General features: G+C 39.1%; 1 protein-coding gene across 1 annotated transcript; it reads right to left on the reverse strand.

Annotated features, from left to right (window-relative positions):
• Positions 1-23485: 23485 nt before the first annotated feature.
• LOC126279070 (ubiquitin carboxyl-terminal hydrolase 30) lies at positions 23486-109120 on the reverse strand. The gene is made up of 9 exons (XM_049979525.1): positions 108839-109120; positions 88310-88462; positions 71139-71311; positions 61324-61923; positions 56998-57210; positions 50900-51031; positions 40643-40713; positions 30747-30848; positions 23486-23754 (listed from the first exon to the last, which is right to left on the reverse strand). The coding sequence occupies exons 1-9, from the start codon at positions 108939-108941 to the stop codon at positions 23652-23654; spliced, it is 1650 nt and encodes a 549-aa protein (XP_049835482.1). The 5' UTR covers positions 108942-109120; the 3' UTR covers positions 23486-23651.
• Positions 109121-115484: the final 6364 nt, after the last annotated feature.

Below are 115484 nucleotides of genomic sequence, written 5' to 3' on the forward strand. Positions count from 1 at the left end.
CACTTGGCACCTCTTGGGAGAGGTTTCCCTATTGTCAGGTACTAGAGCAGCTGCATGGCTGAATCGGTGTTGAAGTTTCTGACAGAGACATTTGTAACATGCTCAACAAAGTTATGTGGGTGGCACTGAGGGTATTGCCAAACTGTGGGGTATTGCCATTTTATTCACAGACCTGTTGATGTTACATTCCTCTGTGATTATGCCACAAGACAGTGGAAAGCAGAAGGGCTGAAAAAGCATAAGTACCCTTTGCTGCTTTGGATCACATTCAAATTTCATCAAATGATTTTGAAAAATCTCTTGAGATTCCTATTTGTACACAAGAGCAATAATTGTGGTCTTGCTGCACTCCAAAGGGGTGCAATCACATTCAGTGGTGATGCAGCCCCACAATAACCTTAGAGAAGGGCTACAGTGACGGAGGGTGCCAACAATGTTAAAGGTTGTCAAAAAACTTCTTCCTGTTCCTCATTGCACAACGAAATGTTGTTTTCAACTGTGAACTGTGTGAAAATCAATGTCTCAGGGAAAGGGGTGCTTTCACTGATGCTCTTCATGCTGCCTCCTCCCCCTGAGGCCTTTTCATGTCAATTGGGAGTGGTGGTGTGTCTGCAACGTTTCTCTCAACCACCTATAACGAAACCGCATGCTTTCAATGCTGGGTGCCCTTCTTCCGGGTAAGAAGGGCTGTGGCATCATTAACATATCTTACAGCTCAAATGAACTTTTTCTTGCATCTGTAGACATCTTGTAGCCTCAAGCATCACTGAGCCTGAGGGTGACGTTGCAGGGTACAAAGTTTTTGCACCAGTACAGAGGGAGGTTATAGCCACCACTGAGGCAAATTTTAAACTTATGTGTCACTATAGGAGTCAATTACAGGGTTTCAAAAAAGTGATCCTTTAATTTTTTGTACAGTATAATTTACTTGGTGGATACCAAATACATTATGACCAAAGCTGGTTATGACAAAGTTTGTATTTACTCATGAACAATGTTTTGGATTCACATTGTCACTGGAAAAATAAATTACCTTACAATTTTGTAAACTATGGCATGATTTAATTGCTTTAAAGGCAAATTTCTGTGCTTATTTTTTCCAATTTACTTCATTAGTCAATGCCCCTCCATATGGCTAGATCAGCAATGCTTGACCTGGAGGTAGCAGTTTGAATGCTAGTGGTGAGAAAATCCTCATCACCACTACTTTAGTACAAAAGTCATTGCGGTACTTGTCTTCAGTTACTGGTCACTGTATCCCAGTGTCTTAGGTTTAATATAAAACCTTCATTTAATGTCTTACACACTGGGCGACTGTAATGCTGTCGAGAGAAATCTGTCAGATGCAGACTTTAATCATGACTTCTAGAGTAGTGCTAGTCAAGATACGTATATTAAGTGCAAGAATTAAGCTTCATAGACTCCTTTCATTGCATTTTTATTATCAACAATATCAGTACAAACACACCCCTATACAATTTCACACAAGGACTCATCATGTTTGTCCACTCAATACAGATACACACTTGATATATTGTGCTAAGAAAAGTAGAGGAAGTATTCTAATGAAAACAATATTCACATTCTTGAACTAAATCTGATTTAGCACCTAAGAACTTACCAATAAGTAGTGTATCAGCAGTGAAATAGCCAATAGGTACATTTGGGGAAAAAACTGTAAGGGCCACTCAGCAATGAGAAGACAAAGAAGTGACTCAGTTGTAGCAAGTCACGTGACTCACTGAAAATACCATGCTATCATTCAGCCACAATTACTCTGGTATTCTGCAAAGGAAATTAATCAGAATTTCTGAAAGAGACTTGAACAAATGATAATATGGTTTATGATGTAAATGTATTCTGGTATGTTGCGCTAGGAGACTCTATGCAGATCAATGTGAGGAGCACAGGAACACATAACAGAAAACAGCATTCACATAAGTATTTGAGCACTGGCTCTTTTTCTAACAATAGTACACACATTCACACACACAACCACACAGGCACCTGAACACGCACTTCTGTGGCCACAGCAAGGCTATGTATTCTTGCCATGGCCACGTGTGTGTGTGTGTGTGTGTGTGTGTGTGTGTGTGTGTGTGTGTGTGTGTGTGTCAGAGAGAGAGAGAGAGAGAGAGAGAGAGAGAGAGAGAGAGAGAGAGAGAGAGGAGGGAGGGGGGAGATCTTATGCACTTTGTGATGATGATGATGATGATGAGTCCCATACTCCGTTTACCGAGCGTAGGGGAGCGACGCGGGAGACCCGCGCCGCCATACTAGGCAAGGTCCTAGTGGAGGTGGTTTGCCATTGCCTTCCTCCGACCGTAATGGGGATGATTGATGATGATGATGAAGACGACACAAACACCCAGTCATCACGAGGCAGGTGAAAAATCCCTGACCCCGCCGGGAATCGAACCCGGGACCCCGTGCTCGGGAAGCGAGAACGCTACCGCGAGACCACGAGCTGCGGACTAGTCTGTTTTAAATAAATAATCTTAAAAGGTCCAATGTGATTTTGCCCACTGTTTGTGTGTTTGATGAAAGTGGCAGCTGTTTTTTGTCATTACGAAATACAAGTAGAAAAATTCGAAGAACCTGAAGACTGGGTGAAGTGAAAATGGCACATCCCGATGCTGTTATGAGCGTATGTGCTTGAAGACATCGTAAATGGTACATAGGAGTGTCCTGAATTGCCACACAATGTGATCGCTGAGAAAAAGGTGGCACATCAGCAGTGGTGGAAAGATGATGCAAAAGCAGCAAGTTTACTAGCGAGTGCATTAGGAAAATCTATTGCCAAGCTTGTGTTAACATGCACCCGTGCAACTGAAATTTGGGATAAGTTACATGCACAATTCGAACAAAGCAGTATACAATGTCTGAACATGGTGATAGAAGCATTTTTTTGTGTTCAACGAGATGCCAAAGAGGACATTAGCACATGCATTGCAAAACTGCAGAAGTTTTTTGTGGATTTGAATGACAAATTACAGAAGCACAATGAAAATGTTTTGTCTGAAAGAACTTTAAATGGCCAAATTCTCTCCACACTAGGTAAAGAATATGACAATTTCAAGGACCTGTGGGATACGATTCCATCTGAAAATCAAAGTGTGAACCTTTTGATTTAAAAATTGTGCACAACTGAATTGCGTGATCAAAGTATGGTTGAACCAGTTGTGTTTGTTACACACAGTTGCCCTAAAAAGAAAATTCAGTGAAACAAAAGTGACAATACCAGTACTGAAAAATCAAAACAGAATAATGAATGCGCAAAATGAAGATTTTCTTGTCACAAATGTGGGCAGGTAGGCCACTGGGCAGCAGAGTGTCCAACGAAAAAGAAAGACAATCTTCGCATCTATCATTCCAAAAAGAATATGGAAAATAATGTTGCATTTTTGTCACAAATTACCTGGACTTCATGATGAAGGCTGGATTTAAAAACAGTGGTACTGATCCATGTCTCTTCTACCATTGGAGCAACAAGAACTGCCTATAAGTTGCAATCTATGTTGATGTGGTTTAGTTGAGGGGAGCAACAGGGCAGATATTGAAGAGTTCATGAAAATGTTGAAGCTGGAGTTTCATACAACTAGAGGGTCTCACAACAACTTTTTGGGTATGAAGGTACAGCAAAACGAAGATGGGTCAACAGCACTGAGCCAAGAAAACTACACAAAGGAAATTCTGAAAAGATTTGGAATGGCTGAGTCTAATGGAATTTCAATTCCAATTGTACGTGAAGAAAATAATTTCAAAGATCTGTATCAAGACGCAATGGGTTGTCTGATGTAACTGACTACAGTCTCATGTCTGGACATTGCTTTCACGGTGAACAAAACAGCTTGAGCGATAGAAGATCCTACAGTTCAAGACTGGAATCAAGTAAAGCAAATTTTTAGGTACTTGAAGAATACAGTGAACTATGGAATTAAGTACAACAACAAAGAGAGGTTGAAAGTTTACAGTGATGCTGATTATGCTGGTGACAAGGACATGAGACTTTCATTGACAGGTGTCATTGCAACCATCAGTCATGGGGCTGTATCATGGACTAGTCAATTACAAAAGACAGTGGCAACATCTACTATGGAAGCAAAAATAATATCAGCCATTGAAGGAGCAAAGGAGCTGATCTGGTTAAAAGAGATGATGTATGAATTGATTGGAACCTCCAAACAGATGAAACATTCTACACTGTATGTTAACAATGCAAGTACAGTAAAACTGTCCAAAAACTCAATGTATCATCAAAAATCAAAGCACACAGAAGTTCATCACTTCTACACCAGGAAAAGATTCTTGAATGGAGATCTTGAATTAGAACACACTGACTCAAGATACTGTCTGGGAGAGCAGAAAATTAAATCCATGTGAAATTCAGTACTCACCTTTTATTTTTCTTTGTAGGAAGTGTCAATATTAAAGGAAAAATAAAATGTATTATAACATCACCGAAATGCAAGTTTTTCATATCTTTGTCATATGCATACAATTGAATCTTTGGACAGTAGAACTGAGAGTGCTTGTCTTTCTCACAAAACTGAACCTATTGTGTGTGTATGTGAGGAACCACATTTTTGTAAATCTTATGCACTTTGTTGTCTATTTTAAATAAATAATCTTAATGCCAAACAGTCGGGAGCTGGATGCTGAAGAAGAAGAAGAAGAAGAAGAATAAGAATAAGAAGAAGAAGAATAGATAATGTCATGTGTATTACAAAAGAAGTACAGAAAGGAAAGTGTATAAAGAAAGCTTTGAGAAAGAATCTAATACAACTCCTCCTTTCTACAGTCATGTAGATAACTGCAACTGTGCACCCTGAATTTTTACTTCACACTTATCTGAAGAAATTGGATCATTGCCTAGTGTTTGTAAAGAGGCCCAGGTTGTATTTTCAAAGCCATGGAATTAAACATTGTCATTTACAAGGGGGTACTAGAAAGTTTCAAAGACTCCCTATATTTAAAAGCAAGTACTTTATTCATATCTCTACATCTATACACACTTGCTTTCAAAGTAGTCATCTTGTACAACAATACAGGGTGATTCAAAAAGAATACCACAACTTTAAAAATGTGTATTTAATGAAAGAAACATAATATAACCTTCTGTTATACATCATTACAAAGAGTATTTAAAAAGGTTTTTTTTCACTCAAAAACAAGTTCAGAGATGTTCAATATGGCCCCCTCTAGACACTCGAGCAATATCAACCTGATACTCCAACTCGTTCCACACTCTCTGTAGCATATCAGGCGTAACAGTTTGAATAGCTGCTGTTATTTCTTGTTTCAAATCATCAATGGTGGCTGGGAGAGGTGGCCGAAACACCATATCCTTAACATACCCCCATAAGAAAAAATCGCAGGGGGTAAGATCAGGGCTTCTTGGAGGCCAGTGATGAAGTGCTCTGTCACGGGCTGCCTGGCAGCCGATCCATCGCCTCGGGTAGTTGACGTTCAGGTAGTTACGGACAGATAAGTGCCAATGTGGTGGTGCTCCATCCTGCTGAAATATGAATTGTTGTGCTTCTTGTTCGAGCTGAGGGAACAGCCAATTCTCTAATATCTCCAGATACTGTAGTCCAGTTACAGTAGCACCTTCGAAGAAAAAGGGACCAAAAACTTTATTGGCTGAAATGGCACAGAAAACGTTCACCTTAAGCAAGTCACGTTCATACTGAGTTGTTTCCCGCGGATTCTCAGTGCCCCATATATAGACATTGTGATGGTTGACTTTCCCGTTAGTGTGGAAAGTTGCTTCATCACTAAACACAATCTTTGAAACGAAAGATTCATCTGTTTCCATTTGAGCAAGGATAAAATCACAGAAATCGATTCTTTTAATCTTATCAGCTGCAGACAGTGCTTGAACCAATTTCACATGATAAGGTTTCATAACTAACCTTTTTCGTAGGACTCTCCATACAGTTGATTGTGGAATTTGCAGCTCTCTGCTAGCTCTGCGAGTCGATTTTCCTGGGCTGCGAACAAATGCTTGCTGGATGCTTGCTACATTTTCATTACTCGTTCTCGGCCGTCCAGAACTTTTCCCTTTGCACAAACACCCATTCTCTGTAAACTGTTTATACCAACGTTTAATACACCACCTATCAGGAGGTTTAACACCATACTTCATTCGAAATGCATGCTGAACAACTGTTGTCAATTCACTTCTGCCGTCGCCATCTTAGCATCAACTGACGCTGACGCCTAGTCAACAGCGCCTCGAGCGAACAAATGTACAACTAAATGAAACTTTATAGCTCCCTTAATTCGCCGACAGATAGTGCTTAGCTCTGCCTTTTGTCGTTGCAAACTTTTAAATTCCTAAAGTTGTGGTATTCTTTTTGAATCACCCTGTACATTAATCCAAGTGTTTCTGTCATTGCTGAAAAATGTACTGGACGTTTTCTTTTTGAAATGTACCAAGCACCTTCTGCAATTTACATTGGATCTCCACAATGGTGGCAAAATGGGGCCTTTGAGCTGGATATTCAGCTTCGGTTAAGATGGTGAAGTCTGCAGGAGCCAAATCTGATGAGGAGGGTGGGTGCAGGAGTGTGATAATCTCTTTTCCGATTACAAACCCGTATATGAAGAGAGCACTATGGCAAACTGCAGTGTTGTTGTTGAGCAGCCAGTCTTTTGTGTGTCACAGACCCAGGCACTTTCACCAAATTTTCTCCCTCAGATGCCTTAAAAACCAGCAGAACAACTCATTACTGACAGTCTAGTCACTGCGAATGAATTTGAGATGCACAAAGCTGCAAATGTGGAAAATGATGATGAGCATGCACTCAGGTGCACTGTGGACCAGCCTAGCTTTTTTAGTCATGGTGATGATGGGCTCCTCCACTGTGAAGTCAGTTGCCTTGTCTCAGTGTCATACCCATACACACACACACACACACATTTCAACATCCTTAATAATCCTCAACATGAAGGACATGTCATCCACAACACACTGATATGGAGTTCTTGGTAAACTTTGATGCAGTGATTATTCTGCTCCTGGGGATGAAATTTATAGCAATACGCTGCATGTTGAAATCGTGAGATTTGCCTGCACTGGTCTGTATGACACACTAACAATGGTAGCAGTGTTGCGGATTGGTCTCTGATGAGCCTTATGCACAAGTTGCCAAATAGTTTTGACATTTTAGGGGTGTTTTCCATGTGGAAGGTTGACTTCATCTCTTGCTGTGTTTCACTGATGTTGGTCTGTTCTTGAAGCATGTGCGCGTCTCAAAACACCTTGCACCACTCACGGTAGCAACATTGTAGGCCTGCTGGATCATATCGAGCATCTCTGTGTCAGATATGTTATTCCTCATTGTCCTAACTTGCTGTTCCTGCTGAAATGGCACACATGGTAATAAACATAGTCAGAGTAGGCCCCACTGCACAGCTCCCGATGCAAACACAATCAAAAGTCGAGACTCCCTGAGCCTGTGCATGCTGACATCTGTTGGCATGTTACATCTTGTACATCACAGAATCCCATATTGGTCCAACTTTCCAAGACAAATTCACAGCCTTGAGAAATAATCTGCATGTATTTCACATCTTAAATACCATGTTAGCAATGAACTTTAATTGCTAACAAATAACCTCATAAATTGAACTAACTTGCTTAGCCTTGCACTGATCCTTATATTCAAATGTAACAACTCATTATAGTAAACTTGTAGTTAGTATTTCTGCTTTTGGAAAGTTATAATGAAAAATTATGTGTAACAATCAGTTTTACAGCAATGAGAAAAATATTTGACAGTTTTCTTATACAGAATTTCATAAAATATTAATTATAAATAATTATTTCTAAAATATGCAAATTTGTACTAAATTACTTAATTAATTCTGAAATGAGATCCAATCTTCATGAAATCCTCCCCACTCCACTAAGAGTGTCTTTCCGCCATCCACCTAACCTTCATAACCTTTTGGTTCATCCCTATGAAATACCCAAACCACCTTCCCTACTGACAATTTTGTTTTAACTGAGTATAGATGTCTGAGTAATTTCAAATTATTGAGATTTGTAAATTTTTTTATTACATGGTCTATTTATTGTCAGTACAGTTGTTCCAAATAAAATTAAATAATGCTTAATAAATGCAAAATGGAGTCATATGACAACACAATACTCAATATAGGATATTGCCTAACACACTAAAAGCTTAAGACTGTTACGTTACAGGATATTATTGATAGATCAGATTTAGCTGCTGGAACTGCACTCAAATGGTTGTGTTTGACTGATATGTTGCTGCAGCTTGACACAGCCAATAAAGTATACTTAAAAAAGTGTAATAATGGAGAAAAGTTTAATTTAAAACTGATACTAATCAAACTTTGCTATGTGTGGTTGGACTGAAACACCAATTGGCATCTATGGATGATTCACCAGTTAATTATGGTAATAGTTCTGCTCATTTCAACCAGAAGCTTGAAAGAAAGATGCTGGTCAAAAATTGAAACAGATTTGTAAAACACTGAATTGAAGTACTAAAGACTGACAAATTATAGCTTTGCATCTCAAGTTTCATGTCAGGATATACACATTCACTGAAAAAATACATCAGCAGCAGCAACAAAAAGAATATCACAAAAGAATTGGTCATAAGCACTTTGTTAAAATCTCGTCAAGTGTTTGAACTGTTCTCCATCTACTACAATACCCATTTGCAGTCTCTGGTGCAGGGGCATCTGGACAGACTGAGGAGATTCTTTTAATGTCACCACACATCCTAGAACAATGTGATATTTTAAATCCTCTTAGGATGTCGGAACTTGTGCATAGACTTCATCTTTGAGTTCACATCAGAAAAAAGAAGACCAGTGGCATCAAATCAAACAAACCTTCACATCCCATCTAGCAACCAGGGAAGAGCAGGGCAAGAACTCCCCCAGCCGCAAGTGAATAGTGAGCTGGTCACCCATTGTGCTGTTACAGATACATCTGTGTATTTCATGTGTTACTTTCTCTAGGAGAGTTGGTAGCATTTCAGTACGAAATTGTGCTTATCTTTTACCTGTTAAGTTTTTCAGGGAAGTAAGGACCAGTCATGTTGTCTCCAATGATCCTGCATCAAATGTTCACACACCACTGTCTCTGATGTACACTTGCCTGAGACATTTGGATTCTCAGCAGATCAAAAATTTATATTTATTACATTCAGCTTTCTGTGGTCTGATAGGATAGCTTCATTGATAAAGAGAATTTTTCACAAAAAAAGTATTATCCTGATATCGTGTCAGATGTGACTGGCAGAATTCCACATGTCTTCTCCAATACCACTGGTTAGCCTGTTGGTGAAGTGAGACATCTACATCTACATCCATACTCTGCAAGACACCTGACAGTGTGTGGCGGAAGGTATCTTGAGTACCTCTATTGGTTCTCCCTTGTATTCCAGTCTTGTATTGTTCGTGGAAAGAAAGATTGTCAGTATGCCTCTGTGTGGGCTCTAATCTCTCTGATTTTATCCTCATGGTCTCTTCACAAGATATACGAAGGAGGGAGCAATATACTTCTGGACTCCTCGGTGAAGGCATGTTCTCAAAACTTCAACAAAAGCCCGTGCCGAGCTACTGAGCGTTTCTCTTGCAGAGTCTTCCACTGGAGTTTATCTATCATCTCCATAATGCTTTCACGATTACTAAATGATCCTGTAACGAAGTGCGCTGCTCTCCATTGGATCTTCTCTATCTCTTCTATCAACCCTATCTGGTATGATCCCTCACCAGTATTCAAGCAGAGGGCAAACAAGTGTACAGTAACCTACTTCCTTTGTTTGTGGACTGCATTTCCTTAGGATTCTTCCAATGAATCTCAGTCTGGCATCTGCTTTACTGATGATTAATTTTATATGGTCATTCCATTTTAAATCACTCCTAATGCCTACTCCCAGATAATTTATGCAATTACCCGCTTCCAATTGCTGACCTGCTGTATTGTAGCCAAATGATAAAGGATCTTCCTTTCTATGTATTCACAGCACATTACACTTGTCTACATTGAGATTCAATTGCCATTCCCTGCACCATGTATCAATTCGTTACAGATCCTCCTGCATTCCAGTACAATTTTCCATTGTTACAACCTCTCAATATACTACAGCATCATTCGCAAATAGCCTCAGTGAACTTCAGATGTTATCCACAAGGTCATCTATATATATTGTGAATAGCAACGGTCCTATGACACTCCCCTGCAGCACACCTGAAATCACTCTTACTTCGGAAGACTTCTCTCCATTGAGAATGACATGCTGCATCTTGTTATCTAGGAACTCTTCAATCCAATCACGCAATTAGTCTGATAGTCAATATGCTCTTACTTTGTTCATTAAACGACTGTTGGGAACTACATCAAACACCTTGCAGAAGTCAAGAAACACAGCACCTACCTGGGAACATGTGCCTATGGCCCTCTGAGTCTCGTGGATGAAAAGCGCGAGCTGGGTTTCACATGATCGTCTTTTTCGAAACCCATGCTGATTCCTACAGAGTAGATTTCTAGTCTCCAGAAAAGTCATTATACTCGAACATAATATGATAATATGGTTCCAAAATTCTACAACTGATAGATGTTAGAGATATAGTTCTATAGTTCTGCACATATGTTTGACATCCCTTCTTGAAAACAGGGATGACCTGTGCCCTTTTCCAATCTTTTGGAATGCTACGCTCTTCTAAGAGACCTACGGTACACCGCTGCAGGAAGGGGGCCAAGTTCCTTTGCATACTCCGTGTAAAATTGAAATGGTATCCCATCATGTCCAGCAGCCTTTCCTCTTTTGAGCAATTTTAATTGTTTTTCTATCCCCCTGTCATCTATTTCGATATACCATTTTGTCATCTGTGCGACAATCTAGAGAAGGCTTCGGAAAAAGACATTTAGTATTTCGGCCTTTAGTCTGTCATCCTCTGTTTCAGTACCATGTTGGTCACAGAGCGTCTGGACATTTTTTGATCCACCTACCCCTTTGACATAAGACCAGAATTTCTTAGGATTTCCTGCCAAGTCAGTACACAGAACTTTACTTTCGAATTCACTGAACACCTCTCGCGTAGCCCTCCTCACACTACATTTTGCTTAGTGTAATTTTTGTTTGTCTGCAATGCTTTGGCTACGTTTACGTGTGCTGTGAAGTTCCCTTTGCTTCCGTAGCAGTTTTCTAGCTCGATAGTTGTACCATGGTGGCTCTATTCCATCTCTTACGATCTTGATTGGAATATACTCATGTAATTCATATAGTACGATGGTTTTGAACTTTGTCCACTGATCCTCAACACTATCTGTATGCGAGTTAAAACTTGTGTGTTGAGCCATCAAGTACTCCGAAATCTGCTTTTTGTCACTTTTGTTAAACAGAAAAATCTTCCTACCTTTTTTAATATTTCTATTTATGGCTGAAACCACCAATGATGCAACTGCTTTATGATCACTGATTCCCTGTTCTGCGTTAACTGTTTCAAATAGTTCGGGTTTGTTTGTCACTAGAAGGTCTAATATGTTATCGCCATGAGTCAGTTCTCTGTTTAACTGCTCAAGGTAGTTTTCAGATAGTGCACTCAAAAAAATTTCACTGGATTCTTTGTCCCTGTCACCCGTTATAAACGTTTGAGTCTCCCAGTCTATATCTGGTAAATTAAAATCTCCACCCAAAAATTTAACATGGTCGGGAAATCTACTCGAAATATTTTCATTATTTTCCTTCAGGTGTACTGCCACAACAGCTGCTGAGCCAGGGGGCCTATAGAGACATCCAATTACCATGTTTGAGCCTGCTTTAACCATGGCCTTCAACCAAATTATTTCACATTTTGGACCTCCGTCAATTTCCTTCAATACTACTGCACTTTTTATCGCTATAAACTCGCCTCCCCCTTCACTGTCCAGCCTGTCTCTGCAGTATACATTCCAGTGTGAGATTAGAATTTCATTACTGTTTACATCTAGTTTCAGCCAACTTTCTGTCCCTAGTACTACGTGGGCATTGTGACGGTTTATTAATGAGAGCAGTTCTGGGACCTTTCTATAGATGCTCTTGCCGTTTACTATTACCACATTAATATTGTCTTTCCCTGTTGCATTTTGCCTACTGATACCTTGTCGCATCTCAGGAGGCATCTTGTCGGGCCTAGGGAAGGAATTCTCTAACCTAAAAAAACCCACATGTGCACTCCACACATACTCCGCTACCCTTTTAGCTGCTTCCTTCGTGTAGTGCACGCCTGACCTATTCAGGGGGACTCTACACCTCTCCACCCGATAGCGGAGGTCGAGAAATTTGCACCCCAGATCTCCGCAGAATTGTCTGAGCCTCTGGTTTAAGATTTCTACTCGTCTCCTAACCAGAGGACCGCAATTGGTTCTGGGAATGACACTACAAATAGCTCAGATTCCACCCCACAAGCAAGGCTTTCCACCTTCAACAACTCCGCCAACGGTCTGTATGAAGTGAGGATGACCTCTGAACCCAGACAGCAAGAGTCATTGGTGCTGACATGAGCAACAATTTGCAGTCAGGTGCACCCAGTGCTCTACATCGCTGCCAGCAGGGCCTCCTCCAGATCTTGGATGAGACCCCCTGGGAAGCAGACATGGTGAACACTGGCCTTCTTCCCCGACCTTTCCGCTATTTCCCTAAGGCCCTCCATCACCCGCCTAACTCTGGAGCTCCCAATCACAAATAAACCCTTCCCCCCGTGTGCCTGCTCGGACCTAGCTGAAGGAGTGGCCACATGTCCAGTCACAGGTAGAGCGAGCAATGCCATATGGCCAGCCCCCTACTGACCCTCCGCCTTGTACGACATCAACGCCGTTGAACCTGCCACTCCCCTTGGGATGAGGGTGGCCCAACCGCGCCTGGTACCCGTGAAGATTTCTTAACAGCAGGGATCAACAGCAGGGACTGTGGATGAAGCATGTAATACCTGCGGTGTACCATGCGACGCATGAGACTCCCCACTGATGCTACCCTCTGAGGCAGCAGCCTGAAGACGGCTGACCGTGGCCATCAGCACGTTCAGCTGTTCGCGAACAGTGGCCAGCTCTTCCTGTGTCCGTACACAGCAGTCACACATCCTATCCATCCTAAGAAATCAACAGTTTACTGTAGAGAGTTAAGTAATCAACTTTTATCTAGACTGCTAATTCACTAAAGGTGGCTGATAGCTGACTAAACTGTGGTTACTAGACACTTCTTGTTGGAAACAGTGAAAATAAGCGCTAACTATGTCTGGACTGTATTCAAAACAAACATGAAATCTATGGACCACTATTATTAGTACTCGAAAATTAAAGCTTCCTAAAAGCAAAAACACACAGAAAAAGAAGTGACAAATAAGAAAAACACAGTTAATACTTAAATTCACATAGCTTGCTGCACGGGAGATGTGAGGCAGACGGCAGTTATGACAACATGATACAGATGGAAGCTATCTACACACAAAATGCAAGAAATACTGGGCTGACTTATTTCAAAGCTACTTGCAGTTTCTCTGGAGCTAACATGAAGATTACGAGCAACTGCTGCCACAGCACCCATTTTGTTCACTCCGTTCATTGCAGGCTTGTTTGTTACTCTCTGTCTAGTAGTCCAGTTCCCTTTACATAACATTTTTTTACATTTTTGCTGAAATGTCATTCTTGTTGGACAACATCTGTTGGGACGTCTTTGTGTACACAAGTCAACTATTCTCTCCACATTCCTTCTCCACTGTCCATAAAGAAGTTTCTTTTGGTTTAAGAAAAGCTTTAAAAAAACACTTGACACACATTAACACCACAGACTGAATGATAGCTACAGTTCTTCTGTGCCCCTTTTATACCAGTATCATGGTGATCCAACATTCTGTTTCCTCTTTATGTGACAAAATGTGTTTCATCATTTGGGTATAAAATCATAAACTTGCACATAGGACAGCAGTCTATTTCTTGTTTATAAAAGATAAATCCTACATTTTAAATATTGTAATTACTCCAGAACTAGTAATCAGATCCTGAAGAATGAAATTCTGTTGAATTTGTTTCTTTTAGAACTATAAACATAAATTACATAATAACATAATTAAAACTAATAATATAAATTACTATATTTCCATTTGAAAAAGTGAAGTTGATACCAATATTTCCATAATTAAAACAGCTACAAAAATGGACTCTTGTGCAGATGCCAGTGGAACCATATGTCAAATTGCAACCACTTAAAAACTTTTGGAGATTTGTGATTACGAACATTTACATTTTCTATGTAAGTATAAATATACATGTCGATTTCTTCTGAATCCACAATCTCTGAAAGATCTTCACGGATTGCTTTGAAATTTTGAAACTATGTTGCATTCAAATACCAAATATACTTTACTGAAACACCATCTGGTATATATAAAGGGGAAACATTATAAAAATGTAAATGTTGGTTTGTTCAAAATGTTTAATCTCCAAAAGTTCTTGACCAATTGCTTTCAAATTTTGACATAACACTGAGTTATAATATGGGCATGTTTTTAGGTACCTAATTCTTTAATATATGCATATTTTTAATACATATAACATATAAATATATATACAAGTAATGTTGTTGTGGTCTTCAGTCAAAAGCCTAGTTTGATGTAGCTCTCCATGCTATGCTTTTCCTGTTCATTTTCAAGTAACTACTGCATACTAAATTCTTCTCAATCTACTTACTGTATTTGTCTCTTGGTCTCCCTCTTTCCTCCCTGAGGACGGAACTAACAGTTTCAAAAGCCAGAATATCTTTCTCTCTGCTTATATATCTATTGGCAGTATTTAGAATTTTGCCACCTGATGGAGAATACTGATCACCCATTTAGTCTCCTCGTGATTTGAAAGTTTGTGCAAGTTAATTTTCCTTTTGATACAATTAAAATTAATGAATTTATTGCCTGGTAAAATGGAAGTTGTTAATGTGTTTGAGCACAGCAGAAGTTCAGGAACTGACACGTTGAATGTGTGAGATATAATGCTGTCATCAACCTGAAGGTCATTTTAACACTAAAGCACTTTACTCAGCATGGCCCTGTTTGCAGTTGTATGTCATTTCTTTTTCCAGCCTTTTAACTGACTTACCCAGGTAATTAAAGAGGGACCTACACTTTAACATAGACTCTAAACTGTGGTGCATCTTTGAAATTTTCACATGAACAAATCATTGCCAGAGGTGAATGAAGCAATAAGAGAAAGAAATATCATATTGTTGACTGGGGATCAGATCCTGGACCTATGGATTTGTGAATTGACACAGCCCACTCAATCATAATGTTGAATACAGAAGACTATACAGTAATAATCTATTTCTGTCGGAAAAATGTGGAGAAAGGAGGAAAGGCCAGACCATGTTGAGAAGGAAAGAGAGAGCGCAGAGGAGGAAGGAAAATCAAAAAGCAAGAGGCGACAATTGAGAAAAGTAGCGAAAATAAATTCAGGGGACAGAAGAGTTAAAAAAGAGATGGCAGAAAAAAGGGTGAGTGTGGTTGCAAAACAAAATGGACAGAAATAGAGGCTGATCAGAAGAAAAAGAAATAAAGGGGTAAAGGTGGGCACACTGACTGGAAGCAAGGGAAATGTAGAAGACAAATTTAAACTGGGCCTGGAAGGGTGGACAGTTGAAAGGATATGTTGGAAGGCCAGATCCTATCTCCATAATTCACAAAATTGCTCTGTTGTGGATGATCTTATGGGGCCTTTGTGAAGCAACAAGCACTTAGGTGTCGTGAGTGCTTGATCCACAACTGCATCCTGGATATTCCCAATGCAGTACATTCATGTGTGTTCTTCCATATGCATTACAAGTTTTACGGTAGTCTTCCCAATGCAGAAAATATTGTACTTAATAAAGGACCAGTTACTATATCATATGAGGAGTCTCAAGTGTAGCCCTACCTTTAATGTTGTAGGTGGGGATATATGGCAGCTTCTAATTAGATTAGATTAGAGTTACTTTCATTCCAATTGATCCCTAGTGAGGAGGTCCTCCAGGATGTAGAACATGTCAGAACAACAACAATACAAGACAAATATTTACAATTCAAACAAATAAGCTAATGTACCATTCCACAGGTCCCAAGTGAAATGATCGTTATTTTTTAATGAACACTATATGACAGAATTATTTTACAAATACTAATGCACTAAATTTGAAATAAAAAGTTTTATTTATTTATTTATAAGGTAATGAACATGTAATACAACTACTATAATACTTATTTACAATGAACACATTACTGCACTGAAATGGTGCAGAAGTTAGATTGTACTTACACACACACACACACACACACACACACACACACACACACACACACACACACACACACACTTATACTCGTTTACAATGAACACATTACTGCACTGAAATTGTGCAGAAGTTATATTGTACTTATATATGTATACACACACACAAATCAGTTGGTTCTACTGAGAAATTCATGAATGGAGTAGAAGGAGTTGGCCACCAAATTTCATTGGTTGCTATGCTTTTTGTGGCTGCTGGCAAGTTATTGAAAATGTGTGTTCCTGAATAATGTACACCTTTTTGTACAAGACTAAGAGACTTTAAATCCTTGTGAAGATTATTCTTATTTCTAGTATTGATTCCATGAATTGAGCTGTTGGTTGGAAAGAGTGATATATTTTTAATGACAAATTTCATTAAAGAATAAATATATTGGGAAGCAGTAGTTAGTATTCCTAGTTCCCTAAACAGGCTTCTGCAGAATGTTCTTGAGTTCACACCACATATAACTCTTACTGCATGTTTTTGTGCCCGGAAAACTTTAGCTTAGCTTGATGAATTACCCCAAAAAATAGTCCCATATGACATTATGGAATGAAAGCAGCTTTTTCATTTTTATATCACCTATGTCTGACACAATTTACTTTGCAAATAGAGATTTGTTAAGACACTTCAGCAGTTCTGTGGTGTGCTTTTCCCAGTCGAATTTATTATCAAGCTGTAATCCCAAGAATTTAACACTGTCCACTTCTTCTATCTGCGTGTCATCATATGTTAGGCATATACTTGTGTGACACCCCTTACAAGTTTTGAACTGCATGTAGTGTGTTTTTCAAAGTTTAGTGCCAAGGAATTGGCTAGGAACCAGTGATTAATGTCCACAAATATTTTATTAGTTGATCTTCTTTCTAAGACTACACTTGATTTGCTATTTATTGCAATGTTTGTATCATCAGAAAACAAAACAAACTTGGCATCTGGTAATGTTACTGATGAAAGGTCATTGATATACACAAGAAAAAGTAAGGGCCGTAAAATGGAACCTTGTGGGACCCCACATGTAATTAGTTCCCAGTTGAATGATGTCTGATAGCTTGATACATGTCTCTTTCCTAATAACCTAATAAACCTTTGTTTCCTGCCAGAGATATAAGACTTGAACCATTTTGCATCATTTCCTGTTACACTATAATATTCTAATTTACTTAAAAGGATATTGTGATTTACACAGTCAAATGCCTTCAACAGATCACAAAATATAGCAGTTGCTTGCAATTTTCACTGCAAGTGTAGATAGCTTTCTCAATATCAGAACCCTTTAGAAATCCAAACTGTGACTTTGATAGTACCTTATTTGAGATAAGATGGCCATAAAGCTGATTGTACATTACTATTTCTAAAAATTTTGAGAATGTTGGCAAAAGTGAAATTGGAGAGAAATTTGATGCTATTTCTTTATCTTCCTTCTTAAACAGAGGCTTAACTTCAGCATATTTTAACCATTCAGGAAATATTCCACTGATAAACGACTGGTTACACAGATAGCTTAATATGTTATTTAACTCACAATCACATTCTTTAATTAGCTTTGTTGATATTTCATCATACCCACAAGATGTTTTTGATTTTAAAGATTTTATGATTGATATTATTTATGCTGGGGTAGCGAGGGTCAAATTCGTATTATGGAAGTTACTTGAAATGTCTGGTCTGAGGTATTCCATAGCAGCATCTACAGAACCTGACAACTCCATCTTTTCAGTAACAGTTATGAAATGTTTGTTAAACAGTTCTGCAACACTATACACATCTGTCCCCAATGTATCATTTACTCTTAAGGCTATTTGTCCCTCTTCATGTCTGGTTCTACCGGTCTCCTCCTTCACTATATCCCATATTGTATTTTGTTATCTAATATGACTATCTTTCCCTTGTAATATATTTGCTTTGATGTCCGTATTACAGTCGTTAATATTTTGCAGTATTTCTCGTAATGTGCTATAGCATCAACATCGGAACTGTTTCGGACTGATGGATACAGTTTTCTTTTTGTTTTACAAGATACCCCTGTTCCTTGAGTAATACATGGCTTCTTAGTAGACTTTGCTCTAATCTTGGTAAGTTTTTGGGGAAAACAGTGTTCGAATAAGGTGAGCACTTTAAAAGCAAAAAAGTTATATTTTTCATTCATGTCAAGAACACTGTAAACATCAGTCCAGTGAATGTCTCTGAGGAGTGTGCTAAAATAATCAATTTTTGGCTTATTGATCACCCCCTTGAGCTCAGATTTAACAGATTTTATATCCTGTCCAGTGTTAACATTTAACAGAAGAAACTGCATGTCATGATCTGAGAGGCCATTGACTATTGGTTTTGTAATATAAGTTTGTTCATTGGAATTTTCTATAAAGATATTATCAATGGCTGTTTGTGAGCAATTGGCTATCCTAGTGGGGAACTTTACAATGGGAATTGAGTTGAATGAAAATGTCACTAACTCAAATAAGATCTTATTGGGAGAGTCTTTAAGGAAAAGTACATTGAAATCGCCAGCAACCACTATTTCTTTGTTTTTGGTTGTTAAATGGGCCAGTACAGCTTCAAGGTGGTTTACGGACGGATTAAAGTTACCTGCAGGTGCTCGATATACACTTAATATTATGAAGGATTTTTTGTGAAATTCTACTTCTGTTGCACGTACTTCCTTGCACCCCATTTCTCTCTCACTGTAGGTCCAGTTGAGAGGTTTCTGCACTGTCTGTATTTAGAACATGGTTGAATGGAAGGCAAAGATTGACATGTGAGAGGATTGGCACCAGAAAATGACACATTTGATGGTAGCATATGATGATATTTTCTTTACAGAAAACTACATAAATAGTCTCAACTGGACAAAGGCAAGATTCATGCACTATATAGCACACACATCTTGGTACGTTAGCAATGAGTGTTCTTAAGACAGTAGTCAGTCAGGCAGTAGTAGCCGACCGAGACAGACACAGCAACAGTGAAGTAACTGCTTTTGTGACATTTACGAGTTCCTAACTTCTGTGTGCTTTAATAGTTTAGTTTCTTGAGTTTGTGCGTGCAGATTTTATATCTAATAGCCACTGTTCTCGCGTTTTCATTTCTGTCGGAAAGTAAACCGATTTTGTGATATATTATAAGTTCCTAATCGGGGCAAATTATTTAGTTTCACCTGAGTGCTTCGGTAGGTAGGTTTTTGAATATCTGCATATTATTAGATACAGTTCCTGTGTTTTTGTCAGGGTCTACAGTAGAGTTGCGTAGCACATGCCGATAGTCCATTTATCTGCCTAGTTTGGTTTTCCACTGTCTTTAGTATATACAGGGACTGCGACTGTTGTGTGCGGATCCGAGCCGAATTGGTGACACTTTGCTCTCAGCTTCAGGCTGTGATGGCTTTGGTTACTCAGCTTGAGGCTGCAGTGGATGGGCACCACTGTTGTGGGCCGGCCGTGGGGATCCAACGGACATCAGCACGTCCAAGTCCTATCATCACCGGTGGCCAACCAAGTTAATGCTCACACTGAGGCTGACCCCTCACATGTGGTCAAGTGGGAGGTCACTCCAGGGCGAAGCAGGTGGCGAAAGACTTCCCAGGTGGCCACACGTACGGCCTCCTTGGTTTGTCTGATAAACAATTTCCAGGTGCTGTCTGTGGCTGACACTGTCGCTGAACCAGATGCTGTCGCCTGTCCTGTTTCAGAGGAAACCACTCAGCCTGCAAGATCCGGGCAGTCAAAGAGGAGAAGAGTAAAGGTAGTTGGGATCTCCAATGTTAAGCACATAATGGGGCCCCTTAGGGACTTGGCTGACAAGAAGGGTAAGAAAACCAATGTGCACTCCATGTGCATACTGGGTGGAGTCATTCCAGATGTGGAAACAGTCCTCCCGGATGCCATGAAGAGCACAGGGTGCAGCCAACTGCTGGTGGTTGCTCACGTAGTTACCAATGATGTGTGTCACTTTGGATCAGAAGAGATTCTCTCTGGTTTCAAATGGCTAACAGAAGTGGTAAAGGCTGCCAGTCTTGCTTGCAAGATGAAACCAGAGCTGACCATTTGCAGCATAGTCGACATGATCAATTGTGAACCTCTGGCAGAGAGCTGAGTGGAGGGTCTAAATCAGAGGCTCAGACACTTCTGCGACCGTGCAAGCTGCAGATTCCTCGACTTGCGCCAAAGGGTGGTGGGGTTTCAGGTTCTGCTGAATAGGTCAGGTGTCCACTATATGTAAGAGGCACCTACACGGGTAGCAGGTGCTGTGTGACGTGAACTAGGCAGTTTTTTTAGGTTAGAGGGTCTCTCGAAAATACAAAAAGGGCTTCAGTCACAAAGGGTGCAGGCTGAACACAGAAAGAACGTAGATACAGGAACCACTGGTGTAACAGCTGTAAATTGTCATGGCTGTGTTGGGAAAGCACCAGAGCTCCAAGTGCTAATAGAAAGCATTGATGCTCAAATCGTTATAAGCACTGAAAGCTAGCTAAAGCCGGATACAAGCTCGGCCGAAATTTCTGTGAATAACGTAACGGTGTTCCGAAAGGATAGGCTAAACACGATTGGCGGTGGCGTGTTTGTTGCTGTTAGCAGTAGTTTAACTTGTCGTGAAATTGAAGTAGCTACTTCCTGTGAGTTAGTATGGGCAGAGGTCATTCAGATGATACAGTTGCTGAAAGGTTCAAAGAAAACTTTAGTTTGCTTTCAAGCATGTACGTAACTCATACGATAATAGTTGATGGTGACTTTAATTTACCCTCGATATGAAAATACATGTTTAATTCTGCAGGTACACAAAATATCATCTGAAATTGTGCTAAATGCATTCTCTGAAAATTATTTCGAGCAGTTAGTTCATGAGACCACGCAAACAGTAAACGGTTGTGAAAACACTTGACCTCTTAGCAACAAATAACCCTGAGTGAATAACGAGTATCAAAACCGATTCAGGGATTAGTGAACACAGGGTTGTCGTAGCGAGATTAAATACTGTAATCCCCAAATCCTAGAAAAACTGTAATCCCCAAATCGACAAAAAATAAGCAAAAAATATAACTATTCAAAAAAGCAGATAAAAATTCACCTGACACCTTCCTGTAGACAATCTCCACTCATTCCAAATTAATAATATAAGTGTAGACCAGATGCGGCTTAAATTCAAAGACATACTATTGGCAGCAATTGAGAGATTTATATCAAATAAATAAACAAACGACAGAGCTGATCCTCCTTGATACACAAAACGGGTCAGAACATTGTTGCAGAAACAACGAAACAAATGTGCCAAATTTAAACAGACGCAAAATCCCCAAGATTGGCTATCTTTTACAGAAGCTTGAAATTTAGCACAGACTTCAATGCAAGATGCTTATAACAGTTTCCACAGCGAAACTTCGTCTCGAAACCTGGCAGAAAAATCCAAAGAGATTGTGGTTGTATGTGGAGTATGCTAGTGGCAAGAAACAATCACTGCCTTCTCTGCATGACAGCAATGGAGATACTATCGAAGACAGTGCTGCCAAAGCAGAGTTACTATGCACAGCCTTCCAAAATGCCTTCACAAAAGACGATGAAATAAATATTCCAGACTTTGAATCGAGAACAGCTGCCAACATGAATAACGTAGAAGTAAATATCCTCGGAGTAGTGAAGCAACTTAAATCACTTAAGAAAAGCAAGTCTTCTGGTCCAGACTGTATACCAATTAGGTTCCTTTCGGAGTATGCTGATGCATTAGCTCCATACTTAACCATCATATATAACCGTTCACTCGACAAAAGATCTGTACCCAAAGACTGTAAAGTTGCATAGGTTACACCAATATTCAAGAAAACTAGTAGGAATAATCCACTGTATTACAGGCCCATATCGTTAACGTCGATATGCAGCAGGATTTTGGAACATATATTGTCTTTGAACATTATGAATTACCTTGAAGAAAACGATTTATTGACACACAGTCAACATGGGTTTAGAAAACACTGTTCCTGTGAAACACCACTAGCTCTTAATTCTCATGAAGAGTTGAGTGTTACTGACAAGGGATTTCAGATTGATTCTGTATTTCTTGATTTCCAAAAGGCTTTTGACACTGTACCACACAAGCGGCTCATAGAGAATTTGCATGCTTATGGAATATCATCTCAGTTACGTGACTGGATTTGTGATTTCCTGTCAGAGGTGTCACAGTTCGTAGTAACTGACGGAAAGTCATTGAGTACAAGAGAAGTGATTTCTGGCGTTTCCCATGGTAGTGTTATAGGCCTTTTGCTGTTCCTTATCTATATAAACAATTTGGGAGACAATCTGAGCAGCCGTCATTGGTTGTTTGCAGATGACGCTGTCATTTATCGACTAATAAAGTCATAAGAAGATCAAAACAAACTGCAAAACGATTTCGAAAAGATATCTGAATGGTTCGACAAGTGGCAGTTGACTGTAAATAACGAAAAGTGTGAGGTCATCCACATGAGTGCTAAAAGGAATGCGTTAAACTTCAGTTACGTGATAAATCAGTCTAATCTAAAAGCCATAAATTCAACTAAATACCTAGGTATTACAATTACGGACAAATTACATTTGAAGGAACACATAGAAAATGTTGTCGGAAAGGCTAACCAAGGACTGCATTTTATCGGCAAGACACTTATAAAATATAACAGACCTACTAAGGAGACTGTCTACGCTAAGCTTGTCTGTCCTCTTTTAGAATACTGCTGCATGGTATGGGATCCTTACCATATAGGACTGACGGCGTACATCGAAAAAGTTCAAAGAAAGGCAGCAAGTTTTGTATTATCGTGGAATATGGGAGAGAGTGTTACGTAAATGATACAGGATTTGGGCTGGACATCATTAAAAGAAAGGCGTTTTTTGTTGCGACAGAATCTTCTCATGTAATTCCAATCACCAACTTTCTCCTCCGAATGCAAAAATATTTTGTTGACACTGACCTACATAGGGAGGAATGATCACCATGATAAAATAAGGGAAATCAGAGCTCGTTCGAAAAGATAAACGTGTTCATTATTTTCGCACGCTACTGGAGATTGGAATAATAGAGAATTGTGAAGGTGGTTCAATGAACCCTCTGCCAGGCACTTAAATGTTATTTACAGAGTATCCATGTAGAAAGTAGATTAATAGCAATTTTTTCAGTTTCCCTGGTAATAACAACAAACATTTCAAAATTCACACAGCCATGGCATATATTTAACAAAGACATACATTTTACCCTTCAAAATATTTTCAATACATATTATGTACAAATAATTACACTTTAAAAAAATTTCACATTTCCGCTTTACAAATAAATATCTTACACATGTCTGTAGACAGGGTTCTATTCCTAATTCGTCTGACACTTGTTATAGAATAGCATGTATGCAGATGTTTGAAGAACTTCTGTCAGTGACGTTTCCATAACTTCTGTGTCTGATATGCAGTACCAACTGTAACAAAAAAGTTACTGGTTTTAGAGCTATTTTCATAAAATATACTTCCATACATAAAACATTTACATAGGAAATAAAAAAATATCTTTAAAATTTCCATGTTCATAGGATGGCTAGACTTAAAATTATTGGTCAAAGTGAAATAAAATCACAATTGTGGCCATACAAAGGTACTTACTTGCTAACAGAAAGTGGAAGTATTACCACTGCAAGTCCAAAGCACGAAGTAATACCATAGGTGAGTTCCTAAATTTTGAAAAGTTTAAAATTACTGATGAACACGCACAATGTAAGTCCAGTGTTGTTGTCACTCTCAGTTTTGTAATCCCAAGGGGCGTACTGATGGATGATGCCATAATATCAATAGTATGCCTGATTACACCTTTGTTCAGTGGGTGAGCAGCAGAGCATTTTTGGATGGCTGGACACATGAGTCAGTCCGATGGACACTTAAGACCAAGTGGCCACAGTGCCATTCTCATTTCTGTTTGACAGCTAATGTGCTTATCTCCACAGACAACTGAAGTACTGATGACAACCCTGCAATACACTGATTATATCTGGATATTCTTTGGACTGAACATGTTATTTGTTCATGAGGAATGGACCCTGCTTAGAATCTGGGTGTATTGATGTCTGCCGACTGCTAATAAATGGTTCAAATGGCTCTGAGCACTATGGGACTTAACATCTGACGTCATCAGTCCCCTAGAACTTAGAACTACTCAAACCTAACTAACCTAAGGACATCACACACATCCATGCCCGAGGCAGGATTCGAACCTGTGACCATAGCGGTCGCGCGGTTCCTGACTGAAGCGCCTAGAACCACTCGGCCACACCGGCCGGCTACTGCTAATACTCTTGAGGAATGTGATATCATTTCTGCCAACTAAACAAGTTTTTGACATGCTTACACAAACTATGGAGATTTATACAGTATGTGAATTTCCAGTTTTCCTGCCCTTAAGGACACATGAGACTTAAAAGCTTTGGAGAGCAGAGCACTGCAATGGCTGACTGCAGACAGTATTTGTTACTATACAGTTGCAACTCTGGACCTTGAAGGTCAAATGCCAACTAATTTAAATCAAACTGTAATTGTTTTCCATATAATGTTAGTCTACTAATACTGTGTATATGCTACATCAGTACATTCATTGGTGGCCTGGCAAAGTATGATACTGGTATGAATAGTACAAGTAAATGTTTGTAACAATAATATTGTGAACTGCAATTTATTGGTCTTATAACATTTATAATCTAAATTACTTGACATATTCTACATGCAGGGTGAGCTCATTGCTTGGCAGACCTATGGAACAGCTAAATAACATTAGGTTTTTTTTTGACAGTCCTTCAAAAGTGTCTGAAGGTGAATTATCTAGGTTTGGAATAGGACCAAATCCATATCGAAATTTGATTGTCTCCGCATTTAATGTTCCCCCAGTCTTAGTTTAGTTTTGTTCTAGTGGTTCTAGAGGCACCATTTATCAATTTAATCCTCTGCTCCTTGTTATGAGGAGATGACTCCACCCATGAAAGAGGATTGCTGTTAATGCCATAACATTTTCATTTTCTAAGCACACTGCTGTACAAAACTTAAGGACAAAAGTAAATTTCACATTTTGTGTCACTGCCATGTAACAGAGCATCATAAAACTTGAACAACACACAATAAGAACTGCTATCATCTAGCACAGAAGGTAAGTGAAACAAATCCACAATGAGGCGCACAGAAATGACACTTTTATTCAAAGACAATAATTACACTGAAGTCACACTGATTGATGATGGTCCCCTGGACATTACAAAATTTGCAATGTAGTTCTCAATAGGGTGTGTTTGATCACCACAGACAGCAGTGCAAGCTGTGTAATGAATGTGCCCCCATGTTGGTCTGGAAGTTGGTAAGCAGTTCTTGTGGTAAGACATTCAACTCCTCCACCAATGTGGTTGACAACTTCTGAATGGTTGTTTGTGTATATGGATCTGCTGCAATATGTCTTTCCAATATATCTCACACGTGTTCGATGGGACTTAGGTCAGAGGGTGGGCAGGTCAGTACATTTGCTGAATACCCAAGAGCCCCTCCACTTGTATTGTTCATAGGGGTAAGTACACCCATGTACGTTATACCTCCCCACATTATAACTGGACCACAAAAACAATCATGTTCTACAATTTTCTTGGGTCCATCACATGTTCCCACCTCACACCGTATGAGGGACCACCAAAACAACAATATTCAACAATGTTCTTGGGTACCTTACACTGTATGAGGGTATGTCCAGAATTACTATACAGACCGAATATGCTCCCATTCAAGAACATCCCGCACCCCACTCCTTGTTGGCCCAATCCCAATGCACTTAGCACCATCACAAATCTTTGAACATGGTACACTCACTGGTCAACATCACTGTTGCACTGTACTCCTTGCCCACATGCATCTTTTCAGGGGTGCATTTGGTCCTGTGCTCATTTTTATGGATGATAAGATGAAACTGTATTGAACAGTGAAGGTGGAAGAGCTCTGTCTTACATTGTCAATAATTACATATATTTTGTAAGAAGTGACAACTTTATAGCTTGATCCATACAGCATCTCTGTACAAAGTTATAAAGCTGTCAAATCTCTCAAAAAATACATAATTGTTCACAATATAAGACAGTAAGAAAATTATGACCATAAAGAAGTCCAGTATATAAATATGTTATAAAACATAATGCAAGTAAACCTGAATCAATTTAATAAGCTGTCAAAATACAACCAACTATAAAATTTTATGGAAAACACATTTGTTCATTATATGACAACAAGAAAATAGCAACCCGACACATATGCAGTCCATACATACATTATGAACAACTTAATGTTGCACTAGAAAATGCCCACAATACTGAAATACGCTTATAGTATAAGGGGCGTTCAAAAAGAAATGAGCTGGAGGCATAATTACAGAACCAGTACCTGTGTGTTAGAAGTATTGACCCTGGCTGTTGAGACACTTGTTCCATTGTGACACAAGGCAGTGAATGGCTGTCTCACAAAATGCCCGGGGCTTCGATGTTAACCAGTTCCGGCACATACAGCTGGACGCCATCATCCGAGGTGAATCATTTGCCCCTCAGAGCCTTTTTAAGGGGACCAAAAGTAATCACAGGGAGAGAGGTCTGGACCGTATGGAGGGTGGCCAAGAACCTCCCATTTGAATTTCTACAGGAGTGCTGTGACTATGTGGGTCATTTGAGGCTTTACATTGCCATGGAGCAGAATGACCCCACAGGTGAGACTGCCAGGTCACTTTGATTTGATCGCTTGGCAAAGGGAGGTCAAGGTTTGCGAGTAATGCTGGGCATTCACTGTTGTCCCATGCTGCAGGAAGTAAATCAGAAGGGTGCCATCTTGGTCAAAGAAGAACGTCAGCATAATGATTCACCTCGGACGACGACGTCCAGCGGTACGTGTAGAACTGGTTAACATCGCAGCCCCTGGAATTTTATGAGACAGTCATTCATTGCCTTTTGTCACAGTGGGATAAGTGTCTCAACAGCCAGAGCCAGTACTTCTAACATATAGGTATCGGTTTCTGAAATTATGCCTCCAGCTCGTTTCTTTTTGAATGCCCCTTATACAAAAGAACAATAACATTTAAGCAGTTAACGGAAAATAACTATTCATTAAAAAGTCCAGTTACAAAACTTTGGAGGTTTTTCAAATATACTTCTTGAGTATAATAGTTTTAGGGGCAGGGGTCTCTGGTGGTGTGTTATGAGTAATAATGTCATTACTGTTTATTTGGCTTGTTATCCCAATTACTTTTGTATTTGTGAAAATACCTCCACAACAGTAAAAAAGGCCTGTAATATGCAATCACAAAAATGTACAACACAAAACACAGAGTAAAGGAAACACCCTCAGACAGTTTCAAAAGTACTGTGTATAACAGAAACCTATTTACACTACTGTGTATCACTATTAACATACAACCACTGCTCAAAAAACAAACCTGAGAGAGAACAGAGCAGTATGAAATGGAAGCTTGATGATGACAGTGAAGATCCTTTAATATTATCAACAGCAAAGTACCGTGATGAAATGGAACCAGTACAGGGGTTGAGCAAAAATATGGAAACACCATGAGTAACGCTCACTTGAACACAAATACAAAGGCTAGGAAAACCTGCAGGTGGTGCTGTTGTAATAGACCATGAACAGCATCTGTGTAATTTCAACAAGTTGCAAATGCCAGTCATGATCAGAACAGTATTCTATTTAATTATGATAGTATTATGTCAGAGCTAAATGAATTCCAATACAAGCAAATTGTTGGTGCTCTTATGATGGGAGGTTCCTTGACCAAGTTAGTCGAAGTGTTTTGTGTTTCAAGAGGCACTCTATTGAAAATTTATACAGCATATGGGGAAAGCACGAAAACATCACCTGCGAAGTCACAATGTTGATGAAAGTGTGCGGTAAGTGATCACGATAGACGGCCACTGAAGAGGACTATGACAAAAAATAAGAGAACTACGCTGCAAATGTCACTGCAAAACTGAATGTCACACTCATGAACCCTGCCAACACTACAACAGCACGAGGGGAATGCATATGCTGGGAACTGCAGGGTGAAATATAATTCCAAAATCACACTTCAGTGATGCAAATGCTTGTAAAAGGAAAACATGGTGGCAAAACCACAAAACAAGACCATAGTGCAATGGACTAAAGTAATTTGGTCAGGTGAGACTTGTTGCACACTGTTTCCAACTTCTGGCTGAATTAACGTCTTGTGCATGCTGTCCCAAGCCTATGATGCAGACTTCTTGCTGCCAAGAATGAAACATGATGGGGTTTTGGTGATGATTTTGGCAGCCATATGGTGGTATTCGATGGATCCCATTGTTACTCTGCAACTTGTCGCTACTTTGCCAGAAGAATGGTATAAGATTCCCTTGAGAACCATACAGGATCTGTAATTATCCATTACAAAATGAGTGGAAGCTGTTTTGAATGCCAACAATTTTCCTACACCTATTAGGCAAGGTAATGTGCTGTGTTTTTGGCGCCCCATTTTTTCCCTCTCCCAGTGTTTTTCCAAACACAAACAAACCATGAACCATTTACATGTGCACTGCTATACAGTATTTTCAGTGCAACGCAGATACAACAATAAATGGGTGTAAGGAATCAAATAAAACACAATTATCTATGACAAACCACTGGAGACCATGTCCCATATATCATAATATTTATAAAATATTTCTGAGCAATGCCTGAATTTTTTTCCTTGGAGAGCAGGTTCACCTCGTATGATGCATAAGAGAAAAATACAAGACATTAAAAAAAATACACTATGTGATCAAAAGTATCTGAACGCCCCAAAAACATACTTTTTCATATTAGGTGCATTGTGCTGCCACCTGCTGCCAGATACGCTGTATCAGTGACCTCAGTAGTCACTAGACATCGTGAGAGAGCAGAATGGGGCACTCTCCGGAACTCAAGGACTTCGAACATGGATGTCACTTGTGTCATACGCCTATATACGCCTATATACGCCTCCTAAACATCACTAGGTCCACTGTTTCCAATGTGATTGTGAAGTGGATATGTGAAGGGACACATACAGCACAAAAGCGTATAGGCTGACCTCATCTGTTGACTGACAGATACCGTCGACAGATGAAGAGGGTCATAATGTGTAATAGGCAGATATCTATCCAGACCGTCACACAGGAATTCAAAACTGCATCAGGATCCACTGCAAGTACTATGACTATTAGGTGGGAGGTGAGAAAACTTGGATTTCATGGTTGAGCGGCTGCTTATAAGCCACACATGACGCCAGTAATGCCAAATGGCGTCTTGCTTGGTGTAAGAAGAGTAAACACTGGATGATTGAACAGTGGAAAAATGTTGTGTGAAGTGATAAATCATGGTACACAATGTGGCTATCCGATGGCAGGGTGTGGGTATGGCAAGTAGCCAGTGAACATCATCTGCCAGCATGTGTAGTGCCAACAGTAAAATTTGGAGGCGGTGGTGTTATGGTGTGGTTGTGTTTTTCATGAAGGCAGCTTGCACCCCTTTTTGTTTTGCATGGCACTATTACAGCACAGGCCTGTGGTGGAGTGGTTACACGACACAACATCCCTGTAATGGACTGGCCTGCACAGAGTCCTGACTTGAAGCCTATAAAACACCTTTGGGATGTTTCGGAACGTTGACTTTGTGCCAGGTCTCACCCACCGACATTGATACATCTTCTCAGCGCAGCACTCCATGAAGAATAGGCTCTCATTCTCCAAGAAATCTTCCAGCACCTGACTGAATGTATGCCTGCGAGAATGGAAGCTGGCATCAAGGCTAAGGGTGGGCCAATACCAACCTGAATTCCAGCATTACTGATGGAGGGTGCCACAAACTAATAAGTCATTTTCAGCCAAGTGTTAAGATACTTTTGATAACATAGTGTACATGTGAAGGAGTAACAATCTATAAGGTAGTGAGAGAAATATATCTAAAAACAAAAGCGCTGGCAGGTCGATACATACACAAACAAACACAAACATACACACAAAATTCAAGCTTTCGCAACCAACGGTTGCTTCTTCAGGAAAGAGGGAAGGAGAGGGAAAGACGAAAGGATGTGGGTTTTAAGGGAGAGGGTAAGGAGTCATTCCAATCCTGGGAGCGGAAAGACTTACCTTAAGGGGAAAAAAGGACAGGTATACACTCGCGCACACACGCACATATCCATCCGCACATACACAGACACAAGCAGACCAAGAGGAGTGAGAGAAATTATACACATATTAACATTCTATTTTGTATTGTGAATAAGAAGGGTCATACTTCGTGAACACAGACAGATTTAAATTGATGTTTTTGAGTTCATATTACAATATTTCACATGACCACAACTTTTATTAATTTGATGAAACTCTAAGGATACTATTGCAGTTTTACTGAGAAAGGTTACCTGTTTGGATGTGCTGCAGATCTCCGGCAGGTCACAAAATGACCATGCTCCGCATTCCCCTTGTGTACTATTACAGCAGACAGTCTGTACAAATGTTTGAACCTATTCAGTCCCCAAAAGAAATAAATATTAGTAAAAAACCACTGTATTTAAAAAGTAATTACAACACGATTTAATAATAATCTCTACAAAAAAAGTTAAAAATGAAATTTAAAATGACAGCAAATCGTTTGAAATAGTGTCTTACAAAGTGTAACATGAGAAAATGGAAATATTTAAATGCTCTGCTGGCAATCTGACAGTTACTCTGAACTATGATGACACTTTTGAGAAGCCTTTACCATGCCATAATAATGGGGCAGTTGGAGGTGCTGCAATAGTGTTTCAAATGGTAGCAGTGTGAATTTGCCAAAAATGATATTTCAGAGCCATTATCAGCTAGGACATCACGTAGAGTCCTACCAGCACATGCTGCACAATTTTGGTGAAATTTGCTCAGTCTTGCAAAACAGGACGTCAGACAGAGTCCATTTCCACAGTCATGATGACATAAACAATCATAATTTTCATTATTGTTCACGATTCAAAAGCATCCATATCATAGCACCAGGTTTATAAAATGAGGTGTACCCTGTCTTGCTGGCTTCATCAGCACATACTGTTAAACCTACAGAAGCTATTACAATGACACCAATACAGGCCTGACATGTTACTATGTTTCAAAAATTCCTTGCAATATCACACACATAACATCACAGTCATGTGGTTTCCGCAGGATAGAGCCATGTAAAATACTGCTTGAATACTGATAGCCATTCTAAGATTAAAGTTCCCGCCACATTAAGAAACAGAATTCCCTGAGACAGTGTAATGAAAAATTAGATTTAACAGTGTGAGTACCAGTCACAAAACATGAGAATCAACAAATACTGGCACTGAAGAACATAAGATTTCATTTCCAGACAGTCTAGAATGTGCATTATTTAAAGTAATGCTAATATCCCAAGTTCAGTATTCATGAAGTCTTTATCACAAAATATGTTCAGTGAACTGAACAAAACACTTAACAACATCTCAATGCCTTTGCCTGTGGTGTAACACAATATAGTGTGTAACAAAGCAACTACAATATGTAATAATGTATACATGTATCCTCCACTACTCTTCTTCTTACATACATTTGATAATAATAGAAATAACTAAAGGCTTCACCATAATTTAAAGAAAAGAATTTCGTGCCACCCATAAGACAATATGAAATAAACTATTTTGTTTGTACTCTGGTAACAGCTGAGGCAGCACTTGAAAGAACACCAGACAGTTGGCCAACTGAACATTAGGAATGGCAGGTCACACAGATGAACACTCACCAAAAATGTTCATATTTGCTCTGATGTAACACAGTTCTTTTGATGCACTATTATTTTTTGGACACTGCTCTGTCCACTACAGCGTGTGAGTGGCAACAGGTTATTCTGCAAATATTACACACAGTAACATGTACAAGTAGACAGTGACTTTGAATATGTGTACACGTAGCATTTCCAACTGTGACAACTATTACAGTGATGTTAGGAACCCGTTCTCAAGTCGTTATGCTGTCTCAATACAGTGTGTGGGTGATTTTGCCATACGGCTTGGTGTTTGCGAGATTTCTTATGTTTGTGTGTGGATAGTTTAACCACACAGATGGCCGAATGGACGTGTGATGGAAGTACTGAATCCTGATCCTTTATTTCAATCATTATGTACAGACAAGCACGAGTATAGTTTAGACTCATCATTGAAAGATCCACCTGGCAGTGCAAAATTCATTAGTACAAGTGCAAGTTTCACTGTGTCATTTTTCCATGTTGCAACTGTGTTAAACTGGCAAGTGCTTGAGATAGAGTTCAAGAAATGGCTAACATAAGTCAAGTTATCTTTGTAGTGAGTACTTAAATTGTGACTTGAATTATATTTAACGTAACTGATGGAAATATCACACAAGGCATGGAAGGGAAGACATTCGCCTGATACCTCAGTCTTTCATGTGCTCTCGTCTTAAACAATAGCTGCCAAACACAGCTATCAATCCTTTGCTACTGTAACTATTGTTTAATAGAGGAAAAAGCACCTCCCTCTTACATTTGTAGGTTAATGCAGTTCTGTTGCTTTTATTAGTGACTAGTCAATCCTACTTCCCAGGCGGCCTCAATATGATTTGGATAATTGCAGTGTTTACCTATGAGAGCAGATTATCAGGGCTATTCCTGAGTGCCTTTTCAACAATATGGTGAAATATTGGGGTTTGTAGTGCTCGCGGCATTTCACAGAGGTAAATGAGGAGTGGTACCTTTGTACTCTCACCATAAGGTCATATGCATGGATGCTTGTGCATGCGTATGGGCACATCGCTAAAAGTACGTAATGTACAAGAGCAACAGTTTAATTTTCTACAAAAATAATGAAAGAAAATCATTTTGTGATACAAATCATTTTATTGTTTTGCAAAAATAATCACATTTAAAATGTACACAGTTTTTCATGTGTTTGAACCAAACACTTTCCCCACTCTATTGTTGGTATGTAAGAAAATGGATTTGGAAGGATTCAACCACCTCCACTTCTGTAATGGCTCTATTCAAACCTCTGTCTACTTTGACTACTGCCATCCCTACCACACTACCAAGTCTCTCCTATACAGTCTGATCACCACTGGATGGTGTGTCTGTAGTAACAGGCAAGTCTTTGCCCAGTATGCTGAAGAGAGCTTTCACAGACAGGCCTTACTCTCAAAACTATTCTCTCAAAACAAGTCTACTATGTCCACATGTAACCTCAATCCCCTAACCATCTCCAGAAACCAGCAACAATGGAACACCCCCTCATCACCCATCATTATCCTGAAATGGAATACCTTAACCATATTCTCTGCCTATGCTTCAACTACACTGCCTGACAAAAAAAGTGAAGTACTGGAAAACCTGGTCGGATGTCAATGTAACTTCATACTAACCACTTCATTAGCAGATTTGTAAATGATTGAGCTGCAATTATCTCTATCAGGTAGAATGGCCACCAGAGTGCATTAGTGTTGTTCGTGTTTACACTATTACCAGGTTCAATAGGATATATAAGGGGTGTGAACAGCATCAGGTGTTGAGTGATCACAGCAAAGGCCATGGGAGTGATGCATACTAGTGAGAGACAGCATTTCCAGTACCTGACAGTTTGAATAGGTACCTCACAGTGGGTCTCCATTTGGCCGGAACATCAAATTGTGCAATATTCAGATTCGTTGGGCATTAGGGTGTGACAGAGGCCCAATGTTGGGTTGCATAGGAACGTGAGGGAAAACATACTGATCATCAATGTTTCAGTCAATCACCACAAGGAAAGATCACCAAGCCCATCATAATTCTTTGACGTCTACGTCTGCCATCCGAAATCATGTAATAGATTCCCTGCAACATTTTGTATGACTTTCCACCATTCGTCAGACACTAGCAGCAGCCAGGCTAAGGACTTATCATCCCACGCACTGGCTGCTGTCAGACCACAACACAATGACTGCATTTGGAGTGGTGCCACGAGAAGGAAGTATGACCTCTGATAAATGGCATACCATTGTGCTAAGCAATGAATCACAGTTCTGCACCATCTCGGACGACCATTGCCGGCGAGTATGGAGGAGACCTATGTAGATGTTTCATTCCTCCAATGTTTCAGAAAGGTACAATGTTACTAGTGGTGACAAGGGCAGAGAATCGGTACAAATGACTTCAGATCATTACTGGTAGTGACTGATGGTACAATATGGGCATCCTGTATCCTCATGTACTACCTCTCAAGTGACTGTATTGTAGTAGCATTTTACATCAGGACAATGCTAGTCCACACTTGGTATATGTCTCTACAAATTGTCTGGATTATGTTGGGATATTCATGTAGCTAGCATGATCCCCAGATCTGCCTCTAATCGAACACATAGCAGACCAGCTCAGACATCAACTTGTTCCAGTGCCTACATCCAGACTATCAGGGACCATTTAAACAGTTGTGGGCCAGCTTAACTCAGGAGAGGATACAATGGTTTAATTACACATTTCCCTATTAAATCAGTGGATGCATCCTGGCCAGAAGGGTCCAATATCATACTTATAAATGGGCTCATTCTGCCCTGTTCTAAGTAAACTTGACTATTTTGTAATTACTGAAATAACATCACATACCTCTTAATCCTTGAAGTTTCATTCTGTTTCCTCCTATCTTTCCAGGCGCTTCACTTTTTTTGTCAAGACCAGAAATGAGGAACATCTAACCCAAACTTCTTTCCACAGCCCCCAAAGTGGGATTCCACAACCCAACCAGTCTGTACAATGCTACACCTACTCCCAACCTCTTGCAAAAAGGATCATATACCTGTGGAAAGCCCAGGTGCAAGACCTCTCAAATACACCCACACACCACATCCTATGCCAGTCCTGCCACAGGCTTATGCTATCCTGTTGGAGACAGTGCTACACGTAAAAACAGTCATATCATACATAGTCTCTGCAGTAATTCCAGATTAGCGTTTTGTGTGGGCATTCCCACCAAACTACCTTGTCAATTGAATGAATGTTTGTAGCAACTCTGTGTCCTAGAGCAAAGCTGACCATGTAGAGGTAGAACATGCTGCTGAGCGTAACAGGCTCAATTTCAATGGCAGCTCCACAGCCTGTGCCATCTGGATGATATCACCCAAACGAAGCTTCTCACACTTTTGAGTTTGCAGACGAAATTTTATTTCTATCAGAGACAGCAAAGGACTAAGCAGTTGAACAGAATGGACAGTGTCTTGAAAGAAGGATATACGATGAATATCAAAAAAAGCAAAATGAGGATAATGGAATGCAGTCATATTAAATCAGGTGATGATGAGGGGATTAGATTAGGAAACAAGACACTTAAGTAGTAGATGAGATTTGCCCTTTGGGTAGCAAAATAATTGGTGTAGAGAGGATATAAAATGCAGTCTGACAATGGCAAAAAAGCATACCTGAAGAAGAGAAATGTAAATGAACATGTGTTGCAACAAATATTTGGAGCTTAAGACTTATCCTGGTCACCTACTTCCATATTGAAATAATGCTGATAGGCAGTCTTCACAAGAGGCACCAGATTGCATTTTTGTGAGGAAAATGTTATTTCACCACAAATGCAACAAAAATTATTCATCTTAATTATGCATTTTTGTGGCATTTTTATGAATTTTACACTACAAAAGTATACTTGAACCAGAAATTCTGCTTTAATTACAGTAGAAACAATATGAAACTCACAGCCACAGCAATAATATCTATGTTCATGACTTACAAATAGCTTAAGAGCATTTGTGTCCTATTATTTGACATGTGTGCTAACTCTGAAAACAAAACTTCTCCCAAACTGAAAGTGTTGACTATAAAAATGAAATGTCACTTTATCTCCGAAGCAAGAGCATTTCTTTTGGTGATTTTTTTAATTCAGCAGACGGAAATGCATAAGAATTAACTATTTTTGCGCTCAAAACATTTTCATTGTTGGCCAGTGTATTCAGAGATGATATGGCTTGCACAGGGTAGAGTAGCAAGGAGAGCTGCATTAATCCAGCCTTTGGACAGAAGACCAAGGAGTTATCAGTTGTACATGAGAAGAAATACCCTATTTCCTTCATGTCTTGGAATGTGAGCAATTGAAATTTTAAAAGTACAGCTTCCAATCACGCACAACATATTTTCCTGCAGCTTGTCCTACAGTAGACTGTTAACATTTCTGTGACACACACAGTGCCTAACAAACATGAAAAGACATGTAGAGATGTTCTTTTAAATTTCTACAGCTCTTCCTTGAATCCAACTTGGTATGAGTCAGACTGACATATAACATTTGAGATTTTTATCAGATCTTTGAAAGTAACCTACTTAATAAATGAATTACATAACTTTAGGATTGTTTTAACTGATTCCGTTTGTTGTCTGCCTTCATTATAAGTATGTTCATGTAGAGTTACAACCTAATTATGAATGTGATATGTAGACATTTGATGATCATGATTAATTCTCACAACTGCTTGGCTATGGTGTAATCAAGCTACAGCAGATATTTTTGCCACTTTAAACATATTACAGCCTACAGCTTCAAGTCATCAAGTGACTAATATGAGGGGCATTTAAAAAGTTCATGCAAAAATAAAAACTACTTACATGTTTAGGGTAATCCTTTTTTATTTTTCGACATAGTCTCCTTTTAGACTTACACCCTTTGTCCAATGCTGTTCAAATTTGTTGATCCCTTCCGAATAATAGGAATTGTCCAAGTCTGCAAAATAGCTATTATTTGCTGCAATCACTTCCACATTTGAATAAAATCTTTATCCCGCCAGCAATTTCTTCAAATTGGGCAACAGATAGTAGCCTGAGGGAGCCAAGTCTGGAGAATAGGGGGGATGTGAAACAATATAGAATCCTATTTCCAATAATTTTGCGATCACAGCTGAAAAGGTGTGTGCTGGTGCACTGTCGTGATGGAAAAGGACTTTTTTAATGTCCAACTGCCAGTGTTTTTCTTGCAGCTCAGTTTTCAAACAGTCCAATGATAATAACGAATAATATGCAACTGTGATAGTTTTACCCTTCTCCAGATAGTCGATGAGGATTACCCCTTGCGAATCCCAAAAGACAGTCGCCATAACCTTTCAGGCCGAAGGAATGGTCTTCACCTTCTTTGGTGCAGATTCTCCATTGGTAACCCATTGTTTAGATTGTTGTTTGGTTTCAGGAGTATAGTAATGTATCCATGTTTCATCAACAGTGACGAAATGATGCTTAAAGTCCTGCAGATTCTTCCTGAACAGCTGCAAACCATCCTTGTGACACTTCACATGATTCCGTTTCTGGTCAAGCGTGAGCAATCGCGGAACTCATCTTGTGGATAGCTTTCTCATGTCCAAATGTTAATGCAAAATATTATGTACCCATTCATTTGAGATGTCCACAGCACTAGCCATCTCACGCACCTTAACTCTTCTGTCATCCATCACCATATTATAGATTTTATCAATGATTTCTGGAGTCGTAACCTCCACAGTGCGTCCAGAACTTTCAGCATCACTTGTGCCCATATGACCACTCCGAAAATTTTGAAACCACATATAAACTGTTCTAATTGAAGGTGCGAGTCACTGTAATGTTTATCCATCTTCTCTTTAGTCTCCTGAGACGTTTTACCTTTCATAAAGTAGTGTTTAATCACCACACAAAATTCTTTTTCACCCATTTTTTGACAATCACTCGATTTCCTTGATTCACATGAATGCTATACACAAAGAAATAGACCAATATGGCTGAAACTTGGTGTGCGTTCTTTGCAAAGATGCTACTAACTAAAAACGACCTCAATATTCACTAGTAGTGCCATCTCTCGGACTTTACAAGGACTTTTCAAACGCCCCTCATAATTGCCTTTTAAAATGAAGTAGGTCATAACCTACTATGTACACACGTCTTCCCATAATAAGTTTTACTTGTGTATTGCGCTGACTCATTTCACCATGTCACAAAGTACCAACACAACGGTAAAACATTCATTAACAGGTCTTTTGTTTCCTCTGATTAGAAATACGAAGAAACAGTATGAAGCAAAACACATCCACAGGGTTCCAATGTGTGGATGTGATCCTTAATAATAAATCCATTCCAGAGGAACCAAATCAGTTTAACGGGATTCACCAGACAAGTGTGCATTAAATTAATAAGTGGCACCTTACATCTATCTCAAGACAGAGACTTATTTACTTGTACTTGAAAAAAAATATACAGTTTTTCCAGTATTCACAGTAACAAACACAGCAGTATACGAAAGCATCCTTCCCCTTCAAATCTTCTGCCAGAAGGAAGAGCCAGTGGCTCTGAAAGCTTGTAAAAGTTAAATCCTTTTGTGTGTGTGTGTGTGTGTGTTACCTTGCCGCTGCTTTATTTACCTGTTTACACTGTAATATCCATATACGATTTGGAGCAACAAATGACAGGACACAACTAACAGCTCCCCTTTCAGATATTTCAGTTGAACAAGCACTCCACTGGGCACATGGAATGTACTCCCAGTAAAATGGACTCTCTCCATTTTCTAGAACACATATGAGAGAACATTTCCACTGAAGTTTCCTTAATGACGTATTTTGATAGCAGCATTAAATGACCACTGAAATCTTTATACTTGACATTACTAATATTCTTTTATGCTGGAAGATCACCCTACACATTTCTCAAATTCTGTTTTTAAGCAACTGAATGTGATGGCTTGAATAGAGTTTTGTCGGACAGACTGATACACATTATGAGGTAAGGAGTTTGTGCGTCAAATCCTGTTCTGCTACATAATGAATTGTCACAGCAGCTAAAGATGTTTGTGATGTTTAAGTAAAGTAGAGGGGTCAAATATCGACACACCTCCTGTGCGTAATGTGTCTGCTCCTAAAGAGTGGGCATACGAGGAAAGATGTACCCACAGTGCGCAGATGCCAGGAGAATGCTGATTACTTACTGGGAGTCTGGTATGCACTCCATGGACCCAGAAGACGTGCACAGATTATGGAGTCTCTTAGGAGAAAAGCAAATGATGTTTTCTGAATTGTAATGTAAGAAGGCCTTTGTTGGTTGGCTTAAAAGAGGGGGAGGTGTGGGGGGGGGGGGGGGGGGGGGACCAAACTGGGAGGTTATCAGTCCCTTGTTTCTGGTAAAATAATTACACAAGAGAAGATTGATGCAAATGAAAATACGTGTTCAGTCATCATTTGATGGTTTGGTATAAGTTGTTAGTTGGATAGCTTTAGCAGTTTACTGCAGCAGAGGAGACACTTTGGAGAAGTCTGCAGCGGTGCGACACAGCATAGATGATCCACAACATTCCAAACAGTGACTAGGATTAGATACAAGCCTGATTCATCGTAAAAGAAGTAATCCTTTACCACAACATGTGACGTTTGGTGCAGGATGCAAGTGAAATATTACTGGGTGATACCAAACTAGACTAAACCAACTAATACAACCAAAATCCAAATGGATATATTTTATTTTTTTGCCACAGCTTATACCTACTAGCTGTTAGCAGACTGACAGATGTATAAAAGCTGAAAGAAACATAAGCTTGCACCACAAGGTTCTGAAATATAAGTTTATGTTAGCTTTTGCAGATGTCTAAGCCAGATGCCACCTAGCAATTAAATAGTATTTTTTTTTTAAATATGTAGCTATGCTGTGTTGTAGCTTCATTTTGCATTTATTTTCTTTACAAATACTGTTACTGTGACAAAATGGGTTTTACTTCAAAAACTGCTGAAAATCAGTACAAAATGTTCCTGCTTCCTTAACCATTTTGCACCATTCCTGTCATTTAAGTTTGATTACAGCCATTTTCAATTTTTTTTTGGAGTCTGAATAACATTACCATTATGCTTAGGACTGTAAAATGCTCTACTTTTGTACTGTGCTTCATGCTTTCATTCTTTGGTTTAGGGTCAAATCTGCAGTACTTTTTCTATTTTTTCCTAGTTTTTGACACTAATTGAGCTTCATAATATGAAACGTTACAACTTATTCCAGACACATGGTCTATTCTACACAGTTTACAGCAAGTAACACAGAGTTTGTCTTGTATGGCCTTATCATACGCCCATAGTTTTTCCTCTGCACTTTTCATTCTTCAGCTTCAGAAAAATAAACCAACATTCTGAATATCTGACATTTCATTTTATCCACCTATGTCATAGTTGTTTCTTAGATACTGCAAGAGTACAGTTATTCAGTGTGACACTAATAATGTTACACTAAGTTCTTAATGTGAATCATGATATGCTCATTATTTTAAGGAATGCTAAAGAAGTTATCACATACCTGTCAATTACAACAGGTGCTTTTCTGCCAGAACCTTCACTTCCCATAATAGAAGTAAGATCATTCTTTTTCTGTAAAAGTAAACAAAAGATAGAACTTTCAGTCCACTAAATTACTTGTATAAATTTTATTTTATGGGTAAGCACACTTATAAATGAGAAAATTGCAATGTCATGATGTAACCAGCAAAAGATACAGAATATGTATCTAACACAAAGCTGGATCAGACATACAAATAATTAGAAACTGAGTGAGACTGAGGAACCATACACACAGTATATCATTATTAATGAACTGTGGTTTATACCAGCTCAATGTTAAGAAGTGTCTTAAAATCAAACTTTAGTCTGAAATGGGATGAATGTCCAATCTGTGCAGAGAAAATGTATATGCTGTAAATATACATGGAGTAAAATGTCACATAACTAATGGAAGTGTTGGGCAGTAGAGTAAAGGGAGGTTGTCAAATTAAAAAAATTCTACAGTAAGCCATAAACTGTACAATGCCTTGGAATGAAAACGATGAACTATAGTTAAGAGCAGTGTGCAATAAATAATAACTGCGCATTCTCACATATGAATACTTTGACTACTTGAGCTTAAGTAAATGTTCCAGTCTGCAGGCTACTTTTTAAATTTTATTTATTTACTTTTGTTTGGATGGAGTCATCAACATGTTGCCTCTTGCAAAGGTCATACTATGGCTCTTAGTGTTACAAGAAATAATTATGACAATCAATAATAATTTAGTACACTCTTTAGGAGTATTAGTACTGAAAGGATCACGAATTTACTAAACATCATATGTTGTATACGCAACATATTAAAAAATAGATGTGTAGGTTTTTACTATTTGAAGCTTTAAAATTCATGGATTGAATAACACTGCTTTTTAGTTTTGTTAAAAGATCTTTTAGCTTTGATTTTAACAGTCAATGTTCATAGACTTCAGTTTTCCTATTAGTCTTTGTAACCTTTTTTTCCCATTTTACTGCCAATATAGTTGCATTTAAGAAGCTTGAAGTTATTCTTATTAAGTTTTCTCCATTTTCTGAAGTCATTACAGATGAATGAATGGATATTTCCCACAAATAGATAAATTGAAACTTTACCTCACACTTGTCCAGTTTAACTAGTGTGTGTCTCTGAAGATTTCTTTTTATTTGCTCTTCCTTTTTCTCCCTCCTGAGCCTGCTTGATGGGTTGTTGAGAGTTAATACTAGTCTTTAATCAATTGTAGTAAGGGAAATAGAGATCCACATGCTTGAGTAAGCCTAACAGCAGAAATTTCACGAGTTGCTGATTATGAGTGTTTCATCTTAATACACATTCATCTCCTCAGTGGGTTGGAATGAGGTCATGTTAATGGTGTTTCCTAGCATCCTAATGATCTAGGTAGTTAAGCCAAAGTCCCTAGTTTCTTTGACACAAAATGTTCTGTGACCTTAAGAGTGATAGCAGTTTTACAGTGTCAATCAATTCTCAACCTGAGAAGCCTGCTGGTTCACCAAATCCATATCCAAGCTATGCTTGCTGAACCCCATAAGATATATGTATTTTACCACCACTCAGAGGACATATACCTTTACAGGATGCTATCGGCATTGTGAGCATCAATCTTTCTTCCTTCCTAGTAATTTTTTGGTTACAAAGACATGCTGACAACCAAGTTCTACAAGTAAGCCATACCAGACACAGCTAAATAATAACATCTAATTCTACCTTAAATGAACCAGCCATAATCAATGTTTGCAGCCAACCAATAACTCTCAAAGCCTTGTTTCCAGAAATGCTGATAACTGCAGCAGTAACAACAATTTAAAAAAAAAGATAACCAAATAATGTCTAGTTACACTCACATTACTCCCAACCTTTTTATGTTTTCTTAGAAGGTTGTTCAATGGCAGAATAATGATTCATATTTCTGCAGTATTTTAACAATCTCTCAGTTTAGCTCCTGCATGTGATACTCAATAGAGACTGCCATCTCTAACGCCATAGTCAAGGACCTTGCCAAGGTCTTTGATGTATAGTAATAACACATCATAACAGTAACTGCACGGCTGAAAAATACTAACACGAATTCTTTATAGATGAATGAAAAAACTGGTAGAAGCTGACCTCGGGGAAGATCAGTTTGGATTCCGTAGAAATGTTAGAACATGTGAGGCAATACTGACCCTACGACTTATCTTAGAAGCAAGATTAAGGAAAGGCAAACCTACATTTCTGGCATTTGTAGACTTAGAGAAAGCTTTTGGCAATGTTGACTAGAATATTCTCTTTCAAATTCTGAAGGTGGCAGGGGTAAAATACAGGGATCGAAAGGCTATTTACAATTCGTACAGAAACCAGATGGCAGTTGTAAGAGTCGAGGGACATGAAAGGGAAGCAGCGGTTGGAAAGGGAGTGAGACAGGGTTGTAGCTTCTCCCCGATGCTATTCAATCTGTATATTGAGCAAGCAGTAAAAGAAACAAAAGAAACGTTCAGAATAGGAATTAAAATCCATGGAAAAGAAATAAAAACTTTAAGGTTCGCCGATGACATTGTAATTCTGTCAGAGACAGCAAAGGACCTGGAAGAGCAGTTCAACGGAATGGGCAGTATCTTGAAAGGAGGATAAAAGATGAACACCAACAAAAGCAAAACATGGGTAATGGAATGTAGTCAAATTAAATCAGGTGATGCTGATGGAATTAGATTAGGAAATGAGACAAAGTAGTAAATGAGTTTTGCTATTTGGGGAGCAAAATAACTGATGATGGTCGAAGTAGAGTGGATATAAAATGTAGACTGGCAATGGCAAGGAAAGCGTTTCTGAAGAAGAAAAATTTGTTAACATCGAGTAAAGATTTAAGTGTCAGGAAGTCAGTTTTGAAAGTATTTATATGGAGTGTGGCCATGTACGGAAGTGAAACGTGGATGAAAAAAAGTTCGGACAAGAAGAGAATACACTCCTGGAAATGGAAAAAAGAACACATTGACACCGGTGTGTCAGACCCACCATACTTGCTCCGGACACTGCGAGAGGGCTGTACAAGCAATGATCACACGCACGGCACAGCGGACACACCAGGAACTGCGGTGTTGGCCGTTGAATGGCGCTAGCTGCGCAGCATTTGTGCACCGCCGCTGTCAGTGTCAGCCGGTTTGCCGTGGCATACGGAGCTCCATCGCAGTCTTTAACACTGGTAGCATGCCGCGACAGCGTGGACGTGAACCGTATGTGCAGTTGACGGACTTTGAGCGAGGGCGTATAGTGGGCATGCGGGAGGCCGGGTGGACGTACCGCCGAATTGCTCAACACGTGGGGCGTGAGGTCTCCACAGTACATCGATGTTGTCGCCAGTGGTCGGCGGAAGGTGCACGTGCCCGTCGACCTGGGACCGGACCGCAGCGACGCACGGATGCACACCAAGACCATAGGATCCAACGCAGTGCTGTAGGGGACCGCACCGCCACTTCCCAGCAAATTAGGGACACTGTTGCTCCTGGGGTATCGGCGAGGACCATTAGCAACCGTCTCCATGAAGCAGGGCTACAGTCCCGCTCACCGTTAGACCGTCTCCCGCTCACGCCCCAACATCGTGCAGCCCGCCTCCAGTGGTGTCGCGACAGGTGTGAATGGAGGGACGAATGGAGACGTGTCGTCTTCAGCGATGAGAGTCGCTTCTGCCTTGGTGCCAATGATAGTCGTATGCGTGTTTGGCGCCGTGCAGGTTAGCGCCACAATCAGGACTGCATACGACCGAGGCACACAGGGCCAACACCCGGCATCATGGTGTGGGGAGTGATCTCCTACACTGGCCGTACACCTCTGGTGATCGTCGAGGGGACACTGAATAGTGCACGGTACATCCAAACCGTCATCGAACCCATCGTTCTACCATTCCTAGACCGGCAAGGGAACTTGCTGTTCCAACAGGACAATGCACGTCCGCATGTATCCCGTGCCACCCAACGTGCTCTAGAAGGTGTAAGTCAACTACCCTGGCCAGCAAGATCTCCGGATCTGTCCCCCATTGAGCATGTTTGGGACAGGATGAAGCGTCGTCTCACGCGGTCTGCACGTCCAGCATGAACGCTGGTCCAACTGTGACGCCAGGTGGAAATGGCATGGCAAGCCGTTCAACAGGACTACATCCAGCATCTCTATGATCGTCTCCTTGGGAGAATAGCAGCCTGCATTGCTGCGAAAGGTGGATATACACTGTACTAGTGCCGACATTGTGCATGCTCTGTTGCCTGTGTCTATGTGCCTGTGGTTCTGTCAGTGTGATCATGTGATGCAGCTGACCCCAGGAATGTGTCAATGAAGTTTCCCCTTCCTGTGACAATGAATTTACGGTGTTCTTATTTCAATTTCCAGGAGTGTAGAAGCTTTTGAAATGTGGTGCTACAGAAGAATGCTGGAGATTAGAAGGGTAGACCACACAACTAATGAGGAGGTATTGAATAGAATTGGGGAGAAGACAAATTTGTGGCACAACTTGACTAGAAGAAGGGATCGGTTGGCAGGACATGTTCTGACACATCAAGGGTTCACTAATTTAGTATAGAGGCCGCATGGAGGGTCAAAATCGTAGAGGGAGACCAAGAGATGAATACACTAAACAGATTCAGAAGGATGTAGGTTGCAGTAGGTACTGGGAGATGAAGAAGCTTGCACATGATAGAGTAGCATGGAGAACTGCATCAAACCAGTCTCTGGACTGAAGACCACAACAACAACAAACTACATAAATGGTGCAGAAATCTAACAAAGGATATGTGAATTACGACAAGTACTATGAATGATTTAATAGAGAATAGACACGCACCACAAAATTCTATATATCTATATCCAACTAGTGAAGAAGACATTATGAGAATCATATACAACGATATTGCAGTGCCTCTGTTATTCTGATTACAATGCAAAGTTCCTTGGCATTGTAGTGACTACTCACAATAAGCGGGAAATTCGGGTTCGAGTCCCAATCAAGCACAAATTTTCATTGTCATCATTCCATTTTATACCTTATGGTTGTCCTTATTTGAACATGCGAATTCATGTAATCATAAACAAGTTGAAAAACCCAAGGACCCAGGGCATCTATGGTATCTCAAATAAGAGTATTAAACTTTCAACCAAGTAGATCAATACCTCCTTGACCCTTAACGATTAATGAGGCAATCACAGAAGCACTGTATCCAGATAGTTTAAAAAATGCTAGGGTGCTACCACTTTGCAAACGAGGTGACATTACAGAATCTGGAAACTACAGACCTGTTAGTATTATACCAGTAACATCTAAAATCTTTGAAGCTTTTGACCCAGTTAATCAGAACATTCTCCCTGAAAAACTAAAGTTCTATGGGGTGAAAGGCATTCGGTCTTATAAAATCCTACTTAATGAACAGAATACCAAAAGATGGTGTAATAACTTCAAGTTGAACAAATATATTTCAAGGAAGACGCAATACATGAAAGTCACAGATCAAGCAAACAGAGTAAGATGTGTATACACTTTAACAGTCAAATGATAGCCGAGTCCAATGGCTGGCAGACAGCGCCGCATGTGGAGGACGCACGTCCCAAATGTCTCCGTAACTCTACGATGTAAAATACAGTGTCAGGGAAGCTAAAATGTAACACAGCTTCACAATACTTGCTTGCTGGTTTGATACAACAATCCAAGAATGTGACCCACCATTAAACAAATTAGGTGTTCTTCATCTATAATTTTGGCTGGTCTGTCTTCTTCCAAGTACATTCTCTACAATGAGTGATAAACATCAGTACTACTTCATGATCTCTTAAGGTGAGTTTACACCCGTGAGTTTTTTTCAGGCTTTGGTGAAATCCTTGGAAAACTACATTAAACTCAGTTGATGACCACTTGCAGAATTTGTTTCTCTGGACTACAAAACCCTTAGTTCAAGCTTAATCTTTACAGTCAATATAGACTATTGATGCAAATGTGTGTTTATTTCTGAACATGCAGCACTGTAGTGATACATCAAAAGGAAGCGGGAAAAGAACAACACATTTCTGTTTATATTTAGTCAAATTACACCAGCACAGGTGTGTGTGTGTGTGTGTGTGTGTGTGTGTGTGTGTGTGTGTGTGTGTGTGTTTTTTTTTTTTGGGGGGGGGGGGGGTGTAGCACATTTTTGTTCTAGTTTATTTTTGTTTATCTTCGGCCTTCAAATACTAAAAAAGAGTGGTTGGATGTCGGGCAAGATTATTTTGACGTGAGGTGCAATTTCCCACACTGTATGCAGGCTTTGAATGGCAAATGTATGGTTCTGCAATACTCATACAACAGTGGAAGCAGCTATTTCAAGTATAAGCATGATTTCAGTGTTCTTTTATTTGCTCTCATCAACACAAACTATTTATGAATTAAAGCAGCTAGTAAGTGAACAAGGGTGACTTCGGCACATCAAGGACACTACAATCACTTCTCTTAACAAAGGCTTTTTATTCCGTTCAGATTTGCCTTTGTTGTTTTCAAGTTTTTCCTATTTCTAAGTAGCTGTAGACAGTTGTTCTGTTTACCCTATCTCGTCAATCCACAGAATGAATCATCCGCAGAATTAACCAAGGTTTGTTGACCGAAAGATCATTTTGTGACAGTCTTTTGTTGTGCCTATCTGAGACTCAGCATCTCTGCTACATGGTGAGTAGCAACTATCCTTTTCATAGTATTGTTACATTCCAATATGGATTTTCCATTGTTGGATAATACCCAGCCTGACTTCTAATAATTTTCGAGTGTGCAGTCTGATCCCTTCGACATTCTGCCGCTATATTTCAGCCCAGAGATGTCCAGCCATCTTTAGGTGAGTAGACAATTACTGAAGAGCCCAGCTGGGTTCACAGTATTTAAGCCAAATCTCGCACTTGTGCTGGTGTCTTTCGGTGCATGTGTCAGGTGATGACATGGGCGTCACAGCCGAGTCATTTGTGCTGCCCTCGATGGTGATAGGGGAGATGATCTAATCATTGAGTATTGATTGACCCTGCCAATTCCTCTGTGACTGGGTAATTTTAATTATAGGATTCCAATTTTTATCCAGCTGAAAGCTATTGTCACAATCTGTAAATTTATCGGCAAGATGCGTTTCCACTGATTCTTTGATTACTGAATCACAAAAAGTAAATGGAGCAAAATTTTTTTCTATTGTATTCCATTGAGCATCCCACGGAAATAAAGTGTTCTGCTTCTGCTAATTTTAACTGCTGCCGAAGACAGATGTATCTTTGATGTTCTGTACAATGCTCCTGGACAGATCACATCATCTGGCCTATATATATGCAGCACCACACTCATAGGGAACTTTGTAAATGGGCGTTTTTTTCAGTTGTTAAATTGTCTTTAATGGATCCAACCGGAGCCAAGCTCTTCACTGGTGGACGGAAGTTAACCTATCATCTACATAATGCCAGAAGACCATGGACTTTAAAACAGCAGATTCCTTCAGAAAAATATCTTATTTTTCCTAAACAATCTGCCGTTTTAAAGTCCATGGTTTTCTGGCATCATGTAGATGATAATTTTTTCTATGACCTCACAGCACACAAGAACTGCAAAAATTCTTCTGTCATTTAAACTCATTACATGAGAACATTGAGCTTATGATGGAAACTGAAAAAGATGCGTCTTTACCCTTTCTAGAGGTGCTAGTACACTGTATGAATGACGGGTCACTGGGACATTCTGTGTACAGAAAACACACGCACAGGGATCCATATCTCCAGGCATCCAGCTGTCATCATGCCGCACAAACCATCAGGTTTCCTAGTACCTTAATACGATGACTGTTCAATAAAAAAATGATCATTTTTTTGTCATAATTTCTCGCACTAAAATTTAATCTTATGATATTCTGTTAGCTTAATGTGCCACAAGTTTGTCATAGTAGTTTCATTGTTGGGACTCCTGTTTCCCGCCTGTGAGAGGCAGGCAAGATCAGACACGTTCATATCACCTACCGCTGCAATGTAGGTAACACACCAGGAAAAATACACGGCTTTGTAATCCTGCTTTCATCTCAACAAATCTTCAGCTCAGTCCTATACAATGTTACAGGAAGCCTATAGAGAATCTGTTCTTCCCTACAGCATAGCTCGAAGGTGGTTTAAAATGTTTAAAGAGGGGAGACAATCAATTTCAAAGGAAGGTGGACCTGGTGCTCCAGTTACTGCTCTTATGGAAGAAAACATCAACACTGCTGCTGTCACAGGGACAAAGGGTGATGAATTACCTTAAGATCAGTTTCTAAAACACTGAAAATTTCATTGAGTGCCACCCACCTGTTGGTGATAGATAAAATCACACAATTTGTGCACAATGGGTTCCAAGACTGCTGATTCCCAAACAAAAGGGCATTCGTGTGCAGGTCTTCATGCAGTTAAAGTTGATGTTAAGATCCGGAGTCTTTTTCAAATGTAATCACTGCTGATGAAACCCAGTGTGGAAATCTCCATCACCAACCCCAAAAAAGCAAAAGTGGTTGTTTCTAGTCGGAAAGTTATGGTCATCTCATTCTTTGATATTCATGGAATTTTATCAGCATGTTGTATTTGCGCATGAGCACACACAAACACACACACACACACACACACACACACACACACACACCAGTAACTGGACAATACTACAGATATGTCCTGAAAACATTGCTAGTCCATATCAGGTGCAAAAGACCACATTTCCATGAAGCAGCTGGATGCTGCACCACAATAATGTCCGGCTGCATTTTGACAATGTTGTTGGTGAATTTCTTGTAAAAATCAACATGAAGTGCATCACTCACCCTCCCTATAGTCCAGATTTAGTTCCATGTGACTTTTTCTATTCCCTAACATGTTGGAATTTTCTTTCTACCTCTTGTAGTTTGGAAGCAACAAATGTCTGAAATTTGTTCCTTGTTTTTTAATAGCCCTGTATTGACGCCAAATATAAAAACAGGAGCTGCTTAAAAAATCACAACAAAATATATTTTAAAACAGAAAAAAATTAAGGGCACAATGTAAAATCATGGAGTTCATTTCTAAGGCCACAGAAGGATGAATCAATGATTCTAAATGGGTAAAACACATTTTCAACATCTCTGATTCTAAACCAAAACCAAGAATATGAAAATAAAAAATGATTACAGGGATAAAACAAATACAGAAATTACAATAACAAGGAAAAGAAATTAATATAATTTAAGACATTATAAGAAACTGCTAAGCCTTTGGAAAACAAACGAAGCACAGATTCACAAGAAACTTAACAAGAAGACTGTCAATAATTGGCCAAAATACTGGGAGAAACAACACAGTGAATTCATGAAAAGATTTTGAATGTATAAGATGAGAGAAATCATCGTGTCAGTTATCAAGTTTAAACTGGTATGATGATGAATGATGCTATACACTGTTGCTGTCCAATGGATGGGTTTAGGCCTGGCGAATGCCTGGGAAAGCTACATGCCACCATGTGTAGTGCCAAAAGTGAAGTGTGGAGGATGTGGTGTTCCAGTATAAGGTTGTTTTTCCTGGTTAGGATGAGGACCTCTTATTGCATTTAAGAAAAAGCTAAATGCAGAAGGATATGAACACATTTTACAGCAATGTGTACCGCATACAGTAGAGGAATAGATTCAAAGATTATGACATGATTTTATCAGCAAGACAATGCATCCTGTCGTAAAGCAGCTTCTGTAAAGCAATTGTTCATGGGCAATAACTTTTCTGAAATGGACTGACCTGCCCAGAGTCAAAACATGAAATCACAGGATCACGTCTGAGATGAGTCAGAACATTGACTTCTTTTCAGCATCCCAGCTTTTCAACATCACTATCTTGTCTAGTTTTGGATCTTAAAGAAGAATGGGCTGCCATTCCTCCACACACATTCAAGACACTTCATTGAAAGTTTTCTCAGCAGAGCCAAGCAGTCAAAGGCGAAAGGTGGAGACTCACCATATTAATGAATACTATACTTTTGATCAGATAGTGCATTCACCTGGAACTGGTTTGGGGAAACCATGGCAAAACAGAATTATGATGGGTGGATCAAGTAACAAAGCAACTGCTAACCTTAAGAACAATATCTTAAATTCCATTCGCTTTAGTATAAGTCTGATAAAACTGAAATATTAAGTCTCAAAACTGAAATACCCCAGAGGGAGTAGTTTTGCCTTAAATGTAAATGGAGTTCAGTTTAACTAAATGAAACTTCATAAATCATAGAATTATGTTTAAACCAAATCTTACCTTCTCTGTTTGATTGTAGATATACGAGTGCATGGATAAAATTTCTGGGAATTCTATGTAATCATGCCTTTTTGTCATTCCATTACTCTGCCACGTAGTGCGTTGGATATGAAAAATAAGGCATGGAGGAAGCTGTAAAAAAAGATAAGGTTCGCATAAGTGACAGGTTGAAAACTGGAAATCTAAGTAACAGCTGTTAAAAGTGAAGGCTTTTCTCCATAAACACAGAACATAGCTTGATCGTGGTCATAAGTATAGTCAACTGAAATATATTTCTAAACAACTTCAGCAAAACTCTCTCTTTCTAGAGCTCCATTCAATCATTTCTCACTCAGTCTTTCTGTTCTCCTTTATCATATTTTCTAATTACATGAATTTATAATGTACCTTTATTTATTTTCCTCTTTTTATTATTCTAGTTGAAAATCTTACTAGCATTTAAATTGGGTTCAATAAAAAGGAGATGATAAAAGTTACTTTTTGGAGTGCCATGTGTTTTCCTCATTCACTGCCCGAGGCAGTTATGTAATACACTAATGAATGAAATGATTTGTCTTCTTAACACTAAGTGGTTAAGAAATATTTTCCAAAACCATTTCTGCTATAGGATATCGGCGTCAACAGCGCTGTTGATGTTCACTATGCATTGATAAACACCGATTCTTGGAAAACTAAGCCAAATATTTCACAGGAAACTGTTAAGGTTAAAAACACAAAGTAATACAAAAAGCTCAAGTGCCAAGCAATTTTTCAGGTTGGTTCAGCAACATCTTCTGACATCATTTGACACAATTCATGTTATCTAGTCAATTGAACACCTGTTTTTAAACTTTGCTGCCATTTTTCTTATATATCTTGTATTACTATTTGTAACTGGATTTGAGATGCTGTTTATTGTCAGTGTAGATGCACTGTGTGTCATAAAACCTGACATCTAGCAACCCACTTTGAATGTAGCAGCTTGAGTTCTACCGAGTCCCAAGAAACCACTGAGCTTCATTTACAGAATAAAAATGCTGTACAACTTTTATAGATAATGTGTAAAATGTATAAAATGCATGTTCGACCATCATCATTATGAGAAGGAAAGTTGCTTCTCACCATACAGCGGAGATGCTGAGTCACAGATAGGCACAACAAAAAGACTCTCACAATCAAAGCTTTCGCCCATTAAGGCCTTTGTCAGCAATACACACACACACACACACACACACACACACACACACACACACACACTTTTTGTGGTGCCTATCTGTAACTCAGCTTCTCTGCTATATGGTGATAGCAACTTTCCTTCCATAACATTGTTACATTTTATCCTGGATTTTCCAATGTTTGACCATCAGCCACTTTTATTTAAAACCCAAATATCAACCAGTTTCAGTTATGGAGCAATTTCACAGATAAGCGTTAAAATGGTTTAAGCCACATTACATTTGTCATTACTTGAGTAATGTAAAAAGCATGTCATTAATATCAATATATGATGAGGACTTCTAGCAGCAAACATACTAATAACAAGCATACACAAATCAGTCTTGAGTACTTCTCTATGTACACTTGTTATTAGTATGTTTGCTTCTAAATGTCCTGTGACATATATTGATATACATGACATGCTCTTCACATTACTTAAGTAATGACAATTGTAATGTTGTGGCTTAAACAATTTTAACCCTTATTTGTGAAGATGGGCCATGACTGAAACTGGTGGATATTTGGGTTTAAAATTAAAGGAGCATATTGTCAAACATGCATTTTATACATTACTTGACAGTCATTACAAATCACCTACCAAAAATGTATTGTTGATAACACAACATTAGTTTTACCAATGCCAATGCAGAACTGGTGGTTGGTAGTTTGTTTAGAATTAATCTGAGAATTTATGAAGACTCATATAGACATTACATTTGGAGCATAATTATATGTTTTGATCTTATTGCGTTTTCTTTTTACTAGATTTTTGTGCTTTTACTATTACTGACCTGATGATATAGTTTAACTGGCAGTGGAGGGAGGTGAGCCAAACCTGTATCAAATCAGCGTGGCATATCAATGAGTGTGGGACACTGACTGGCCTTACTGTAGTTTTTAGGCAATTTTCACTCTTAATTTAAACAAATGCTGTGATGCTCCCCCATCTCCATCTCAAGAAATATTACACACAAAGAGTCAAAATATGATAACACACAGAAAAAAGTTGCCATGATTCTCAAACAGATGGTGTAAATGACTTCCCTCCCTAAAGATAACTGACTGTGGGGCAGAAAAGGCATTCAACCACAAGCTGAATAAAATATATTTGCAAAAATCCTGAAAACAGCAGACACCACATGATGTTGTGAACAGTATGGTATTATTATTATTAAATTATTATTATTATGCTGAAAATGATCATAAATTTACAAACATACTAAGTGAATATCATGAAAAGGGTTGTCGTTACCATACAGAGGATATGTTGCATCACAGAGAGGCACAACAAAAAAGACTACTATACATTTTAGCTTTCCATCAAAAGGCCTTCTTCTGAAGCAGAAAACACACACACATTCACACAAGCACAATTCACATACCTCCACATTACCTCACACTTTGTGTGGTTTGTGCTTTTGTGAATGTGTGATTCAGAGGAAGGCCTTTTGGCCAAAAGCTAAAATGTATAACAGTCTCTTCATTACACCTGTCTGTGACTCAATGTCTCTTCCATACGGTGAGTAGCAATCTATCCTTTTCATAATATTGTTGTTATTTTATCTTGGACTTTCTGTTGTTTACACGTACGACATGTGTTTACAGAACCTGATTTATGCAATTAGGGAACATGTTATGTAAACTGATAGCCTTAATAGATGTTAATGCAATGTTTGCCTTTCCAGGCAATACATTTTGTTGGTTGGTTGGTTGATTGATTCAGGGGAGGGGACCAAACACCGAGGTCATCAGTCCCATCAGATTAGGGAAGGATGGGGAAGGAAGTTGGTTGTGCCCTTCTGGAGGAACCATCCCGGCATTTGCCTGAAGCAATTTAGGGAAATCCTGGAACACCTAAATCAGGATGGCCGGACATGGGTTTGAGCCACTGATCTCCCAAATGGAAGTGCAATGTGCTGATCACTGCATCATCTCGCTCGGTAATACATTTTGTTGCGGAACCAGCCATTAACTGTAAAAGGTGGTAAATTACACCAAGGACAAATCACAGACAAATGAGTATCGCTTTTAAGGATAGCTCACAAGTGACAATAAAGTAGGCAGTTGTTTGGTATGAAACAACAGCAGTTTACAAATGTGTACCTCAAATGCATTGCTCATTCAAGAGCTGAAATATTAATTCCTGACCATTGGTTCCTTATCTAAAAGTATTCAGTTAAGGACCAACTGCATAATTTTGATCATAAATATTTTAAACACTCTGCATGTTTCTTGCAATTAATAAAACATACTGAACAGCATCTGAGTCCTTTACAGCATTTAGTTGGTAATGTGTATTTTTTTCACACACATTTTAAATAGATGGTTACACCCTGGTATGAAGTAATGAATAAGACATCGTTTGGTATTGGAAGACGAGTACTTAGTGTAAAGGTCTAAGTTTGAATATATAATCTGAAATTACATTACAAGTCCAACTGTTACAGTTATTTAAAACAAGTTACAGACATAAAAATACAGATTTACAATAACAGCAGGCTTCATGGAATAAAAAGGCTTATTTTGTTCCTAGTGAAAGTGAAAAATATATTTTTAAAGGGCAGGTAGGTTACAGTGTGGCACTTAGGCTGTATGAGACAGAGTAGTTGTTGAAGGAATATACTATAACTCTGTATATATAAATCATCCCAGTGTTTCCCAAAATTAATTTAGAAAAATGGCAGCTAATCTCAATGGCAATTGTCAGGAAAGCATCTGAATACTCAGGTTCCACCACTTTTTTTTATTGCCACTATGCACATCCACAATAGACAACACTAAGCATCACAAGAGATCTATCAGTACACACTCTATATGGAAACTATAATGAAACAGAAGAGAACAAAGTTAATGCTGACATGCTGTTAACAACAGGAAACTGAATATCTGTGGGGAGCGATTACATCAGGTGGAGTTGCAAACAGGAGAAAGGAGTTGGGCAACAGGGGGGAAGATCGGGGAAGTATTATTGAGGGCTGGGAGGTAGGTCAAGCAGGCACACAGAATAGGAATGTCACATTGATGAGTTCATTCTGCCTTTGCATTAGCCCCATTGCTTGCAGCTAGAATGAGCTCACTGGTGCCACATTCCTATCCCATGGGCCTGTTGGCTCTCCCTCCCAGATGCCAGTGAACTTTTTCCACAACTGTCTCCCACTTACTCCCCTCCTTTGTACTCTCCTCCCAACACAACCCCTCACCCTACTCTAGCAGCACTGCAGGTGCAATGAAGTCACCAGCAAGGATGTAACCATATATATGGTTGTGTTATTGCTCAAAAAGTCAACATCCCTTTTTTCCAGGTATGAATGAGGTATCATTAGTAAAGTTTTTTAGCCAGTTTCTGACATTGCATACTGATTTTCTACTAAAACTTACTATTTGTGGAAACTTTTACAATAAAGGAGACTTGACTATCACAGGCAAAAGGGTATCATAGACACCCAGCTGCATACCTATATTTTATGGAGTTAACTTATTAATCACGAACAAGGACTCCTTTTTAAACTTATTTCATTACAAATATCATTTCACTTGTTTTAAAGTACTTATAACAGGATAATTTGTATACAGCTTCCTCACAGATAAGAACCGTGACCACCGTGGTAGTCCATTATTTCTGTCTGTTGCGCACATTGACTTTTCTATATGAATATTCTTTCCAAAATGACAAACATATTTCTCACTGTCACCTTGAATTGTGATTTACCTATTGCTGCAATGGCCTAACATGCTTACAGTAACTGACAATGTTTGTTGAGTTAAAGTTCTAGGTTATGCTACCATACCGACAGTCCCTAATCCGGTCATATGAGCTAGGACAAACAATATGAATTCAAAACACATTTTTTGGACATATGGAAATACACATACAAGGATGCACCACAAATTCATGTTTATTATTTCGTGTCATTTGATTTATTGTTAAAGACGTTTTCTTTTCATTCCCAGAATTACCCCTACCCCAATGTACACGTATTCGAAACACTGTCATTATTGAGGGAGGGAGGGAGGGGAGGGGAGGGGAGGGGAGGGGAGGGGAGGGAGAGAGAGTTGCCATTTGGAGTGACATCTGTTGGCAATGATGGAAACTATAAGCTAGTCAGCTATAAAAGAGGTGGTATCTGGAACGAAAAGCAGCAAAGTAAAGAACCACTGCAACTCAAGACAGCTTGGTAATGCATTTTTCAGTCTGCTTTTTACCCTAGCATTTGCTTCTCAGAGATGTAAAGATTCGCCAGAAGTGACACATGGTTTGGTGTTCACAGTAAACTGAATTTCCATTTTCGCCCATTGGATAACTAGGATGAGTTAGGAACATGCAAGCTGCCAATGTGGCAACCAGTCAAAAGACCACTGAGCTACACAAAATTATTATTACCAGAATGTAGACATGTCTTCTTATTCTATACAAATTAAAACCCTTTCATTGTTTTTCTGCATCTATGTCAAGGGTAATCTTAGGAACTACTGTAGGAATTTTGATACTGTTTTCACTGATAGACAAATTAATTCACAAGAAAGCTTTGCGTATATAATTTATTACCACTATGCTAGACAAGTTGTCTGGCTGTAGGACTTAGTGCTACAAGTGCGAAGCTGGGATGGGTCACTAGTTTGAGCAATAGTACCTGCCTTTTGCAAGCAGTACTCTTTCAACTGAACTGAACTCTCAACATACAACTGTCACAAATATTTACATCAGTATACACTAGAAACAAATTTTATTAAAATACTATGGGAAATTGGTCAGAGTATTTTGATATCTATAACTTACAAAAAGTCACAAAAATCAGGTCTCAAAACCAAACAGTTTGGAAGATGTAATTTCTAACGAAAAAACATAGGATAAAATACCAACTCAAATGTTTTAAATGTTACACCACAAACATACAACATACCTTTCCTAGGTTACAAGTTTTAAAGATGCTAGATCCTGAAGATCTTGAATCACCAAATACTTTTTCACAGTTCTCACAGCTTACACCATTGATTAGCTCTGGAGACATGAACTTCTCCAACAGTTGATACAATGTCGTTTTATTACGAAATACGGTTTCGTTGGGGGGCAGTGTCAAAGATATGCAGCCAAACTTGTCATATTTCACAGGTGACTGCAACAAAACGATATGATAAGCTCAAATTATAAGCATATGGTAAAATCAATATTACATAGCAAGGAACAAAACTGAATAAAGAAATTACTCTCAACATGTCCATAGAAACACTGGGAAATATGGTATTGACAACATGCTACGTGAACCGTAAGACATGCTGTGACAATAAATTAATTGCTTCACTGAAATCAAGTACCAATGCATGCTCTTTACTATAACTGTAACACGAAGTAACAACTACAGTACAACCTAAAGGACTGTTTTCAATACAAAATTATGCGTGCTGTCACATCATCTTCCCTCCCTTCTTTCCTTCCTGGAAACTAATCACTAACATATTTGACAATAGTGTAGTAAGTGGCAGGCACAGTAATTTTTTAACACAGCTGAATACCTCAAAGTAAATCCATGTGCAATTCAATCCACCCACAAAAAAGGGTCAAGCACAATTACCATATAGTCCAAAGACAGATCACAGGTATGCGAATTCATTCACAAAACGGAGAAATTGGTGGTTGCGGTGTACAGCATCGATTGTGTTCTCCAGTGACAAAAGCAAAAGAAGAAATGGGATAGCATTGAGGTCATATGTAAATGTGTCACTAAATTTACAATTACTAGTTCTCATAAGTAAATCTACAAAAATCTGAAAGAACTATTCATTTTCTAGTATGCTGAAGTCTCTTAAAATTATTTGTTATATTATATTTAAAGATAAAAATGGTAAATATTGATACAGAACACTCACCGTTAGTGTTTTCATTGTTACATAATAAAGTTTTCTATAAAGTAATGGTGGAAGATTCCGTCAGCGTATTGTTGTTGTTGTTGTTGTTGTTGTTGTCCTCAGTCCTGAGACTGGTTTGATGCAGCTCTCCATGCTACTCTATCCTGTGCAAGCTTCTTCATCTTCATCTCCCAGTACCTACTGCAGCCTACGTCCTTCTGAATCTGCTCAGTGTATTCATCTCTTGGTTTCCCTCTACAATTTTTACCCTCCACACTGCCCTCCAATACTAAATTGGTAATCCCTTGATACCTCAGAACATGTCCTACCAACCGATCCCTTCTTCTGGTCAAGTTGTGCCCCAAACTCCACTTCTCCCCAATTCTATTCAGTACCTCTTCATTAGTTATGTGATCTACCCATCTAATCGTCAGCATTCTTCTGTAGCACCACATTTCGAAAGCTTCTATTCTCTTCTTGTCATCCACGTTTCACTTCCATACATGGCTACACTCCATACAAATACTTAAGGAAACGACTTCCAGACATTTAAATCTATACTCGATGTTAACAAATTTCTCTTCTTCAGAAAAGCTTTCCTTGCCATTGCCAGTTTACATTTTATATTTTATATCTCCTCTACTTCGACCATCATCAGTTATTTTGCTCCCCAAATAGCAAAACTCCTTTACTACTTTAAGTGTCCCATTTCCTAATCTAATTCCCTCAGCATCACCTGACTTAATTAGACTACATTCCATTATCCTTGTTTTGCTTTTGTTGATGTTCATCTTATACCCTCCTTTCAAGACACTGTCCATTCTGTTCAACTGCTCTTCCAAGTCTTTGCTGTCTCTGACAGAATTACAATGTCATCGGCGCACCTCAAAGTTTTTATTTCTTCTCCATGGATTTTAATACCTACTCCGAACTTTTCTTTTGTTTCCTTTACTGCTTGCTCAATACACAGATTAAATAGCATCGGGGAGAGGCATATTATTAGTTACAATCCACCAAAAATACTGCCAACAATATTATGAAAAGGATAGTTGCTACTAACCATATAGCAGAGGTGCTAAGCTGCAGATAGGCACTACAAAAAGACTGTTACAAAATAAGCTTTCGGCCAACAAGGCCTTTGTCAAAAATAGGTGACACGCACGCACGCACGCACGCACGCACGCGCACACACGCGCACACACACACACACACACACACACACACACACACACACACACAGTCTCTCACCTCTCATCTGGTCATGGCTAGCTGAGAAACTGGCACATCACTGATCATCAGCCTTACTTTTGATGAACTCTGGTATTGAGTTAAGGCATCATGGAAAAATGTACCTGTACCTGTTATCCAAGCTCAGTTCAAATCAATGCCCAGTTGGGTCGAGTTGCTGTTGTTCACAGAGGTGGCAGCTCTATGCACTAAAATTCCACCCTCTGTGCCCCCAAATGGAAATATGTATTATTTTTGTTACACTGTACATGCACATTAAGTAAAATTTTGTTACTAACTATTCTTCATATTGTCGTCGTCGTGTGTGTGTGTGTGTGTGTGTGTGTGTGTGTGTGTGTGTGTGTGTGTTTTCAGTTTCTATCTCAGGTCACTTGAATGCTATCATTAATAGTTTCAACTTATTAAATCACCAACAGATAACCTGTTTAAAAAGAGGGATTTTAAAATACTGTTGCTGTTGTGGTCTTCAGTCTAAAGCATTGTTTGACACAGCTCTCCATGCTATTCTATGCTGTGAAATCCTCTTCTCCTCCAAATAACTATTTCAACTTAAATCTTTCTTGGTCTCCCTCTACAATTTCACCTCCCCCTTTTCCCATCAACCCTAAATTGGTGATCCCTTGGTGTCTCAGAATGTGTGCTATCAACCAATCCCTTCTTATAGTCAGGTTGTGACACAAATTTCTTTTCTCACCAGTTCTATTCAGTACCTCCTCATTAGTTACATGATCTACTCACCAAATCTTCAGCATCATTCTGTAGCATCACATTTCAAAAGCTTCCATTCTCTTCCTATCTAAACTGTTTACAGTGTGTGTTTTACTTTCATACACACCTACACACTATACAAATACTTTCAGAACAGATTTCCTGATGCACAAATCTGTATTTGATGTTAACAAACTTCTTTTCTTCAGAAACACTTTTCTTGTCAGTGCCAGTCTACATTTCATACTCTGTCTACTTTGGCTATCATCAATTATTTTGTTGCCCGAATAGCAAAACACATCTACTTTTTTAAGCGTCTCAATTTTTTTAATCTAATTCGCTCAGCATTGCCTGATTTAATCCAACTACTTTCCATTATAGTCTTTTTCTGTTTTTGTTGATGTATATGATGACACTGTCTATTCCATTCACCTGCTCTTCCAAGTCTTTTGCTGTCTCTGACAGAATTACAATGTCATGAGCAAACCGCAAAGTTTTTATTTCTCCTCCCTGAACTTTAATTCCTTCTCCAAATATTTCTTTTGCATCCTTTAGTGGTTGTTCAATGTATAGATCGAATAACAATGGCGACAGGCTACAACCTTGCCTCATTTCTTTCTCAAGCACTGCTTCCCTTTCATGCCCTTGAGAATCTTCCAACCACCGTCTTTTTTATTTACTAGTTGTAAATAGCCTTTCGCTTCCTGTATTTTATCCCTGCTGCCTTCAGAATTTCAAAGACTGTATTCCAGTCAACAGTCAAAAGCTTTCTCTAAGTCTACAAATGCTATAAATGCAGGTTTGCCTTTCCTTAACCTACCTACTAAGATAAGTCATACAGTCAGTATTGCCTCGCATGTTCCTACATTTCTCTGGAATATCTGTCTCGCGTGTGTGAGGTCAGCTTATACCAGTTTTTCCACTCTTCTCTAAAAATTTTGTGTTGGTATTTTGCAACCATGACTTATTATATGCTAGTTTGGTACAGTTCATAACTGTCAGCACTATTTCTTTCTTAATTGGAATTATTACATCCTTCTTGAAGTCCAAGGATATTCCAACTGACTCACATATCGTGCACACCAATTCGAACAGTTCTGTCATGGCTGGCTCTCCCAAAATACAAGGAAAACTAAATTATAAATCAAATTAATTTCATCAGTTTCATAGTACTTTACTATTCCACTTTTTATTACCTTTTAAACACATCATCTGATGACTACCTGGTAATAAGTTGAAACCAGTATTGTTCGCTACTTGAGTGTCCTGCAGCTGAAATATATAACACATTTTTTTTTACACAATGACATTATGTTTTGCTAAGATAGTATACACCGCTGTGTTAATTACTGTCTGCAGCATCTGTTACTACACAATACTATAAAAAATTAACAGAAACAGATGAACTGCTTCAGTGACATATTTACCTTGTATTTGCATCTTGTGCATGTAGTCTTGCCAGCTAGCAGACCTTCACAAGGTGGTACTGCCCACACAGATCCTTTTACACCAGGTAGGTGGGCATTTTTTAAGCCTGACTGTATACACCTAACAATGCCACTGGCTGACAATGACTGCCTACTTTGACTGTCTTTATTCTTCCAGTCACTGGGACTTCTCTTGTCCATACAATGTGGATGGTGATGTACATGTTCTCTACTGCCAACAGTAGGAATATCACCCTGTGCATGGTTAACTTCATTGTTCAGGACACGTTTTTTATCAAAGTCATTTAGTTTCACTGTCATAGAACCAGCAATACTTGAGCAATCATTCCCACCTTGAACTATGTGATTACTCTGAGACTTGTTCTCAACAGTCAAGTCAGTATTCTCTGTCAGACAAGTAAGTCCTTGCCCTGAAGATGCATCCAAATAACTGTTTACAGTGGCAAAATTTTCTTTATCACTGTCTGAAGTCAACTCAAAATCGCCGCTACCTTCACTTTCCGGCAAGCTAGATACACTTTGATTGGTTTCCTCTTGTTCTGCTTCAAAATCAAGCAGATCGGCAAGTGTAGACACTTTCTGAAAGACAAAAATAGGAACATAAATATGTTAGATTGAACATATCACATTATAAAACACTTGCAAAGTTTTCAAAGTTTTTCAAGAACAGAGCATGTTTTTAAAATGTATCAGAAACTTCTAATGAGTCTTGCACAACATTTTGCAAAAGTATTATATGATTTAGGAACTCTTCTCATTTCCCTGATAAAGCACATTTACATAATGACTCAGAAAGAGAGAACTTTTAACTGTGTGGAGGCATTTTTTATTTACTGTCCATAAAAACAGTGTGGTTCTAAAAAGTATCAGTAACATCCACAATGATTTTTTCGTACTGTAGAAGTGTTTGTGTTGTGTGCTCTAACCTCCCCTTCCTCCCCAATTTTGACTGCCATAACAAACATGATATATGACATCATAGCCAATGCTTGTGAGTAGTTTGTGGGAGTTCTGAAATGCAATAACATTTGCTTATTACAATACTTAGTACAAAAATTAATGGTTTAAAACAAATTGTTCATTATATTTACATCATTAATATCAACAAGGGTTCACACAATTGCACCAATATTCATTAAACAGACTGAAACACTTCAGAATACCTTCACAACAAGTGCATTCATATGTACGATATACAATTTACAGTACTGTACATTCCCTGTTAAGTTTCATTTTTAGTCACAAGAACAGGTAACAAACAATAGGTACACAATCAATCAATTACAATTACACGACTACAATGTTTAAGCAACAAAACAGAAAAGAATCTAGTACAAATTAACAATAAAGCCACAGATCCAGTTGATGAGTTCGTGCTTGATATTTTCAAGTGTGGTGGAAATGGACAAGTGGCCATGGCAGGTAACATGATTGTGAAACCTACAGTAAAACTGGTTGAGAAATTTCAAGGTTTCCTAATTTTTCATCATTACATTTCAATAAGTTTCTGACACCATCATCGTTGTCCCAGGAGGTAACAACCACTGTTATTTTCTGCCTCACAACTGAGGAGCAGAAAGAATGGTGTGGAGACTATTGTGTCTTGCTTCACTGTGTTATATGCAAATGTTATTGTATAATCTCTCTGTTCAATGTTAACATAAATGGAGAGCATATCTGGCAATGTTTTACTAAAGCATTCTGAGAGGCCATCTGTCTGTGAGTGGTAGGGAGTTGGCATCCAGTTGGTTATAACACAATGTGAAATTACCTTAGTCTTGAGCAGAAATCTTTTCCACAGACTTCATCATCAACACACGGCACTCTGTGCTTCAAAATGATGTCTTCTACAAGAAACATTGCAATTTTTGAAGCTCTGGCTCTTGGCACAGCTCTGGTGTCAATGTAGGAGGTGAGGTAGTCAGTGCAGACTATTATCCATCAATTCCCATTTATTGAGATGAGGAACATCCCCAAGAGGTTGATACAAAACTGGGGGAAATGTGCTGATGCAGGCAGAATTGATATGAGATGCTCCAAGGAAACAGCGGCAATTATTTCCATCAGTGGCATTCCATTACACCTGCACATAATGTCCAACAGGTCGGTAGAGACCTGGCTAGTGATACCTGCACTTGATCTTCTTTAGAGTCTTCATGTATCCCAGGCAACCATATGTTGGAATACCATAGAAATACTTTATAGTTCCTCTCATACAATGCTCCATTTATTAATTGGAATTTTCCTTTGTTAGTTCCTCCTCCTTCAACCCATATATAGTTTTCAGCAGTGTTGGATATTCCATCTGTTCAGCAGCGATGACAGATATTTCACCCATGCTGCTCTGTTCCTCCAAAGGATTCCTTGAAAGGAACTGGTGTTTACATCTGATTTTTTGTACCACTGTGATATTGCACTCCTGAAGCCTCAGTGTTCATCTTGCCAGTTGACCCAACAGATTCTCAAGACTAGTCAGCCAGCATAAAGAATGGTGGTTAACCACAATGGTGAACAGCTTGCCACATAAAAATGGCTACAACTTGATGGCCCAAACAGCTGCAAGGTACTCTTCTTCATTGTAGAGTACTTCATCCTGGACTTTGAAAGTAGTCTGGGAGTGTAAGCTATCGCCTCATCATCATCTTTCTGAATCTGCACTAGAACTGCATCTATCACACAACCACTAGTATTGGTGTCAAGTTCTGTTTTGGAATTCTCGCCGTGAATGCTAGGACTGGAGAAGATGGCAGTGCCTCGTTCAGGAAAGGTAAGGTCTGTCTTGCACTGTATTCCAGGAAAATGCGGCATCTCCCTGCAGTAGTTCCTACAAGGGACATGCCTTTGTTCAGAAGTTCTTTGTGACTCACCCTTTGTGCACACTCTCAGGTGGCTTGCAGAGTATTAATGTAGATTCGGTAACAGCACATTCTGAGGAAACTACTTAGATCACAATTGTTGTGGTCTCCAAACCACCAGAAACTGGTTTGATGCAGCTCTCCTAGCTACTCTATCTTGTGCAAGCTTCTTCATCTCCAAGTACCTACAGCAACCTACATCCTTCTAAATCTGCTTAGTGTATTCATCTCTTGCTCTCCCTCTACAAATTTCACCCTCAACGCTGCCCTCCAATACTAAATTGGTGATCCCTTGATGCCTCAGAACATGTCCCACCAACCAATCCCTTCTTCTAGTCAAGTTGTGCCACAAATTCCTCTTCTCCCCAATTGTATTCAGTACCGCCTCATTAGTTATGTGATCTACCCATCTAATCTTCAGCATTCTTCTATAGCATCACATTTTGAAAGCTTCTGTTCTCTTTCTGTCTAAACTATTTATTGTCCATGTTTCACTTCCATACATGGCTACACTCCATACAAATACTTTCAGAAATGACGTCCTGACATTTAAATCTATACTTGATGTTAACAGATTTCTCTTCTTCAGAAACGCTTTCCTTGCCATTGCCTGTCTACATTTCACATCCTCTCTACTTCGACCATCATCAGTTATTCTGCTCCCCAAATAGCAAAACTCATTTACTACTTTAAGTGTCTCATTTCCTAATCTAATACCCTCAGCATCTCCCGACTTAATTCGACCACATTCCATTATCCTCGTTTTGCTTTTGTTGATGTTCATCTTATATCCTCCTTTCAAAACGCTATCCATTCCGTTCAACTGCTCTTCAAAGTCCTTTGCTGTCTCTGACAGAATTACAATGTCATCGGTGAACCTCAAGGATTTTATTTCTTCTCCATGGATTTTAATACCTACTCCGAATTTTTCTTTTGTTTCCTTCACTGCTTGCTCAATATACAGATTGAACAACACCGGGGAGAGGCTACAACCCTGTCTCACTACCCTCCCAACCACTGCTTCCCTTTCATACCCCTCAACTTTTATAACTGCCATTTGGTTTCTGTACAAATTTTAAATAGCCCTTCGTTCCCTGTGTTTATCCCCTGCCACCTTCAGAATCTGAAAGAGAGTATTCCAGTCAACATTGTCAAAAGCTTTCTCTAAGTCTACAAATGCTAGAAATGTAGGTTTGCCTTTCCTTAATCTATATTCTAAGGTAAGTCGTAGGGTAAGTATTGCCTCACATGTTCCAACATTTCTACGGAATCCAAACTGATCCTCCCTGAGTTTGGCTTCTACCAGTTTTTCTATTGGTCTGTAAGGAATTCATGTTAGTATTTTGCAGCCGTGATTTATTAAACTGATAGTTCGGTAATTTTCACACCTTTCAACACCTGCTTTCTTTGGGATTGGAATTATTATAATCTTCTTGAAAGTCTGAGGGTATTTCGCCTGTCTCGTACATCTTGCTCACCAGATGGTAGAGTTTTGTCAGGACTGGCTCTCCCAAGGCTGTCAGTAGTTCTAATGGAATGTTGTCTACTCCCGGGGTCTTGTTTCGACTCAGGTCTTTCAGTGCTCTGTCAAACTCTTCACGCTGTATCATATCTCCCAATTCATATTCCTCTACATCCTCTTCCATTTCCATAATATTGTCCTCAAATACATTGCCCTTGTATATACCCTCTATATACTCCTTCCACCTTTCTGCTTTCCCTTCTTTGCTTAGAACTGGGTTTCCATCTGAGCTCTTGATATTCATGCAAGTGGTTCTCTTTTCTCCAAAGGTCTCTTAATTTTCCTGTAGGCAGTATCTATCTTACCCCTAGTGAGATAAGCCTCTAAATCCTTACATTTGTCCTCTAGCCATCCCTGCTTAGCCATTTTGCACTTCCTGTCAATCTCATTTTTGAGACATTTGTATTCTTTTTTTCCTGCTTCACTGAAGATATATCACATAAATGTGCCAGGAAAATTTTTAATAATGTCATAAATGTCTGAGATTCAGGGTTTGAAATTCTTCTAAATGGATCGTCATCAGAATTGATTTTGAAATGAGAGTCAAACGCTCTGCGATTTAATAAATTCATGGTACATTCTTGCACATAGTTCAACTTATGTAAAAGGATATTTACTTTGAAAGTAACGCTTTTCAAACCACTATTCGTAATATTTTCCCGCGACCTGTTAGAAAAAGGTTCGTTTCAATAGTTGCAAGAGAGTTACCATGACGTAGGAAGATCGTATGTAAGTAGGTGCAAGACACTGAAACTTCATACGTTATGTCATAAAAGAAAGAAGACATCAGAGGATACTCCAAAAGCATCAGAATTTCGTTCAAATGGCTCTGAGCACTATGGGACTCAACTTATGAGGTCATTAGTCCCCTAGAACTTAGAACTAGTTAAACCTAACTAATCTAAGGAGATCACACACATCCATGCCCGAGGCAGGATTCGAACCTGCGACCGTAGCGGTCTCGCGGTTCCAGTCTGCAGCGCCTAGAACCCCACGTCAGAATTTCGTGAATCATATTAAAATGTGCACATTTAAAGTGCACATTCGTATGTCCGCATTCCCAATGAAGCAGACCTCGACCTGATATTAAGCTTTTCAGTGTGGTTTTCGAAATGTAAATTTTCTTGTAGCACCAGTGTTGTATTATATCATGTTTGGTTCTTTATTATGGCATAAAGCCATACATGCTAGAAAATGAAAATAAGCACTTGAAATGCAGTAAACAGTTGAAACTAGCCAGTACAGTGGAATTAAACATTTCGTTTCAAATACATTGACTGTGTCTGCGAAAAAGGTTAATAAAAGTCAAATTTCTTTAGCAAACAGACAAAAATAACTTCATTGTTCTGCAAGGCGATTAGTGCTCGACTGTCAGAAAGGGGGAAATAAAATAAAATCTGAAACTAATGACATATTTTAGCCTTCCGTAATTATTTGAATGTATTTTAATTCACTTGATAGCTCCCAGTCACAGATAACCATTTTGTTTTCATTTGACGCGAGAGTAAACGAAGGAGAAACAGCAAAATCACTAAATGTAAACACCAGTCACGTGGAGACTACCCACTATAACTTAGACTGCTCTGCGTATCAGCCCCAGATCTACGATATTTGTGAACGGGATCAATACTAAAAAACATTGAATTCTCAAAAACACATCTTTCTGAAAAGTCTGAAACATAAAACACGAGGAAATGTAAGACATATTACTAGGTCTTAAGTATGCCAAAGGGCAGTGCCATGCCTCTTCATAAATCATTCTTCTACCGCACGTCACTGTATTTCGCTCTGTGGAATTGAATGTGTATATTTTGTAATGCATACCATCATACTATATTCAGGACAGTGGAAACTGAAATGACTTGTGGTGCCTCTCCCTCTCTCAGTCGGGCAGTTTGACAGCCTGCCCCTATATTTAAAATAAATAAATAAATATCGCAATTAATAGCGAATGGGATTATTTGTAATCGGGAGAACAAGAACTCTTCAGATAATTTGAACTCTTTATTGCCTATTAGCTAATAACCTGCTGTTTTGTGTGACATAAAATTAAATATAGGATACATAAAACCAATAAAGACAAGAGATAAGCAAGAAATTACACATTTCTTCAATCCTTTTTCCTCTCTAATCTTGCTACAGCTTTACATGGTGAACTTTCCTTTCTGCGAAGGAATCTATTACCTCATCAAAGTTCGTCGAACGTTTTGCTACATGAAATATCGAAATGTCGTTATCTAATACTGAAAAATCTGTTAACACAAATAATACCCAAGACCGGTGTGATTTCTAATTACGTTTATTTGGTCACTGTCTGCTAGATAACACAAAATAGGCCTTTCTAATATGGCAGCAATTCTGTAACACACACCAAATAAACGAGACTGTTTTGGAACAAATAGCCATTTTTATAATACGACAGAATATAATTCACGAAGTACCAATATCAAATGCCTATTACAAGCAAAAAGCCTTATGTTAGGAAATAGTTTCACATTTCATTCATACACACCAGTTTCTCAAGCACGAGATCAAAAAGTAGTATTACGTCCGGCTTTACTGTGCTCAGCTCATATAGCCCCATCCCCTTTTGTCTATGGAAAGTTTATTTCTAGACATGACGAGGAGTCTCCTGACAGAGACATCACGTACACTACGCATGTATTCAAAAATCAACTTGTGATTCATTCAGAAATCAACTTAAAATGTGTTCAAAAATGTTCAAAAACCAACAGGGAAGCATTTCCAAATAATATGAATAATCAATAGACAAACTTGCGCAGGATGCTAGGCGCTTTGTGAAACAAGTTTTTTTTCCTCAATAATGTGAATTTGGTGCCCCCTTTTCCCAGTAGCATCTAGCTGCTTGCTGCGACTGCTAGCACAGCCAACAGCCACATTCCTGTTGCCAGAAGTGGTAGACTACTACTCAAACGCGACTCAACTGAGCATGTGCATGAGCCCAACTGTAACTGCTAAAATGTATCTAATGTAAACAGTTGTGATTTCATGCTCATTGGTGGCAATTTGTTGTTATGAAGCATTCCATAGTCTTCCTAAAGCCTTTGACACATTTTGCAGTTGGCAGACGACTACATGAGCACTGTGCGTCGTGGTTGTATATGGCGCATTTCCTTTGCAATTTAAGTTATTTTCTTTTTTTCTCTTGTTTATATTTTATTGTTGGAGTATTATTCTGCAGTAGCAGGATACAGTAATATCCTTTGTTAGAGTATCGGTTTTTACCAGTCAAAATTACAAAAATTTAACTGAAAAATAAAACAATGAAAAATTCCTGGAATTCTAAAAAAATACCGGGTTTTACCAAGTTTTCTCCGGGATGAAAAAATTCCCGGGTTTTTCCCGGATCTCCCAGTTGTCCCGGGTAGTCTGCACCCTCTGAAAGAACTGACATTAAATGATTACACTAGCAATATACCACAACCCATACATACCACTCACTTACGGATCATGGAGATAAGATTAGAATAATTACTGCACACAAAGAACTATTCACGCAATCATTATTCACACACTCCATACATAAATAGAACAGGAATAAACCCTAATAACTGGTACAATGGGATGTATCCTCTGCCACACACCAAACAGTGGTTTGCAGAGTATAAATGTAGATGTAGAACTATAAACCATCTAACAAACTGCTTCATGCATTGTCCACATCTCTGTCCTGACTGATAACATCAAAAAAGAGAAAGAAAGAAAATGAATAAAATTACACCACTTCTGCATGCTGGCCAACAGCAAATCACTTAGCAGTTACAAAGCCTCATGGCCAACAGCAAATCACTTGGCAGTTACAAAGCCTCATGTAAAATTCCATGTATTGGCAGCATTTCAAACCATCTCACAAAAATAAGTTAAATTTCGCAATTACAGACCAACGCCAATAACATATAAAAATTTTCATTCAATAACAAAGACAAACTAAAAACCTAGGCACAGAGTGGTATATATAAAATCACTTGAAAGCAGTGTGGAAATGTGTATATTGGTCAGTCAGGAAGAGCTGTGGCAATTAGGATATGTGGACATATTTATTTACAACTGGTTTCAATCATGAAGCATCCTCACAGTGGGAAAACATCAATTGTGACAACTTCACAGGTCATACATCCTATTTAACCAGAAAATTATATGCCATTGCTGACTTGAGAACATCAGAAAATGATAATGTAACAATACCAGCTTGAGCGAGCAGAACAACTGAAAAAATGTAACATCACTAAGTGCACAAGTGTTAACTTACTGCGTGGTGTATGTGAACACTGGTGCTGTGCACTTACTGCTGTTATATGTTTTCAATGTTTTCTGCGAGCTTAAGCTGGTATCATGGTGGTAAGTATCATTTTCTAATGTTTCAAGTCATTATGGAGTATACTTTTCTTGTTAATTAGCATGTATGACATGTGAAGTTGCCACAATAGCTATCTTCCACTATGAAGATGGTCCATGATCAAACCTGATTGTGAATAAATATACTGTACGGCAGCACAGTGAACATCATGCATTTCTCCAAGTATATCGATTATGTTGACAGTTGACTGAAAAAAAAATTTTGATTAACGAAGAAAGATTTGACCTTTGTTGATAATCTTTTATGAAAAAACTATTCGTATGATGTAGAATGTGAAGTTTTACACTCTGTCAAAAAAAAGCAAAAAAAGATGACCCTAATGGAGATACTGGAAATCAACAAACACGTGACACTGAATGCCAAACTAGTATTAAATTTTAGAATTCAATTTCCATTTTACTCTTTGTTAAATTAAGTTTTTGTTACAAATACTAGTTTCAAATTGCAAATACACCTTATTTCTTATTATTTGTAAAAGTAGCTCCACATGGAACTTTGTTTATCATTACTTTTTTTTAGCTAATGTAAATTCTGTAATGTTTTCCTTTGTAAACACTTTGTCACTTATGTATTTCTGTACAAAAATATCTGTGTATGTTACTATCATGTTTATTTGATTTGTGACATTCAGCTGTAACCCAAAGATGGCCCGAGAAGCCGAAAGCCAGTTCGCGACCAAATAAATATAATTTCATAGAACATTAGAAAGCTTTTTTCTTTTTAATAACATTTAAATTGTTTATTTAAGGAAGACTGGTGACCCATAGCTACGAAATAAAAAGCTCATTGGGTTCTACTGCGAAACTAAACTAGTCGCCAAGGCAGCATTAATGTTGATTAAAATATGTTTGTTACCTATATAAATTGGAAGGATGTAACACTGACTGCTCCTTATATTTTATAATATGTACTATACAAAATGTGCTGAATCAAAGTAGAACTTAGAAAACAAAAATCTTTTACCAAAGGGAGACAAAAACAAGGAAAAAGACAACCACCAACAATTACTCATTTTAATTGAACTGAAAGTATCCAATACCGTGGTATTAGAATGATGGATCTCTTCCTCAATTGTTGTCATTATCACGTTCAGAAGTTCATGTACATCATGCTCCTCAGGTGAAATTGTCCAGCCCTTGCTGAAGAGACATTTAATAACATTTTCCGCTGTGTACGGATCTTCAGATATGTTTGGATGCTGCCCATTCACAACTGAAAGTAAACAGATACAAATATTACCTAAGAAAGTAACATAAAATGTAATTTGGTAGCTGTGCAACAATTGTAATGTTTAATACATCACAGTAAGGGTAGCATATTTGGACATTTTCTCTGTAATGTATGCATCATTTACGCAGTCAAGTTGTTGACGTATTTATTACATTTATTTAATCAGGTCCTTCAGCTGTTTCTTACATCAGCACAGGATAGATTTATGGAAAAAAGTTCAGACACTTTCTAACATGATGTTGGAGATAGCAGAATTGAGGTCTGCAGCTTTGTAAATCAAAATGACATGTTTTTAAAGTAAAATTATCAGTCATATAACCAATTTGATCTTATCTTCCACCCTTCTCAATTTTATGCTGATATTTTTAATCTATGTATCTAATGCAAACACTATCACTTTCACATATTACGATCTTTATCAGCCCCTGTAATTCCTCTCCAATACAGTCGCAGGTCTTAATGTAAGCCCTCGTGAGGCTTTCAATGTGATTCTTTCCTTGCCTATTGTTTATAACTTCATTTCAGACACACTACTGGCTATCAGCATGACAGCTAAATGTGGGATGGGTAGCACATCCGATATCAGCACATCTGACTGTAGACAGACAGTGGTTGCCAAATATATGCAAGTTAAGTGTTAAGAGGCACTACGATTTTCACAAGCTACTGTATCAAGAGTGTATGGCGAGCACATCAGTCAAGGAAAATTGTCACAACTAGTGTCACTGCCACAGGCAACAACATGTTGAAGAAAAGTGTTGCCATCAATTATCTTGGGTTCTAGCAGTGAAAAGCATCAATGCAGGAACACTACCAACAGATACTCCAAGCATAGAAAAAGGACCTCGACTGATGAGTCACACTACACTTTCAAACTGGCAGATGACATAGGACAAGAACAATGAAAATCAAATAAGATGATGAATCCCTCGTGCCAACAGAGTACTGTTCAAGCAGGTGGAAAAAGTATTTTCATGTAGCAAGTGTTTACCCCGGTTGAACTCTGGCTCCTGATATATCTGCTGTAATTTATTTATGGTAAAACATACAGTAACCACCTGACATGTGCTTCTATCTGCTTATTTACAGTACTACAGAGATGACCTGGTCCTTCACTGAGACAATACATCACCACTTTCAGACATTTCTTCTGAAACGTGTCAGAGTAGTTCGCAGAATATTCCAAAGATATGAAAAATCTTTGTTGTTTGATAGAATCTACGCCACATCATCTCACTACAATTAAACTGCTCAGGAGTACACTTTACTGGGCCATGTAAATTTGTGGCTTGCTTCTGTAAGTGCCATATTCCAAATGATTCCAGTTTATTCTCCCCTACTTTTATAACAAATCATGTTACACTGCAGATAATATCGTGCTCCAGATGCAGATTCAGGGAGGTTTTTTCTCAAATTCATAATATTATTTGATGTCATGGGGCTCTCTTCTTGAACAAAAAGATCCATCCTCCTGCGAAAATTGGCTATTGATTTCTTTCTTAGTTTGTCCATTTTGTGAAATTACACTTTCTAAGCTGCAGAATATTTTGAAAGGTTGTTTTACCCAAGTCTGGTGTTTACCAAGTCACTGTACTGCTGTTGCCCACTGGCTACATTTGTTTCACACTAAAAATCTTGAAGTTGTGTCTTCAGTTGGTGTTGGGACTTTTTCTGGCACCCTCTCCTCCAGTAGTGGTCTGTGTATGTAAAAAATGCCTCATTGCATAGTAATTCATATTCTACATTGACCTGTAGGTCTCCTTGTAGGTTTTCAGCCAGCAAGGCCTTCGATGAAAATAGACGAGACACACACACACACACACACACACACACACACACACACACACACACACAACTGCAGTCTCTGGCAACTGAAGCGATACTATAGTGAGCAGCAATTTTCGTTTCATAATAGTATTCATCTTTCAGTTTGATATATTTACTTTTGACTTTGTTTTCCTTACACTCATAATAAATTCTGTGCTAAGTAAACCATTTAAAACATCCAGCAGCTTTTCTTTGCCTCCTCCGATTGATAAAATTCTGGCAGTGGTATCTATTTTGTCCTCCTCCAGCTGAGTGGTCATATAGATGGCTGCCATCCAGAGGACTCGGTTTCAGTTCCTGGTACTGTCAAGGATTTCTCCTTGATGGGAAGACTGGTATTGGGTGCACTTAGTCTCATGATGCCAACTGAGGGATTACTTGATTGAGAAGTAGCAGCTCCAAGCTCTGGAAAGTCAGCAAAATTGTCAGATGGGTGGTGACCTGCCCCTCCATATCACATCTGTATTATGTCACATGGCAGAAAATAATGCGGGAGCCATTTGATATTCATTGGGCCATCGGGGCCTGGATGAGAAACTTGTATTAGCAGCTATTGTGTTACACTTTCTGTCTCCTGAAATTTTATTTCAGTGTCTCCACTGCTTCTACAATAAATGAGCCCAACAATGACAATAAGCTGCAACCTTGCCTTATAACATACCTAACACAAACTTGTCTCTTCCCGATGTTTCATTTTTGTCATTTCCATTTGGTTTCTATGGTTCATTCAACTGACTTCATGCTTCATCCTCATAACTTTTAACAGTTAATTACACTTTACATAGTTGAAAGCTTCATTTGGGTCCACAAATGCCAGGAAGATAGTCTGGTATATATTATCTCTTCCACGACTAAGCACATGGGCAGAATTGCTTCTCTAATTTCTTCATGTGTCTTGAAGCTAATGAATTGATCTTTATCCACAGCCTTCTCAATTTTTCTTTGTGTTATTGTAATCATGAACACACAAATGTTTGGAAAATCACAGTTTGTACACAGTTGTATTGTCACTTTGTTAAACAATCAATTTCAGTCTGAAATGGACTATCCTCAGGTACAATGTTATATCATTAATCAAATGCATGATAACATAACTACTAACAAGCATCCTACAAAAAAACAATGTGTTAAGTCCAACTAGTAAATATAGCACACAGTAGCCAAGACACATCATGTGCTTTGGCACATTACCTACTACGTGCTGGACAGCTGGATGTAATCCAATATTATAGTTGGATTTAAAATGTTGATTTACTGCATGAGGCTCTTCAATAGTTATGGTTTGTCACACAACTCACTAATGATGTCACGTTATACCCAAGGATGGTCTGTTTCTGACCAAAATTGGTTGTTTGATAAAGTGACAATACAGTTGTGTCCAAATAATGATTTCCAAAAGTTTCTAGAAGCTGTAAATCATCACCTCCTCAAACTAACATGTAAACATGACATATCAGACCAACAGTCCAACACTGAGATGCTGCATTGTGGGGTAGCTCCATTTGCTGCAATTATACTCCCCAAATGCATTCTTTTTTTTATTTTTACAGTTTGCACATAACACATACATGACAGCTACCTGAAATAGCTGATCTCTTATTCACACTGTATTTCATTAAAATTTGATATCAACTGGATAGTGTTCAGATTACTTATGATAATAGTATATTTGGTTCTTACAGAAAAATTTTGCTTTAGATGATTTTTCATGATTTACTAGATAGGTGAAGGTGAAATTTTTCTATGAGCAAATAGCAGTTTCTAAATGAGATAGCTCAATTGAAACCCCTCATTCTCTTCCTCCAAACAATTCATATTTCATGAGTTATTTGTATTAAAAAATTTCATGTTCCAGAATGTTCCAATCTTAAACTGTGATTATTTCCAAAATTCAGTACCTCAGTTTTATAGGCCTGATTTTCCTGATTCTGAAAACATCTACTTTCATTAAGAGAACCTGTATATTAATTATTGTCAAGATTTTACTAGCAAACTTTCTCCTCCTGAAGACACCTTCTCCCGACAAAGTTTGGTGGTCCACACCAACATCTTTGGACATGATGTTGCAGTATGGAAGGCATCTTCAGGTATTTTTCTCATGTGGAAGTTTCTTTCTATTTTATATATATAATTAAAGCATGGACCTCCTAAAAAGAGTTCACCGAAGCAATGAAAAACCTGGATTAAAACATCGCTGTACACATTGATCTACTTCACTCAATCATTCTGAAAACTGTTTAAACAAATAACATTCAACATTTTCATGTTTTAATTGCTTACAGTCACCCTCCTGCATGAGTGAATTCCTGCTTATATATGCAAGAAAAAGTATAACCACAGCTGTATCCTGAGAATGACTATATTGTCTCACATGACTAGTTTCGGCGGCACATTACCACCATCCTCAGGCCCCACCACTGCCAAAGGGGTAATCAATTTCCTTGGCGCATTTATTGTGGAGTCCTTGTTATTAGTACACGTGAACTAGCTTTCCTTAGGAGTCTCTGCTCAACACCATGTTGTCTCCAACGCATTGGAAATTTAATACTCTTTTGGTAATGTTTGGGTCTGAGGATTGTGGTAATGTGCCGCTGAAACTAGTAATGTGAGACGATAAAGTCATTCTCAAGCCCTTCATATCACTGAGGGAGGGAGGGAGGGAAGGAGAGAGAGAGAGAGAGAGAGAGAGAGAGAGAGAGAGAGAGAGAGAGAGAGAGAGAGAGAGAGAGAGAACTTTTAATTTCCTTTCCAAATGTATCCCTGGTTTCCTTCACTGCTTGCTCAATTTATAGACTTAATAACGTCAGGAATAGGCTACAACCTTGCCTCAATCCCTTCTCAATTACTGCTTCCCCTTCATGGCCTTTGCTTACTGACTGCAGTTTAATTTCTGCACAAGTTTAAATATTCTTTTACTCAATGCATTTAACCCTCTAGTGCATAGTGACGCATATATGCAACAGTTTATGTCCTGGAGTATTTTCATTCACTGCAGCTTTACTGAGTGCTGTAAACATGCTTGCACATTTATGAATCGTTCAGCAATTGTTTCCTGGCCAGAGAAAATATTTATTGCGAAGCAGCTGCCTGTTAGGTAGCATTACCTTTGGTAGTGGCATTGTAAACATTGTTTATGCTGTTCACCATTTTCGGCTGATTGTAGATGAAGCAGTAATTCAAGGTAAGTGGCACAAAAATTACAGCCATAACTATAATGGTTTTTGGTAGGAATTATACGTATTTATATATTTTTTTGCTGTTTCTATAAAAGCTGTAATATGAATGATTCATATATGAATCAACGTGTGTAAAGGAACATAACACACACGATATTTGTTCACTTACATTTCACATAGCTATTTCTTTTTACTGTTCCTTATAACATTATATTTGTTTTATATATGAACACTGTATCTTGTTCTTGATAACCTAAGTCTGGCTTATATAATATCATCTTCCTTCTAGATGTCAGTTCACTACATAGATGAGAAAGGAATTAGAAGAAAATTGGACGATAAGGGCATCTTTTTCTTATTGAGTAGTATCCCAAGTGACAGTGAGGATGATTTAGATTTAGACAGTGGAAGTGATACTGAAGAAATTGAAGGGAATAATACAAACAGCAGTGATATACAGGTCAGGGAATCACAGTTAACGTCATTTTTATTGGACACAGCCGGAGATGCTTTATCTGAAGAGCAATCTTGTATTGACAATATTCTTGGTGAAAATGACTTTGTGAACATGTTGTTTGATAGCTTATCATGTGATGAACTTATAGAATCTGAAGTTCAAGAAGTGCACAGATTCACAAACAATCATGCAGTCAGTCAACAGAAAGTTTGTGCACTTATGAAGTGGATCCTCAACCTTGTTCCAGCAACCTCACGAAGTAGTGGAAGACAGATAAAGCACAGCAGCCAAAATCAACAAAACAAAATGTGATTTGGAGGAAAACAACTCTAAATATACCAGAACAGCAAAAGAACTCCGTTGGTTGTAGTGATATTGCTGAATTTTTACAAGCACTTGACACCCATTTCAGATTTTCATGTACTTTTTTTTTTAGCAAGTAACTAATGAAGAAAATGAACGATGAGAGTCTTCTTTTCAGTATTTCGAAGGACCCAAGCAAACCACCGGATATATCAGAAGATGATCTACATAAGTTCCTTGGAATTTGTATTCTTACTTCTGTGTGCAAATATTCTAAAAAGCTTTGTCATTGAACATGTTCGAAAAAATTCGCACTAATTTACATTTCAATGACAGCTCAAAGCAAGTACTTAATACAGAAGCTGATGGATATGATAAGCTGTACAAATTGCATCCAGTTCTTGATGAAGTTGGGAAGAATTTTCTTTCTGTTCCTAATGGAAGAGCGTTTATCAATTGATGAGCAGATGTGCACCACTGAGGCTAGACATCACCTAAAGCAGTATATGCCTCAAAAACGTCATAAATAGGGCTATAAGTTATTTCTTCTCTGTGGTGTGTCTGGATTTGCCTATAAATTCGAAATATACACTGGAGCTGAAAATGAGTTGAAAAACAGACTTCATCATGAACCAGACTTGGGAGCTAGTGGAAATATAGTTTTCTAACTGTGCAGAGAGATTCCAAGAGGTGTGTTTCACAAAGTGTACTTTGACAATTACTATACCAGCCTTTTACTAGTTTCATACTTGGCTGAGCAAGGTATTCATAGTTTGGGCACTGTCAGAAGGAATAGAATCCCTCAGTGTAAACTTACAAATGATGATTTGATGAAAAAAGAAGAAAGAGGGTTTTTGGTAGAGTACTGCACAACATACAACAATGTTGAAGTCAGAAATTTGTTGTGGAAAAATAACAAGAGTGTGTGTTTATTATCTACATTTGCTGGAACCCAACCAGAAGGAACAATTGAAAGGTTTGATAGGAAAGAAAAGACAAAGAAAACTGTGAAATGCCCAGTAGTAACACGTGAATACAATAATCATATGGGAGGTGTTGATTTGCTTGACAGCTTGTTGGGACGTCATCACATTTCTATACGCTCTAGTATATGCAATTGTTTTATCATATTGTTGATGTAACTGTTGTCAATTCCTGGTTGCTGCATAGAAAGCTGCATGCTCCCATAGACACAATGAAACTGTTGACGGTCAGAATTGAACTTGCAACTACTCTATGCATTATTGGACATTATGCACTGCCAAAACGAGGGAGAACTTCCTTCTGAAGTACGGAACAATTATGCTGCAAAGAAATGTAAAGGTCCAACAGCCCCAATTCCTCCTCCAGATGTGCGATGTGACCACGTGAATCATTTTCCAACATAGAATCCCACAAGACTATGGTGCAAGTTTCTAACATGTGCAAAGCAAACCTTTGTGGTGTGCAATAAACGCAGCGTTGCACTTTGCTTTAATAAGGATACAAATTGTTTTCTACAGTTTCACACCATGTAAATTATAGAGAAAAAAGTACTGTCAGTGGTGTTGAATACTGATGTTAATACAATTTCAGAATTAATTAATGTTTAAAAATTAAATGTTTATGTTCTAAATGTAATGTATTTCTGCATTTACTGTGTGATGATGAAATGTAAATGGCTTTTAAATGTATACCATGTGTTTCTTCCAAGATAATGAGTGTAATAAAACTTCTATGACACAAAATACTAAGAATGATTCATATATGCATCAAATGTCCCGATACACGATGATTCATTTATGAATCAAACCAATAAAACACCTAAAATATAAAAATCAACAGCAGAATTTTTTAAATATTTTTCCGTTACTAAGTTTGCATCGGGCTATCTGTGAGATTATTTTCTTTAAGAAAGAAAAAAATCATGCACTAGAGGGTTAATAATGGCTACCTTCAGGACTTCAATGAGTGTATTCTATTCAACACTGTTAATAGCTTCTTCTAAAGCTACTATTGCTACGAAAGTATGTTTGCCTTTTTTCAATGTATCTTCTAAGATAAGTTGCATGTTCCTATATTTCTCTGAAATCCAAACTGATGTTTTCCTAGGTTGGCTTCTTCCAGGTTTTCCAGTCTTCTGCAAACAATTCACGTTAGCATTTTGCAATCACTACTTTTTAAAATCCACACTCATCGGCACATACCTGGTTTGGAATTGGGGATATCACACTCTTCATGACGTGTGTGGGTATTCTGCCTTTTTATGTAACAGTAGCTTGCATACTAGGTGGAACAATTGTGTCATTGTTGGTTTTCCCGAAGATCTAAATAATCCTGAAGGAATGTTGTCTATTCCAGGGGTCTTGTTTAGATTTAGCTCTTTCAGAGTTCTGTGAATTTCTTTTCATAGTATCATATCTTCCCTCTCATCTTCATCTACTTCCTGTTCTCTTGCTGTAATGCTGTCTTCAAGCCTGTTACCCTAGTACGGGATGTTCAAAAAGTTTCTTCGCAGTGCCATATGATTGTTCCCCGGCCTGGGTTTTTCAACGAAACAATAAATGCACAACAATACTGCCGTGATATTCTGTACCCATTCATAGGAGAACTTGTGTTAAGTGAAATACCGAACAGTTACTTTAAACAAGATGGTGCAACCGCACATACAGCTCGCGTTTCAATGTCACTGCTTGCTGAGGTTTTTGGTGATTGCATAATTTCACAGGGACTTTTGCCTCCACGTTCGCCTGACTTAACATCACCTGAATTTTCCTTCTGAGGTGCAGCAAAAGCAACTGCCTATAAAAACCATCCAAAATCCATCGATGAATTGAAAACTTCAGTATCTACTTTCACTACTTCTGTTACAGATGCAGAACTACCTTCCAAAATTTAATAATCGAAAATCCAGGATGGAATGTAAGAACGTTATGAAAAGGATAGTCGTTACCAATCATTTAGCAGAGATTCTGACTCACAGATAGGCACAACAAAAAGACTGTCACAAACCGAGAAAATGCGCGCGCGCGCGCGCGTGCACACGCGCACACACACACACACACACACACACACACACACACACACACACACACACACACAAAAGTGCACAAACACAACTCGCGTACAGATGACCAGTCTCTGGCAGCTGAAGCTAACTGCCAAAATGTAAGAATATCAATATTTCCAGGTATGTACAGTCAGAACGATAGCTCCATTAATAAAAGAAAACAAAGTACTATAAACAATAAATAATGAAATAGAAGTACACACTGACTGAGGCGAGTCGTTGGGGAGGGAGGTGGGGGATGGGATGAGAAGACATTTCACTTCTTGAGGATTATTTAGTGTAAACAGAATTTTACAGTGCACAAAAGTATATATGTAAATAATGGGTAATATTCTAATACCTATATGTATATATTGTACTCATCTGTATGAAAGAGGGTATCAAAATAATAAGTACCGAATGCAAACCTACAGATACATGTAAATTATTGTACGTGTCATATGTTTTCATATGTCTGTGCTGCAATAACGCAAGTTAAAACTGTATAAATAAGTGAGATACAAATCTAAATCTAAGGATAAATGCACATAAAATTACTACCATTTCTATCAATCTGTTGTAAATTATAATATGTAGGCCACATATTCCAAGAAATTAGGTGAAACCGGCTTCTTCTGTACTACAAGTACATACACACAATGTATCAAATGAGATCAATCAATTGATGATCACTCAGTAAATATAACTGATTTACTAACAGTTTTTACTAGAATTATATCACTGTTCTCTTGCATATCTTTTTACATATCATCATAATTTGTTATATTAAAAACAAAGATTCCAAGACTTACCAAGCGGGAAAGCGCCGGCAGACAGGCACATGAACAAAACACACAAACACACACACAGAATTACTAGCTTTCGCAACTGATGGTTGCTTCTTCAGGAAGGAGAGGGAAAGACGAAAGGATGTGGGTTTTAAGGGAGAGGGTAAGAAGTCATTCCAATCCCGGGAGCGGAAAGACTTCCCTTAGGGGAAAAAAAGGACAGGTGTACACTCGCGCGCGCACACACACACACACACACACACACACACACACACACACCCATCCGCACATACACAGACACAAGCAGACATATTTAAAGGCAAAGAGTAAGGGCAGAGATGTCAGTCGAGGCGGAAGTACAGAGGCAAAGAAGTTGTTGAAAGACAGGTGAGGTATGAGCGGCGGCAACTTGAAATCAGCGGAGGTTGAGGCCTGGCGGATATCGAGAAGAGAGGATATACTGAAGGGCGAGTTCCCATCTCCGGAGTTCGGATAGGTTGGTGTTGGTGGGAAGTATTAAGATAACTCGGACGGCGTAACACTGTGCCAAGATGTGCTGGCCGTGCATCAAGGCATGTTTAGCCACAGGGTGATCCTCATTACCAACAAACACTGTCTGCCTGTGTCCATTCATGCGAATGGACAGTTTGTTGCTGGTCATTCCCACATAGAAAGCGTCACAGTGCAGGCAGGTCAGTTGGTAAATCACGTGGGTGCTTTCACACGTGGCTCTCCCTTTGATCGTGTACACCTTCCGGGTTACAGGACTGGAGTAGGTGGTGGTGGGAGGGTGCATAGGACAGGTTTTACACCGGGGGCGGTTGCAAGGGTAGGAGCCAGAGGGTAGGGAAGGTGGTTTGGGGATTTCATAGGGATGAACCAAGAGGTTACGAAGGTTAGGTGGACGGTGGAAAGACACTCTTGGTGGAGTGGGGAGGATTTCATGAAGGATGGATCTCATTTCGGGGCAGGATTTTAGGAAGTCTTATCCCTGCTGGAGAGCCACATTCAAGGTCTGATCCAGTCTCGGGAAGTATTCCACTTGTGACAGAATACTTCCCGGGACTGGATCAGACCTTGAATGTGGCTCTCCAGCAGGGATACGACTTCCTAAAATCCTGCCTCGAAATGAGATCCATCCTTCATGAAATCCTCCCCACTCCACCAAGAGTGTCTTTCCGCCGCCCACCTAACCTTCGTAACCTCTTGGTTCATCCCTATGAAATCCCCAAACCACCTTCCCTACCCTCTGGCTCCTACCCTTGCAACCGCCCCCGGTGCAAAACCTGTCCTATGCACCCTCCCACCACCACCTACTCCAGTCCTGTAACCCGGAAGGTGTACACGATCAAAGGGAGAGCCACGTGTGAAAGCACCCACGTGATTTACCAACTGACCTACCTGCACTGTGACGCTTTCTATGTGGGAATGACCAGCAACAAACTGTCCATTCGCATGAATGGACACAGGCAGACAGTGTTTGTTGGTAATGAGGATCACCCTGTGGCTAAACATGCCTTGATGCACGGCCAGCACATCTTGGCACAGTGTTACACAGTCCGAGTTATCTGGATACTTCCCACCAACACCAACCTATCCGAACTCCGGAGATGGGAACTCGCCCTTCAGTATATCCTCTCTTCTCAATATCTGCCAGGCCTCAACCTCCGCTAATTTCAAGTTGCCGCTGCTCATACCTCACCTGTCTTTCAACAACTTCTTTGCCTCTGTACTTCCGCCTCGACTGACATCTCTGCCCTTACTCTTTGCCTTTAAATATGTCTGCTTGTGTCTGTGTATGTGCGGATGGTGTGTGTGTGTGTGTGTGTGTGTGTGTGTGTGTGTGTGTGCGTGCGCGAGTGTACACCTGTCCTTTTTTTCCCCTAAGGGAAGTCTTTCCGCTCCCGGGATTGGAATGACTTCTTACCCTCTCCCTTAAAACCCACATCCTTTCGTCTTTCCCTCTCCTTCCTGAAGAAGCAACCATCAGTTGCGAAAGCTAGTAATTCTGTGTGTGTGTTTGTGTGTTTTGTTCATGTGCCTGTCTGCCGGCGCTTTCCCGCTTTGTAAGTCTTGGAATCTTTGTTTTTAATATATTTTTCCCATGTGGAAGTTTCTTTCTATTTTATTTACATCATAATTTGTTAGTTTGTTATCCACAATGCTGTGACAAAAGTGTTGTGTGTCCAAGTCTCAAAACATTTCCGCATAAAGTGTTATGGTACCTTTCCTACCTCCGTTGCATCAACAACTGATCCATAAATGTTCAACAGCACAATGACAATAAATTGCTAAGAAGGTAACAACATTCCCAGTTATTGTACATGTCTTTCTGGGACCTAATGTGTGTCAGAAGTGCAGGAGGACAGTGAAGAGCCCACAGGAAAGCTTTCAGTCTTACAAGATCCGAGCAGGTTGTCCAATGATGTTGATGATCCCCAGTAGGTATGTATGAGTATTTCAGATAACAAAGCAAAACTACATTAACTTTTATGTCATAATAAGTTATTTACAGTCCCTGGAGTCAAAGTCATGTACTTGAAGATATAATCACAAAGAAAAATACTTAACTGTGTGATAACTTGAGAGATAAGTTGAAGCTTTATATTGCTCAACTAAAACTGTGTAGGTGAAGCACGAATTTCAATTACATATTTCATTAGTACATCTACATCTACATTTTACTCCACAAGCCACCCAATGGTGTGTGGCGTGCCACTGTCATTACCTCCCTTTCCTGTTCCAGTCGTGTATGGGTCGCGGCAAGAACAACTGCCGGAAAGCTTCCGTGCGCACTTGAATCTCTCTAATTATACATTTGTGATCTCCTCAGGAGGTATAAGTAGGGGGAAGCAATTTATTCGATATCTCATCCAGAAACACACCCTTTCGAAACCTGGACAGCAAGCTACACCATGATGCAGAGCGCCTCTCTTGCCGAGTCTGCTACTTGAGTTTGCTAAACATCTCCATAATGCTATCACGCTTACCAAATAACCCTGTGATGAAACGCGCCGCTCTCCTTTGGATCTTCTCTATTTCCTCTGTCAACCCGACCTGGTACGAATCCCACACTGATGAGCAATACTCAAGTATAGGTCGTACGAGTGTTTTGTAAGCCACCTCCTTTGTTGATGGACTACATTTTCTAAGGACTCTTCCAATGAATCTCAACCTGGCACCCGCCTTACCAACAATTAATTTTATATGATCATTCCACTTCAAATCCTTCCGCACGCATACTCCCAGATATTTTACAGGAGTAACTGTTACCAGTGTTTGTTCTGCTATCATAGAAGCATACAATAAAGGATTCTTCTTTCTATGTATTAGCAATAAATTACATTTGTCTATGTTAAGGGTCAGCTGCCACTCCCTGCAAAAAGTGCCTATCCGCTGCAGATCTTCCTGCATTTTGCTGCAATTTTCTAATGCTGCAACTTCTCTATATACTACAGCATCATCCGTGAAAAGCCACATGAAACTTCCGACAATATCTACTAGGTCATTTATTTATATTGTGAAAAGCAATGGTCCTATATCACTCCCCTGTGGCACGCCAGAGGTTACTTTAACGTCTGTAGACGTCCCTCCATTGAGAACAACATACTGTGTTCTGTTTGCTAAAAACTCTTCAATCCAGCCACACAGCTGGTCTGATATTCCGTATGCTCTTACTTTGTTTATCAGGCCACAGTGCGGAACTGTATCGAACGCCTTCCGGAAGTCAAGTAAAATGGCATCTACCTGGGAGGCTGTATCTAATATTTTCGGGGTCTCATGAACAAATAAAGTGAGTTGGGTCTCACACGATCGCTGTTTCCAGAATTCATGTTGATTCCTACAGAGTAGATTCTGGGTTTCCAGAAATGACATGATACGTGAGCAAAAAACATGTTCTACAATTCTACAATAGATCGATGGCAGAGATATAGGTCAATAGTTTTGCGCATCTGCTCGACGACCCTTCTTGAAGACTGGGACTACCTGTGCTCTTCTCCAATCATTTGGAACCTTCCGTTCCTCTAGAAACTTGCGGTACACAGCTGTTAGAAGGGGGGCAAGTTCTTTCGCGTACTCTGTGTAGAATCGAATTGGTGTCCCGTCAGGTCCAGTGGAATTTCCTCTGTTGAGTGTTTTCAGTTGCTTTTCTACTCCTTGGACACTTATTCCGATGTCAGCCATTTTTTCGTTTGTGCGAGGATTTAGAGAAGGAACTGCAGAGCGGTCTTCCCCTGTGAAACAGCTTTGGAAAAAGATGTTTAGTATTTCAGCTTTATGCGTGTCATCCTCTGTTTCAATGTCATCATCATCCCAGAGTGTCTGGATATGCTGTTTCGAGCCACTTACTGATTTAACATATGACCAGAACTTCCTAGGATTTTCTGTCAAGTTGGTACATAGAATTTTACTTTCGAATTCACTGAAAGCTTCACGCATAGCACTCCCTATGCTAACTTTGACATCGTTTAGCTTCTGTTTGTCTGAGAGGTTTTGGCTGCCTTTAAACTTGCAGTGAAGCTCTCTTTGCTTTCGCAGTAGTTTCCTAACTTTGTTGTTGAACCACGGTGGGTTTTTCCCATCCCTCACAGTTTTACTCGGCACTTACCTGTCTAAAACGCCTAGAACTTCTTCCATAAACACTCAACATTGTCAGTGTTGGAACAGAAATTTTCGTTTTGATCTGTTAGGTAGCCTGAAATCTGCCTTCTATTACTCTTGCTAAACAGATAAACCTTCCTCCCTTTTTTTTTATATTCCTATTTACTTCCATATTCAGGGATGCTGCATTGGCCTTATGATCACTGATTCCAAGCTCTGCACTTACAGAGTTGAAAAGTTCGGGTCTGTTTGTTACCAGTAGGTCCAAGATGTTATCTCCACGAGTTGGTTCTCTGTTTAAGTGCTTGAGGTAATTTTCGGATAGTGCACTCAGTATAATGTCACTCGATGCTCTGTCTCTACCACCCGTCCTAAACATCTCAGTGTCCCAATCTACATCTGGTAAATTGAAATCTCCACCTACGATTATAACAAGCTGAAGAAATGTATGTGAAATGTATTCCAGATTTTCTCTCAGTTGTTCTGCCACTAATGCTGCTGAGTCGGGAGGTCGGTGAAAGGAGCCAATTATTAACCTAGCTCGGTTGTTGAGTGTAACCTCCACCCATAATAATTCACAGGAACTATCCACTTCTACTTCGCTACAGGATAAATTACTAATAACAGCGACAAACACTCCACCACCAGCTGCATGCAAACTATACTTTCTAAACACCGTCTGTGCCTTTGTAAAAATTTCAGCAGACTTTATCTCTGGCTTCAGCCAGCTTTCCGTACCTATAACGATTTCAACTTTGGTGCTTTCTATCAGCACTTGAAGTTTCGGTACTTTACTAACGCAGCTTCAACAGTTTACAATTACAATACCGATTGCTGCTTGGTCCCCGCATGTCCTGACTTTGCCCCACACCCTTTAAGGCTGTTGCCCGTTCTGTAATTGCCCGAGGCCATCTAACCTAAGAAATTGCCCAGTCCACGCCACACAACCCCTGCTACCCGTGTAGTTGCCTGCTGTGTGAAGTGGACTCCTGACCTATCCAGCGGAACCCGAAGCCCCAGCACCCTATGGCGCAAGTCAAGGAATCTGCAGCCCACACAGTCGCAGAACCGTCTCAGCCTCTGATTCAGACCCTCCACTTGGCTCTGTATCAAAGGTCCGCAATCAGTCCTGTCAGCGATGCTTGCAGATGGTCAGCTCTGCTTTCATCCTGCTAGCAAGACTGGCAGTCTTCAGCAAATCAGATAGCCGCCAGAAGCCAGAGAGGATTTCCTCTGATCCATAGTGACACACATCATTTGTGCCGACATGAGCGACCACCAGCAGATGGGTGCACCTTGTACCCTTCGTGGCATCCGGAAGGACCCTTCCCACATCTGGAATGACTCCCCCCGGTATGCACACGGAGTGCACATTGGTATCCTTAGCCTCTCTTGCTGCCATATCCCTAAGGGGCCCCATTACGTGCCTGACGTTGCAGCTCCCAACTACCAGTAAGCCCAGCCTCTGCAACCGCCAGGATCTTGCAGACTGAGGGGCAACCTCTGGAACAGGATTTACATTTTCAATCAAACAGACAAAATCTTCAGACTAACTCCTCCACATAACAGCCTAATTAAGGTCCAATGGAATATACCTGTCCCTCTTTTCAGAAACCAAAATGTTGGTCAAACTTTTGAATATACGTCTTCCATGAAAAATTCTTTCAGGCTAAAACCCAAACATTCAGCAGTGGGTTTAAAAAATAGGGCAAATGGAATTTGTAATGAAGAGTTAAAGACGTGGACAAAGAAGAAACTGCAACAAAAGATGCTGACTGAAAAAGGTACAAAAAATCACAATCAAGAATGATTATTTGATGTTTTCTTTGCATGACAAGTCATTTACACCACCACCAATGGCCAAACATTTAAGTTGAGCACTTAAAAATTCTATGTTTCTATATTACTAAACAGTCAAAACAGTCATCCAGCTGGAGGGGCAACAAAAATTAGATTTTCACTACTTCATAAAATTATTGGTCAAATTTAAAAATGTACGATGCTGTCACAATATATTCATTAAGTGGTATAAATATTATGTTAAAGGCTAACACAATAAGTCAAGTAAAGTCAAGCAAAGTTTATGCTGCCTGTATTCAGCCAGTATTTGAGAAAGAGAGCAAGTAGCAACTTCCAACAAATTTTACACGTAATTTCAAAACAATTCTATACTTTTTCCTTTTGCTTAACATTAATTATTTAAAGCATTAACTCACTAGTGTTTGAAGCTGTTTTGTACATGAGAGTTTGATTCTTTGAAGAATTGGGGTTGGGTGTTACTGGTACACAATAATTAGTTGCTCAACACAAAGTTCAGTGTTGTGAGTATTCTATATCACATTTTTAGTTTGCAGCTATTTCATCTCGTAAGGCCAGTTATTGACTACTAGTTGAGATGTCACAAAGATAATACAGTGCAGTTAAGGTCAAAATTTTGAAAAACACTTTAAGGTTTATATTTTATTTATAATTTCAAAAGTTGATCTTATTAAAATTAAGGCCTCGGCGTTTAATGCTACAAAAACATATGCAATCAGAAAATTCTGCTGGCAAGTTTATATTTTTATAGGTTTATATACAGTTTCCTAATATGTAGGGCCTATGCCTCATTACAAGATTACAAACCCTAGATTTGGTGTTTTTTTATTGGTGCAAAATTTCTCATACATAAAGAAAGAACGGAAAATCTATGAAAAAAGGGTAGTTCAACCCTTTACTAGAGGCATTATATGAATTTTTTAAAATAATCTACTAATATTACATCAATCAGGATACAAAATGAAATCAAATATCTCTCACCTAGAAGGGCTGTATGCAAAGCTTCAATGAAATTATTCTTCTTATTGGCATATCGTGACAACCATTCCACAATGGCTGGACAAGAGGCCAAGGCTTGCAATAATGAATTAATAAAACATGTGTTTCCTAGGTTCACAAGACCACATATTTGGCCTGAAAGGAAAACAGCAGGAGTGTTGGATTAAAAAAAATGAAAAACACTGTAAATATTGTTTCAGTAACCACATTCTTGATAAAACAAACACTGCTGATTCACTAATCATAGACAAGCTGCAAACAGAAAATCAATAGGCAACATGTTTCTGTAGTGACTCCTTAAAACATTTCATCGCATCTGTTCATTTGATTTCTTCTTCAACAGCTTTTAAAAGCATTAAATACAAAGATTATCATGCCTCATCTAGTCAGCTACCTTTGGAATAACAAACAACTGAATATAGTAAAAAGCGGCTCAATTTGCTTTGACCTGTGGGATAGATGACAACAGTTGCAACACTCATATTCACCATGAGTATCTTGTAAAAGCCACACATGGACTCAATGCAGATAGATTCTTATTAAAAGGATGTTAAAATGACTGTCAATGGTATCAAAAACTTGACTCACAAAACAATTGGCACCCCATATGACCTGGCAACTCATAAATCTCAATGAACAGATTGTTAACAAACTTGATGCTCAAAATACATATAGCTAGTTTCACAAGCTGTTACACTGTCGCGGGTAAAACAGTGACCCGTATATACAATAAGGTTCCTTTAATTTACGTCTATGGTCACAAACTTTTTGTTAACAGATTACCAGTTTTGGTCTATAATGACCACCATCAGATCTGCAGCAAAAAATGAGAAAGAAACATAAATACACTAGCAGATTGTCTACGGCTTAAAAACAATAAATAGACCATAATGAAAAGTACTACTGACATATACATGCATTTGAGCACTTCAAGTATGAAGAGGCATAAATGTTTTATAAAAACGAAGTCCTAATGTACTGCAGTCATAGTTGCATCATCAAATGTTAAACTGAAAATCAGCACCAGCATATGCACGAGTCATGTTGTCAGTAGCACTACTGTTCAAAACAAGCTGCCGTACAGTTGCCACAAGATATTTGTGTTGTAGGTTCACCAGATGTTTCTAATGTAGGCATACACTAATTTTCAATGATTAATTGAACAGCAAAAAATAAAGGGGGATACAATAGTTGATAGTTGAAGTCTGTGATGAACTTATAACATATAAAAGGCAATACAGTAATAAAAAGCAATGAAACGGAACACAATACAAGTCAGATTGTTATAAAGAGAAAGAGTTAAGAAACAGTAGTTGGCATATGCTCAAGTGCCAATATTCTAGATAATGACATAAGTTATAAACACCTTTGATTGTGCATGGAATAATATTAAAAAACTATGAACAAATCACTAAAGAAGCCACAATGAAAGAAAACAATGTTGCACATAATCAGTGCCCTCTGTTAGCACTAATGCCAGAATTACGCATAGACCAGAAACGGTTGGAGGAACGTGACCGCCAGAGGGCCCCTCCTACCCTGCGACACTTCTTTGCAAGCAAAGAATGATAAAATTCCGTAACAATATATGACCAACATTATCTAGTTAATGCAGTATATGAAATGAACAGAAAAGGAACAAGAAAATACTAGAGTCATGCGTAAAATAAATGAAAAACGAAGTAAATATGTAAGGCACACACAACTTGGTGAAACTATCAACAAACTATATATAACAAAGACATGCAGTGATTAAAGTAAAACACTGTCAAACAAAGCAAAATAGGCCAGTTTTGTTCTGTGGCTATGAGTGTTCTTTAAACCTTAATTTAAAAGAGCAGCCCGTTTGACCGATATGATATTTGTCACAGTTACTGCAGTCAATCCTCTATACTACAGAGCCATCAAATTTGTCATTACTTCCTTTTCAGTTTATGTTTTATTCGCAGTTTTAGGGTGTTGTTAACGTGAAAGCCACATCTGACATTAGACTTTTTAAAACATTTTTCTATTTTCAGGGAGTTTTGCTGTAAAATTTCACGGGAATTCTATCTTTCCATTATGGCCTATGTATTGTTTTTAAGCTGTAGACAATCTGCAAGTGTATTTATGTTTTCTTATCATTTTTTGCTGCAGATCTGATGATGGTCATTATAGATCGAAACTGGTAATCTGTTAACAAAAAGTTTTTTGACCATAGACATAAATTAAAGGAAATTTATTACATATAGCTAGCCTGTTCAAACATTGCAAACAACATTTAAAGGTGTAGGAGGAATAGACTCACAACATATGCATCTATAATTGAGGTAATACTGTAATGAAGTCATGTGAAACAGGAGCAATTTGCCTAATGCTGTTTAACAGTATTTCCGGTCTCTTAGGCACTCCAGTTAGAAAAAGTTAATGAATACAAAGCTGCAAAATGTTCTCAATTTCCTAACAATTGGACAAGTCAAAAATAATATTAGGTTGGGGCATAAGTTTGTCGCACATTTGTTTTGTGTGTTGATATTCCAGTTACTATGGGTTTATTCATCAACTGCCATTTTTTATTTGTATCCATTGTTGCTATTTCAGTTTACATATTGTCATTTGGAGACAGTGAGTGGAGCTGTAGACACAAGAAAGCAGAGTGCCAAGTGGAGAAATTACAATACTTCTGACATATTCTTCTGTTTGAGTTCAATATAAGGGCGACAGCAAGGGAGGCGGCCAGAAACAGTGGTGCCATGGTATGGGGCTAATGCCATTGGACAGAGCATGGCAAGAATTTTTTTTAAGGAGGATCATTTTGACATTAATGACTCTCCCTGTTCAGAGGGGCCTTTGAGATTCAATGATGATCATTTAAATGCATTAATCCACAGTGACCTATGTCAGTGCACTTGAGAACTGGCAAATGCAATGAACTGTGATCATTCCAGCATCATGCAACATCTGCATTCATTGGGAAGGCTTAGAAATTGTGTGTATAGGTACCACATGCTTCAAGCGAAAATCAAAAAAGTCAGCAGGTGGCCATATGCACATCTATGCTTGCTTGTCATCAATGCCTTGTGAACAACACTGACCACTCCTATACTGTATCATTACTGGTGATGAGAAATGGTGCCTTCGCGCTAACACCAGCAAAAGAAAGGAATGGTTGAGCCAAAATAAAGCAGTAACTCCCCATACTAATACCTATGAGCATCCACAAAAAATAATGTTATGCATCTGATGGAACAACGATGATGTGCTATGCTACAAACGACTTTCCCTAAATGTAACCATCACTGCTGACATTTACTGTCAGCAACTGAGACATCTTGTAGACATGACCCAAAAATGACCAGGAAGAATGCATGAAGTGATGCTGCTCCGTGATAACTCCCACCAACATTCTGCCAAACTGACTCAGAAAACTATACAGAAGTTGGATTTGGAAGTCATTCTGCACCCACCTTATCCACCAGTTATTGCACCCTTAGATTTTCACTATTTCTGCTCTCTATTGAAAAATCTTCAAGAAACTTCTTTTCCTGATGAGAATGCACTCCAAACATGGCTCGACAAGTTAACTGCCTGAAAACCATATGGTTTCTACAGTTGTGGAATCTAAAAGTTACCTCAACATTGGCGGTCTGTCGTAAATAGTGAAGGAGAATATATTACCAATGACAGTCTCTTTTATGTGTATCCGCTGTGTTCATTAAACCCGTGGAAAGACACTACAAACTTGTGCAACATTCAAATATATATATAAGCTTTGAAATTAACAATTCAGATCAACAAAAGTAAACATAAGCACACCGGCCAAGTATTAGTCCCATCCTGGTGGACACATCATGCTAGTACTGCATCTCGCCTTCATAATGGCTTCAGTTTGGTGAGGAAGAGAGTCAACAAGTTTCTTCAGGTATGCTGTACCCAACTGAAGCCACTCACTGATGATAAGATCTCATAGAGCAACCAAATTTTTGTGGTGTTGATTGCTACACTTCAATTGCTGTTCCAGACCTTTTCTATGGGATTAATATAAGATGGTTTAGCAGGCTAGTTGAAGTGAGAAACGGTGTCTGCATGTTCATAAAACCAGGAATGTATGCACAGAACCCAGTGAACATGACTATTGTCATCTTGAGTGACATGAGTGTCTACAGCCTGAAGAAAGGGCAACACCTGGTCACTGAGGATACTGGAATAAACATCCTGGTTCATATTCATGACAACCTTAATGAGTAGGCCCAAATCGTGGTACGAAAAACATTCCTAAAACATCACAAAACCACCTCTGGTCTGAACTATTTCCTTGACATACTGCACGTTAAACATCTCACTAGGTTGTCAGTATATTATCTGAAAAACAGGCAAATCCATTACTATCCAGACCAAAACCATGATTTTCATACCACAGTGCACATGTCCAGGCAGCTAATGCCCAGTTTCAATACTTTTTGCTCCATTGAAGACATACAGCTTTATGCGCCACTGTGACCAACGGCCTTTTGCAAGGTACCCGACTCCAAATGTACACTGCGTACCTTTCTCTTCACAATGTTTTCTCCGAAACTGGTTGTGATGGGCCTAAATTCACAGAGAATAGCAATGCCACTTGGGTATAAAAGCAACTGTCAGTGACAAGGCATGACTTCTTTAATTCCTGTCAGTTACAATCTTTTTATTACCACTGTGTTACAAGGCTGCAAGAGGTACATCATTCCTTGTAGACAAATTGTACAGTCCACATAATTACATTAACAAATTGTATATTTCATGGACAGTATGGTAATGGACACATCCAAAACTGATAGTTCCCTGTCATGTCTCTACGGTGACACATCTTAGTGTGCCAGTATATATATATATATATATATATATATATATATATATATATATATATATATATATATATATATAATTAACTTCAAGACTTACAGCAGGTGGCCACTTAGCCTGGTACAAGGATTATGCTCTCTACAGTGCTCCAAAGCAATCAATGTTTTGTCAGGGCAGCTTTCATCAGTTATATTTGAAAGAGAAACCATGAATTCAGCTAATAAATGCAAGACCTTCTTTATTAAAAAAAAAAAAAAAAAAAGCCGACTAATAAGCAAAATAGTCAGGTAGCCAACATATCACAGTAGTAGCTCAGAAGAGTAGCAATGGACAGTTCAAGCAATAAAGCAACAGAATACACACAACAAGCAATGTGAATGCCATATGCATATAGCCAAATCATAGTTACTCCATTCTCTGCTAAAGATGTTAAGAATGTACTGAACACTATATAAAAAATCAAAATCCTCACAGGTTCATAATACCTCAAGGAAATGATTAAAATCCTGTTCTTCATGTAATCGTTTACAACACATTCAGTCACATACGCATTAGGCCTGCCTCATTATAACATGGCATATTTCCAGTTCAGTAATAGTACCAACTTTCGGAGCCAGCTTCTTGGCAGAAGGGATGAAGGGATACAAAAATGGATGAAGGGAAAGGACTGGCGAGGTTTAGGAAATGCGGAGGTTCTTTCCTTCTCATCCTGTTCGTTAAGTCTCCCCTGACCCAGGGTTCCGGGCGACTTCTTCAAACACTCCCCATTTTCTAAACCTCATCAATACTTTTTGTTCATCCCTCCAATGGACTTGTTACAATGAACCAGTTGAGAAACAAGCTCTGACCGGGCAGTGATGGGCAAAAATGTTCCTTCTAGAAAACTGAAGAAAGTTCCAGAGTCTTCCAGAATGTAAAAGCTCTTCCAGAATGTTCCATGATTTCGAAGAATGTTCTTGCATGGAGTTGAGAGTCTGGAGGAATGTGGACAGGGTGTACTCAACCTCAATCTAAATCACGAAGATGTCATCTGTGAATCTAAACCAGGTAAGGGTTTTGGGATTCTAGATGGTTAGAAAGGATTCCTCTACATGGCCCATGAAGAGGTTGGCGTAGGATAGTGCCATGCAGGTGCCCACAACCATACTTCAAAGATGAAGTAATTGTGGGTGAGGATATATTTGCTCATGGTGGACAGGAAGAGGGTTGTAAACTTGGAATCCGTCAGGCACTGGGGAAGGTAGTGTTCAATAGCAGCAATGCCAGAGGCATTAGGGATGTTAGGGAAAGGCAGGTGACATCAACAGTGGCAGGCAGAGCACCATGTGCTAAAGGAACAGGAACTGTGGAGAGTCAGTGGAGGAATTGCTTGGTGTCTTTTATATAAGAAGGAAGGTTGTGGGTAATAGGCTGCAGGTGTTGTTGATCCATGACAGCAGAGATTCTCACAGTGGCGCCACAATGGAACTTCCTGGGTGGTTGGATTTGTGGACTTTAGGAAGCATGTAGAAACTAGGAGTGTGGGGCGGGTAGGGGTGAGGAGAAAGACTCCGAGGAGAGGTTCTGGGATGGGCCAAAGGATTTGAGAAGACTGGAGACACTACTGGATCTCTGGAATGGGGTCACTGTGGCAGGGTTTGAAGTTAGTAGACGTTAGTATAATGGTATGTTGCATTGCCAGCTCCAGCTGCTGCTGTAACATGTATTGACTTTCCACTGACCTGTACACTACTTATGAAATTTCCCTAAGAAAATAAAACAAAACTGCCACTAGCTAAGGCTACCCCCACCCATGCCTCTGCATTTTTTTTTAAATATTCTGACAGATATGAACTTCTTGTGCTGGAAATGTAACTGACACTATAAAACTATAAAAACAGTTGCTTGATAAAAATTAAATTCTATTAATCAAGACACAGTTTACTCAATTACACACCCTCATGAGATTGAAATATTGCTGTGTTAACAATGCTTTATAGTTTACTTTGTCTTATAAACTGAATTATTGTTCAAAGTCATTTTCATATGTTACTCAATACGTGAATCCTTTCTCTGCCTAATAGTGATCCACAGCAGTGGTGTAAAGTATAATGGATAGTATAAATTGCATTCCTCAATGATCTAGTACAACTAATCTAACCACCACAACTAACTATAGCTATTATTACTATTGCATTACAACCATTTTCACTACTGTACACTATATGTGACTACAACACATTACAAACAGTAATAACAATTGCCTGCCATATCCTATAGAGCAATCCATCACTTCTTGGTCCATAGGTCCAGATTCCATACGGTACTCCATCACTTCGCAGTCCACAGGTGAAACATGATGGTTCCTTGGGCACTGCAGAGGGTGATTTGGTGGAATCTGACATTACTGTTGTCTCCTGGCTCTCAGCATTCATGGGAGCATCATTGCAGCCAATGAGCAGCAATGTCACATGCCAGCCCGCATTACCCTGTTATTAGCTCCTTGAGTGGCAAGGACGAGGCCTATAGCTGCACTTCATCTCTGATGTTACAGTCATGTTTGCTGAGCATGTGTTACCAGCTGTTCGTACAATGAGAAGACAAAAAGTCATGGAATACTTCCTAATATCATGTCGGATCTGCTTTCGAATGACCATAGCGCAGCTGCTCAATGTTAAAGTCGTTGGAAGTCCCCTGCAGCAATATTGACTCATTTTGACCCTACAGCTGTCCGTTACTGTGAAAGTGCAGCTGATGCAGGATTTTGTGCATGAACTGATCTCTCGATTATGTCCCATAGATGTTTGATGAGATTCATGTTGGACGATCTGCATGGCCAAGTCATTTTCTCACACTGTCCTGAATATTCTTCAAACCAACTTCAAACAATTGTGGCCCAGTGAAATAATGCGCTGTCTAAAAATTCCATTGTTGTTTGGGAACTTGATGCACATGAATGGCTGCAAACAGTCTCCAAGTAGCCCAACATAACCATTCCCAGTCAATGATGGTTCAGTTAGACCAGAGGACCCAGTCCATTCCATGTAAACATGGTCCACTCCATTACGGAGACACCACCAGCTTGCTTAGTGCCTTGTTGACAACCTGACTCCATGGGGTCTGAACCACAATCAAACCCTACAATCAGCTCTTACCAACTGAAATTTGGACACATCTGACCAGGCCGTGGTTTCCAGTCATCTAGGGTCCAATTCACACGCTCCCAAACTCACAAGGGGTACTGCGGATGATGTTTTGCTATTAGCGAAGGCACTTGCGACGGTTGTCTGCTCCCATAGCCCATTAATGCCAAATTTGCAGCAATGTCCAAATGGATTGTTCATTGTATGTCCCATATTGATTTCTGCTGTCATTTCATACAGTGTTGCTTATCTGTTAGCACTGACACCACTGCTCTCGGTCGTTGAGAGAAGGCCATCGGCCACTGTGTTGTCCATGGTGAGAGGTAATGCCTGAAATTTGGTTTTTTCTTGGCAGTGTTGATCTCAGAATATTGAATTCCCTAATGATTTCCAAAATTGAATGTCCCTCACATCTAGCTCCAACTACCATTCCATATTCAAAATCTGTTAATTACCATTGTGCGGCCATAGTAATGTCAGAAACCTTTTAACATGAATCATCTGAGTACATATGACAGTTTCACCAACACATTGCCTGTTTACATATTGTTACTACCATCATTTCTATATACACATATAGCTATCCCAAGATTTTTGTCACTCCACTGTATGCCACAGTTGTTGACTTCAACTGTCTTCAGTGGTTTGCTTCCCTATCTTCCATTACAACCTCCCACAGTGCTGTGTGTGGTAGTTGACTGATAAGCTGTCATGCTACACAAGCCTTTCTTGCTACACGAACCTATCTTGAAATTGGATTGACGATGTTATCCAGGATTTGAAATGTTATCTTGTAATGCCGTACCTCCTTGACGTCTTCAATGCCACATTAGTTGCTATGATCTGGCATCAACTACAACTGCATACAGTGCAGGCAAAGAGTGTGTTCTGGCATGCTTTCTTCACCACAGGCATTGAGGGATTCAAGTATTTCATTCAGAGTCTCCATTTTACAAAACTTCCTGGCAGATTAAAACTGTGTGCCAGACCAAGACTTGAACTTTGGACCTTTGCCTTTCGCAGGCAAGTGCTCTACTGACTGAGTCACCCAAGTGCGACTCACGACCCGTTCTCACTTCTGTCAGAACCTCGTCTCCTACCTTCCAAACCAGGAGACAAGGTACTGGCAGAACTGAAGCTGTGAGGATGGGTCATGGGACATGCTTGGGTTTTACAGTTGGTGGAGCACTTGCCTGCGAAAGGCAAAGGCTCCGAGTTCAAGTATCGGTCTGGCACACAGTTTTAATCTGCCAGGGAGTTTCATATCAGTGCACACTCTGCTGCAGAGTGAAATCTCACTCTGGAAACATCTCCATTTCATCTTGGGAAAGAATCTGTATGTGCACCTCGCTATCTGGACATCATCCTGTCACTTCTGTCATAGGAAGAGGATCTGATCACAAATTTCCTATGTGGTTGTGGTACATACTCCTATTATATTCTACTTGTGATGGTATTCTTCTCTCTTCTAAAAGCAGACCATCACTTTCTTTTGTATCTGTAGAGTGAATGAAAATATTTCAGATATGTCTTAACTACGTGGAATCAAAACCTCTCATAACTTGAAGTAGTATTCCGTATTGCACTCTGACTGCCGCGGTGGCCAAGCGGTTCGAGGCGCTTCAGTCTGGAACCGCGCAACTGCCAGTCACAGGTTCGAATCCTGCTTCAGGCATGGATGTGTGTGATGTCCTTAGGTTAGTTAGGTTTAAGTAGTTCTAAGTTCTAGGGGACTGATGACTTCAGATGTTAAGTCGCATAGTACTCAGAGCCATTTGAATCATTTGAACCATATTGCACTCTGTTAATTTCCCATGCTGGGGTTATGAGCAGAAGTCTGTGCACACAAATGCTAGCACAATGTTTCATTAACATGGTTAGGATAGTGTCACAACATATCCTTATTGTTCAGACATGTAGTCTTTAATCATAACTGTCTAGATCCTCCCGCCAACAGTCTCTCTTGCTCACTTCTTCCATGCATGCACACAATGGTTCTAAGATAATTGTGTTTAGCCAGCTTCATTAACACGTTACTTGCAGCTCCTTAGTCAGTCAGTCACCTTTTCTAGATTTATTAGTTCTACGCCAAAAACTTTAGCAGCATTTAAGTTTCCCAGTAAAAGAAAACATAGTGTTAGTTGATCCACAAGGTCCATATGTTTGAAAGGACACAAATATTGCACAAGGTGTCATCTGCAGCATCTGGATTTGGACTGCAAACTGCCTCTGATGTAGTGCTGAGAAATAATTGCTCACTGAAGGTGTCTGAGCATACTAATTTTTGTATTGGCACAGTTTTTGTAATAACATGAGTGATCAGGTCGTTCATTTTCTAAAAACAATATTGTTTCTTAAGTAGTACTGTATACTGATGAGTAGATAGCCATCACCCATTCAAGGTCGAAAAAGTATTCTTCACAGCTCTATTAAATTATCATCACATGTGACACCGACAGTGATGCTAAGAGAATGGCAGTATGGGTTACTTTCATCTTCCTTTCTTGTTACATCTTTGATGGAAGTACCATGTCTGTATTCATGTATTCAACTTTACATGAGGTGGGATCCACCTTAGCCAAAGAAACCAGATCAATTTTTGCTTTTCGTTTCTTCACCTTGTCCCTCTTATTTGCTCGGGCCTCCCTGTTTTAATTTCAATGACAGGGAATGATTTAAGCTACTCTATGGCCTGGTGCTCAATGTCAGCTATGGGCTGATATCAGGTAGTAGGCCTCCTGCTTCCTGAGGAGTGGACACTGCACGGTATCATTTTACCAACTGATTCTGAACAAAGCCATTTCCTCTCCAGCTGCATCAGAGGAATGAAGTTCTCTGATATGAGTGGAACAAGGGCTATCATAATGATAGGATGCAATTGTTCATACTGTTCCCTGGTGTCACAGTATTATAAGCAAACAATCTTCTTCTTTCTCTCTCAATTTTTTCTATTCTCCATACTTCTGCTCCATATAGTAACACTTGTCTGACAATAATTTTATATATTCTTATAATGGTTGCCACTGACTGAAATTTGGATGATAATAATTTGTTAAGTGAATATGACACACTGCTGGCCACTTTGATCCTCACTTCAACTTCTTGTGACTCATAATTTCTGTTGTTCACTGCATCCCCAGATAATTCAACTCATCTTTTTCTTCAAACAAGTGGTTATCAATCTGCAGAGTTTTCTGATTTTTGTTTTGTAATTTCTTTGTACCCTCAAGAATTTTGTTTTATTGTCATTTCTCTATAATCCAATTTCCCTTTTTTTTAAACAGCATTCTTGCCAGAACTTTCTGGTTACCTAGATTTTCAGAAATTAATGCCACATCTTCTGCAAAGGCAAATACATTCATTTACATTCCGATGCAAACTCCCTCTTCTGCTTTGCCTGCAGTGCCCAGTGTTTGCCATATTATTATGTTGAACAAAATTGGTTATATCCCATCTCTTTGTCTAAATCCTGTTTATATGTTGACAGTCATGGGATATTCTTGATCTGTTTTTACTATCCCTTTAGAGCCTTCCAATGCATCTTTCAAACAATTTCTAATCTTCTTCAGTATTCCAAACTTCATTTTCTCCCACAAATTTTCCCTGTTTATGTTGTTATGGGTTTTCTTAAAATCAACAAAGAATATCACCATTACTTTGTTGTATTCCCAATATTTTGTTATAGCTTTTTTAGTACAAATATCTGATCACTGGTTGAGCGATTATACGCAAGTCCCAATTATTTTTCAAATATTAGCTCTTTTAAATGTTATGTAATTGAAGATGAAGGGGGAAGAAAGGAAAAGAAAGAGAAGGAACTATTGATATCAGCTGCATCATAACTTTGTGCAGTGACAGCTGAGGATTCAAATCAGGGATCTCCTGCCTACTAGGCAGTAGTGTTAACCACTACAGAGTCTGGATACAGTCTTTATCGCAAATGCGCTGACTACCTCAGCATGCTCGACTGCTGACCTACATTCCCACCTAGCACCAGCTATCCACAGTCCCCACCCATGTCCTAATTTAACACTCCCACTGGAGGTCGAATGAAATGTGCATCTGCAATGAATGTTGTGGACTCATTGCCCACTGAGGCAAATAAATTATATGGATACTTGGTGTCTGTTCTTTCTGATACGTACAAAGAAAAGACACCACACATTCACATAACCTTTTAAATGTGGTTTCAATCTTTTCCAGAGGATCTTGGCAAACATGGGGGGGGGGGGGGGGGGGGGTTAGTCTAATTAATGAGAAGCCTCCATAATTTATGCGTTCTTGTTTATTGCCCTTTCTATGAACTGGTTCTATGATAATTTCTTTCCACTTAGCTGGTATTCGAGACCTCACAAACTTTAAATCTCTCATTATTGAGGGCTTTATAGTTTAATGTTGCATTGGTAAATCATGATCTTAAGCTTTTCTGATACTGCACTTCCTGCAAACACTATGATAAAGGTACCAAAATCATGACCTTAATATTTCTTGATATCTCCTCCCAACAAAAGGAGGAAGGTACCAGAACCTATTCCATTTCCTTTTAGATCTCTTTAGATGTGGCAGGTGAACTGGACTTCTTATGACTGACAGCCTAACATACTTCTACATGACAAATTTGGACGTCAGATCCCTCTTGGACTGCATTGAATAAGAAAATCAGTCATGTCTATCCCATAATAAGAGACCTGTAGAAGCACTCGGGTCAACGCTGTGACTGCTATGAGTATAGGTCTGCTAAGGTTTAGTATTGCTACTGTGTATCACTATCCCCTTCGGCAGCCATCAGGTTAATGTACAGTTGGAAGGGATGCTGGGAGTTCAATTTTATGGTCTGTGACAGAATACATATGGGGAATAGAAGACTGAGAGGTCTCAGGAATTACTTCAAGCAATGGGGAACACCCACTTAGTTTCATGGCCACCCCTTGCAATACAAAGCTGGGTAAATAAACAATACCTAGGACCTTAAAACACTAACTGCTTCTACTATTTTTTGTTTAGGGGAAATAAATTGCAGAGCTTTGGGATTCAAAAACAAGTGAGTGGAGTTGGAAGAAGAGTTTAAGATCAAAGATTGTTTGGATTACATCAAGTACAACGATAATATCAAGAACAAACGGAATTAAAATCAAGATGAGTTTTATTGCAGTAAAACACAATATAGAGGAAATTTGGGTATAGACTTCATTGCAAAATCAGAAAATCAATAATAATATTACAGATACAAGACTCATTTTAAAAACAAAGAGAAGATACTCCAGGGAAATCATTCACCCCTACACACCAATGTGCTCACATTCTGATGAAGAGGTGACCAAAATGGTACTGAAACAGAGGATGACAGACTAAAGGCCGAATTACTAAATGTCTTCTTCCAAAGCTGTTTCACAGAGGAAGACTGCACTGTGCTTCCTTCTCTAGATTGTCGCACAGTTGACAAAATGGTAGATATCGAAGTAGACGACAGAGGGATAGAGAAACAATTAAAATCGCTCAAAAGAGGAAAGGCCGCTGGTCCTGATGGGATACCAGTTCGATTTTACACAGAGTACGCGAAGGAACTTGCCCCCCTTCTTGCAGCGGTGTACCGTAGGTCTCTAGAAGAGCGAAGCGTTCCAAAGGATTGGAAAAGGGCACAGGTCATCCCCGTTCTCAAGAAGGGACGTCGAACAGATGTGCAGAACTATAGACCTATATCTCTAACGTCGATCAGTTGTAGAATTTTGGAACACGTATTATGTTCGAGTATAATGTCTTTTCTGGAGACTAGAAATCTACTCTGTAGGAATCAGCATGGGTTTCGAAAAAGACGATCGTGTGAAACCTAGCTCGCGCTATTCGTCCACGAGACTCAGAGGGCCTTAGACACGGGTTCACAGGTAGATGCCGTGTTTCTTGACTTCCGCAAGGCGTTTGACACAGTTCCCCACAGTCGTTTAATGAACAAAGTAAGAGCATACGGACTATCAGATCAATTGTGTGATTGGATTGAGGAGTTCCTAGATAACAGAACGCAGCACGTCATTCTCAATGGAGAGAAGTCTTCCGAAGTAAGAGTGATTTCAGGTGTGCCGCAGGGGAGTGTCATAGGACCGTTGCTATTCACAATATACATAAATGACCTGGTGGATGACATTGGAAGTTCACTGAGGCTTTTTGCAGATGATGCTGTGGTGTATCGAAAGGTTGCAACAATGGAAAATTGTACTGAAATGCAGGAGGATCTGCAGCGAATTGACGCATGGTGCACGGAATGGCAATTGAATCTCAATGTAGCGAAGTGTAATGTGATGCGAATACATAGAAAGATAGGTCCCTTATCATTTAGCTACAAAATAGCAGGTCAGCAACTGGAAGCAGTTAATTCCATAAATTATCTGGGAGTACGCATTAGGAGTGATTTAAAATGGAATGATCATATGAAGTTGATCGTCGGTAAAGCAGATGCCAGACTGAGATTCATTGGAAGAATCCTAAGGAAATGCAATCCGACAACAAAGGAAGTAGGTTACAGTACGCTTGTTCGCCCAATGCTTGAATACTGCTCAGCAGTGTGGGATCCGCACCAGGTAGGGTTGATAGAAGAGATAGAGAAGATCCAACGGAGAGCAGCGCGCTTCGTTACAGGATCATTTAGTAATTGCGAAAGCGTTACGGAGATGATAGATAAACTCCAGTGGAAGACTCTGCAGGAGAGACGCTCAGTAGCTCGGTACGGGCTTTTGTTAAAGTTTCGAGAACATACCTTCACCGAAGAGTCAAGCAGTATATTGCTCCCTCCTACGTATATCTCGCGAAGAGACCATGAGGATAAAATCAGAGAGATTAGAGACCACACAGAAGCATACCGACAATCCTTCTTTCCACGTACAATACGAGACTGGAATAGAAGGGAGAACCGATAGAGGTACTCAGGGTACCCTCCGCCACACACCGTCAGGTGGCTTGCGGAGTACGGATGTAGATGTAGATGTAGAAGAGGTAGAACAGCTCAATGAAGAGTAACAAAAAAGCCCCCTGCAATGTAATAGCAGAAGAAAAAGAAAAACTGCAGAATGATTCTTCCCTCAAAATTATGGGTATGGTACCAGAAATGATGGAGACCATATACTAACAGCATTTGCCAAACACATTCATTCAGAATAAAAAGATACAGTGGTTAAATTAATTGTTGAGTATCACTGAACTTTTAATACTGAACATTGCAGTCCAGAAATTAGTTATGATATCAACACAATGGTTTATTTGTAATGTGATTTTAACTGAAACAGTCCATGTTTCTATCGCGAGGGAGCAGTACATGCAGTCTATGGCAACCATGTCATCTGTAAACGTTGAAATACCTGTGCTGCGTGTCATTATGAGAGTTGTGTTGGTTCGGGATGATTTGGACAGCAATACACACAGTCAGAGACTCCGTATAGTCACCCTAACAGAGCATGGAATGAGACTGTTGGGCATTCCAGTGAATGTTGCTGTGAGTCAAAGTGAAGTCTGTAGAAATTGTAAGAAGTTTCTAATGACAGGATCAGTTGAGGATCATCACAGAAGTGGCCACAGAAGAAAAATGACAGGTGTCCAGGACCAATATCTAACAATAGGCAGAAGCCCCCAACACAATGCTAAACGTCTCCAGCTACGGTTCCAAACAGCTACAGGAGTGCAGTTGTCAACACAAACAATACAAAATAGGCTCTATCAGCAGGGATTACATGCCAGAAGACATCTCAAAGCTCCTCCTCTGATTCGTGTTTGGAGAGGGGCTTGTTTTGCATGAATGAAACCACTCTCTGTGGACTAGGCTGCAGTGGAACACAATGCTCTCTTTCTGATGAGAACCATATCAGGCTTTAAAATGTGTTTAGCTTATTTTTCTTTTATTACAACTATAGCTCACAGAAGAAAATCAGCTTTATTTCCTATTATGTCCACTACTGTTAAAAGAGAATGTGACAGTTTCAGGCAAACTGGGATATAATACAACAAGCTAAATAGCACACAACTACTTGTAAATGACTTTAAGAGGATGTGAGAAGATAAAATGAAAATATGGCAAGAGACGCAACTGAAAACATGGAATCCTTACAATTCATAAAGGAAATTATAGAATGAGGGGTTAAAGTCTAGATCAGGGCCAGTGGCAGTCATGGTGGTGTTCCCCAACTGCTTATAGGATGACAATGTGTTGGTTTTGCGTACCAATGGGATGCTACTTCCATGTAACCAATGAGAAGTGAGGAACAAAGCAATATTTCTAATGCCAAATTGAAATAATTTTATTGTCCAATGTTTATTTGTGGTTTTCTTCAGATATTTTTTTTTTCTGACTACAGCTATCAATTCTATTAATTGGAATGCTCAGTGATTTGGTGATCTATGGTGAAGTACTATGTCACATGGTTTAATTGATGATGATGATTGGTTTGTGGGGCACTCAACTGTGCTGTTATCAGCACCTGTACAAATTACCAACCTTTGCTCAGTCCAATCTTGCCACTTTCATGAATGACGATGAAATGATGAGGACAACACAAACACACAGCCATCTCAAGGCAGGTAAAAATCCCTGACCCCGCCGGGAATCGAACTCAGTGATTTAATTGTGAAATAACAAAAATCTATTAAGTGTGATGGCGAAATGATCTAAAAATGTCAAAGGTTACTATCAAGAGCATACTGTCTAAGTACAGCAAAGGCTGCCATTTTTCATATGTTGTGACTAGAAGAAGCACTGGTTTGTTGGAAGCAATTAAAAATTGGCACAGTTCTGCAGTTTACATATTTGTGTGTTTGTATGTGCAGATTTAAGTTTATATCCTTTCAAATGGACATGGCTAAGCACACTGCTGATGACTGTAGACAATTTTTAAGAGATATTCATGTAGAAGTGTGCTGTAGGTGTACAAATGGGATAATACAAATTTTCTGGATATAATTAAAGATAACATTTTGCCAGACAACAATAATTTCACACTCTTTCTTTTTTTAAATATAAGTGCCTGAGAGATGGTCTTCAGTACCTCAAAGTCAACTACAAATTGACTTTTAAGGATGCCATGACAAGTGCTCATACCAATATCACAGAGGGCATATGGGCTGCTATCAGTCAGTCACTGCATGTCACAAGGCAGTGCTAGGCATTTTATGATACCTATGGTCTGAATGGGTGTGGAGAAAGCAGAACCGAAATGAATCAGATAATTTTTTTTCTCTCTCTCTTTTCTGAGAGTTGCTGCCTTAGTTTACAATTCACATGACTAAAATTTCTTCCAGATTCATTTTTGCTTTTTTTATTCACAATTCTTATTCCTACAACAAGCAGCAGTTCTATTAATAATATTGGTTTCCACAAATATCTAACAATTCTTCCCAATTATGAGGTTGTCGTCACACTGGAACGTGGCAGTTTGGTTGTGAGTTGGCAAGGCTAACAAATTAGAAAATTGAAGAACCTAGCTGAAAGACTGTTCTTAGCCTAAGCTGAGGTGTATGTTTGGCTGGAATGCGACAGTTTGGTTGTGAGTTGGTGAAGCCAATAATTCTGAAAGCTAAAAATCTACTTGTGTTTAAAGACTGAGGTGTGGCTTAACCCAAGGTCTAGGTCAGGGTGGAATGTTACAGTGAAAGTCAATAATTTTTGTTGGCACAAATATTTCATTGTTTTTTTTCTGAGCATGTCATGAATTATGAGGATTTAGTTAGGTCAAGACCTGAGAACATAGCATCCATTGCTGTCAGTGAAAGCAACAGCAATTAAATTAATGATCTTGTTTGTCACAAACATTTATCTCTTTCTTCCAAATGTATTACAGTTTCCGAGGTTGTGGTATACCAATATGAGGAAGCTATAATATCCGTAGGACTTTTGCTTCCAAACACATTACCAAGTGGGACAGTGCAACTGTCAGCCCACTGGACTCACATTCGGGAGGATAAACCACTTAAAGTAAATGTCAAGATAGTTCCTTCGAAGGACACCGCCACTTCTCTTTTCCATACTTCCCTAACCTGAGCTTGTGCTCTGTCTCTAATTACCTCACTGTTGATGGGATGTTAAACACTAATCTCCTCCTCCTACTCCTCCAAACACATTGTCTGTCAGCTGCTCTCTCAACAACACCATAGAACCAGCAGCTGACACACCCTTTTTCTTGTTCCTATCATCCCTCATGGTGAGGGCCAACACACTGCTGCACGAACATATAAGTGCACCATTGGTCCTAATAGAGACTTTTACAGAATGAGGCAACAAGTGGAATGTAAATAATTTAAGTATTAAAGGTAAAAACACACAGAATAGCAGAGGTGGTGAGCCACCAAACGGCTCATAAACAGGATTGAGAACTCTGATAGCAACATTGTTACACCTACTCCTTAAATTATCTTTGATCAAACGCCAATGAATGCATTAGCTATGTCCGTACTGATGCTGCTTAAATGTTCGCCCCTTGTGCTGATAAACTTCAACACCAAGTGGAAGACCTTTATAAAGCTGGATTGAAAGTGTGCCTGAAAATAAATTGTAATGAGCCTAAAATTACTTATCATCAACAATCAGATCTAGAACAAATTAACAATGAGATCACAGAATCAGTTGCTGTTATTTTGTATTTAAAATGGTTGAGGCAACAACTTAAGACAGAGCAAATTAAATGAATACAAGAGTAAAAATAGCCTGAAGAGCAGTTGATAAACAAAGTACAGTTTTCAAAAAGATTCAATTGTCTTGCAAACAGAAAAGTATCAGTCACTTTATTTTACAATAATGACATATAGACAATTAGTGTGACAACTATTTAGAAGAGAGAGAGGGAAAAAAAAAAAAAAAAATTTCAATAAATGATATATACGTCCAACCATTTGGCTGTATACATTATTTACTGAAAGTTTATTAACGGTTGCTGCTGTCAGCCATATTTAAAATTGTGCAAAAAATTTAGAGTTGTGCTGTGGAGATTGGAGAAATGCATTTGGAGATTACCGGCAAAAACATGAAAGCAAAAGAATGATCAGGAAACAGAGTGAACTGGAAGATATTGTTACTACAGTACAATAATAAAAATGACATGGAGTTTGGTACAACATGTAGTCAGGTCAATGGATGCTAGATTCCAAAAGATAAAAAAATCTGAGGACATGATGGTGAAAGATGGTTAGATGACAGTAGAAACATACGGTAGCAACATGGATGCATGTATTTAATGACTAACACTACAGGAGGTCACTATCTAGCAGCGAATATCAAATTCCTGGTGCTGTTGTTGATGAATTGATGTGGTTAAAAAAAGTAGGCCTAGATGAACTCAATAATCAAGTCTGGCTGGAACCCTAAAAATGTTATGCGATGATTCCATTATGGCCTGTGTGAAATCTTTCATTCAGATCGTGCTTAGGTGTGCAACAAGATGAATATACAGTATTATGGAACTGGAAATTATGTATGTACTGTGAAATGAGCACATGTATGTAACAGAAAGGAGCAGATGAACTTTTACATTTTTATACTCATTAGATGAAATCTATCTCCTACAGACTTGTCTGTGCATCGCGACCAACAATAAGTAGTTTTATATCAATTTATCTACTAATTCATTGGATTTTAAACCAGTAGGTAGGTCAAATAGGAAATCTATGTAGCCTCTGGTTCTTCTTGTACATGTTGTATACCTTTACAATTCGGTGGTAGTTCCTAGCACTTGGGCCTCATACAGTTTTCATAGGTTTTTGCCCACGAAAGACAACACCAAAATTCTGTATGACTATCAAGATATCAAAACTGAAATTGCTTCCTAATGATCACTATGCAAAGTGCAATTTCTATACCTCACTCATTTTCATTACATAATCAATATACGCGACTTCGGAGTACCAATGCGCTGCACCCAATTCTATTACGTAGCCTAATCAATTATAAAGGAGTCGAGTATCCTATTTCAGCTCGTCAGGATAGCTCGTGTCAGTTTATGCATAATTTATGCTTACACCATTTTCCTTCGACTGGTCATCATAATCACGAAAGTAGCCCCGAAAATTACAAACTCTGAATCATTAATAAATAACAGAGTCTACGGATAGTATTGCTTCTACTGCCCACTTCTTTCCATGTCAGTACTGCAACTTCTGTCCGAATCATTAACGCTTTTACTGTGCCGGCAGCTTAAAGTAGTAGTAACGCGAAATACTGATATGAACGCACGCATTACATGTCTCAAATGCCAGTCAGACTTGTTTATTAGCCTATTTTATTTATCGCTGGTTTTTATGTAGCACACAACGAAATTGAAACAGTGCATATTACGAACTCATTGTTCTTTCATGCCGTATGATTACAGGTGTTGTTCGATTATAGGTTTATTACATCAAAGCAGAGCGATTTTCTACTCTACACCAATACTGCGCACCTTTTCTATGCTCCTAATAGTTATTTATAAGGTATAGACGTAGATACAACTTCAGTAAGTTAACTACGTGTTGTCTGCCCCCTTATATAATAACTGAATCAGATTTTAACAAATAAACATGATCACAAAAAATGATGGTAAATTAACAATTATCCATCCTGTACCTCTCCTCCGTCTAGGACGTGTGGTAGGTCCAAAAAGGATGAAAGCCCCAACAACTATCACTAATCCTAGTCCAGATATCAGTATTACTTTCTCAGTATCCATTAGCACGTAACATTAAGGAAACTAGATATTCAAACATGCATTTCATCGCAAAAAATTGTAGTGTCAGTGGATGACGAACTAAAATACATTAATTTTCCTTTCAGCAGACACATCTTATTTATATAAACACAAACACACTAACAAGCCTCCAAAGAGCACACACAGATAGTACACACTTCAGTGTAAGCACCAGTGTTGTTAGACACGGAAAACGATGAATCGCCAGGAGACTCGATAGTTATAATGATGAGGGTGACGACGACGTCCCATACTCTAAGGAGTGTAAGCGAAGATGCGCGAGACCCGTACTGCCGACTAGCGATGATGATCAAGATGACACAAAAATGGTTAAATCAACGCAGTAATCATCGGATTGGTCTTGGAATCACAAATGTTCATCAGTACACTCATTACCGCCTATGCGAAATCCTTCTACGAATCAGTCAGAAAATCTTAGGGAACAAGTTTTTGGTTCATCAGTGTCCTGCATAAGATATACGGTACTTCATTTCGGCACACTCAAGACCCTGCGTTTATAGACGAAACCACTGAGCCGGATGGGTATTGCAACAAGCTGCTTCCATGTACTGCAGAGACCATTGTAATAAGGGGCTACATACAAGCAGCGACACCATACCGATTATCAGAGATACCTAGAGAATTCTTAAAATACCATTCATTTATTTTCTCTGTTTGTTCAAAGGAGTTGTTTCACAAAATTTCTGGTCAGTGAACTTTTACTGTTAGCTGCAAACACTTCTTTTTCAGTTGTAGTTGCATCCAGCACCATAATAAATGAGCCAGGACTTACACTCTATTACGATCGCATATAACGTCCAGCTTTGCCAAGAGGAGACTCCACTTTTGCATGTTGGTCTGGCAACATGACACTTCCACCTTCACCCACTTCACAAGACAGGGGAAGTCCCAACCTTTAATAGACTTTTCTTTTGAAAAAATGTTTGGTTTTTCTACTTTTGTCCTTCATATCTCCAACTTGTGGCTTTTATATCATCTAGCATCCAGGTACTTCATAGGAAACTTTTGCTATACTGTGGATTTCTCCCTGGATTCCTACCTTCGTCTTCCTCACATATGATAGTGTGCTATCTCTGAACACGCGAGGACAAGCTGCGTCAATGATAAATTGAAGATTTTACTCAGTAGTTAGCTTTAGACAGAGATCAATGCTAATAAGTTGGCAGACTTGATGCATTAGACTCGGCTTGCGCAGAATCATTATTTATTGGTGCAGTGTACTTAGTAGCAGATACACACAATGCCATAACAAACATTTATAGAAATCTTGGATTGGCACCCTTTATCCTGCCCTGTACTTCAGTCATCTAATTAAGTTCCCCTGGCATAAACATTAGCTTCGATGCTAATACAGTGCTACCTGAAGGCCAGAAAGTGGTTCCAGAGACAAACTCAGATATTTAAGGTGTGACAAATGCTGTTACTGAATCACCTATTCATCACATCTAGTTTTCGTCCCACTTCTGTGTTACTGACATGGAAAATACAGAACGGAGTTCGCAGGGTTTGGCTGCCGGTGGTTAGCCTCATAAAATAGGCAGAGTGATTAAAAAAGTATGTGTCAGTTGCTTTTCTATCTCTGAGAATCTCAAGCTTTCTGTTACCACTACTTTATCGCCAACACACATGAGTTTCCATATGTGATCTGGAATTCATTAATCATCTACGAATATACAAACCAATGCTGGCGCTATGGCTCTCCTTTGTTTCAATTATTCTTCTGGTTCCTCCACCTACTACTTTTCCAAATAGGTTGAACCCAAATTTCCTGTTACAAAAGGGATGTTACATTTAAGGATGTCCCATTTTCAGTGTCAATATTTCAGTTTTGCAGAGCACCAAATCATTCCTACCGGTACTGTGCATCATGTCATTGTGTTATGGAATACTGTTTTTCTAAACTGCGAGTTGTTCACTGTGCACCCATTATACGCATGCACTTTCTAAGAAGACTCTCAGTGAGGTGGCTGATTAAATATTTAAATAAACAGAAATCGATTAACATTCATTAGTATTAAATGTTTCTGATTGCTACTAGATTTAAAGATCTCAAAATAGATCCCCAGTCAGTCCTAGGGTTTTTATCTGCCTCTTATTCCTTCTTTCAGACCTGGCTATGTTTGTTAGTGTGAGAAACGACGAACTCCATCAAGGATAGGAGTTCATGTTAAACTGTAGGTTACCTATAACTGTCTGGATAAGTCAATTTAAGTATCGGAAGAAGGTAAGTGTGCACCACCCCAAATAGGACAATGCTTATGGTGTTTAAAACAACCTTTGTGTTGTTGGCAGCCTTACTTTTTTTTTTACTTGGGCACAACAAATATGAATTCAGACAGAACTGTAGTGTATATACAAAACTGAAAGCTGAAGTGATATGCTGAGTTAACGAGCTCTCAAATGTTGTGCGTATTTCATTGTAGTATCATCTTATTTGTTGAGATGTCTGAGCATTCACTGTCCAAAGTTGGTAACGAAAGCAGTATACCGATAAGGGGCATTCAGTTTCAAACGGTACAGTTATTCTAATCACTCACTTTGCCACAACTCTTCTTAGAGGTACCAGTGGTTTGTATTCAATGGACGCCAGGTAAGTATTGTTCACCCAGAACATAAGCACAAACTGAAAACAATGGTGAAACTAATGACAGCATTTAAAGTTTAAAAGCATTTGGTTCTTCACATGGTGCCAACAAACATAACATTATGCAATGTTTTTGCAGTAGTGCAGATGATCTCTTGTTATTCTCAGCAAACTTTGTAAATTAGTGCACATTGCTCTCTCAGGAGACACTATCTTACATATAACGCTTGTGTGAGAGGGTTTGCATGCTCCTATGATGTGGAAGGCAACACTGGCAGTAGCGCAGCTATTGGTAGCAGCACTCAAACTGGTTGGGTCTCAGTGGAGGAGTCAGATTAAGTTTGTCTCACAACACCCTTTTTTCCTTTATTCTATTCTGATTCTTCATATTGTTTTGGAGGTATGGACTTTTTAAGTATGGCCATACAATTTGTACAGGGGAATGACATCTCCAATCTAAATCTCAGAATTGATAGTTATTTCTATTAGATGTGATGAATGATGGCTGTATAAGCCACCTTTCATTATCGATTAATCTACATTAATCAAGGTTCTAATATCATCTGCAAAGGGAAGTGCCCTCCTGTGAACAGAATGGGCAAGGTGAGTGTGAACTTTAGTTCATATTTTGGCCAGCTTCCTTTTAACTACGTCTTCTCTAGTTCCACAGAGAATCCATAGTTAGGTAATATTTGTGAGTCTGAGAGAATGGATTGGTGCAGGAAGACAGTTAAATATGAGGGGCATTACCATTAACTTTATGTCAGGGACTCATTTTTAATCACTCATCCTGATCGACCGACTGACACAGTAAACGACCCAAGTACTCTCATAAGTTTTGTCGACCACGTCTTAGGATTTTCGTATTCAGCGAGCTTTTGTGATGCAGTTGGTAAGGGGTGTCCAGGTGGTATGGTTCAAGTCATAGTGGGAGGCGATGTGGGCAGCCATAACATGGTCTGCAGTTAGTTCCGCATCTGTCATTGACAGTGCTGGATTATGTGCAGGCAGTGGCTAGAGTAGTGGGGCTGTTGCAGCCAGCGAGCTGCTTGGAGAGGTAGCTGGTAGAGTGATCATGAGCTCTCCTGTCAGGGAACTTTGTGAGGACACAACTGCAAAATCCACTGTTGTCGGTGGGCAGATGGATTGGGCGCGACTAGTAGCAATTGACGAAATCATCGAGTCCAGGCCAATATGAGTGGCTTCTACCCAGACTTCTGTGGAAACTAGTTTGACCATGACATCATCTGGTTGAAAGTCATGGATATTGACTGTGATCATTTTTGGATTGTTGGACCCTGATCCAGTCATATGCCAGATGTCAGAATTGTTGCTGTCCTGAAAGTTGTTGGAATCCTCCCTGATGACGAGGGTCCACAAAGATTTCAGCATGTTGGTGGAGATTGTCATAATGTTGCCACTTATGTCAATATCACATGTGTACCTGTCACGCTTCAACACTTGGAATGGTCCATTCGATGGAGGCTGTAAGACCAGCAGCATCATATTGTCACAAAGCATGACATATGAGGGGCATTTGAAAAGTCCGTGCAAAAATAAAAACTATTTACGGGTTTGGGGTAAACCTAGTCTCCTTTTATACTTATACACTTTGTCCAACGCTGTTCTAATTTGTTGATCCCTTCCGAATAATAGGAATTGTCCAAGTCTGTAAAATAAGTATTAGTTGCTGCAATCACTTTCTCGTTCGAATAAAATCATTGTCCTGACAACCATTTCTTCAAATTGGGGAACAAATGGTAGTCCGAGGGAGCCAAGTCTGGAGAATAGGGGGAATGTGAAACGAGTTGGATTCCTATTTACATTAATTTTGGGACCACAACTGCTGAGGTATGTGCTGGTGCATTGTCGTGATGGGAAAGGACTTTTTTGCGGTCCAATCGTCGGCGTTTTTCTTTCAACTCGGTTTTCAAATGGCCCAATAACGATGAATAATATGCACCTGTAATAGTTTTACCCTTTCCCAGATAGTCGATGAAGATTATCCCTTGCAAATCCCAAAAGACAGTCGCCATAACCTTTCCAGCCGAAGGAGTGGTCTTCGTCTTTTTTGGTGCAGATTCTCCATGGGTAACCCATTGTTTAGATTGTTGTTTGGTCTCAGGAGTATAGTAATGTATCCATGTTTCATCCACAGTGTCGAAATGACGCTTTAAGTCCTGCAGATTCTTCCTGAACAGCTGCAAACCATCCTTGCAACATTCACAGGACTCCGTTTTTGCTCAAGCATGACCAATCGCGGCATCCAGCTTGCGGATAGCTTTCTCATGTCCAAATGTTTATGCAAAATATTATGTACCCGTTCATTCGAGAGGCCCACAGCACTAGCAATCTCACACACCTTAACTCTTCTGTCATCCATCACCAAATCATGGATTGTATCAATGATTTCTGGAGTCGTAACCTTCACAGGGCGTCCAGAAAGTTCAGCATCACTTGTGCCCAAATGGCCACTCCGAAAATTTTGAAACCACTTAGAAACTGTTCTAATCGAAGGTGCAGAGTCACCATAATGTTTATCAAACTTCTCCGTAGTCTCCTGCAGCGTTTGGCCTTCCATAAAGTAATGTTTAATCACCACACGAAAATCTTTTTCGTCCATTTTTTGACAATCACTCGACTTCCTTGAGTCACACAAATGCCAAACACAAAGAAACAGACCAATATGGCTGAAACTTGGTGTGCATTCTTTCCATAGATGATACTAACTAAACATGACCTCGATACGTGCCGGTGGTGTCGTCTCTTGGATTTTGCACGAACTTTTCAAACGCCCCTTGTATGTACAATCTGTGGGTCTCTTGTGCATGAATGGCTTTGTGGCCGATTGCACAAATGGAGCAGGCGCCAGAGAGTTACAGATGTGGTTTTTGACCCATTGCATCATCACAGAGACTTCCAGTAAGTCAGGCATTAGGGTCAGTAAAACAGATTCTGCTGGCAGTGTGAGTGTCTCACCATAGAGAATTTCCAAAAGAGGGGCACATAAGTCATCCTTGAACACTACGTGGATGCCGAGGAGCACATATGGAAAGGCATGAGACTATGTAACCCCATGGCATGTGGGTGCTGACTACATCATCTGGTGCGATGATTCCACTGGGTTGTTGATCTGGTAGGATGTATACGTGGACAAGGAAAAAAATTTCTTGGATTTTTCCCGGGTTACCCGGTTAAAAAATACACTTTCCCCAGGGTGAAAACACGTTATTTTCATGTTAAGTGACAGCATATTTTTCCTTATCAATACTTTAAATGGTTATGGTTTTATACACTGGCATAGAATTTCCCGGCACTTTAGAAAACGAACTTAGAGAAAAAGACACATTTTGGAAATATCTTTGATGTGCAGCAACATGTACATTGCGTATTTTCGTATTACGAAACTACACATTGGAATTCCACTAAACACCGCATGTTACTTTGCGAATCATTGAAATCTAGGTTGCGATGCACTTTCATAAGCCAGTCATAGCTCATGTCATATGATCTCGCCAGCCAATGACAGCAGACATTCAGAGCATAGGACATGTGATGTAGTCAGGCAACAGCAACATCACTGAAAGTAGGAAGAACACACAAACATGGAAAGTTGATAGTTTAAATTAATCTAAATAGTGTTGCTAAAAGAAAAGTAAAGCTTTCACATACAATATTGGTCTCTAAGGTTAATAAGCTGCAAGAGAAGCTAAGCTTTAGCATATAATGTTGATCTTTTTTGTGTGTGTTACAGTTTACGATCATGCAAATGTGCCAGTAAAGTTTTTAATAATGACATAGATGTCTGATCTTCAGAGTTCAAAATTCTTCCAAATGGTTCGTCATCAAAGAGTTGATTTTTAAATGAGAGTCAATGCTCTGAGATTTAAGAAATTCATGGTACATTCTTGCACAAAGGT

This window comes from Schistocerca gregaria, chromosome 1 (genome assembly GCF_023897955.1).
Source record: "Schistocerca gregaria isolate iqSchGreg1 chromosome 1, iqSchGreg1.2, whole genome shotgun sequence".
Lineage (NCBI taxonomy): Eukaryota > Metazoa > Arthropoda > Insecta > Orthoptera > Acrididae > Schistocerca > Schistocerca gregaria.

What these genes read in the sequence shown, in the direction of transcription:
- LOC126279070 (XM_049979525.1), bottom strand. Translation starts at nt 108,941, where the DNA reads ATGGATACTGAGAAAGTAATACTGATATCTGGACTAGGATTAGTGATA. An exon ending in GCACAAGATGCAAATACAAG is followed by an intron (nt 57,211 to 61,323) that starts GTAAATATGTCA and finishes GTTTTGTTGCAG; the next exon opens with TCACCTGTGAAATATGACAA. An exon ending in TCTACAATCAAACAGAGAAG is followed by an intron (nt 40,714 to 50,899) that starts GTAAGATTTGGT and finishes TTACTTTTACAG; the next exon opens with AAAAAGAATGATCTTACTTC.